General features: G+C 44.4%; 3 protein-coding genes across 7 annotated transcripts in view; 2 read left to right on the plus strand and 1 right to left on the minus strand.

The window, feature by feature from the left end:
• Window positions 1-14971: 14971 nt before the first annotated feature.
• Window positions 14972-51676, plus strand: mat2ab (methionine adenosyltransferase 2Ab). Of its 5 annotated transcripts, none has more exons than XM_072266673.1 (10): window positions 14972-15197; window positions 17320-17397; window positions 17673-17795; window positions 17877-17989; window positions 18073-18216; window positions 18876-19094; window positions 20346-20528; window positions 21577-21710; window positions 21810-21865; window positions 30394-30634. In XM_072266673.1, the coding sequence occupies exons 1-10, from the start codon at window positions 15107-15109 to the stop codon at window positions 30501-30503; spliced, it is 1251 nt and encodes a 416-aa protein (XP_072122774.1). In that variant the 5' UTR covers window positions 14972-15106; the 3' UTR covers window positions 30504-30634. The 5 variants fall into 5 exon arrangements, with proteins under 5 accessions (XP_072122774.1, XP_072122777.1, XP_072122776.1 ...); XM_072266676.1 differs by lacking the exon at window positions 30394-30634 and adding an exon at window positions 51651-51676 and having other exon boundaries at window positions 14973-15197; XM_072266675.1 differs by lacking the exon at window positions 30394-30634 and adding an exon at window positions 47034-47065 and having other exon boundaries at window positions 14973-15197.
• Window positions 36808-116434, minus strand: ggcx (gamma-glutamyl carboxylase). The gene is made up of 15 exons (XM_072266672.1): window positions 116212-116434; window positions 109727-109906; window positions 100273-100431; window positions 98105-98270; window positions 91929-92007; window positions 75055-75161; window positions 69052-69215; window positions 63358-63644; window positions 54466-54597; window positions 51747-51898; window positions 51230-51399; window positions 47463-47593; window positions 43737-43884; window positions 41206-41401; window positions 36808-37303 (listed from the first exon to the last, which is right to left on the minus strand). Exons 1-15 carry the CDS (start codon window positions 116294-116296, stop codon window positions 37150-37152), a joined length of 2310 nt encoding a protein of 769 aa, XP_072122773.1. The 5' UTR covers window positions 116297-116434; the 3' UTR covers window positions 36808-37149.
• A 14797-nt stretch (window positions 116435-131231) lies between these two features.
• vamp8 (vesicle-associated membrane protein 8 (endobrevin)) overlaps window positions 131232-144179 on the plus strand; it is a 16304-nt gene continuing 3356 nt past the window's right edge. The window contains exons 1-2 of the mRNA XM_072267258.1: window positions 131232-131375; window positions 143293-143445. Coding sequence (XP_072123359.1) covers window positions 131361-131375; window positions 143293-143445 — 168 coding nt within the window. The 5' untranslated portion in view covers window positions 131232-131360. The remainder of the gene's footprint in view (window positions 131376-143292; window positions 143446-144179) is intronic.

The following is a 144179-nucleotide window of genomic DNA, read 5'->3' on the forward strand; positions in this document are numbered from 1 at the left end:
CTCCCTTAAAGTTTCACACTCTAGTATTAAAAAGTTGAAAGAAATTTATTATCGAAGTATGTATATATCACCATATACATACGGATGGCGGGAGGAGAAGATGGCGACGCGCATAGCCTCTCCGGTGAAATGATATCGTATTTGTTAAATAGGGACCGTGCACAGTTCTGATATGACGGAGACAGCCGTGAGAAGCATGGAGGAACATCTGGAGAAATTTCTGAAATGCCCGGTTCGCTGCCGCTGCTACTGTGCAATCGAGAATCTCTGGAGGGAAGGCCCCAAATCCTCGGCTTTGCCTGCTGCTGGCAGCCGGGGTTGGAGTTGAAGCGCTCAGCAGAGATGGTGCTCGGTATCAGAGGCTTGAAGTTTTCAGACGACTCAGAGTCGGACTGTGGTCGGGCATGGCAGGGAGAGTTTTCTTCCTTCTCCTGTCTGCGTGAGATGTGGGACTTTCGAGAGACTTTGAACTTTTTACCATGCTCATGGCCTGTTCTTCATCAAGTTATGGTATTGTTTGCACTGTTGTAACTATATGTTATAATTATGTGGTTTTTGTCAGTTTTTCAGTCTTGGTCTGTCCTGTGTTTCTGTGATATCACACTGGAGGAACATTGTATCATTTCTTAATGCATGCATTACTAAATGACAATAAAAGAGGACTGCGTGTCCTCACAATGTAATCTAATCTAATATACTGCCTTGAGATTTATTTTCTTGCAAGTATTTACATTTTGACAAGCATTTGACATCCCATCCTGGGAACAGACACTGTTTATCCTTCTCATTACTTCATGACCAGGTCTCCCTTAGCCTCCTACGCTCCAGAGGAAACAACCTGTATCTGTCGAACCACTCCTTGTATCTACTGCTCTCTAATCCAGGCAATATCTTGGTCAACCTCTTTCAAAGCCTCCACAAACTTTTTGTAAGATGGCAGCCAGAGCTGCACACAATACCCATTCCAAAACTGCTCACCAATACTCACGGTAGCACGGCGGTTGTTGTCATTGTTCCTTTCCGTGCCTTGCGGCGTATCGGGTGGCAACCTTGCCGTTGGTTTTGTATTTTTGTCCTTTGACGAGGCTGGGTTGCTCGCCCGATGCTCGACCCGGCACGGATGGAGAGCATGCAAGGAGCCGGCCGGATTCAAAACCCAGGACCGCCCGCCTGGGGGAGTCCGTGCCGACGCCTCTACACCACCGGCCGGCTAGCGTGGCGGTTGCCACGAAGCTGTTACAGCTTGGGGCATTCTGGAGCTCAGGGTTCAATTCCAGTGCTGTCTGTAAGGAACTTGTATGTTCACCCCATGATCTGGGTGGTGTTCCTCTGGGTGGTCCAGTTTCCTCCCATAGTCCAAAGACATACCGGTTAGTAGGTTAATTGGTCATTGGAAATTGTCCTGTGATTACGCTAATATTAAATACCGTAGGTGAGTTGCTGGGTGATGTGGCTCGTTCTGCATTGTATCTCTAAATAAATAAATGGAAAGTAACACATATCATCAGAGATCCCCACCACCCAGACCGTGCTCCTTTCTCACTGCTACCATCAGGTAAGAGGTACAAGAGCCTCAGGACTCGCACCACCAGGTTCAAGAACGGTAACTACTCCTCAACCATCTGGCTCTTGAATAGAAGAGGGGGGGGCTCACTTGCTGCATCATTGAAATGACTCACGACCAATAATCTCACTTTGTTGTTGTTGTTGAGTGTGGCCGACTCTATGGAAAGTGTAGTTGTCCGTAGGGTTTTCGTGGCTAGATATGGAAGTAGACTGCCAGGACTTACTTCCACACAGATATTACTGCTGCCCAGGTTGGGACCTGGCCAGATTCAAACTCAGAACCACCCGCCTAGTAGTCTAGTGCTGACGCCACTACACCACTGGCCAGCCCAAACTCACTTTAAGGACTTTTTATCTCGTGCTCTTATTATTTATTGCTATTTATGTACATTTGCATTTGCAAAGTTTGTTGTCTTCTGCACTCTGGTTGATCTTTCATTGATCCTGTTGCAGTTACTAAATTTGCCCACAGGAAAATGAACCTCAGGGTTGTGGTGGCAAATATGTACTTTGATAATAAAACTTATTTTGAACTTTGAAATAAAACACTGCTAAGACAGTCCAACAAAGTTTTGTACAGATGCAACAAGACTTCCCAGTTCTTACATACACCCCTTTAACCAGTAAAGGCAAACACATCTTCTTTACCACCCTATCTACTTACGTTGGCACTTTTAGGGCATAATGGATTTGTTATTTTTTATTGCACAGGCTTACTCCACATTGAATATTTACAGGATGACATAGGGCAGGTATGAAACCAAACCTTATGATGGAATATGTGCCTATTTAAATGTTATGTTGACACTCCTCTCTGTGTTACTAATATTACTAACCCTGGTATCAACTAACTACCAACTGTAACTCCCCTTCTATCTCAAACCCACCCATAATTTTTAGTACTACTGTGCTAAATACTGTATTTAGTGATGCCCAAAATAAACTGGACTGCTTTTACAAAGGTTATTTTTAATGCACGAATTATATAACCAATAGGAAGAAAATTGTGTAAGGCAGGCTGGTAAAATTAAAGGTGTCCTATTAGATAAAGTTGCTGGTAGGTAAATACCAAGGTAAATACCAGAGGGTTTGAGTACATAGTTGAAGAGGGAGGTAGGCAAGTAGTGAAGGAAGAGTAATATAACTGGAATGGAATTATATCTTGGCACAGAAAAGGTGGGGAGGGAGGTAGATAAGGGTGATGAAGCTGGAAATTATCCAAGGACATTTTTCCAGCTGGTCCAGATCTTGTTGCAAGCTTTGATAGCCTCCCTCGCTGTCCACTATGCCCTAATCTTGGTGTCATCTGCAAATTTGCTGGTCAAACTTACCACATTATCATCCAGATCCTTGATATAGATAATGAACAACAATGAAACCATCACCGATCCCTGGTCACTGGTCACAGGCAGCCAGTCAGAGAGGCAACCATCTACTACTACTCTCTGGCTTTCCCCATGAAGCCAATGTCGAATCCAATTGACTCCCTCACCCTGAATGCAAGCGACTGAACCCCCCCATGCAGGACCTTGTCAAAGATTTTGCTAAAATCCATATAGACAATGTTCACTATCTTTCTTTCATCAACTTTCTTGGTAACCGCCTTGAAAAAACTGTACACGACTGGTTAGACATGACCTACCACACAGAAAGCCATGCTGGCTATCCCTAATCAGTTTCTGTCTATCTAAATACTTATCTATCTGGTTCCTTTGAACACCTTCCAATAACATTCCCACTACTGACATTAAACGTACCGGCCTATAATTTCCTGGTTTATTCTTAGAGCCTTTCTTAAACAACAGAACCACATTAGCTATCCTCCAATCCTCTGGCACCTCACCCGGGGCTAAGGATGATTTAAATATCTCTGCTAAGCCCCTACAATTTCCGCCTTCGGCTCCCACAAGGTCCAAGGAAATACCTTGTCAGGCCCTTTATTTGCTTCAAGATAGCTAGCATCTCCCCCTCTCTAAACCACATACAGTCCATGACCTCACTGCTGTTTTGCCTCAGTTCCAAACTGTGCCCATGTCTTGAATAAATACATCCAAAAATTCACTTAAGATACCCCCCACCCCATCTTTTGGTTCCATTCACACATGGCCACGCAGATCTGCAAGAGGCCAATTTTGCCCCTTGCTACCCTTTTGCTCTTAATGCTGTATATCTGTAGAAGCCCCAGGGATTCTCCTTCAGCCTGTCTGCTAGAGCAGCCTCATGCTTTTCTTTAGCCCTCCTGCTTTCCCTCTTAAGCATTTCTTATACTCCTCAATTAGCTCATCAGTTCCCTGCTGCCTATACCAGCTATACATCTCCTTCTTCTTCCTAACCAGGGACTCAACATCTCCTGAAAACTAAGGTTCCCTGGACCTGTTAGTCTTGCCTTTTATTCTGACAGGAATGTGCAAACTCTGTGCACTCAAAGTGTCCCCCTTGAGGGCCTCTCACTCACCAAGCACAGCTTTACCAGAAAACAACCTGTTCCAGTTCACACTTGCCAGATCTCTTATGATGCCATCAAAATGAGCCTTTCTCCGGGGTCGAAGCCCTCGGCAGAGATGGTGCTCGGTGCTTGGTGTCGGAGGGCTGGTCGGAGGCTCGAAGTTTTCGAACGGACTCAGGAGTCGGCTGTGGTCAGGTGCTTCCAGGGTGCTGCATCGGCAAGTTTGCGGCGCTGGAGGTTCATGGCAGGGAGAGTTTTCTTCCTTCTACCGTCTGTGTGAGATGATGGGGCTATCGGGACTTTGAGACTTTTTTTTACTGTGCCCATGGTCTGCTATTTATCAAATTGTTGTAATTATATGTTATAATTATGTAAATTCTGTCAGTTTTTTAGTCTTGGTCTGTCTTGTATTTCTGTGATATCACACCGGAGGAAATATTGTATCATTTCTTAATGCATGCATTACTAAATGACAATAAACGAGGACTGCGCATCCTCATAATCTAATCTAATTAGGAACCTCAACCTGAAGACCAGACCTATCCCCCATAATTATGTTGAAACCAATGGAATTATGATCCCTAGATCCAACGCACATACTTCAGTCACCTGCCCAGTCTCTTTTGCTGATAGGAGGTCTAGTATTGTGCTTCGTATGGGCCTGATTGGTGCTGTATCCATGATTTTATTATCTCTGGCCTCCAGTCACATTCTGCCCTGATTTATAGCCATTTACCAACTGTAGAAACCTATTCTTGCCTTTCACAATATCACTGCTTTACTCATTCTTTTATTTTGATCATCGTGACATGATATAAATATAATCACACCGAATGGGTGGAGGGGCTGCTTTTTAAAGATTAGTAATGCTGGAATACAGGCATTTTAAATTTACCTATATATTGTATGATTTATTAATGACAAAATGAAATACCATGAAACATTCTAATTCCTACTTTAAATAGCTTCCTTTCAATCATCCTTTCGTGGGCATCTAAAAGATTTCGGGTATAACGATGGAATGTTTAATTGGATGCAAAAAAAAACATCCATTCGCGCGTACTGGTCTTAATCAGCATTTTAACTAGGGGCTGCGACCCTTTAAAAATCGCCTTTGATACTCCCAATGATGTCTGGCAGTAATCTACAGACGGGATGGTACCAGTAATCATTTAATGACGTTGAGAGAAAAACACGTTACAATGTGTCTTTTTTTTGTGTGCATGGCTATAAAACTCAAGAAGACTAAGAGCTTCAAGCTTCTAATTGTTCAATCGATCCGCCTTTTGGTCTTTTGTTTCATGTACTCACAGAAAGGTAATTTGATCGGTGTAACTGGCGACCACCATGTTTGAACGAAAGTTAATGTTCTGCTCACTTATATAATGGGTGGATTTCTTTTTTCGAATCTTAAAGTAAACAGCCAAAGATTCTGACTAATAGGTATTTAAGAGGTAAAGGGGGGAATTTATGGCTACAATTGCGAAAAGCAGCCCTCTTATGTGCGATCGTTTTGCTCGTCCCATATGTCAATTTCTCGCTTTGATACTGTGCGTCGTTCGCAATGACTTGGTTGCGGGCGCTGGAAGGAGTCACGCGAGAGCAGAACGCACATCTTCATTGGGCTACTTTGTGGCGAGAGGGTGGCGAGGTGGGTTTTGTTTCAATCTCACGTAATAATGCGAATTTCGTCTTGTTTGGGTTCAGTGCTTCACACTGATACATTATTTTTCTATACACTGTGCAGATAGTTCTATCTCAGAAATTGATGTGAACTTGGAAACATTAATAAGAGCCGCAAAACATGTTTTAAAAAAAAATCAAACCAAAGCGATCGAGTCCATTTCAACCGGAACATATCATCATGCAGTAATTGAACAGCGAATTTGTATTATTCTAGTCAAAGTGGTTACTAAATCTAGTTTATGCTACTAATATAGCATCCAGCTATCATTGTTGTCCAAGTACTCTTTTTTTTAAAAAAAAAAGTCGGTCATACACCACGGGCCCTTCAACACGCAGCTCGTTCCAACCACGTAACATAAGCAACACACATCAAAGTTGCTGGTGAACGCAGCAGGCCAGGCAGCATCTCTAGGAAGGGGTACAGTCGACGTTTCAGGCCGAGACCCCTCGTCAGGATAAATCTCTTACTATCTCTTCCTTCAGTTAGTCCTGACGAAGGGTCTTGGCCCCAAACAACGTCGACTGTACCTCTTCCTAGAGATGCTGCCTGGCCTGCTGCGTTCACCGGCAACTTTGATGTGTGTTGCTTGAATTTCCAGCATCTGCAGAATTCCTCGTGTTCACGTAACATAAGGAAGGTTTCGCGGCCTTTTTAATGCCACGGACCCCAACCATTGCCTGAGAGGTCCAGGGATCCCAGTTTGGGAACTCCGCATAATGTCAATTCTGTCTTCTCCACATTTCCATCAGCTTCCTCATCTTCCTCTTGCCACCCCACCCAGTTCATTTTCTGTCGATTGTATGCACTAGCACCATTTTACCAAGTTGGATATGTTAATTTCAGGCTGCTGGGAATCAGTCGTCATCAGCTTTAACCTTGCAGACCTAAACCTCTGTACTGGTATTACAGTATTCCCTGATTTCTACTGTCAGGTTGGGTCACATAGTAAGGTGTACAAATCTGTTTAGTTTGTTTGATGGTAACTAGCAGCTGCAGCTTGGATGTACAGTAGCTATCCAACATGACTGAAAATGAGACGTTTCAAAGGTTAAAAGTTTCTGTGAGCTACTGATAATTCATACTTGATGTTGCAGGGCAGGCTGCTTCTACAACTTAAAAGGCATTTTCCCCCTTCCCTTCCAGTCTTGATGAAAGGTCTCGGCCCTAAAAAGTCGACACATTTATTTCTTTCCATATATTCTGCCTGACTAGCTGAGGTACTTCAGCAATTTGTGTGCAGAATCTCTTGTACTTGCAGTCACTCCCAAAGTTTAGCTAAAAGGCAGTGGGGACCCAATCATTCCTGGTCCTTTGCTGCTCACTCTACCCTTCTCCCCATTCTGGGAAAGCAGGACCAGTCTCAGGCTATGTAAACACGTAGGCAGAGTTGAAAGCCAGAAGCATGCCGAGGGATGAATAACAAGAACTACCTTGTGCAAGGGTTCTATCCCAGTGTGCCACTGGTAACTGTCCTGTGTGCCACAGATAAGCCTCGGCCCGAAACATCATGTTTATTCCTATCCATAGATGCTGCCTGACCTGCTGAGCTCCTCCTCCACGTTCTGTGTATTGCTCTAGTTTTCCAGCATCTGGAGCACCTCTTGCATCACTCATAACTTTCGCTGTCTTAGCTGGTGTCTCCATTCCATCTCAAAATCTGGCCCAAGATTGAAGATGTGGTTCAATTCCCACCAAATAAATCGGGGTTTGTGTTTCCTTTCAGAAAGGAGATTCTAGATGGAAAAGTTTTGTTCAAATCACCTTTCTCCCCCTCCCCACCCCCATATACACACATACAGTGTAGAAATATACACAGGTAAGATTAGCTTTATTTGTCACATGGTCAATATCTGTATCCACCAGTCAATTTCTTGATCAGGACTCAGCCTGACAACACATTGACTCTATTCCCCCTCCACAGATGCTGCCTGACCTGCTGAGTTCCTCCAGCATTTTTCCTGTGTTGCTCATGAATCTCCAGATGTATTGTGGACAGCATTTTGACAGGCTGCATCACTGTCTGATATGGGGGAGGGGATGGGGCTACTGCACAGGACAGAAAGAAGCTACATAAAGGTGTAAAATTAGTCAGCTCCAGTATGGTACTAGCATCCTAGTTTCTGCAGTATCCAAGACATCTTTAAGGAGCGGTGCCTCAAAAAGGAGGCATCCATTATTACGAACCCCCACCGCCCAAGACATGCCCTCTTCTCATTGTTACCAGCAGGACGGAGGTACAGAAGCCTGATGACACACACTCAGATTCAGGAACAGCTTCTTCCCCTCTGCCATCCCATTCCTAAATGGACATTGATCCCACAAACACTCCCTTGCATTTTATTAATTTTTATTTCTGTTTTTGTACTATTTTAATTTTTAACCATTTAGTATACACGTTATAATTGCCGTAATTGATTTTTTTCTATATTACCATGTTTTTATATTATCATTGTAATGCTGGTAAGTGAACAAATTTCACGACATATGCCGGTCATATTAAACTTTATTCTGAAGATTTCCAGCATCTGCAGAATCTCTCATGCTTATGCTTCTGCAACTGAAGACAACAAAGGCAGTTCTTTTTGAGACTATTGACTAACCTGGATAACTACGTTGCCTCTGCAAAGTCGTCTTTGGTGGAAATGCTTGACATTTCAAGCCAAAATCTCGTTTGTCATTGCACAGACAAAATAGCTTAATTACTGAATGAATTCACCCGAAGAGAGAAATTCTTCCAGGATAATCAAGGACACAACCCACCCAGCCAACACACTTTTCATCCCTCTTCCCTCCGGGAGAAGGCTCAGGAGCTTGAAGACTTGTACGGCCATATTTGGGAACAGCCTCCTTTCCAACTGTGATAAGACTGCTGAATGGATCCTGACCTGGATCTGGGCCATACCCTCCAAATATCCAGACCTGCCTCTTGGTTTTTTTGCTCTACCTTACTTTCCATTTTTCTATTTTCTATTTATGATTTATAATTTAAATTTTTAATATTTACTAATTTTTACTGTTAATATTTAATATTTGTAATCCAGGGAGTGTGAAGTGCAGAATCAAAAATTGCAGTGATGATTGTATGTTCTAGTACCAATTGTTTGGTGACTATAAAGTATAAAGTAATTCCATTTGTCGTACAGTTGCTCAGTCCCTGTCATGTGAGGTGGAAACGAGTATGGCCGGCCTGTATAGGCTGATTCCCAGTACAGTGGATGCAATGGATTGCAGAAGTGTTCATGACTTCAGAGGATAATGGAGACAGGAGGTCATCGATGACTTATTGTCTCTCTAGGAGCTAAGGACCCAAGTAAGTAGTTGCCCTGTTATAGAATTCAACTGGAAAGAGTGTAGAGAAGATTTAAGGATGCTGCCAGGACTTAAGAGTTTCAGTTACAGGCTGAGCAGGCTAAGGCTGTATTACTTGGAAAGTGGGAGATAGCCTTAAACACATGTATAAAATCATAAAAGGTAGGGATAAGGAGAGCATACAAATGTTTAGTTAATGGGAACTAATAAGTAGAGGGCATTAGTTTAAGGTGAGAGGTGAAAGATTTCACAGGTTTCTGGGCAACATCTTCAGAGGGTGATGACTATATGGAATGAGCTGTTGGACAAGGTAATTGGGACAGGGCACAGTAACATTGGATAGGAAATGTAGGCCAAATGCAAGCGAATGGGACTACCTTGGTGGGCACTATGGTCAGCAGGGCTCATTTCCATGCTGTACTATCTGTAGTACCAGTTGGATGGGGTGTCCAGGGAGGGGGTAGCACCTCTGGTAAAGAGGCTTGTCATGTCTATTCTGGGACAGCTCACACATCTTTGATCCCCTCCCAGGTGTAGCTCTCACCTGTGGCTCCAAGTAGCTTTTTGTATGTGACAGCAGCCACACCCGGTACATCGTTTGACAGGCAGGTTAAGCCAGACAAGGGAAGCCAGTGGCTTTGTACCCTGGGGAGATAGGGACATGCCTGTCCTAGCATGCAAAGTCAGCCTCAGCAGACCGGGTGGATGAGAGATCCAGCAGCCAGGAAGGTGGTACTGCAATGCTCCGTGGCGAGTGAAGAGTATGACACACCACAGAAGATGTCATGGTTATCCACTGCAACCAAAGAAGAGTTTGTGACTCTTGTTCATACCATTGGACCAGGACGTCCAAGGTCAGGTGAGGGGAACTGCCCCAGTATAATGGCTTTTCTACTTTAAAAGCTCTCCCACACAGGTTTCTCGGCATTGTCGGACACAATAGACAACCCACACCAGTTGGATGGTGTGAATGAAGGACCAATGACATTGGGATCACGGAATAGAATTACTTCACTTGATCAATGTCACTTCCAGACAATTCTGCACTTCCACTGACTGGCCAAGGTGCAAATTAAATTTATTATTAAAGTACACCTGTCACCATGTACAACCCTGAGATTCTTTTTCCTGCAGGCATATTCAGTACATCCATAATAGAAATCAATGAAAGACTACACCAACTGAGCATTAGCCCACGTACAAAAGACAAACTGTGCAAATATAGAAAGAAAGAATAATATAGGGCCTGTGTCCAAGTGGGATTTAAACTTGAGTTCTAACTTTGACATGTGTGCTGCTCAGTAAACATGGAAAGAATGCAGAAATTTAATTTCAGTCTGAAAAGCTGCAAGCCAATAGTTATTTAAATATAACATGTATATAATGTAAATAATCATATGTATTTACAGTAGAAATGAGATGTCTTTGATCTAGGGTGTAAAGCACAGAAGTACACGTCATATAAAGATAAGGATGAATCACACATAAATAACAAACTAAAGTGCATAAATTAAATATTGTAAGTTACAGAACAGATTAATCACTGACACTTCAAATGTGATGCAGCAAGGAGTTCAGAAGACTGAGGGGAGAAACTGTTTCCCCTCCTGACTGTTCTTGTTTTTATGCATCGGAGTCTCCTGTCTGATGGTAGAAAGTCAAGAGGAGGCTGGATGGACTGGTGGGATCCTTGAAAATACTAAGGGCCTGTGTACGTAACGCTCCTGATAGATGTCCTTAATGGTCAGCTATTGCAACATAAATGTAAAACTACAAATTTCACAACATGTGTCAGAGATAATAAACCTGATTCTGGCCTAATAAAAAGTTAGAAAATAAAGTACTTTCACTAATGTGGCATCAATTAATTTGTTTTACTGGCAAAGCACCTATGTCAATAACCTGTTTAGCAAGCAATGAAATGCAGCAAGGCCTCATGAATATCAATAATTAATCTATTTGTAAGGATGTGGGTATACTTTGGAGGAATATCTATGCAAAGCAGTCATGACCAAAGAATGTAGCAATTTTGACCTTAAAATTTGAAAGAATAATTGTCGGAATGGGCGGTACCTGCCATCGTTGCTAATAGTTATGAGGAGGGCTCCTGCTGCTCTGAAGTCAATGGTCTGAGGCAGTTTGATACATGAGGCAAAGAGCATATATGACAAATTAATTTTTTTCTCTAACCAGAGTATGCTGGCCAGTGGTGGAGTGGCATTGCACCAGACTTTGGGGTGAGTGGTCCTGGGTTTGAATCTGGCTCCTGGCACGCTTTCCATCTGTGCTGGGTTGAACATCAAGCTAGTAATTCAGCCTCATAAAAAAACAGGACAAATGCTGAAGAGGTGACAGGGTTGCCACCCGAAGCCCCAACAAGGCGCAGAGAAGAACAAGAAAAACAAACCAGTGTGTAAGGCCGTAACATAGATTCAGAGAGGTACAGCACAGAAGCAGACTCTTTGGCCATCTAGTCCATGATGAAACCATTTAAACTGCTTCCCTCCATCAACCTGCACCGGGGCCACAGCCCTCCTTACCACTACTATTCATTTGCCTATTCAAACTTCCCTTAAACATTGAAATCAAGTTTACATGTACCACTTGTGCTGGCAGCTCATTCCACACACTCACGAATTAAGAAATTCCCCCTCGTTCCCCTTAAACTTCTCACTTTTCACCCATAACCCAGTACCTCTGGTTGTAGACTTGCCCAACCCCAGTGGGGGAAAACAGAGCACAATTAGGCCATTCGACCCATTGAGTCTGCACCACCATTCCATCAGGGCTGATTTATTATCCCCCTCCACAGCCGTCCATGGCAATGAATTTCACAGATTCACTAACACCTGGTTATATTTTTTATATTGTAACTTATAATAATTTTAATTTTTTTTAAAAGAGATACTGCACAGCAACAGGTCCCTTCAGCCCAATTAGCCTGCAGCGCCCAAACAAACCCCCATGACCAATCATCCAACGTGACACGATACTCAAAACCCAATGCATTGTTTCATTTGCAGATTTGATTTCAATAAAAATTCCCTCTCCTCTGGTGAACAAATTCTGTCCCCCTTCTTTTATTCTTCACTCTGACCTTTCACGTCTTCTCAGCTGCCTATTTCCCTGGGTCCGTTCCTCCTTTGTCCACTCTCCTCTCTCATCAGATCCTTCCTCCTCCTCCAGCCCTTGACCTTTCCTAACCACCTGGCTTCTCCTGTCACTTTCCAGCTGGCCTCTTCCTCCCTCTCCCCACCTTGTTATTCTGGTATCTTCCCCCTTCTTTCTCAGTCCTGAAGAAGAGACTCAGCCCAAAGTGTCAACTCTTTATTCTTTCCCATAGATGCTGCCTGGGTTCCTCCAGCATTTTGTGTGTGTGTGTGTGTGTGTGTGTGTGTGTGTGTGTGTGTGTGTTGCTTTGGATTTTCTGCATCTGCAGAATTTTGAAAATCCCCTTGCAGACAGTGCATTCCAATCAGGACGGGAGCTGAAACATACGACTTCCTGCTCCAAGCTGGGAGTTTGAAACTCCTAGTTAGAATGATCTCATGGGACAGAAAGACACTGAAGGGAAGCCTCTGGAGGAAAGCAAGAACCAGCTGGATGGTGGCGGTGGGACACCCCTGGATATTGGGATCACTGAGCAGAATCAATATCCCTTGTTCTGAAATGATAACCAGTTCAAAAGTACAGAATTTTCTAATAAAACATCATCCAAATGTCAGTTATTTGACATTGCAGTTTCCTGCAGAATCGGAAGTGCACCATGATAAAGCTGACAAAATCTCTGGCGCTATTTTAGTGACCTCCTTTGAATTCAGTTAGGATTACTGCCGTACTTAGATAATGCATCATTTCGAGAGGACTAGAATATAAGAGCAAGGATGTAATGCTGAGGCTTTAGGTGACACTGGTGAGGGCTCACTTGGAGTATTGTGAGTAGTTTTAGGCCCCTGATTTAAGAAAGTATGTGTTGACATTGGAAGTTTCAGAGGAGGTTCACAAGAATGATTCCGGGAATGAAAGGGTTATCATATGAGGAGCAAGTGATGGCCCTGGGCCTGTACTTGCCGGAGTTTAGAAGAATGAGAGGGAACCTCACTGAAACCTATCGAAAGTTGAAAGGCCTAGAAAGAGTGGCTGTGGAGAGGATGTTTCCTACGGTGAGGGAGTCGAAGGCCAGAGGGCACAGCCTCAGAATAGAGGGGCATCCATTTAAAATGGAGATGAAGAGGAATTTCTTTAGCCAGAGGGTGGTGAATCTGTGGAATTCATTGTCACCAGCATCTGTGGAGACAAGGCCTTGCAGTGTATTTGAGGTGGAGGTTGATAGCTGCTTGATTAGTCAGGGCGTGGAAGGTTAGTGAATGCGGTTGAGAGGAAAATGGATCCACCTTGATGAAATGGTGGAGCAGACTCATTAGGCTAAAAGGCCAATTTCTGTTCCCGATGTCTTATAGTCTTATTTGTCTGGGGAGTTCAGGAGACAAGTTTATAATTAGGATGAATTAGGAGGTAGATGAAAGCAAACTTCTACTTTAAGACTACAGAAACAAGTTTAGTTGCTTTGATGCTCTAGCCAAATGCAAGTTATTCATGAGAATTATGGCTAATTGTGGTGGCTAACTTTGGAAACAGAAAATACTTAGCAGAATAAGAAACACAGGCAGAGAGAGAAATGGCATTAATACAAATCAAAATCACGAACCCAAAATACTGGAAACCCAAAATAAAAACAAAAAATTTTGGAAGCACTCAGCATCTGTAGAAAGACAAATTATTCATGTTTCAGGTCAATAATCTGACATAAGACCTACGAAAACGTAAAAATCCAAACGATTTAAGTGAAAGGAAAGCAAGAGGGACGAACAAAGGGATTATTTGAAGTCTATTCTGTCTCCATAAATGTTGGTTGGCCTGAGGTTTCGGCGCAACTTCAGCTTTAAATTCTGAGTGCCAGCGTCTGCAGCTTAATTGTTTTTTGATGTTATGGATTGATTACCGTCCTGTGTACCTATATCCCCTTTTAAAATCCTGAATAGGGCAAAACGTCAAAGCTCCAAGGAAGGACAGAACAATGTAGCAAATTTGCTGCCAGTTACGCAAGCTTTGCGTTTGCCGGGTGTGGATTATTGTCCCTACGAAGGAGAACTGGAAAAGGGCAATTTTAGAAACTGAAACGATTTGCTGTGTTTAATCAGAAATTTCACCAAGAGCCCCCAGTTACTTTAATATATAAGAGATCTCTCTTTAGGCGAATCGATTCTATTCCCGTCTATTGTTCTACATAAACTGGTGCACTTAGAAGCACAGTGCTCGCATTTCAAAATGCATCGGATGAAGATATTAGATTTTAACAGTGGTATGTATTCCCAAGAGTTTTTTTTATAAATTATGAACCGTGTAGGTCCTAATCAAATCATTACAATGGGAGTAGGGTGGTTGGAACAGAGGGGGGAAATCAACATTTCAACCAACAGATACTTCATAGTTTGGTATTTAGCATTTAGATTGTACCTAATTTCAAAGCAAATGTTTCCCCTAAAAGTAATGCACATAGATGACTATTTCAAACAAAACCATGGTCTCCCAAACCAGTTCGTCATGGAAGAAATGAGACTGCGCCTCACTGCGGCATTCTCTAGCAATCTTCTGTGATTGACATGAGCGCCGCAGTGTAACCACGCCCACAACACTCCAAGGCAGGAAGGGTGGGGTTCGAAATTCTCTAAAGGGGGCAGCAAACAGTGAACTGCAGGTCGCTTGCGTTGCAGCCAGTTCCAGCATGAAAATACAAAATTAGTTCGTATGGGAATGCTTAATATTACGGTCAATACGTGTTGAGAGACAGGGGCTCGGTTCCCCCTGCTCGGCCGCTCTCCCCTTTCACCGTGCAGTGGTTGCGCCGACCGAATGCCGGGGAAGACCCACGTGAGAGGGCGTCGCTATAAAAGCTGCCGCGGCGGCGCTGGCTGCCATTATTCACCACGCAGCAGCAGCCGCACGGACTGAGGTGGCTTCCAGCCTTCGCTGCGCGCACGTACCTCCGCCACGCCGTTCTCCCTCCCCCCCGAGCCCGACAGCGAGCAGCGAGCACCATGAATGGCCAGATCAATGGTTTGCACCAGAGCCTGCTGGACGAGAGGACCTTCCTGTTCACTTCCGAGTCCGTGGGCGAAGGTCATCCAGGTGAGCGTCCGCTGAGCGAGGGAGGGATGGGGGCGGGCTCGCGCGCCTCCGGCCATGCGCGCGCGCGGGCCGGTTCCCCGAGTTCTGGAATGTTCGAAAAGAGCGGGAGAAGGCACAGAAGCGACGGCCGGGCGGGCGAGGGGTCGGAATCGAGTTCGGGTTCCCGCCGGCGGGTGGGCCGGGAGGGAGGGAGTCCGGGCGGGGTGGTCAATACGGCCGATCCCGAGTTCAGTGGGCGGGTGTTTGCACCCCGCGGAGGGGACGGATGGTGTCGAGTCCCGACCAGCGAGTGGACCGGCTCTCTTTGTGTGCGTTCCCCATCGTCCGGCGCGATGGATGGACGGGGGAGATGCCGGATAGGCCGTCCGAGGAGGGACGGCTTTTCCACCTGGCGTCGTCGCTCCGGTCATCCGGCACGTTTTGCCGCATCGCCTCGCTGCCCGGGGAGGCGATGACGTTTCTCACTTCCGCTGAGGGCGGACCAATGGGATCTCGGCATCAGCTGTCAAACTCTTAATCGCCGCGCTTGACCAATAGGAGATGTCCTGTGGCTCTCGCCTGGTTCTGATTGATGCCGTCACCTGTCGGTTACGTTGATGCTAGTGGCTCCGCGAACGAAAACGCAAGTGGAAGTGCGCCTCGTGTGAGCCTGATTAGATTAGATTCAACTTCATTGTCATTGTGCCGAGTACAGATACAAAGCCAATGAAATGCAGTTAGCATCTGATCAGAAATGCAAAGAACAGTGTTATTTACAAAATAACTGTTAATAAAAAAAATAAGTGCTACAGCACTCACATATGAAAGTACTGAGACAGTACGATATGGGTGCAATACTGCTTAGCGCTGTGATGTGAGGTTCAGTAGGGTCACAGCCTCGGGGAAGAAGTTCTTTCTGAGCCTGGTGGTGCGGGAAGCTGTTGTGTTTGTGGTAATGAAATATTGGTCATGCCTCTTCCTCTGCTTGCTGCTAGCCCTACTAAGGTGTAATTGCACTCGTATCAATTGATGTAATTTTGTATCTGATTAATATGCAGCAATTATTATAGCTGGACTCAATATTGCAGTTAACTCCAGTAGTTGGACTCTTAAACACGGATAATCCTCACTGTCTCTTCAATCCCTTGCAACCAATTCCTGCCCAGCCCAGTTTATCTTGTCTGAAATCAGCTAGACCAGCCCAGCCTTTTTTTAATATATATGCCATGGACCAATACCATGAAACAAAGGGTCCATGGACCCCCACTTGGGAACCCCTGAGCTAGATCACTTCACTTCAACTGGGATGATTCAGCATCTCTGGAGGTGACCTAATCTAAACCTTGGCTCAAGGATAGTTTGCCAGAGAGAACATGTCATTGGGTGTATTTAAGGCAGGAGATTGGCAGGTTTTCAATCAGAAAGGGAAGAGGTGGGTGTAACAGTTACAGGGAAAGTGAAGTTTAAAAGATCAACCATGACTGAATAGCAGAGCAGATTTGATGGGCTGAATGGCCTAATTCTGTTCCTGTATCATTTGGATAGCAGCATACACTGAGTGGAGTTTTTTTGGGACCTCCAGTTGATGAATAAAACTACCTATGCCTTGATGCATGGACCTGTACCAGTAAACTTGCTGGAGTTTAGAAGAATGAGTAGGGATATCATTGAAATCTATTGGATATTGAAAGTCCTTGAGAGTGGATTGGGAGAGGATGTTTCCTATAGAGGGTGAGACGAGAACCAGAGGGTATAGCCTTGGAATAGGAGGATGTCGCATTGGAAAAGAGGAATTTCTTTGGCTGGAAGGTGACGAATCTGAAATTCATGGCCACAGATGGCTGTTGAAGCCAGTCAGGTCTTTGGGTATATTGGAAAGAGTTTGATAGGATCTTGATTAGTAAGGGTTATCGAAGTTTTTGGGGGAAATGGGGTTGAAGATATAATTAATTAACTATAATGGTATTGTAGAGCAGGCTCAATGGGCTGAATGGCCTAGTTCTTTAACTTGTGTGTCAAATTTTGGTAAGCTTGTGAGGAGGGGACAAATCAAATCTGTTGGAGGGTTGGTATTTGCAATTGCAAGAGTCAGTGACAGTGTGTTGTGTAGCTTTATGTTAATTAAAGGTAATTGTACTTGCAGATAAAATCTGCGATCAGATTAGTGATGCTGTGCTGGATGCCCACCTCAAACAAGACCCTGATGCCAAAGTTGCTTGCGGTAAGTTCTGATGAGAAATGTTTCTGTTTGTTAATTATGCTTCATTTTTTTTTTGTTTACTAGGTGTATTAATACTGGATTTAGACAACTCGTCTAATTATTTTGTGATGGGAATAATAAGTTGTTTGCGCTCTGTGCAACAAACAGGTTTTATAAAGTTTGTGTTTCTACATTCCATTCAGTGTTCCTTACCTAATTGTTTTTTTTAAAACTGGAATAGCAATAAAAGATTATTATTAAGTTACTGGAAATTGTACCTGATCTTTGTTTTACAGAGACTGTCGCAAAAACTGGTATGATTCTGCTGTGTGGTGAGATTACCTCCAGGGCCTCTGTTGACTACCAGAAGGTTGTACGAGATACGATTAAGCATATTGGATACAATGATTCTTCAAAAGGTGCGGCACTGAGTGGGTATTCTTAACTGTTTTGATTGCTGTGCATGAATTGTGTGGTGATAATGACTGTGATTATTACAGGCTTCGACTACAAGACCTGCAATGTTCTAGTTGCTTTGGAACAACAATCTCCAGATATTGCACAAGGTGTTCATTTGGATAGGAATGAAGAGGATATTGGTGCTGGAGATCAAGTAAGAGCAATTTGTCAGTGTCTTTAAAATGTGTTTGCCATTTCATTTGCTGTGGAACTAAGCTGTCAGTTTTCTTTCTCCAGGGTCTTATGTTTGGTTATGCCACAGATGAGACTGAAGAGTGCATGCCCCTTACCATTGTTCTTGCTCACAAACTGAATGCCAAAATGGCTGAGTTGCGCCGTAATGGCACTCTGCCCTGGCTCCGACCAGATTGCAAAACACAGGTAAGGTGAGCTTGTTGGATTTGTAACAGATAGTTGTCCACTTCTGTGAGTGGGCTGGTTTTAAAAGATCATTGTCACGCCCCTTGGTCACTGCCGGCAGCTCAGCAAGTGTATTTTCCTTGTTTTATTATCTTTTCTGCATTAGCACAGATTGTTTTCTTATGCAATTGGTGGTCAGTCTGCGTGTAGTTTTCTTATTCTATTGTACCAACTACTGTGAGTGCCTGCAAGATAGTGAATCTCAGGGTAGTTGTATGGTGGCATAGGGTTACTTGGATAATAAATTTTCTTTGTACATTTCAGTTGCCGTGAGTACTGTTTGACTCACCCAAATGCTGAATCATTGTCCTCTAACCCAGTTATGTTTTTTCATTATTATTTTTAAATCCTTATCATTGCCTTATCAACACCCTGCTGTGAAGATTTCAACCCCCCCCCCCCTTGTCACTTCACTGCTGTTCTCAAGAAAAGTTCAAATGATGATTTGTTACCCTCCTGTACAACACTACTTTCCAATAGTTGATCAGGCCCCCACTCACTGCTGGTTTGCCCATTTGCTCTTAAAGTTGGTAGTCTTTATGAATCAGTCCTGTCTCTGGTGGCCAGAGACCTGCAGGTGTCAAAACTATTTAAAAACTTGTCCTCTTCTGCCTTCGCAGGTCACTGTGCAGTACCTGCAGGACCATGGTGCTGTTATTCCTATCCGTGTGCACACAATTGTCATATCTGTGCAGCATGATGAAGATGTTCCACTGGATGAGATGAGGGATGCTCTGAAGGACAAAGTAGTCAAGGCTGTGGTGCCTTCCAAGTACTTGGACGAGGAGACCATATATCACCTGCAGCCCAGTGGACGTTTTGTTATTGGTGGACCACAGGTTGGCTAGCGCGGTTCTTGTTCTGATAAAAGTCTTATGGAGCTACTGAAGTGACATCTTAGATTACCTTGTGTTTCATGAAGCTTGGTTTTCTGCATGCCCCTGGGTGTTGCTGCTTCAGTATCTGCAAACGTGCTGGGAAAACTTACTTTGCTTTTGGTGTTTTATCCACATACTTACTCCTTTTTAGCAGCTGGTATTTTTAGCCAGGTTTAGACACTGGTAAGGGCATAAACTGCAGTCTTTACCATTGCTTGCATGTGAAAAGGGTTGCTGGATAGAAACTAGGAGCAGAGGGGTTATCTTCTGTATCAGTGAGCTGCCTCCACATGAGCTCGATTATTTTAAGTGACTGGAAGAGGCTTACTATTTGCTTGGCTCTTGTGTTTTGAGTTTTGTGAAATCTTGTGAGTTAGTTGAAGCTGTGTCCTGAAAATATCAATGCCATCATTTAAATGTAATGGAAGCTTAGTAAATAAAAACAAATGTGACTGCATGTATTTTTAGATCAGTAACAGTATTGTCACTAGGTATGCAGATACTAGGAAAAGGAGTATTGTTTGGTATGGGAGGGGTCATTCAGCATGTCTGACCTATGCCTGCTCTGTAACAGCAATCTTGTTATTCCAGTAAATTACTTTTTCTTTTCAATTATCGAGCTCCTTTTTGAAGTAAAGTTCAAAATGCCTTTACTATCTCTGGCAGAGAATTCCAGTATCAACATGTGTTGGGTTTAGATTTTTTTTCCTTCTGCTATTTGTGACTTGCAGCTTAGATTTGTTCAGTATGTCATTGGACCTTGATCCTCTGCCATTTGGGAAGTAGTTTCACTGTCTACTCTTAACTATATGCTTTGTTTTTTTTTAGATCATTTATCAGTCACACTAATCTATTTTTCCCATCCCCCAGTGCCATTTTTGTCACTTCTGCACTTGATCTCCCATCCTACCACCATAAAAATACTCAAATTTCCTGAAATGTGGCACTTTCAGTTGTCAGAACCAAAAGATGGTTTGCGATTCCCTTTGCAATCACAGCAAATGGACTGTATGTACTTGAGTTTTGGATGATGCGTAATATGTCTTTAAATACTGGTGTTCACCCAGTGTTCTGTACTTATTAAAGCTACAAGTAAACTTCATTCGAGGGAAGGGGAGAGCTACAAGCTCCCATATCTAGTGACAATATTAACATTTGTTTGCTTTTTCTGGTGTTAATTAAAACTTCAAAACAAAACGCCTTTCAAAACAGGGAGATGCGGGCCTCACGGGCCGAAAGATCATTGTTGACACCTATGGTGGATGGGGTGCACACGGGGGTGGTGCTTTCTCTGGCAAGGACTACACCAAAGTGGATCGTTCTGCTGCTTATGCTGCTCGATGGGTTGCCAAGTCTCTGGTAAAAGCTGGTCTGTGCCGACGTGTTCTTGTGCAGGTGAGTCACTGACTGATCCAAATTGGCCTGCGTGATGAGCGTTTAAAATAAAACAAATGGTTTAGTGATTACCTGTCGGGTGGTGGTTTAGTCTCCGATCTAAGTTGGAGTTGAACCGAAGTACAGTGATAACTGAAGCAATAAACTCAGTGTTCACTTGTACCACCTGATAACAAAAATAAAAAATACTTTGAGTTGAGCAGCATTTGTGATGCTTTTCTTCATTGTGCTCAGAACTGGGGTTAAAAAGTGAGTGTGCTTTAAGGGGGGGTGGAGGAAGAAGAGGAAGTGAGACTTTAATGGGAGTAAAGTAAATGATTGGACTCTGATCTGAGATTTCTACTTTGCAACTGTCCTTCAAACGTGACACTTGGGGGACACAAAATGCTGAAGGAACTCAGTGGGTCAGGCGGCATCTGTGGGAAAGAGTAAATGGTTGTCTTTTCAGACCAAGACTCTTCAGTGGGGAGAAGGGGCCGGCTGGAAGGTATCAGGTGAAGCCAGGTGGGTGGGAAAGGGTCAAGGGCTGGGAAGAAAGAATCTGATAGGAGTGTGAACCATAGGAGAAAGGGAAGGAGGAGGGGCCCCAGGGGAAATAGTAGGCAGGTGAGAAGTAGAGTGGGAATAGAGGAAGGGGGGGGATTTGTTTACGGGAAAAATTCAATATTCATGCCATCAGGTTGGAAGGTACCCAGATGTATTGTAAGGTGTTGCATCTTGGGGAACCGGTTGACAGCCATTGGCTTTCCATGTTATCACTAACTCCCATGGTTGACTTTAGTTAGCCTTTCCTGAAGGTGTTGCTTTAGCCTCCGATCTTGCCTCTAACCAGGGTTTAGAGCAGCGGAGATCCAGTGGTATGTCTGAAATCAGGGGGAGGGTCCACTGTCTAGTGATGTTCAGAAAGCTGTCAAGTGGCAGCTGCAGACAACCCTAACTCTAACCATAATTCCAGTACAGTGCTCTCCATTTATTTGACTTCTAAGAATTAACAAGTTTTGTGTGGCAGTGTGCCTTAATAGGATGTCTGATCTGTTTTTTTTTTTAGGTATCCTATGCTATTGGAGTAGCACACCCTTTGTCCATCTCCATTTTCTCCTACGGCACATCTGAAATGAGTGAGAAGGAACTCCTGGGGATCGTGAAGAAGAACTTTGATCTGCGTCCTGGTGTTATTGTCAGGTAAGTTGTCTGTGCAATGGTTGGATAAGGTAGTAGATTTGAGATGAGGGTAGAAATGGGATGTACTGAAGACCTACTAAAACATTTAATGTTTTCCAGGGATCTGGACTTGAAGAAGCCAATTTACCAGAAGACAGCAGCCTACGGCCATTTTGGTAGGGATAGCTTCCCCTGGGAAGTGCCTAAAAAACTTAAGTGCTGAGTGTAAAGTCTTTCTCCCCAGATCTGTTGGTGTATAATACAGAGAAGCTGCAGACTCGGGGAGAAAGACCCTTTCCATATATCCTGTCCTCCATAACTCCCATTTGCTAGTGGCGGAATCTATCTTCTTTCTTTACTCCCATTCTCTATCACGCGGAGTTTGTCCTTGACCCTCTTGTGCTAGCCACTGAATTGCTAATATGTAGTTTCTGTTCAGGGTGAGGGTTGAAAGGGACCATAAAGCAGAGGATCAATTTTTTTGGGTTTGGATGACCAGACACTAAGTGTCCCCATTACAACTGTAACCCTATGTCTGCAAGACCTGCTTTGCATATCATGCCCCAAATGAAACCTATAGTGTTGCTTGTACACAAAGGTCAGTGCTTTGCCCAAACATTGGGACACTTACAGTAATGGTGCTTATTGTGTAGTCCTGGCCCATAGTGTGATTTAAATGTCCTGACTATCATGCAGTCCTATTTGGATTACCAACTTGGAGTTTTAACTTCTTACCAACCCCTGTTTTTCTTTGAGGACGTACGTAATGATTTTTAAACAGCAAAAGGGTTTTCAAAGGAAATAACAACTAGCTATGCATCGTTGTTTCTGCACTAGCCAAACCTCGTTTTTAAACTTTGTTTTGAACAGGCTCTTGTGGCAAGGGTTCCCTCCAAGGCCTGTAGGTTGCACACTTTTGGTATTTTTTAAAATCTTTAAGGAAATATCCATAACTGCACAATGAGCTCCTGGGTTTCAGTCAAGTGGACATAGCAGCCATTGTTGTTGAAGCTGGTGTAGATACAGAGAAGCCAGCGAAATGATGGCTCCAGGAATTTAACCTTCATACTTGAATAATATTACGTTCCTATTTATTCTGAGACCTGGCGTAGTTACAGAGAAGCCAGTGTCACAGTAGGCAGCTTAGAAAAGTCATATTTTTTAAGAGAGAAATATATTGCAATTCCTTCAGTCACAGTATCCCTGGTAAGCCTAAGGTGTCCTACAGAAAGCTCTTGGGCTTGACCTACAGGGGGTCTGGCTGGTGTTAAACACAGGGGCAGGCATGTCCAGCAGTTGGTGAGTGCCTCTTGGCTGGTGTTGTACAGAGAAGCTGGCCTGTTTACATGCTCTCAGCCACTGCTGTGATCGGCAAGTGCCTTTTTGTAACTTAGCAGTTATTACGTATGTCTGTTATCAGAAGTCCAAATGCTAGACCTCAATAAAGTGCTAGGTTCTCCATATAAACTGCTTATTTGTGTCTGCATATTCCTTATTACAACGGCTATAAAATCCTACTTGGAGCTGAGCACGCAAATTTTAATACTGCTACTGCTGGTTAATACTTGATCGGTGAAGGTGTTGATCAACTAAAGACGAAGCCTGCAGGGAACCAAGATGGGGTATTTCAGTGCTGTATATCATGTGTTCCTGAGGTAGGAACTGGCAGCTTAATGCTTCATTGACTATTTCCTAGCAACTAATGCTAATCTACCAGCTTTGTATGCATTTTCCAGGAGTTACTGAAATACTGCATTTCCAAGTCAGCATGATAGCTTTAGTTTGTGTCTTGTTAAGCTGCCTGAATCTCCCATTGGTAGTAACATGAAAGCTTTCAACATCTGCATACACTGGAACATGTAGGATATGCTCCTGTTGCCTTCCTAAAAGTCTTGGTGGTGTAAAGCAAATTACAAGCTCAAGTTCTACACATAAGATTTGGGTAAGATAGGTTAAGGGTGCAGCATCTGTCCACATGTCCGGGAAGCCTAACTAATACTCACCACTCAAGCTCACTGGGCTTACATGGGTAGTGCATTCCCCTTGATGTACAAGTCCAGCAGTGAAGCTTCGTCACATTTGGTAGGTTGAATTGAACCTTGGCTGACCTACTTTTATAGCATAGAACTTAATCTGATATTTAAAGCTCTTGGACAGCTGAGAATTGTGTACCATGCAAAATGCTGGGTGAACTCAGCAAGTCAGGCAGCACCTATGGAGGGGAATAAACAGTTGACATTTCAAGCCCAGACCCTTTGGAACTGGAATGGAAGGGGCAAAAACAAGAACAAGGTGGAGGGGACCAGTAAGGAGTACAAGCTAGTAAAGTTCCTTTGGTGGGTTTATTCATTGTGAGCAGTATTTGTATACATTTTGTATATTCACCATATTGCTGATTTCAATGGCAAAACCAGTCGAAGAAACTTCCCCATCAGGGCCCCTTAGTTCTAAACACCTTGCAGGTTCATTTCTGCTTAAATGGAATATCACTCACCAAATCAAGATCTGCACTCAGCTGTAAATTTCAAAAAGTGAATGTCAGGAGGTAAATGTTTGAAAGAGGAACTAAGCCTATACTTAAATCCTATTCAGAAGTAGGAGTATACCCAAGTTTATTTCTGTGGCATGAAGAATGTAAGAGGCCCTTCTCCAGTCATACAAATTTTTTCCATAGAAAGCATAGGTCAGCCAACTACTATCTTATCTCTGCTCTTTCAGGCAGATGGAATGTATTAAGTGCTATCATGTACTGTTAACCTAAACTACCCACAGATACAAAAGAAAATGCAGAGGTACTTCAATAGATGTTGCCTGACCTGTAATATCTCTAAGGTACTTCAGAAAATACAGGAAGAACTCAGCAGTTCAGGCAGCATTTATTGAGAGGAATGAACAGTTGATGTTTCTTCATTAGGACATTTCATTTCATTTGTGTTATGATTTGTGCTAACTCATCTTTCTGGTTCTGGGTTTTCATCATCAATTATTTAGTACATTGGAATCAGCCACACACTACTGGTTAAAAACCCAAACTCTTGTTGCAGCCTTATTTGCAATTCTATATATAAAAGCTAAATGTTGGTTCTTGTATTATTGTGAAATACCCAGGGTCACTATTTGACAAAATATTAATGGAAACTGAGGGAATCATATCCAGTGCAAACAGGTCTATCACTGCTGCACATGTTGGCCTTACATTCGGTAGAGTATATACTATTGTATCTTAATTGAGCTGGATGTCTCATACAGTATCATTTTATGTCACTTTGCCATTCTTGGGAGTTTTTTTTATGTATTACAAATAATCCCAGTCCAGCAAAGTTGTGAATTTGACTAGATACATCATTCAGGCCAATAGATTGCAATGTGGGATATTTTTTTTTCCATTTTAAGCTGAAACTAATAAATCATAAATTATGATGTGTAAATGTTCTCACTCATTCTCATTCAAAATTCCACCAATCCAAATATATCTGCTACTAGAAAGCTGGTCACCTCATTACAGGAGGGATATGGAGACTATAGAGGGAGTGCAGAGGAGATTTGAGAATGTTGCCTGGATTGGAGAGTATTTCTTATAAGAATAGGTTGAGTGAACTTGGCCTTTTCTCCTTGGAATGACGGAGGGTGAGAGGCATTGATCGTGTGGCTAGCCAGAGGCTTTTTCCCGGGGCTGAACTGGCTAACAAGGGGGCATAATTTTAAGGTGCTTGGAAGATGGATATCAGAGGTAAGTGTTTCACACAGTGGTGGGTGCGTGGAATGAACTGCCAGCAAAGGTGGATACAAAAGGCTTAGATAGGTACATGGAGCTTAGAAAATAGAGGGCTATAGGGTAGCCAGCTTCTAGAGTAGGTTACATAGTCAGCACAACATTGTGGGCTGAAGGACCTATAATGTACTGTAGATTTTCTGTCTCTATACTGTGCTGTCATAGTGGATCAGTCAATCATCTCTTGACTCTCACTTTGTGGAGTGAGTTTCAATGACTGGACAGCCTATGTCTCTAGTGGCAGATAACAACATAAAGGAGTTCCAGAACATCCTTGTCCTCAATAGTGTTTGGTACAAGTGCAAAAGATAGGCTGCATTAATAAATGTGACCATTTACTGCTCAAGTAATTCTTAAGTAATTCTCTGCTTTGTCATGTCTGCACCATCACAGCAGCCAGATGTGAAATCAATGGCTATGTACAGAATACAGTAAACTGCCAGGTGCCATCAACTGATGCTTAAGACTAAAGGTTCTTGCTAGTGACTAATGCCAAATGTGCTTTAAAACTATCTGTTATCACAAAGTCATTGACCTGTACAACATGATGATATGAATGGTTATTCTGCCAACATTCACACTACACAAGAGCCAGACAGACAACTGGCATCTCTAAGATAGCCTAATCATTTCCCCTGCAACTCAATGGCATCTGTTGACCAGAAACTTATCTAGATCAGCCCCCAACTTGTCACCAGTCCTGCTGAATAGGTTCAACCCAAAAAGTTGACAATTCCTTTTCTCCCAGATAGGAATTAGACCTGCTGAGTTCTTCAAGCACATTGATGTTCCAGATTCTATTATCTGCAGGCTCTGTCTCTGTATAATTTAGGTTCACAAGACTCCACAACAAATAACCACCTTCACTCTAAAGCCTTTTTAACCATGTGAGACTCAGAAATATTCGGCATTTAATCTGGACTGACTCCAGTTCTCAACGATAGAGCATCTTAAAACTGGAAAGGACAGAACACTAAACAGATAAAACACTCTCCCAATTAATGCAATGTGGCTGAAGCATGTACCATCAATAAGATACATGGGAACACCATCTTCAGATTTTCCTCCCGGTCATATCTGATGCTATCTTGTAAATATTCCCTTGTCCTTCTTCATCACTGGAACTCCCTACCCACCGGAACCATGGCAGTCCTATCACCAAAGTTCTCAATGGTAATGAGTGGGTGCCTTTACAGTGATGCTACATTTTGTACTTGAATTTTCTAAGAAATTGCTTATCTTGACCATTCCAAACTTTTAGGCCAGCCTCCCTCTTCCACCCTCAGTGAACTTGAGCTCAAGAAAAACTTGCAGCAGCCCACCTTGCAATGCCTATGTTCATCCATGGGCCTTTTCGTACTTCCTTGTGCTCATCTAATAGTTTAGTTTCAAAATTCACATCTGTAATGAAAATCCATTACTAAAGACGAGTCTCGGCCCGAAACGTCAACTGTACCTCTTCCTAGAGATGCTGCCTGGCCTGCATTCACCAGCAACTTTGATGTGTGTTGCTAAAGAAATTTATCATGTCCCTTTCAACATCTGCCAATTTTTTATTGATGCATCATGGTTTGGTATGGCAAGTTCCTCTACGTGACTGCAAGAAACTGCAGAGTTGTGGACACAGCTCTGCACACCAAGGTAACCTGCCTCCCTTCCACGGACACTTGTCTGTTCTTGCTGCCTCAGTAAGATAGACAGCCTAATCTAAAGGCCCACCTTCCTCCAACATTCTCTTCTCCCACTGGGCAGAAGACAAAGGTATGTACCATCTGGTTTAGGGATTGCTTCCACCCCACACTATTATAAGACTTAAATTGTTCCTTAATATGATGAGATTGACTTGACCTCACAATCTATCTCATTCTGATCTTATTATTTACCTGCAGTTCACTTTCTCTGTGATAGTTGCACTTCATTCTGCATTCTGGTCTTTTACCTTGTTCTAGCTCAACACACAGTGCAATCATTTGCTCTGTATCAACAGCATGCAAGACAAGCTTTTCACAGTATCTCGGTGTATGTGACCATAATAAACCAATTTCCCCTTTTATGAGGAAACCAGGAGCACAAGCTCTATGTATTGATAGAGATCTAGAACATTATAAGTCTAGCAGGAAGGAGTTTAAGTATGAATTTAGGAGAGCCAGAAGGGGCCATGAGAAGGCTTTGGTGAGCAGGATTAAGTATGTGAAGAGCAAGAGGATAAGTGAGAGAATAGGACCAACCAAGTGACTGGAAAAATGTGCAATGAATGGAAGGAGATAGCAGAGATACTTAATTAATACTTTGCTCAGTATTCACTATGGAAAAGGATTTTGGCAGTTGTAGGGATGACTTACAGCGGATTGAAAAGCTTGAGCATATAGACATTAAGAAAGAGGATGTGCTGGAGCTTTTGGAAAGCATCAAGTTGGATAAGTCTCTGGAACTGGATGAGATGTACTCCAGGCTACTTACTGTGGGAGGGGAGGGAGGAGATTGCTGAGCCTCTGGCAATGATCTTTGCATCATCAATGGGGACGGGAGAGGCTCTGGAGGATTGGAGGTTTGCAGAGTTGCAGATGATGTTCCCTTATTCAAGAAAGGGAGTAGAGATAGTCCAGGAAATTATAGAGTAGTGAGTCTTACTTCAGTGGTTGGTAAGTTGATGGAGAAGATCCTGAGAGGCAGGATTTATGAACATTTGGAGAGGCATAATATGATTAGGAATACTCATAGTCATACTTTATTGATCCCGGGGGAAATTGGTTTTCATTACAGTTGCACCATAAATAATAAATAGTAATAGAACTGTAAATAGTTAAATAGTACGTAAATTATGAAATAAGTCCAGGACCAGCCTATTGGCTCAGGATGTCTGACCCTCCAAGGGAGGAGTTGTAAAGTTTAATGGCCACAGGCAGGAATGACTTCCTATGACGCTCTGTGCTGCATCTCGGTGGAATGAGTCTCTGACTGAATGTACTCCTGTGCCCACTCAGTACATTATGTAGTGGATGGGAGACATTGTCCAAGATGGCATGCAACTTAGACAGCATCCTCTTTTCAGACACCACCGTGAGAGAGTCCATTTCCATCCCCACAACATCACTGGCCTTACGGATGAGTTTGTTGATTCTATTGGTGTCTGCCACCCTCAGCCTGCTGCCCCAGCACACAACAGCAAACATGATAGCACTGGCCACCACAGACTCGTAGAACATCCTCAGCATTGTCCGGCAGATGTTAAAGGACCTCAGTCTCCTCAGGAAATAGAGATGGTTCTGACCCTTCTTGTAAACAGCCTCAGTGTTCTTTGACCAGTCCAGTTTATTGTCAATTCGTATCCCCAGGTATTTGTAATCCTCCACCATGTCCACACTGACCCCCTGGATGGAAACAGGGGTCACCGGTGCCTTAGCTCTCCTCAGGTCTACCACCAGCTCCTTAGTCTTTTTCACATTAAGCTGCAGATAATTCTGCTCACACCATGTGACAAAGTTTCCTACCGGGTCCCTGTACTCAGCCTCATCTCCCTTGCTGATGCATCCAACTATGGCAGAGTCATCCGAAAACTTCTGAAGATGACAAGACTCTGTGCAGTAATTGAAGTCCGAGGTGTAAATGGTGAAGAGAAAGGGAGACAAGACTAGATAGTTAGCATAGTTTTTCAAAGGCAGGTGGTGCCTTATGAGCCTAATTGAATTTTTTGAGGATGTGACTAACACATTGATCAAGGTAGAGCAGTAGATGTAGTGTATATGGATTTCAGCAAGGCATTTGAGAAAGTAAAATTACCCCATTCAAGGCTTATCGAGAAAGTAAGGAGGCATGGGATCCAAGGGGACCTTGCTTTGTGGATCCAGAGTTGGCTTGCTCACAGAAAGCAAAGTGTGGTCATAGACAGGTCATATTCTGCGTGAAAGTTGGTGACCAGTGGTGTGGTGGGATCTGTTCTGGGACCCCTTCATGATTTTTATAAATGACCTGGATGAGGAAGTGCTGATGACACAAAGGTTGGAGGTGTGGATAGTGTGGAGGGCTGTCAGAGGTTACAGCAGGACATTGATAGGATGCAAAGCTGGGCTGAGAAGTGGCAGATGGAGTTCAACCCAGATAAGTGTGAGGTGGTTCATTTTGGTAGGTCAAATATGATGGCAGAATATAGTATTAATGGTAAGACACTTGGCAGTGTGGAAGATCAGAAGGATCTTGGGGTGGTGAGTGTGTGGAATGGGCTGCCAGCAAAGGTGGTGGAGGCAGATACGATAGGGTCTTTTAAGAGATTCCTGGATAGATACGTGGAGCTTAGAAAAATATTGAGTGCTGTGGGTAACCCTAGGTAATTTCTAAAGTACATGTTTGGCACAGCATTGTGGGCTGAAGGACCTGTAATGTACTGTAGGTTTTTATGTTTCTATGCATCCTCCAAACTCAGGACACCAGCGCTTATGTTCATCTCATCTCTGTTATCTGCTGAATAATAAATGGGTTAAAGTCATGGACTTAAATAGGAACACTAGAAATTCCAGACAATCCACACCATCTCCTCAAAAGTCCTACTCAACTGCAGGTTTGCCTCATAACTTTTTTATTTCAACTTCTAACTTTTCCAAGATTTGATTTCAGATCATTGACCTGAAGCAATAACTTGCTCTCTTCTCAGATGTATAAGAGGCATCTAAGAAACTCTTTGATGGGGAATGGATGATAGAAAAATGGAGGACTATGTAGGACAGAAGGATTAGATTGATTTTAGGGTAGGTTAAAATGTTGGCACAACGTTTTAAGTTGAAGGACCTGTACACTGTGCTGTAATGTTCTATAACCAGATTTCATGTGGTTTTGCCAGGGTTTACTGAATTATCTCACGATTGCCCACCCATCCTAATTGAACGACAGATCACTCTTAAAGAATTGTATCCATTTCTCCCTGTTTTCTGTTCCTAGAATTTATGCCACTGTTTCCTGCAGCGTTGGACATGCTCTCAAAAGTGGGGATTAGGGAAGATGTCAGAAATTGGATTCTGCAGTCAGCTGTTCTACACAGATATCAGTAGTGCAGTTTAAATAAATGGGTGGAAGAAAGTTTCCCCATCAAATCTGGAGTTAAGAGGAACTGTCCACTCTCCCCTGTTATTTGTGTGCCACAGAGAACCCATTGCCTAATCCAGCAGGAAGGATGAAAACCATGAGCAAGGTGACATTACCAGGCAGTGGAGGCAGACAAGTCAAAACCACCCTGCACACAGACAAGATCAACATCTCAAATCAATAAACAATTAAATCTAATCTTTTGAAAAAGGTGACAAAGGATTGGAAGATGTGGAATCCAGGTGGGTGGAGTTAAAAAACCACGAGAGTAGGATGACTCTGATGGGAGTTATTTCTAGACCTCTGAGCAGCGTCAGGGTGTGGTCTACAAATTATAGTGCGAGATAGAAAAAAACGTCAGAAAGGCAGTCATGGGGGTTTTTCCAATATATGTAGATAGATTGGGAAAATCAAGTTGATGCTGGATCCCAAGGGAATTTGTGGAATGCTTCAAAAATGATTTTTTTGGAGCAGCTGGTAGTTGAGCGCACTAGGGCCTCAACAATTCTGGTTGGTTGGTCTGTAATAAACCGGATATGATTAGAGTATGCTTAAGGTAAAGGAACCTTTAGGAAACAGTGAACACAATATGATAGAATTCACCCTGCAATTTGAGAGGGAGAAGCTAAAGTCAGATGTATCAGTATTACAGTGGAATCACAGATGATTGGAAGGGGACACGAGCAGTGATGATGATAGAACAGCAATGGTTGGAGTTTCTGGGAGCAATTTGGAAGCTGCAGGATAGACACATCCCAAAAAAAGAGGAACTATTCTAAAGGCAGGATGATGCAGTCATGGCTGACAAGGGAAGTTGAAGCCAACATAAAAACAATTGACAGGGCATATAATTGAGCAAAAATTAGTGGGAAGTTAGAGGATTAGGAAATTTTTTTAAATACCAACAGAAGGCAACTAAAAAAAAAATCAGAAATAAACCTAAAGTTTTAAAAAATATGTAAACAGTAAAAATTAAGCTAGAGTAGATATTGGACCACTGGGAAATGATGTTGGTAATGGGGGACAAGAAAATGGCAGACAAACTGAATAAGTATTTTGCATCAGTCTTCACTGTGGAAGTCATTTGTATGCCAGAGGTTCGAGAGTGTGGAGGGGTAGAAGTGAATGGAGTTGCTATTACTAAGGAAATGGTGTTTGGGTAACTGAAAGGACCTGGACCTGATGGACTACACCCAGGGTTCTGAACAAGGTGGCTGGAGAGATTGTGGAGGCATTAGTAATGATCTTTCAAGAATCAATAGATTCTGGCATGATTCTGGAGGGCCGGAAAATTGCAAATGTCACTCTACTCTTCAAGAAGGGACGGAAGCAAAAGAAAGGAAATTATAGGCTGATTAGCCTGACCTCAGTGGTTTGGAAGAATTTGGAGTTGATTGTTAAGGATGTGGTTTTGGGGTTCTAGGAGGCATGTGACAAAATAGGCCATAGTCAGCATGGTTTCCTTAAGGGAAAATCTTGCCTGACAAATCTGTTGGAATTCATTGAAGAAAGAACAAGCAGGATAGACAAAAGGGAATCAGTGGTTGTGTACTTATATTTTTAGAAGGTTTTTGACAAGGTGCCACACTTGAGGCTGCAAAACAAGTTAAGATTCCAGGGTATTATAGGAAAGATACTAGCTTGGTAGGTCATTGGCAGGAGGCAAAGAGTGAATAAAGAGATCCTTTTTGGATTGGCTGCAGGTGACTGGTGGTGTCCCACAGGGGTCTTTATTGGGACCACTTCTTTCCACATTGCGTGTCAACAATTTGGATTATGAAATTGATGGCTTTGTGGCGAAGTTTGGGGATGAAACGAAGATGGGTGGAGGGGCAGGTAGTATTGAGGAAGCAGAGAGGCTGCAGAAGGACTTGGACAGATTAGGAGAATGGGCAAAGAGGTGGCAGATGGAATACAGTGTCAGGAGGGATATGGTCATTCACTTCAGTGGAAGGAATAGAAGCATAAACTATTTTCTAAACAGGGAGAAATTTCAAAACTCAGAGGTGAAAGTGACTTGGGAGACCTCGTGCAGGATTTCCTGAAGGTGAATTTGCAGGTTGAATTGGTGGTAAGGAAGGCAAATGTTACATTTAAAGAAGATGAGAATGTAATGTTGTGGCTATATACGGCCTCACTTGGAGATCTGTGGACGGTTTTGGACCCCTTATCCAAGAAAGGATGTGCTAACATTGGAAAGGGTTCAGAGGGGGATCACGAGAATGATAGGGTTATTATGTGAGCAGGGATTGAAGGCTCTGTGCCTGTACTCGCTGGTGTTTAGAAGAATTTGTTTGGGGGGGGGAGAAATCTCATTAAAACCTATCAAATGTTGAATGGCCTAGACAGAGTGGATGTGAAGAGGATGTTTCCTTTGGTGGAATAATCTAGGAGCAGAGGGCTCAGCCTCAAAATAGAGGGACATCCATTTATAACAGATGAGGATTTCTTTAGCCAGAAGGTGGAGAATCTGGAGTTTGTTGCCACAGGCAGTGTGGAAGCCAAGTCACAGGGCACATTTAAGGCAGAGGCTGATATTTCTTGATTAGTCAGGGCATAAAAGGCTACGGGGAGAAGGCAGGAGAATGAGGTTGAGAGGGAATTGGATCAACCGTGATGAAACGGCAGAGTACACTCGATCAGCCTGCTCCTGGGCCTTATGGAATCCATGGTCTGTTTGCAGGTTGATCAGCATCTATGCCAGTTCGAGTTGGCATCCAAGGCCCGAGTCAACTGCAGGAAGAGCGAAGTTATGCTCTTCGATTACTGGCTTGACCGATCCAACGTCCCCTTAACCATCAAGCCCAAGTACCTGAATGCGCTGGGGATCTGGTTCAGAGGAGCTAAGGTGTGTAACAAGAACTGGCTGTAGCGAATCTTGAAGTAAAAATTGGGCTTTTGGAAATGCTGTCCAGAAGGAACTTGGTCATCAGGTGTTTTATGTTCTCGGGACTGCTGTACCTGGCGCAGATATGGCTTTTCCTCACTCCTCTGCCTCAGTAATCACCCAAGACACTGCCAGGTCATGACACACAAGTCTCCCGAGAATGGGACAAACATGTACTCAACGTTGCCCACATCATGATGACCACCTTCGTGTATAGCTGTATGAGTCGGTGTGTGGACCCCAAGTATCTGGATACCAAATGTCCTTACCTGCTGAGGTTCTGCCTGTCCCTGATATCGCGGGAGCTAGGCCTGGACCCTCTACAACGCAGTGCTGGATGTTACTACACTACCTGTCCTTTTGTGGTATAGTTCTTCAAAGCAAAACACTTCGGGAGAGGGGAACAATGAGTCCAAACTATCTGATCAATAAGCACCAAGACCTCTCTTGGCTGGCAGTGAGAGGTGCCTCCCAGTCGGAGCCTTCCTGAGGTGGTGTGGAGATGGATGCAAACATCTGTGTCCTGGTTCATCCCCAGCAGCCGCGTAACAGATGACTACCAGATTTACAGGCTGTTCCAGGGGGCACACACTGGATGAAGTGGAAGGCTATGTGGAAAGGGCTAGATCCATCTTGGAGTTGGTTAAAGGGTTAGCACAACATCTTTGGAAGAAGGGCTGGTACTTGCTGTGCAGTTCTAATGTTCTGTGAAAGGTCTCGAGCTGAAATATCAATTGTTCAGTCCCCTCTACAGATACTGCCTGACCCAAGGATTCCCTCCAAGTTGGCTTTTTGCTCCTTCCAGGTGAGGCAATACCTCACCCGCAAATCTGCTGCTGGGGTCATCTATTGTATTTGGCGCTCCTGATCCAACCTCCTCTACATTGGTGAGACCTATCATCAACTGGGAGAATCACTTCATCCAGTACCTTCACTCCATCTGCCAGAAGAGGAACTGCCCAGTGGCCAAATATTTTAATTTTAATTTCCAGTCCCATTCTGATGTGTCGGTCCTCTTTGTGCCAAGATGTGTCCACCCTCAGAGTGGAGAAGCAACACCTTGTGTGGTGCCTGGGTAGCCTCCAACCTGAAGGCATGAATGTCGATTTCTCCTTCTGGTAAAAAAAATATTCCTTCCCTTCCCTTCTCTTTCTATTCCGCACTCTGACCTCTTACCTTTTCTCACCTGCCTATCACCTCCTCCTGGGTCCCCTCCTCCTTCCCTTTCTCCTATGGTCCACTCTCCTCTCCTACCAGATTCCTTCTTCTCCAACCCTTTGTCTTTCCTACCCACCTGGCTTCGCCGATCACTTTTCTGCTATCCCCCACCCCATCATTTTGGCATCTTTCCCCTTCCTTTCCAGACCTGAAGAAGGGTCTCAGCCTGAAACATCGACTGTTTATCCATTTCCATAGACATTGCCTGACCTGCCGAGTTCCTCCGGTATTTTGCATGTGATATGTAGGATCTGGAAAAAGGTTATTACTGCTAATGTGTGGGACGTTGGTTACTGGAAGAATGTGTTTCATTCTGACTAGTATTCAAAAACAAGTATGTTTCTCTGATGACGCAAGGTTCCATTGTTGAGAACCAACTATGAACTGAACTTTTCATGAGCTGGAAAGAACAATTTCCCCCCAAATTGTAGTACAAAACCTTTCGTCTCAGCAGGCCTTGGAGGCCGGTTTTCAAAGAGCAGAGAGGGAGAAGTGAGTGGTGACGGATCTTTGATGCAGTGTGAGTGGGTGAGAGCTAATCAGTGAGGAAATTATCAGCAGCTTAGGAACAAGAGAACCCTGGTAAGACCTCACTTGGAGTACTGTGGGCAGTTTTGGTCTCCTTATTTAAAAAAGGATGTGCTGACATTGGAGAGGGTACAGAGAAGATTCACTAGAATGATTCCAGGAATGAGAGGGTTAACATATGAGGAACGTTTGTCTGCTCTTGGACTGTATTCCTTGGAGTTTAGAAGGATGAGGGGAGACCTCATAGAAACATTTTGAATGTTGAAAGGCATGGACGGAGTGGATGTGGCAAAGTTGTTTCCCATGATGGGGGAGTCAAGTACGAGAGAGCAAGACTTAAGGATTGAAGGGTGTCCATTCAGAACAGAAATCCCCAAGAATTTTTTTAGCCAGAGGGTGGTGAATCTATGGAATTTGTTGCCACGGGCAGCAGTGGAGGCCAAGTCATTGAGTGTATTTAAGGCAGAGATTGATAGGTATCTGAGTAGCCAGGGCATCAAAGGTTATGGTGAGAAGGCAGGGGGGAGTAGGACTAAATGGGAGAATGGATCAGCTCATGATAAAATGGCGGAGCAGACTCGATGGGCCGAATGGCTGACTTCTGCTCCTTTGTCTTATGGTCTTAAGAGCTGACCCCGAGTTTGTAATGTTTTACCTTACCTGAAGGAGACGGAGAAGACACTCATTTTCTCCACAGATGATCTCCGCAGGGCTTCCTGTTGAAGAGATAACTGTACCCAAGAGCAAAGTCTGGGAGAACTTGAGCAAGGTCCGGTTTCCATAAGCCAGGAATTCTGTAACCCGGGAACCCACTGTGTACTTATTTTGTAGTGGTGTGCCTCATGTTACAATTAGTGATAGAAACATAGAAAATAGGTGCAGGCGTAGACCATTCGGCCCTTCGAGCCTGCACCACCATTCAGTATGATCATGGCTGATCATCCAACTCAGAACCCTGTACCAGCCTTCCCTCCATACCTCCAATCCCTTTAGCCACAAGGGCCATATCTAACTCCCTCTTAAATATAGCCAATGAACTGGCCTCAACTGTTTCCTGTGGCAGAGAATTCCACAGATTCACCACTCTCTGTGTGAAGAAGTTTTTCCCACTCTTGGTCCTACAAAGGCCTCCCCCCCCGCATCCCCAAACTGTGTCCCCTCGCCCCGGACCCCCCCAACATCAGGAACAATCTTCCTGCATCTAGCCTGTCCAATCCCTTTAGGATTTTATACGTTTCAATAAGATCCCCCCTCAATCCTTCAAATTCCAATGAGTATAAGCCTAGTCGATCCAGTCTTTCATCATATGAAAGTCCTGCCATCCCAGGAATCAATCTGGTGAACCTTCTTTGTACTCCCTCTATGGCAAGGATGTCTTTCCTCAGAATAGGGGACCAAATGTAAGGGGTATCACACAGATGTCTTGGATATCATGCCACTGGGCCTCGAGTTCAATTTGTCAATAACCGTGCGGTGGCTGCCTGTGCATTAAGCTCATTTAAACAGTCATGCACCAGGCATTGTCCAACCTGGTGGGAGAACAACCAACTCAATCAATGATCATACTACTCCTACCAGTACACCACACCATGACTCATAAAGGTCTGGAAGTTACAATTAAGTAAAATTAAGCAAAGAGACGGCCAAGGGTTTATTGAATATTTCACTAAAAAAATAGTACGCCTTGCAGTGGTGTCCCACATAATCCTTCTCGGAAGTACCTTAAATTGGACCCTCAGCATTTAGTGTGAAATTTAATTACAATATTTAAAGATTGATTTTGTGTTGTGTTTTTTTTAAAAAAACAAACCAGATCCCAAGGCACTGAAATGAAAAACAAAATCTGGTTTTCACAAACCATCCATAAGATTCAGTTAAAAATCCAGTTCGGGGTGCGTAGTGCTGGTAGCTGTATGAAACTTGCATCCGTTAGCCACTGAAGCTTTGGGGTTGTAATGTGTACGGTGGCCGTACCAACTTCATAGTTCCATACGATCTTCTGTCTTGCTCTGAGGTGCAGGATTTACACTCTCGGAAGGTTTCATGTCAGCGTAATGAAACTCTTCTGCCAGCTGTTCCTCCGAAGGCCGTCCAAAGATGACGTTCCTCAGTGCGTAGCCGGTCATGAGGAAGCTGGGGTAATTTGGGATGAAGAGAAAGGTGGTTCGCAATTAGCTCTTAATACCTGGGAAGCACAAACTAAAAAAATTCTCTAATGCCAAAATTATAAGACCCTGGCCATTCGGCCCATCAAGTCTGTTCAGCCATTGGATCATGGCTGTCTTAAAGAGAGACTAGCTTTATTTGTCGCACGTACAGTGGAACATTGAAACATGCAGTGAAATATGTCGTCTGAATCAACGAGGAACACGGTCTGAGGATAGGCTGGGTGCAGACTGCAAGTGTCATCATGCTTCCAGTGCTAACATAGCATGCCCTTAACTTACTAACCCATACATTTTGGAAATGTGGGAGGAAACCGGAGCATTCCGAGGAAATCCACATAGTCATAGGGCGAACATATGAAATTCTTAAGGAATTGAACCCTGATAACCGTGATGCTTCTCTGATTTATTTTCAATCTCAACCCCATTCTCCTTCTCCCTGTAACCTCCGACACCCTTACTAATCAAGAACCCATCAATCTCTGCTTTAGATATACTCAATGACTTGTCCTCCACAGCAACGAATTCCAGAAATTCACTATCCTCTGGCTAAAGAAATACCTCCTCATCTTTGTCCTAAATGGACATCCCTCTATTCTGAGGCTGTGCCCTCTGGTCCTCAACTCTCCCATGAATGGAAACATCCTCTCCATGTCCACTCTATCTAGACCTTTCAATATTCATTGGGTTTCAATGAAATCAAAGTGGTTTTCCAGAGAAAGGATATAATACAGAAGCTGGGGTGAAAGTTAAGCCACAAGAGCAGATTTATAAAGAGATACAGCACAGAAGCAGGCCATTGTGCCCACCAAGTCTTTGCTGACCACAAACACCGACACTCAGTGGCCACTTTGTTAAGTACCTCATGACCTGTAGCCCATCCACTTCATGGTTCGACGTACTGTGCGTCCACAGACGCTCTTCTGCACACCACTGTTGTAACGTGTGGTTACACGAGTTAGTTACCTTCCTGCCAGCTTGAACCAGTCTGGCCATTCTCCTCTGACCTCTCTCATTAACAAGGCGTTTTCACCCACAGAACTGCCACCCACTGGATGCTTTTTGTTTTCCGCACCATTCTCTGTAAACTCTAGAGACTGTAGTGCATGTAAACCCCAGGAAATCACTAGCTTCTGAGATATTCAAATCTTCCCATCTGGCACCAACAATCTTTCCACAGTCTAAGTCACTTAGATCACATTTCTTCCCCATTCTGATATTTGGTCTGAACAACAACTGAACCTCTTGACCATGTCTGCTTGCTTATATGCACTGAGTTGCTGCCACACGATTGGCCTATTAGATACTTGCATTAATGAGCTGGTGTACAAGTGTACCTAATAACGTGGCCACTGAGTGCACGTACCCCAATGCACTTTATTTTTGACACTTCCCCATCAACTCCACCCTGATCCTCACAATTCAATTGCTTATCCACGGACAATTTATAGTGGCCAGTTAACAAACGCCTGTGCACCTTTAGCACGTGGGAGGAACCAGCGACCCAGTGGTCCCAGGAAGAACATACAAACCCGCACAGACAGGACCAGTGGTTGGGGCTGACCCTGATCTCTGGGTCTGTTGAGGCAGTGTGGCTGGGCTCTACCAGTGGCACCCACCGTGCCATCCGAACTGGCTCCTGCTCCTTCCCATTCCGACACGTCTACTCGGGTCAGAGGAGCAACTCGGGTTGGATAGCCTTCAACCTGACAGCTGGAACGTTGACGAGAGAAAGTCTGCAGATGCTGGAAATCCAGAGCAACACACACAAAATGCTGGAGGAACTCAGCAGGCCAGGCAGCATCTATGGAAAAATGTACAGTCAACGTTTCCGGCCAAAACCCTTCCGACAGGACTGGAGAAAAAATGCTGAGGAGTAGATTTGAAAGGTGGGGGATGGGGAAAGAGAACCACTGGGCAATGGGCAATAGACAATAGACAATAGGTGCAGGAGTAGGCCATTCGGCCCTTCGAGCCAGCACCGCCATTCACTGTGATCATGGCTGATCCTCCACTATCAGTATCCAGTTCCTGCCTTATCCCCATAACCTTTGATTCCGCTATCTTTAAGAGCTCTATCCATCTCTTTCTTGAAAGCATCCAGAGACTTGGCCTCCACAGCCTTCTGGGGCAGAGCATTCCAGATATCCACCACACTCTGGGTGAAAAAATTTTTCCTCAACTCCGTTCTAAATGGCCTACCCCTAATTCTTAAACTGTAGCCTCTGGTTCTGGACTCGCCCATCAGCAGGAACATGCTTCCTGCCTGCAGCGTGTCCAATCCCTTAATAATCTTGTATGTTTCAATAAGATCCCCTCTCAGCCTTCTACATTCCAGTGTTTACAAGCCCAGTCGCTCCAATCTTTCGACATATGACAGTCCTGCCATCCCGGGAATTAACCTTGTGAACCTACGCTGCACTCCCTCAATAGCAAGAATGTCCTTCCTCAAATTTGGAGACCAAAACTGCACACAGTACTCCAGGTGTGGTCTCACCAGGGCCCTGTACAGCTGCAGAAGGACCTCTTTGCTCTTATACTCAATTCCCCTTATGAAGGCCAGCATGCCATTAGCTTTCTTCACTGCCTGCTGTACTTGCATGCTTACTTTCAGTGACTGATGTACAACATCACCTAGGTGATAGGTGAAATTTGGAGGGGGAGGGATGGAGCAAAGAGTGAGGAAATTGATTGATGAAAGAGACAGAAGGCCATGGAAGAAAGAAAAAAGGGGTGGGGGGGAAAGGAGCACCAGAGGGAGGCGATGAACGGGCAAGGGGATAACATGAGAGGGGGACAAGGGGATGGAAAATGGTGAAGGGGAAGGGTGGAAGCATTACTGGAAATTTGAGAAATTGATGTTCATGCCATCAGGTTGGAGGCCACCCAAACGGAATACAAGGCGTTGTTGCTCCAACCTAGGTATGGCCTTATCCCAACAGTGGAGGTGGCCATGGATGGACATATCAGAATGGGAATGGGAAGTGGAATTAAAGTGGGTGGCCACTGGGAGATCCTGCTTGCTCTGGCAGATGGAGCGTAGATGCTTGGCAAAGCAGTCTCCCAATCCACGTCAGGTCTCACCGATATCCAAGAGGATCTCCCATCCCCTTGTCCCTCTCTCATGTTATCTCCTTGCCTGCCCGTCGTCTCCCTCTGGTGCTCCTCCACCACCCCCCCCCAACTTTTTTCACCAATCAACTTCTTAGCTCTTTACTTCATCCCTCCCTTCTGCCCCCCCCCCACCTTTTAAATCTACTCCTCAGCTTTTTTTCTCCAGTCCTGACAAAGGGTTTCGGCCCGAAACATCAATTGTACTTTTTTCCATTGATGCTGCCTGGCCTGCTGAGTTCCTCCAGCATTTTGTGTGTGTTGCTGGAACGTCAATTTCTCCAACTTTTGGTAATTTCTTCATCCCCTCCTTCCTCCTCTCTTCTTCCATTCCCTGCTCAATTACCCTTGTACCCTTTCTCCTCACCTCTCTGGTTCCCCTCCTCCCTTCTCTTGTGTAGGCCACTCTCCCCTCCTATCCAATTCCTTCTTCTTCAGCCCTTCCACCTATCCCCTCTCAGCTTCTTACTTCATAAAACCACCCCCATCACCTTCCAGCTTGTACTCTTTCCTCTCCCAACCTCATTTTTCTGGGCTCTGCCCCCTTCGTTTCCAGACCTGATGAAGGGTCTTGCCCCAAAACGTTGACCCTTTATTCCCCTCCATAGATGCTGCCTGATGTGCCGAGTTCCTCCAGCATTTTGTGTGTGTTGCTCTGGATTTCCAGCATCTGCAGAATCTGTTGTGTTTAGGATTTCCTGCTGCTATGATTTAATGGGTGACTGCGCCTCAGCCCCAGAGCTGCTCTGAAATACCCACCTCCGTCGGAAGATGTAGTGCTTTTTCTGTGCAAATCTGACCAGTCTCTCCAGCACGGTTGAGTTCCTCCTCCTCTCGTACTCCTCCTGCCTCCTCTGCCGGCGCACGAAAGCGGCGAGAGTCGGGTCCGTGATGTTGCTGCTCTCCACGCTTCCGTTCAGGATGGTTCGCAGCTCAGGTGGAATGTCTCTGGTTTCTGAAGGCAACGCGAGAGATGATTACCAACGATGACGTGTTTCCACTTGGAAACAATCAAAAGGGAGAAGTCTAAATACAGGTATGCGTCTCTTAATGTCCACGATACATTCTGTGAAATCGGACGTTATGTGATTTGGATGTTATGCAAACAGCATATTATATACTTAGCAAACCTATATGGAGTACTGCAGTGTACCTGTATTGACTAAATAGCCAAGAACTTTCACTAAAACTGTATACTCTACACTATAACATATACATACACTATAACTTTTAATTTCATTTTCACCTTTTTAATTTTTTTCACTTTTTACACTTTTATGTAAACACTTTCTTAGCCTGTATCACACACAATTTATCAAAGATGGTCATCCACGTCACTGTTCTCAACTTCCTCGTAGTGTTCCACTGGAAGAGCTTCAGGTCGAATAACCTGCGTTTGGAAGCCATGATGCACTTTACCGTAATATTTTCGAAAGAAAATTAAATAGATAACGCTACTACACTCAAGAGATGCGCGATACACGCGATTGGTTACGTCCGCTACGTCATGTTCTCCGATCGGGACTACGGACGTATATGCGATCGGACGTTAAGCGGTGCACACCTGTATTGGAAAGTGAGCCCATTGAGTTAAACAGCACCAAGACAAGCCCTCCAGCCCAACTTGTCATTACCGATCAAGATGTCCAACCAAGCAAATCCCATTGGCTGCATTTGGCTCACAATCCCTCTCAATCTTTACCCATGTATCTGTCTTTTAAACGTTTTTACTTAAAGATTAGCTTTATTTGTCACATGTATATAGAAACATACAGTGACATGTGTCGCTTGTGTCAATAACCAGCACAGTCCAAGGATGTGCTGGGGGCAGCCCACAAGTGTGGCCATTCTTCCGGCACCAACTATTTACTAATCCTTACTGACCCGTACGTCTTTGGAATGTGGGAGGAAGCTGGAGCACCTGGAGGAAACCCACATGGTCAACGGGTAGAACTCCTTATAGACAGCGGTGGGAAGGAGCGCTGGCACCCGTAAAGCATTAGGCCACCCTGTCATTTCAGGTGGGCTTTGACTGGCTTGCAAAATTACTGCTCCGTAATCTGAAGGAAAGATGTTGTCTTAGAGAGATACAGCATGAAAACAAGGCCCTCCGGCCTGTCAAGGTCCAGCTGGTCATTGTGTACCCAGTGAGCAAAACAGAGAGAGCTTTTTATAAACCGGGATTGGATCAGGGGTTCCCATCTGGGTCCACGGACCCTTTGCTTAATGGTCCATGGCATAATAGAGGTCAGGAGCCCCTGGATCAGAGGGCATGTGCTATAAAGAAAGGTTGCACAAACCTGGGCTGTTTTCTCTGGAGTGACAGAGGCTGAGGGGAGATCTGATAGACATTTATAAAATTTTGAGGGGCACACTGCAGATAGAGGCCTGTCAAAGACCAACCCTACGTCCCCGTCATGAGAGATGGAAACAGTTAAGGCCGGCCAGCAGGGCTCTGGTGAAGCTGTACAGGCCAACCCCTCGTACAGTAGATCACAAAAACATTGATGAACTCCAACCAGACCATCGACTTTGGACGCCGGAGATGAGAGGTCAGCAATGGCCTCTGCTCCACTGGGAGATAACGACCAAGAAGATGACGATGACAGTAGAGTAGACAGACATTATTTCTCTCCCTCCACCCCCCCCCCCCAGGGGCTGAAATGTCTAATACCAGAGGGCATGCATTTAAGGTGAGAGGGGTTAATTTCTTTTTTTTTTTTGGCGTGTGCGTGCGTGATGTTGGCGGGACAATGTCTTTTTCATGCCTTTACAAGGCGCAGAGAGAGAGAGAGACTGTGTGTCGAGCCACTCCTCACACAGACACTTTCACAGTATTTTCTCTTGGTTTTACGAAGTCGAGTTGCGATCTCGACACTCAACCCGGCGCGGATGGAAAGCGTACTTGGGAGCGGACCCGACTGGATTCGAACCCAGGAACCCTTGTTCCGGAGTCTGGCACTGATGTCATTGCGCCACCAAGAGGGGTTAATTTCAAACCGACACGAAGGGCTATTTTTTTTTTAAGAACACAGAGGGGTGGGTGTCTGGGGTGGTGGTACAGGCAGATACATTAGGGACTTTTAACAGGCGTTTAGTTAAGCACACAAATGTGAGGCACATGGAAAGATATAGACATTGTTTACACAGAAGAGATTAGATGGCCATTTGATTGCTAATTTAATTCAATTAGCACAACACTGTGGGCCAGAGGGTCTGTTCCTGTACTGTCCTAGGTTCTACGGGTCCCTGTGGAAACCTCTCCAGGAAGCTTGTTAATCTGCACTTACCGGTTCCATTCTTAATCTTCTCTTGAAGCTCCACAAAACGCGTGTAATTCTCTTCAAGTTTCACCATTGTAGTGTTGACATAGACGTACATGTAACATGAGGGCTCCTCAGACATGGTGTACACGTTGTGATAGTCACCAGCCGGCAGCTGCAATAGGAAAACCACGTCACTCTTTCGCCCCCGTCGCAGCAACAAAGCCAAAGAGACCACTCGGCCCATCATACAATAAAAGAATCTATCAGGTGAACATTGACAGTACTTCCTCTATCACAAGCCCATCCTTCTTTTGGTAGGGAGACCAGACCTGTACACAATATTCCAGATGTAACCAGGACTCTATAAATAAAGCAATATGTCTCTACTCTTGTATTCAAAGCCTCTTGCAAAATAAGGAACGTACCAATCATCCTCTTCACCATTTCCTACACCCTTAGATTTATTTGTCACACGTACATCGAAATACACAGTCAAATGCATCGTCTGTGTCACTGACCAACACAGTTGAGGACATAGGAGCATTTGATGGCTCTGGGCCTGTATTGCTGGAGTTTAGAAGAATGAGGGATCTCATTGAAACCTATGGAATATCGAAAAGTCTGGATGGAGTGGATGTGGACAGGATGTTTCCTACAGTGGGGGAGTGTAGGACCAGAGGGCCTCAGAGTAGAGGGACATCCATTTAGTACAAAGATTAGGAGGAATTTCTTTAGCCCGAGGGTGGTGAATCTAGAATTCATTGGCACAGACGGCTGTGGAGACAAAGTCATTAAATATATTTAAAGTGGAGGGAGGTAGGTTCTTGATTAGTTGGGGTATCAAAGTTTATGGGGAGAAGGTAGGAGAATGGGGTTGAGAGGAAAAATAAATCAGCCATAATGGAATGGTGGAGCAGATGCAGTGGCCTAATTCTGCTCCTACGTCTTACAAATTTTATGGGAGCAGCCTGCAAGTGGCACCATGCTTCCCGTGCCAATATCACATGCCCACAACTCACTAACCCTAACCTGCATACCTTTGGAATGTGGGAGGAAACCAGAGCACCAGGAAGAAACCCACGTGGTCACAGGAAGAATGCAAAATTCCTGACGAGACAGCAGCGGGAATTGAACCCAGGCCACTGGCACTGTACAGCATTACGCTAGCATGCTGCCCAGTCCTCCAGAGCCAAGAGATCCTTCTCTGAACGGGTCTGGTACCTACAATGAGTGGTGCAACTTCCATCAGCGAAACTGCTGGAAGTGCTTGAAAGCTGTGCAAAAAGAAATCAGGAATCAACTAGAAAACTGAAATAAAACACAACACACTAGAAACACACAGCACGACAGTCAGCGTCTGCAGAAAGAAAAACGGGGTCAATACTACAGGTTGATGAGCTTTCGTCAGAGTTCATTGACCTGGAACTACAGTAGGCTAAGGTAGGAAACTTTGTCACATGGTGTGAGCAGAATTATCTGCAGCTTAATGTGAAAAAGACTAAGGAGCTGGTGGTAGACCTGAGGAGAGCTAAGGTACTGGTGACCCCTGTTTCCATCCAGGGGGTCAGTGTGGACATGGTGGAGGATTACAAATACCTGGGGATACGAATTGACAATAAACTGGACTGGTCAAAGAACACTGAGGCTGTCTACAAGAAGGGTCAGAGCCGTCTCTATTTCCTGAGGAGACTGAGGTCCTTTAACATCTGCTGGACGATGCTGAGGATGTTCTTTTTTTTTTAAATTTTATTTTTTTTTTATTTGGATAAGGAATTCACAAATATCATGTACTTTTTTCACACATATAACCTTTTCCATTTTTTTATATGTATAAAACTACAATTATTTATACATTCTTAAGTACAGATTGAGATGATATAAAAGGAAAATAAACATTTAAATAGATAATTATGTACTGTGGTAAATCTAACCTATTAGGCTAAGTAATGGAATTAGTTGTTAAGAAAAATGGTAATAATAGTTTCCATATAACCCTTCTGGACCATTTCCACTCGTCCAAAATGTTGTATATAAGCCTATGTATCAACCATTGTAGGTGTTTATATCCTAATTTGTTCATGCTTGCTCCTGCCCGCAGACATAATTATCCAATCCCTATGTACTCATTTACTTAATCTTTTCATTTTTTTTTATCCCTTTCCCAAATCTTTCCCTTTACTTGTGTTAATTCTCTATTTTCCAAAAGAAAACAAAAAAAAACAAACATTTAGACTAGGGGTGCTTACATTAGCAATATTACTGTGGTGATGAGAAGAGCAGTATAAATCATTAGGAGAGTCATCTAAAGTCTGCTCGCATTGGGGTTATATATTCAATCCATTTATTCCAGATTTGATAGAATTTTTCTTTTTGAATTCTCAGGGAGTAAGTCAACTTTTCCATTTTAAATATTTCCAAGATAATTTCGTACCAATCTTCTAATGTAGGTGGTATTGGATTTAGCCATTTTCTAGTGATTGATTTCTTACTTGCCGCTAAGAGGGCCTGCAGCAACTTTATATCTTCCTTCTGTTCAAGAAACAATACGTGCCCCAAATAGAGCGTCTCAAAGTTCAGAGGTATCTGGGACCTAAGTACCTTAACTAATGTTCTATGAATACCTTCCCAAAATAGACTTAATTTAGGGCAATCCCAAAAAATATGAAAATGATTTGCCCCCTTGGAGCCGCACCTTCTCCAACACATCACATTTGTATCTTTATATTTTTCCTGATATGGGGTCTTGAAGCTGAGGATGTTCTACGAGTCTGTGGTGGCCAGTGCCATCATGTTTGCTGTTGTGTGCTGGGGCAGCAGGCTGAGGGTAGCAGACACCAACAGAATCAACAAACTCATTCGTAAGGCCAGTGATGTTGTGGGGATGGAACTGGACTCTCTGACGGTGGTGTCTGAAAAGAGGATGCTGTCTAAGTTGCATGCCATCTTAGACAATGTCTCCCATCCACTACATAATGTACTGGGTGGGCACAGGAGTACATTCAGCCAGAGTCTCATTCCACCGAGATGCAACACAGAGCGTCATAGGAAGTCATTCCTGCCTGTGGCCATCAAACTTTACAACTCCTCCCTTGGAGGGTCAGACACCCTGAGCCAATAGGCTGGTCCTGGACTTACTTCCTGGCATAATTTATATATTACTATTTAACTATTTATGGTTTTATTACTACTTATTATTTATGGTGCAACTGTAACGAAAACCAGTTTCCCTCAGGATCAATAAAGTACGACTATGAACTCTACTGACTTCTTCCTCTCCACAGAAGCAGAGTCTGGTTAACTCCTGTTTATTCTTCTCCACAGATACTGCCTGACCAGCTGAGTCCTGAAAGCATATTGTGTGTGTGTGTGTGTGTGTGTGTGTGTGTGTGTGTGTGTTCATCTGGATTTCCAGCATCCATACAAACTCTTTGTGTTTCAGCATCTTTTGCTTTCTTCGAAAGGTCAGTGTTAGGAGTGAAGGTAAAATTAGTTAACAAAATACCAGCAGGGATGGAAAGCGTGTCAGGAACCGGCCGGATTTGAACTCTGGACCATTCGCCTCGAATCCGGTGCTGATGCCACTACACCACTGGTCAGCCATCGTTAACAACCGGGGCAAGCTTTCTGTCTAGAATATCATTTGTACTTGGGCCAAGGCAAGTCTCCATTAGCTCACCGTGACTACAATGGCGATTCAGGGAAACACCTCAGGTTCTCTCAGGATGATCAGTAGATGAGTTAGCCTCTCACCTGCATCTTGTCTCCCTCCTTCAGGCTGTAGTTCTTCTTCTCGGCCACAATCTCCACAGCCAACTCCCCCTTTAGCACCTGGATGCTGGTATTGCCCAGATCTTCACTCACAAAGTTCTCCAAGTGAAGCCCTTCAAGTAGAGAGATCGAGACATGACTGCAATCAAGCGGGTACAGCTTTACAAGGACCCTAACTGGCAAAGTACATATCACGGAAGGCACAGTGCGTTAGGATGACAAAATTGACATGGAATTTGAACATAAGGGTTGTAAATTCATGGGCACCAGCCTCCCCACCACTGAGAACATCGTCACAAGGCAATGCCTCAGAAAGGTGGCATCCATCATTAAGGACCCCCATCACCCAGGACATGCCCCCTTCTCATTGCTACCATCAGGAAGGAGGTACAGGAGCCTCAAGACACACACCCAGTGTTTTAGGAACAGTTTCCTCCCCTCCACCATCAGATTCCTAAATGGACAATGAATCCGTGAGCACTGCCTCACTATTTTTGCCAGAGTAACAGACACAAGACGCAGTTCCTGATGAAGGGCCTTGGCCCGAATCGTCGACTGTTTATTCCTTTCCACAGATTGGGTGGCACGGTATCGTGGGGGTGAGCACAACGCTTTACAGTACGGGCCACCCGGGTTCAATTCCCGCCCCTCCCGGTAAGGAGCTGGCACGTTCTCCCTGTGGGTTCCCCCCCACCCCCACAGTACAAAGACCTACCAGTTGGTAGGTTAATTGGTCATTGTAAATTGCCCCATAATTAGGAGGGAGGGAACGTCGAGGGGAATAATTAGGCTAGGATTAAACTGTGGGATCGCTGGGCAGACAGGCTCAAACAGCCAGAAGGACCTGATCCAAATTGTAACTCAATAAGTAAATAACATGTGCCTGAACTCTGGGTTCCTGCAGCACCTTGTGTGCAGACTATTTTTGCACTATTTATTTTTTATTTGTATTTATGGTAATTTATTGTATATTTACATATCGCACTGTACTGCTGCCACAAAACTCACGACATATACCAGTGATAATAAACCCAGTTCTGATTCCCAAATTAAGCATAGATTCTGTGGTACTTTACAGACATTAGTTTAACTTTGATTACACGATTTTGAATACTACATTTCAGTTACAGTCTGCACCAGATCATTTGAATCATTACAGAAACTTTTCTCTATCCCTGGAACTACATCTCAGAATCATAGCCTGTTCCATGCTGTACTCGGCCCATCACGTGCGTGCCAAACAGTGGACACTTTCATATTAGTCCCAACTTCCTGCCGTTCGCTCATAGACTACTCTGACCTGGCAGCTAATGTGATTGTTTAGAGACATTTCTTAAATCTACTACATCACTTCTTCAAATCAAATTTCAGATTCAGATTTGTTTTACATTGAAACATACAGTGCAATGCATCATTTGTGTTAACAACCAACACAAGCAGCAACAACAAAATAAGACCCCCTCACATGGACAGACCTCCGACCCCAGAACAGGCCACCTCTGGGCCTCCAGTCCTTGGCCCCAGACACTCAAACTCACAGGTACTGGGTGTCCGACCTCCGGCCCCGACTCGCCCTCTACCCCAGGATGGAGGTCTCTATGTTTGTGCACAGAATCCTTCACGGAAAACCACGCTTCTGGGAATTATCTTGCAAGCCGCGTGTTTGCTTGCACTGATGCCTGTGCTTCACGCAACATGCAAGAGAATTCTTTAGGAGCCAACACGAGGAAATCTGCAGATGCTGGAAATTCAAGCAACACACACAAAAAAATGCTAGTGAACGCAGCAGGCCAGGCAGCATCTCTAGGAAGAGGTACAGTCAACTTTTCAGGCCGAGACCCTTCGTCAGGACTAACTGAAAGAAGAGCTAGTAAGAGATTTGAAAGTTGGAGGGGGAGGGGGAGATCCAAAATGATAGGAGAAGGCAGGAAGGGGAGGGATGGAGCCAAGAGCTGGACAGGTGATAGGCAAAAGGGAGCAACACACATCAAAGTTGCTGGTGAACGCAGCAGGCCAGGCAGCATTTCTAGGAAGAGGTGCAGTCGACGTTTCGGGTCTCGGCCTGAAACATCGACTGCACCTCTTCCTAGAGATGCTGCCTGGCCTACTGCGTTCACCAGCAACTTTGATGTGTGTTGCTCGAATTTCCAGCATCTGCAGAATTCCTGTTTTTTGGCAAAAGGGATATGAGGCTGGAGAAGGGAGAGGGTCATGGGATGGGAGGCCTAAGGAGAAAGAAAGGGGAAGGGGGGAAGCCCAGAGGATGGGCAAGGAGTAGAGTGAGAGGGACAGAGGGAGAAAAAGGAGAGAGAAAAATATATATAAATAATAATAATAAATAAATAATGGATGGGGTATGAAGGGGAGGTGGGGCATTAATGGAAGTTAGAGAAGTCAATGTTCATGCCATCAGGAGCCAATGTGGGCAAAATTCCTGAAAACAACACACAGAGTTCATCACACAGCCAATCCGCAACGAGATTCCCACCCCGCTTCACAATTGAGTTTCTTAAGTGATATAAGGGCCAAGCTCTCGGGGACACTCCACAATTAGCGACACACTGAGGATGAATCCTCGCACGGTGACGAAACATTTGCAAGTCAATTGACAAGTTCGAAGAACAACTCAACCCAACTGTCAACCACCTGAGCTACATGTCTTCCAGATTAATTCCACTATATTCTGCATTCTGCTTTCTTTTTGCTACACGATTGTAATTATGTATGGCATGACCTGCCTGGAAGCCACAGAAAAGCTTTTCACTGTACCATGTGACATTAATAAACCAATGTTACCAATGATGACAGGAAACAGAACATGATTTATACACTCATTTCAGACCAGATACCTTGCTTGTTCTGGACTCCACCCTCTGTGCTGTACAAACCAATCCCAGAGTTATAGAGCAGAGAAGCAGGCCCTTTGGCCCAACTCATCAATGCCAACCAAGAAGTCTATCTGAACATCCCATCTGCCCTTGTTTGACCCATATCCCTCTAAACCAAGGGTTCACAGACCCCTCACTTAATAGTATTGGTCCGTGGCATAAAAAAGGTTGAGAACCCCTGTTTTAAACCTTTCCTATCCTTGTTCCTCTCCAAATGTCTTTTAGACGTGGTAGTGTAGTGGTTAGCACAACCCTTTACAGGACATGCGACCCGGGTTCAATTCCCGCCGCTCTCTGTCAGGAGTTTGTACGCTCTCCCTGTGACCAAGTGGGTTTCCTCTGGGTGCTCTGGTTTCCCCCACAGCCCAAAAGACGTACTGGTTGGGAGATTAATTGGCCATTGTAAATTGTCCCATGATTAGGCTTGGGTTAAATGAGGGGTTGCTGGGCACCATGGCTCAAAGGGTTGGAAGGGCTGTGTTGTATCTAAATACATAAATATACATACCCACCTGTAACACTTCTTCCTGCAGCTTGTTCCACATACCCACTACCCTGTGTGCATAAAAGTCGCCCTTTAGGTCCCTTCTAGAACTTTTCCCTTGTTGTCATTCCTTTTTGCACCTTACGGTGCACGGCGTGGCATTTTGACTTTTTTTTTTTACGAAGCTGAGTTGCTAGCTTGGTGCTCAGCCCAGCACGGAGGGAAAGTGTGCAAGTCGTTGGCCAGATTCGAACTCAGGGTCCCAAGTCCGGCGCTGACACCATTACACTGTTGGCGGGCCAAGAACCTCCCTTGCCCTCTCTCCAATTCTGATTCTCCCTCCCGCTCCCCGTAACCGCTCCCGCACCAGGATTTACCTGGAAAATCCGCAATGAAAACCACGTCCGTCTGATTGTCCAGAGTTTTCTCAATTTCTTCAAACTTTAGCCTCCAGGGCGAGAGGTTAACCAGCAGCGGCATCAGCCACGACGTCTTCTTGAAGGGGGACCACTCGGCCGTTACGACATCCACCCGCGGATCAAAGAGCCTGGAAATGGGAACTCAGTAGCAACAAATAGAAGTTGTGGCTTAAGCAGTCGTCCAAGAGCTTAGGGGCAGAAGGTGGGCCACAGTGGCCGGGCCAAGACCTCTCCAAAGAAGGTTCTGAACAAATAGGCTAAGGTCTTTGCAAGCTAACAAAGAGCAGGGTGGGATGTGTATGTATATCTATATTAAAAAAACCCATACCAAGGTTGCACTGACTGCTATGGTTCTGAAACCTTAAATGTTTCTCTACAGGCACTGCCTGACCAGCTGAGTGTTTGCAGTACATTCTGTTTTTAATGAAGATCCCCCAAGGGTTCGTCAGCGGTCTGCGTCCCAGGTCTGTCTCACCTCTGTTGGAACCTGTCGTTTATAGACACCCAGACGTCAAAGTAGAGCTCGGGATCGAGGATGTTGTACCGGCGGAGCTCCCGGGCCAGGCAGCTGGAATACTGCTTCAACATGTCCGCATGGTCCTTCCAGCGGCGGCTCTGCGTCCACACCTGGTGATAAAACAACACAGGTGCTTACAGGCAGGGGGAGCCCCAGCATCCTGGCTGTCACTGACTAATAAAGACTCACAACCAAGAGGCGTGTTCCCTTTAAGATCTGATCTCACAGCTCAGGGCGGACATAGCTGTCCCGTACAAAAATCTGACATCATAGAACAGTACACGCCTATGATAGTTTGCTGACCTTTTATCGCATCTAGAATCTGAGGAGACTGAGGTCCTTTAACATCTGCCGGACGATGCTGAGAATGTTCTACAAGTCTGTGGTGGCCAGTGCTATCATGTTTGCTGTTGTGTGCTGGGGCAGCAGGCTGAGGGTAGCAGACACCAACAGAATCAACAAACTCATTCGTAAGGCCAGTGATGTTGTGGGGATGGAACTGGACTCTCTCACGGTGGTGTCTGAAAAGAAGATGCTGTCCAAGTTGCATGCCATCTTGGTCAATGTCTCCCATCCACTACATAATGTACTGGATGGGCACAGGAGTACATTCAGCCAGAGACTCATTCCACCGAGATGCAATACAGAGCGTCACAGGAAGTCATTCCTGCCTGTGGCCATCAAACTTTACAACTCCTTCCTTGGAGGGTCAGACACCCTGAGCCGATAGGCTGGTCCTGGACTTATTTCCTGGCATAATTTACATATTATTATTTAATTTTTTATGGTTTTATATTGCTATATTTATACTCTATTCTTGGTTGGTGCAACTGTAATGAAACCCAATTTCCCTCGGGATCAATAAAGTATGACTATGACTATAATCAATCTGCCTCTTCCCTCCCGCATAGCCCTTCATTTGTCTTTGCTCCAGGTGTCCAAGTCCGTTAAATGCTTCTAATTGTATTTGCTTCTACCACCACCACCCCCATCAGTTACTTACCACTCTCCGTAAAAAAACACACCTCTGATATCCTTCCTATTCTGTCCTCCAAACACCTTAAAATGACATTGGCTCACATTAGCCACACTGGGAAGAGTCTCTGGCTGCCCACTCTATCTATGCCCCTTATCATCTCGTACACCTCTATCAAGTCACCTCTCATCCTCTTCGACTCCGAGGAGGAAAGACTCCAATTCACTCAACCTTTCCTCATAAGGCACGCTCTCTAATCCACTCAGCACCCTGGTAAATCTCCTCCGCACCCGCTTTAAAGCTTCCACAGTCTTCCTGGGAGGTGACCAGAACGGAGCGCAATAATTCCGAATGTGGTCTGACTAGGGTTTTTACACAGCTGCAACGCTACCTCGCATAAATACAAGCAGGCTCCCTCCCCCACCCCCAGAGGCTGGGTGGGACCGGAACTAAAGGTCATGGGTTAAGGGTGACAGGTGAAAAGTTTAAGGGGAACATGAGCAGAAACTTCTTCACTCAGAGGGTGGCGAGAGTGTGGAACGAGCTGCCAGCACAAGTGGTGCATACGAGCTCGATTTCAATGTTTAAGAGCAGTTTGGATAGGCACAAGGATAGTAAGGGTATGGAGGGCTATGGTCTGGGTGCAAGTCGGTGGGACAAGGCAATTTAAATAGTTGGTATGGACTAGATGGGCTGAAAGGCCTGTTTCTGTGCGGTACTTTTCTAATACTCTATGGCTCTTGAGCTCAATCCCCAACTAATGGAGGTTAACACCTCCTACGCCTTAACAACCCTATCAATTTGCGTGGCAACTTTGGGACACCTATGGACGTGGACCCAAAGCTCCCTCTGTTCACCCACGCTGCTCGAAATCCTGCCACTCAGCCTGTACTCTGCCCTCAAGTTTGACCTTCCAAAGTGAATCACTCCACACTTTCCCCGATTGAACTCCATCTGCCATCTCTCAGCCCAGCCCTGCATCCTGCTGTTGACATAACCTCAGACGGTGAAGAGGCGGCGTACAGGAACGAGACAGATCTGCTGCTTGAGTGGTGTCACAACTGTGCCCTCAGCCTCAGTAAGGCCAAGGAACTGACTGTGGACGTCAGGAAGGGGAAGTCGAGGGAACACACACCAGTCCTCATCGAGGGATCAGAAGTGGACAGGGTGAGCAGTTTCAAGATCCTAGGCATCAGCATCACTGAAGATCTATCCTGGGCCCAATATATTGGCGTAACTTCAAAGGCAGCTCACCAGCAGTTATATATTTTGTTGGGAGGTTGAGAAGATATTGTACGTCACTAAATTGTCTAGCAAATTTGTTTTTACAGATACATCATGGAGAGCATTCTAACTGGCTGCTTCACTGCCTGCTCTGGAGGGATTGGAAAAAGCTGTATAGGGTAGTAAACTGAGCCAGCTTCATCATCAGCACCAGCTTCCCCAGCACAGGACATCTTCAAGAAGTGATATCCATTTTAAGGACCTCCCCCCACCACCACCCAGAACATGCCCTCTTCTCATTGCTACCATCAGACAGGAGGTACAGGAGCCTGAAGGCACACACACAACGATTCCGGAACAGCCTCCTCCCCCCTGCTGTGGTATTTTGCACCACTAGTTATCTTGTATTTTTGTCCATTACCCACTCAGGGTGAGAGCCACAAGCTCAGTGTAGCGTTTGACAATACTTCAACTTACACCCGGATTTAGGTAGCCGACCTCTCCAGTTACCCCATCCTTGTAGGTTATCTTGACATGTTGGTGGGATCTGGAATGAACCATCATGTCCCAGGAATATCCATAGAGCCCATTGGTCCAGTTATTGTACCCCTACAAGAAAGAGAGGCAGTCAGGACTACGTTTAATGTTAGATTTCTTTCACCACTGTTACCTACATAGGCCAGTTGAGTTCAATTCAATTCAAGTTTAATTGTCATTCAACCATACGTGAATACTCAGGAATACAGCTAAACAAGATAGTGTTATTCCAGGGCCAAGGTGCAAAACACAGTACCAATAGTCACACACAGCACGTACGAGAGAGCAAGCAGATATTGGTATCATAGCCACACAATAAAAGAGTTCAAACTCGAGCCGTCAACCGACTGTCGCTCACAATAGAGCTCGTCTTCTGCCAAGCAAACACCGGGGGGCAGCACCAACTCCAGCCTGGACGCTGCGCCACTCTGACCCCGGTGGAGCGCGCTGGCTCCGACGCCTTCTCCTGGCCGATGATTCACTTACAAACACACAAAATGCTGGAGGAACCCAGCAGGTCAGGTAGCGTCTATGGAGAGGAATCAAGAGTCGACGTTTCCAGCTGAGACCCTTCATCCGCCTACCTTCCCCCTCTCACGTGGCTTCACCTATCACCTTCCAGCTTATACACCTTCCCCTCCCTCCTTCCCCCTTTTTATTCAGTCTTCTTCCCCCTTCTTTTCCAAACCTGGTGAAGGGTCTCGGTCTGAAATGTCAATTCTTTTTCCATTTCCATGGTTGCTATCTGTCCTGCTGAGTTCCTCCAGCACCTTGTGTGTGTTGGTCTCAATTTCCATTCCCGGCATCGGCAGGATCTCGTGTTTACCACTTACTTGGGGTTGTACAGCACAGAAACAGGCCATTTGGCCCATCATATCCATGCTGATCTTCCCCCCCCCCAACTACAAAAATTCCATTTGCTTGCATTAGGACCATTTCCTTCTGTGCCTTGGCAATTTAATTATCTATCTAAGTGTCCGTTCAATGTAGAGACTCCACCACCTCTGGCAACACGTTCTAGATATCAACCACTCTGTGTAAAGAACAGATTCTCTTTAAATCTCTAACATCTTAAAACAATGTCCTTTGTAGGATGGCAGGTTGGAGATATGTCTCTACCAAACGTGGTGTAAGGCACTCCTTCCCTCCGCTAGCCTGCAGGTCACCCTTGGGCAAGGTGTAGCACCTGCTTAGCCCCCTGATCAGGGTCATGTGAAGCCATGGGAGCAGGTGGTGGATGGTCGTATGAGCAGCTGGTGCAGATCACAAGTCCTGGTTATGTGACCACTGACACCAGGCAGACAATCTTTGAAGAGTATTGGTAATGGCTGGGGTCACCCGTCTTGTAAAGACACTGCCCAGAAGAAGGCAATGACAAACCACTTCCACCAAGAGCAATCATGGTCAAAAGACCATGATCGCCCACATCATATGACATGATACATAATGAATGAATTTGTTTTTGAGGCCCCTACTCTAACTATGACTGTACCCTGTCTGTGAGTCTCACAATCATACGAACTTTAATCAACCCTTCAGCCTCCTCTGCCCCAGGGAAAACAGGCCCATCTTCTCCAATCTCTCCCCGTATCTGAACTTCTCCACTGCAGGCAACTTCCCGGAGAACCTCCTCTGTACACCCTAACGTGCAATCACATCTCGAAGACAAACTTGCTGGCAAGACAGAAATAGCAAAGATCACAAGAGATGCTGGAAATCCAGAATAACACACACAAAATAATGGAGGAACTCAGCAGGTCAGGCAGCATCTCTGGAGAAGAATAAAGGGTCCATATTTTGGGACTTGCATCAGGACTCACGAAGAGTTTCGGCCCAAAATGTCAACTGTTTATTGCTCTCCATAGATACTGCCTAACCTGGTAAATTCCTCCAGCATTTTATGTGTCTTAAGCAAAAATAAAGATGCATTTACCAAGTGCCCAAACCTGAAGCAATCACCACCTCTTCTCACCCTATCAGCACAGTTCCTGTATTCTCTGTGTGTTGAGTTGTTCCTGCCCTGAGAACAGTTCTCTCTATTTTTTTTTTACAGCTGCACAGACCAACTGTTGCTTTGAGAAGGAAATTATTTCACAGCCTGAAAACAGTGCAGCACTTTAAATTTTTTTTCGGTAATATGCACATCAAACAAACACAAACCACAACTCACAACAAACGTAACCAATGTCAGGCAGACAAAACAACTGACAGGCACAATGGCAAAAGTAAAATGTTTCGACTAGACGGCATCAGCGCCAGCAGGCCAACGGCTTATTAACAATGTGCTACAGACTTCCATTCTGTGTTTGTTGTTACAATTTGTAACAGTGTTGTAAATTGAAACACTGACAATGTAAATACTTTGAAGCCCTAAAATGTTTCAAAGTAAAGGGTATTTCACAATTATATTAACATAGTTTTCAAAATTATATTAACATTATATAAAAGAAAATTCCAGCTGCACAGCAACAAAGGCTATGTGCACGGGGGCCTTTCAGTTACTGTGCGGCTATGCACCCACACAGCTTAGAGAGAACAATGATGTAGGGAGTTGTGATTTCCTTGTTCTGGAATCATTTTCTCCCAAATTTCCACTAAGTGACAGAAAGTGATGAAATATGCATTTACATATCACCTCCCACAACCTACAATCCCATCGTTTATTTTCAATGTGTAATCTGCTGTAACACACAATAAATGGGCCAAATAATTAATCCAGAGTGTTAAACAGATGCACAGTTTAACCCAAACTGGTGTGTGCATATCACCTAGACACTGAAAAATCCCTGTGCTGACAGTGGCAGAGAGTGCCATTTAAAGACTCTGGTGGGGACATCAATTTCAAAGTAATTTTTTTTAGATTATGAGAACACTCAGTCCCCTTTTATTGTCATTTAGAAATGCATACATGCATTAAGAAATGATACAATGTTTCTCCGGAGTGATATCACAGAAAACAGGACAAACCAAAGACTAACACTGATAGAACCACATAATTATAACATATAGTTACAGCAGTGCAAAGCAATACCATAATTTGATGAAGAACAAACCATGGGCACGGTAAATAAAGTCTCAAAAGTCCCCGAGTCAATCGACTCCTGAGTCCCCGATCGCAGGCAGCAAAAGGGAGAAACTCCCTGCCATAAACCTCCAGGCACCGTCAACTTGCCGATGCCTTGGAAGCAGCCGACCACAGCCGACACTGAGTCCATCCGTCCGAAAACTTCGAGCTTCCAACCAGCCTCTCCGATACAGCCTCCCGAGCGCCATCCTCTGCCAAGCGCCTTTGACCTCGCCCCGGCCGCTGAAACACGCAAAGCCGAGGATTCGGGGCCTTCAGCTCCGGAGATTCCGGTTACCACACAGTAGAAGCGGCAGCGAAGCGGGCATTTCAGAAGTTTTCCCGATGTTCCTCCGTACTCTCACGTCTGTCTCCATCAAATCAGAATTGTGCACAGTCCCCTACTTGACAGATAACAGATATCATCACCGAAGTGGCCGTGCGCGCACTGCCATCTCGCCATCTTCTCCTTCCTCATTATTTATGATCAAAGTATGTATTTATTATACAACCTTGAGATTCGTCTCCTTACAGGCAGCCACAAAACAAGAAACCCAAAAGAACCCATTAAAAAATAAAGACCAACAAAACACCCAATGCAAAGAGGGGGGAAAAAAAACACACAAATTGTGCAAACAATAAAAGCAAGCAACAGCATTCAGAACGAAAGTGAGTCCATAGACCCAAAGCCTGGAGCAGGCCCACATCCTCAGTATATCAACAGCGGAGCAAATTGTCACGGAACTCGCAAACACAAAACCCGGAACAGCTGGAGCAAGTTCACAGCCTGAGCTTCAGTGATGTGGGCAGCAGAGCAGGGAGCAGAACCGGCCTGACCCTCACCTCCAACCCTGCCTTTTCAGTCCATCTGGCGCAGTGTTTAAATTGTCCAAACACAGGGTCGTTCCCCACACTAGGACCCTGTCATTCGATATGCTCTGAGCCTGGACCCTGCTGCCATGTTCCAGCCCTTGTCTGACCTTTCCAAACCGGCCCTGTGCTTAGATCAATCAGACCTCGCTCTCCTCCGCTCTGGCTTTTCTCCACTTCGCACGTCCCAATTCCGTCTCAACCACGTCCCCACCTCACTCCGACCACTTCACCTCAAACGTGCCTTGACCTCGTCCCGACTCCGTCTCACACCCACACACCTTGGTCCTAGGGTTCACCCCGCCCTCGCTCACCTCTTTATTGTTTGCGCTGATCGTTTACCATAATTTTCCACAGAGGAAAAGGATTTTGTTACATTTCTTGCTTTATAAACCACCAGTAAGTTGTCACCCATCTTCAGTCGCGCCATCTTAAGCTGGGACCAAGGCTTGGCCAATAGAGCTGCCGCCCATAACTCCAGTTCAAGAGGAATGCCTTGACTCAGGTACTGGTTAGGAGGTGGAGTGTATTGTCCAGGTACTCACTAGCATAGAAGCATGTAGGAAAAATCCACATCAGCCGATCAGAACGGGGTAAGAAAATATAACGTCTGGTTAGTGCAAGACAGGAGGTGAATATACACTCAGTGTTCGTGATCTTCTGCTGCTGTAGCCTGTCTACTTCAAGGTTCGATGTGTTCTGCATTCAGAGACGCTCTTCTGCACACCACTGTTGTAATGTGTGGTTATTTGAGTTACTGTCACCTTCCCATCCATCTGGCCATTCACCTCTGACCTCTCATTAATAAACCATTTTCATCCTCAGAACTGCCACTCACTGTTGTTTTTCACACCGTTCTCTGTGAACTCTAGAGACTATTGTTCATGAAAATCCCAGGAGATCAGCAGCTTCTGAGATACTCAAACCACCTCGCCTGGCACCAACAATTATCCCACGGTCAGAGACGCTTGGATCACATTTCTTTTCCCCCATTCTGATATTTGGTCTGAGCAACAACTGAATCTCTTGACCATGTCTGCATGCTTTTATGCACCGAGATGCTGCCACGTGATTGGCTGATTAGATATTTGCATTAATGAGGTGTACCTAATAAAGTGGCCACCTAGTGCATGCTAGCACAGATTAAATGGGTTGAAAAAGCCATTCAGTGGCCACTAAGTGCTAATATTACTAATATGACTGAGTAGTAGACTCAGCACAGTATAATCACTGGCACATCCCTCCACACCAGCGGTACTATCTACAGAAAGTGCTTGCCTCAGGAAGGCAACATCTATCATCAAAGAATCCTAAGCTTTGAAGAGGAGTCTCGGTCCGAAACATTGGCTGCTTATTCACTTTCATAGATGCTGCCTGACCTGCTGAGTTCCTCCAACACATTGCTCTGGATTTCCAGCATCTGCAGAATATCTTGTGTTTAGCTATTATCGTGGTGGCACGTGGCCAAGTGGTTAAGGCGTCGGTCTAGTGATCTGAAGGTCGCTAGTTCGAGCCTCAGCTGAGGCAGCGTGTTGTGTCCTTGATCAAGGCACTTAACCACACATTGCTCTGCAACGACACCGGTGCCAAGCTGTATGGGTCCTAATGCCCTTCCCTTGGACAACATCGGTGGCGTGGAGAGGGAGACTTGCAGCATGGGCAACTGCTGGTCTTCCATACAACCTTGCTCAGGCCTGCACCCTGGAAACCTTCCAAGGCACCAATCCATGGTCTCACAAGACTAACAGATGCCTATAGATATAGATAGATATAGATCTATCATCAAAGATCCCCACCATCCAGGCCATGCCATCTCACAGCTACCATCGGGCACGAGGCACAAAAGCCAGAGGTCCCACACCAGCAACTGCTTCCCTTCAACCATTTGGTTATTGAACGAACTTCCACAACTCTCATCACTACCTCAGTATAGCAAAGTTGTGACCACTTTGCACATTGGACTTAGCTTTGTTTTGTTCCAATGTAAAAATAGTCTATAGCTTGTTTAACCTTTTTACTTATAAATGGTGTTTATCTGCTCTTACGTACCTGTGATGTGCTGCAGGCAAATTTTTCATTTCACCTGTGCATAAATGTACTTGCGATCCCAAGTCGGGGCTAGAGGCAAGGGATGGGCCAGTGTTCAGCTTGCCACTCCACGAGGTTACTCATCTCTGAGACTGTGGCCTACAGCTGACATCTCCCAGATCAGCTCATCGATGACTGGCTTCTTGGCAGCGGACTCACATCAGTGAACTTCCGTTCCAAGTATCAGTTGATTACATGATTCGTTTTTTTTAATCCTACACTTTGGCTGTCTGACGGTCTTTTTTTTAAATAGGTTCTATACTTGTATATAGCAGACATACTTTGACAATGAATCCCTTTCTTACTTTGACGTAGTTTGACGTTGGTTCAGTTTAGAGAAACACTCCCATCTAGTGGCCAACCCAAGTATGGCGGGGGACGCACAGGGACTGAAATCAGCTGCTGCTCTGACAGCCTCCCAGAAATTATATTAGAATTTCAGTACAGTTGCCTGTAGCAGAGAAACCGTAATGAGGCAACGGGATTAACTACTGAATAGCTGATTGTGAAGATTAGAGAGAAGGGATGTCACTTAATGCTGTGGTGCCAGACTACAGACGAATAATCATGCCACACCTCCCCCTCACTGGGGACAGTCTCACAGCCACTCTTCCTTCCCCCCACCCCTAGATATGGATCTCCACAGTTTATTTCAGGGAGTATTGGACTTAACCCAATGTACTGCAGGCAACACAGGCTTCACAGACAACTACCTCAATATTTCGCTCTCTTTTTGACTTTTTTAAAAAACTTTTAAAGGTTCATTTCATTGTCAAAGTATGCATGTACAATACAACTCTGATATTCATCTTCTCCAGATAGTCATTAAATACAGAAAGACCATGGACGTTGATGACAGTAAAGACATCACCACCCCCCACCCCAACCGTCACAAAAAAGAAACAAATTTTACAGACCCCAAATCACACCCCCCCCTGCCCACAGCAAAAAAAAATCAATAATCCCCTACAGATAACAATCCACGGCCCCCTCACTCACAGGAAAGAACAGACTCAGTAGCACAAAATCCCCAACCACCCCTCTTACACACACACAAAAAAAAGCAACATCGATAAAAGTTTCCCACTGTCTATGCCACGCCATTGTCTCACAGCTACCATCGGACAGGAGGTACAGTCCAGCACCACCACGTTCAGGAACATGTTCAACCATCCCGCACAACCCTAACCTTACCTCAGTACAGCAACACGTTACACACATCAAAGTTACTGGTGAACGCAGCAGGCCAGGCAGCATCTCTAGGAAGAGGTACAGTCGACGTTTCGGGCCGAGACCCTTTGTCAGGACTAACTGAAGGAAGAGCTAGTAAGAGATTTGAAAGTGGGAGGGGGAGGGGGAGATCCAAAATGATAGGAGAAGACAGGAGGGGGAGGGATGGAGCCAAGTGCTGGACAGTTGATTGGCAAAAGGGATATGCCCATCCTCTGTGTTTTCCCCCCTCATCCTTTCTTTCTCCCTAGGCCTCCTGTCCCATGATCCTCTCATATCCCTTTTGCCAATCAACTGTCCAGCTCTTGGCTCCATCCCTCCCCCTCCTGTCTTCTCCTATCATTTCGGATCTCCCCCTCCCCCTCTCAAATCTCTTACTAACTCTTCCTTCAGTTAGTCCTGACGAAGGGTCTTGGCCCAAAACGTCGACAGTACCTCTTCCTAGAGATGCTGCCTGGCCTGTTGTGTTCACCAGCAACTTTGATGTGTGTTGCTTGAACTTCCAGCATCTGCAGAATTCCTCGTGACAGCAACACGTTGACCGCTTTGTACTAGAATGGACTTTCAACTAACGCACACAAAGCGCCAGAGGAACTCAGCAGGTTGGGCTGCATCCATGAAGTTATATGAACCCTCCGTAGGTTTCAAGTTCAAGGTAAATTTATTCCCAGAGTATATATACGTCACCATACACAGCCCCGAGATTCTTTTCTTGCGGGCATACTCAATAAATCCAATAACCGTAATAGAATCAATGAAAGACCACACCAACTGGGCGGAACAACCAGTGTGTAAAAGACGACAAACTGCAAATACAGAATAAAATTCTGTCACCATCTGCAGGCTCTCATGTCTCCACAATGGACTTGAGCATCTTTTTTGTTCTTTCTTATATAATTTATGTTTATGTTTTTCTTGTGAGCGTCGTGTCTAAGTGTATGTACGTGCTGCTGACGCTGCTCACTGCAGCTGTGCACGCGGCAAGTAGCAGTCAGCTTAACACTATTAGAGTACCCGCGATCACCGAACGGTTTCAACTCCTGCCGCTGTCTGTAAGGGGTGTGACCGGGTAGATTTCCTAATGAGCGCTCCAGTTGCCTCCGGCATTCCGAGGTAGTACGGATTAGGGCTAGTGAGGTGTGGGAATGCTGTGCTGGTGGCGGAAGCATGTCGACACTTGCAGGCCGCCCAGCATGATACTCGTTCACTTGATTTGACGCAAACGACACAATTCACAGTAGTTTGAATGTACATGTGACAAATAAAGTTGATCTTTATCTTTACTCGACTTTGACCAGTCACTCCCCGCTCACCAGGTGCATTTCTCTGGTCACTACTACCCCCTCATCGGGTACAGACACACGACCACTCAACCCCCTACCCTGGGATCCAGTTCTAGACTTGCCCATTCTCGGGGCTGGAGGGCTCACTGATCGTCTGGGGACAAGTGAGGTTGTCTTTCCTGGTATTAATGATTGAACCATAGTATATTCCCACTCAGATCAAACGGTCTTCCCTTGCAAGTCTCTGCGCCCGCGTCACTCGATTGCCTACCCAGCCAGAGGCTCCCGATCACCCACCTGCGTGATGAAGTGCGAATACGGCAAGAAGAACTGCTCGGCAACGTAGATTACGACGAAGACTGCCCCCAGCCTCTGTCGCAACGTGAGTGGTGTCTCCGTGCCGGTACGCTGCTGGCTTCTGCCCCGTTCCTCGATGGGAGGCACGCACGAGTCGCTGGGCTGGGGCGGATCAGTGAGCGGGAGCAGTGTCCTCAGGAAGCTCGGGAACTTCCGAATGAATGACCTCGGCCAGTCAGGGTAGCAGAACAGCGGAGACGTTGCCAGCATTGTGTAGGAGAACATCCCTGGAAAGGAAGTCATATTTCCATTAATAAACAAAGCCATACCACTTGAAAAATGTAGTCCCAAACTCTGCTGTAAGCCTAGGGCTAGGTACGTGCACTGCCCTGGTCAGAACTAACTCAGGCTCAGAACTATCACATACTGTAGATTGTGGATGGCGGAGTGAAGATGTGTCTCCAACTAAAGGAGGTGTAAGGTGCTCCTTCCCTCCGCTAGTCTGCTTAGCCCCCGATCAGGGTCAGGTGAAGTCACAGGAGCAGGTGGTGGATGGTCATACAAGCAGCTGGTCCAGCTGGTGGAGATCACAAGTCCTGGTTATGTGACCACTGACGCCAGGCAGACAATCTCTGAAGAGTATTGATAATGGCTGGTGTCACCCGTCTTGTAAAGACACTGCCCAGAAGAAGGCGATGGCAAACCACTTCTGTAGAAAAATTAGCCAAGAACAATCAAGGTCATGGAAAGACCATGATCGCCCATGTCATACGACACGGCACACAATGATGATGTCATACAACACGGTACGCAATGATGATGTCATACGACGCGGCACACAATGATGACGTCATACAACACGGTACATAATGACGACTGCCGGGTATTTTAGAATTTTAGTAATATTTGAGTAATCATATATTATATATATTGTTTGGTTAAGCATTATTGTTTGTTATATAGGTAGACAGGTGATATGTGCGCACCGTGCTTAAAGTAAACTCGAAGTCAGGCCCATGTTTCAGACTCTCACTTCTTCCTTTGAATTAGTTTAATTCTTTGAAGTTCATCATCATCATCATCATCATCATCAGGTGCCACGCCCAGTTTGAGCTTTGACTGCCGTGGCCCAGACACTCCTGTTTCGGGTCAAGTGGATCAATTCATTGGTATTCATTTCCAGTTCTCTGGCTGATGTCTCCATCATCATTTGTCTTTGCCTTCGCCTTCCTCTTGCTTTCTTCCCTTCAATCTTTCCCATAATTACCGTGCATTCTAACTCCTCTTTCCTAATCACATGTCCAATGAAGTCACATTGCCTTTTCATGATCTCATATATTATTTCTCTTTTTGTGTTTGCTCTGTTCATGACATCCTCGTTAGATATTCGTTTCGTCCATGATATTCTTTGCATCCTCCTCAAAAACCACGTCTCTGCTGCTTCAATTCGTTTCCTCATGTTACTACTAGATATTGTCCAACATTCTGATCCATGTAACATAACTGGATAAACGTAACATTTCAGTACTCTGAGGCGGGTTGTCATGCCTAGTTTAGTGTTGGTCAGTATACTCTTCATTCTCGTAAAGGTGTCTTTTGCCATCCCTATTCTTCTTTTGATGTCCGTGTCGCACCTGCCATCTGGTGTCACCCAGCTTCCTAAATAGCAAAAGTTCTGTACTTACTTTATGTTTTCCCCGTTTATTCTCAGCCTGCAGATAGGATTCTCCTTCTTTTTGGGTATCACCATACATTCTGTCTTTTTGCAATTGATAGATAGACCCATTTTTGCACTTTCTTCAACAACTATATGAATTAAGTTTTGTAGTTCTTCCTCCGTACTTGCAATTAACAGTGTCATCCACTTATCTAAAATTATTAATGTTTTCACCGCCAACTTTGATTCCCAAGATGTCTCTTACTTTTTTCAATATTGTTTCACCGTACACGTTAAACAAATCAGGGGAGAAAGCAGACCCTTGTCTAACGCCTCTCTTGATTTTCGTAAACTGACTCACTTCCCCATCTATTCTTACAGCGGCAGTTTTTTCCCAGTACAGATTTCTGATTAGGCGGAGGTCTTTCAAATCTAGATCTAGAGTTTCCTGTAATATTTCGAATAACTTATTGTGCTTCACTTTATCAAATGCTTTTGTATAGTCGATAAAACAAACGAACCTTTTTGCACTTGAATAGCTCCTTCTGATAGTATCTTTAACATCAATATCACGTTTCTTGTACCTTTGTCTTTCACAAAACCACATTGTTCTTTACCTATTTCAGCTTGTATCTTGCTTTTAGCTCTTGTCATCAAAATTCTTAGAAGTATTTTGGTGATATGACTCATTAAACTTATGGTACTACGTAATTCACATTCTATTGCTCCAGGTTTCTTAGGAAGAGTGATAAATACTGATTTTTTCATCTCTTCTGGTATTATTCCAGTCTCATAAATGTCATTGATTAAATCAGTAAGTTTTTCAATTCCATAATCTTCAAGGGTGATAATTTGTTCTATTACTAATTTGTCAGGACCTGCTGCCTTTCCTTTCTTCATCTTATTTATTGCATTACGAACTTCAGATTTTAAAATACTTGGAACTTCAATGTTCTTCTTAATTTCTGGTTTTTCACCTCAATCGTCTTCAAACAATTCCTGAATATACTCAGTCCATCTGTTCATAATCTCATCTTTTTCCATGATAATGGTACCGTTTTTTGCTTTCAAACATCCACCTGAAGAACAGAGGAGCTTTTTACCAGTGATATTCTTGATTTGTTGATGTAACCTTTTACGATCAGTAATAGGGATTCTTTCTATTTGCTCACATTCCTGGTTTAACCATCCTTCTTTGGCTTTTTGACATAAGCTTTTGACTTTTTTTATCCAAGGACTTATATTTTATAGGATTTGCTTTCTTCCATCTCTTTTCTTCCATTAGATTTTTGATTTCATCTGTCATCCATTTATTCTTTGTGCTTTTTTCTTTTTTAGGAATCACTGACTTCGCTGATTCTACCAAGGCATCCTTCAGAGAGTTAAATTTCATTTCTACATGATTGCTATTATCTTCAACAGATTCTATTGCTAGACTTTGAAATCTATTCCTTACTTCAATTGTAAATTTTCGTCTTAAGTTTTCTTCTTCAATTAATTGCAAGTAGTCAAGGGATTGTTCAGGTTTTTGCTTCTTTAGTTTTTTTAAGTTTAACTTTTACATGACATACTACTGGGTTATGGTCACTATTACAGTCTGCACCTGGATATGTTTTGCATTGAGTCACTGAGTTTCTAGATCTTTGGTTTATAGTGATAAAGTCAATTTGATTTCTAGTATTATCACCTGGACTTTTCCAGGTCCACAAGCATCTTGGATAGTTTTTAAAGTAGGTATTCATAATGACCCGATTATTCATCTTGCACCATTCCACCCATTTCTCACCTCCTTCATTTCTTTCCCCTAGTCCAAATTTTCCTATGGTATTTCCATCAGCACCTTGTCCTACTTTAGCATTTAGATCACCCATGACAATAACAGTATCTTGAGATTTGCATCCGTTCTTTGCTTGTTCAAGCTCTTCATAGAATTTATCTATATCTTCATTTGTTCCATCTGTTGTTGGTGCATGCATATACCTGTATAATTGCTAAATCAAATGGTTGTCCTCTGAATCTAACAAGGAGCATTCTCTCTGATATCGCCCAATGTCCTAAAACACTTTTTGCCATGTTTTCATCCATAAAAATTCCTACTCCATTAGTATGAGATGTTCCACAAGAATAAACTAGTGTTTTATTTCTAATCTGACATGTTCCACCACCTATCCAATGAACTTCACTAATTCCCATGATGTTAATCTTTAGTCTTTCCATTTCATTTATCACATTGTCCAATCTTCCTGCTTGATACAGGGTTCTTACATTCCAAGTGGCAATCATTTTCTTTTGTGTTACTTTAATTTTATGAGCAGTAGCTTGATGACGGTCGAGGATCCCCAGCTGACCAGAATCAACCCTACTGAGCGAAGCATCTTCAGAATTGTCTTGAAGATCCTCTTGACGCTGTTGTTGTGTGATACATTTTGTGAGTTTGACCATGGTTTTCATAGCAAATGGGTTCTAAGAGACCTAGTACCTAGCAAACGGTGGTTTGCGATTGCCTTCCGTTGGGCGAACAGCTTTGAAGTTACAAAACATTATTGTACATTGAAACATTGAAAAGCATCGTTTGTGTTAACAAGCCAGGATGTGCTGGGGGCAGCCCACAAGTGTAGCCACAGATTCCAGTGCCAACACAGCATGCTCACAATGTTCAGCAGGACAACACAGAACACAACCAGCAACAAAGCAACAGCAGCAAATCAAGCCCTGTCCCTCTCTCCCACCCACCCAGACTGTCCTCCAACCCCATCCAGAGGAAGGGAACTCCAAACAGCCCTCTACCTTAAAAAGGTGACAACGAATGTGTGGCGACACTTGCGAGATCCACCAGCAAGTTGTTAATGCAAAAGACACATTTCATTGTATGTTTTGATGTATATGTGATAAATTAATCTGAATCTGAATGGAATATAACCGCAAAATAAGAGGCCAATTTAACACTGGACAACAATTTTTTTTTCAATTGTTGCTTCCTCAGAATTTTTTTTTTGTTTATGACAGAACGCTTGAAGGTGAACACAAATATAATTTCAGACATCTTGTATCAGGTAGGAATTGAGAAACAAGAAGTTAACTACTATTAAATATAATGTGTTTAATTGCATGACGGTGCTGATGCTTTGCAATAGTTCAACTAAGCTAAAAATGTTTTGCTGATGATTTTCGTTTGTACTCAGTGTCCGAGGCTTCTCGCTTAAGTGTCCAACAATAATCAGCCAGCATTGATGGATTCCAGTTGCCCTGATACCGTTTCTCCAGACTGCAATGTCCTGCTGAAACCTTTCACCGTGCTGGTCACTGACAGTGCCAAGATTTGCAGGGAAGAAGTCTAAATGGGATTGCAGAAAATGAATCTGTAGTGACATGTTGCACTTCATGATTTTGTATGTTTGAAGCATGTTGTCAACCAGCTGCATGTAGTTTGGTGCTCTGTAGTTGCCAACAAAATTTTCAGCAACATCCTTGAATGTCTTCCATGTGATTTTCTCCGGTCCACAAGAAGTTCCTCAAATTGCCAGTCATTGATGACCTGTCTGATTTGTGGGACCCCAAAAATGCCTTCCTTAATCTTGGCGTCAATTATTCTAACTTGAATTATGAATTGAAATAACAAATATAGGTGATTTCAAAAAAAAAATGGTGGGTGATAGGGAAATTTCCTGGCGATTTTCATGATCAGCAGCCCAAAATCTATAACATATACCCAAAAGTGTTCAGGAAGCAAATTCTTTGTCGTCCAGTGTAATTTTAAAACTGCAGTGTGTAGAAATTTCTTCACTCAGAAGGTAGTGAACCCCTGGAATTCTCTATCCCTGAGGGTGGTGGAGGCCGGATCAACAGCGTGAACGTAAATGGAATGGAGCCCACGGCCGAGTGCAGATATCTGAGGTGTACGACTAAAGCAGGAATCAAGTCTGGAAGCAGGTGAATTTGCACTAAGTTTACTTTTATAAGTCTACAATTAAATTTAGATTTATCAATATATATTTACCACTAAAGAATGAAACGAAGCTGGCGGCAGATGCGATTACCTATGTTGAAGAGCTGAGAGTTCATACAATGGAAGTACGTGACGAAGAAGATGGCGTAGGGACGGGTGACGTCGAAGAAGAGAAGATAACCGGCTGACAGGTCCAACATAAGGCCACCTCCGTGCACAACCAGGAGGCTCACCAGCTCCTCTGAAAGCACCAGCCTGTTCGAGGAGAGAGGCAAACATTAGCACTGCACATTGTCAAGCGTCACCGGAGAAGGGAGGTTCAGTAAATGCAACAGGAGAAACAGTGGCCGGCAGGTCAGATCTCTGTCCAATTGTTCTTGGGGCGGGGGGGGCGCGAGGCTGGTCTCCTACGTGGAGACTGGCCACAATCGACACAAAGCTTTACACATTACACCCCTTCTCAACCACCGCCAGGGATTTAATGGCTGTTCCATCCCTACTTTCAACCATTCTGTACTCATTGGCCACTTTATTAGGTACACCTCTACACCAGCTGGTTAGTGCAAATATCTGATCAGCCAATCATGTGGCAACGACTCAATGCATTAAAGCACGCAGACATGATCAAGAGGTTCAGTTGGGAATGGGGGGAAGAAATGTGATCCAAGTGACTTTGACCGTGGAATGATAGTTGGTGCCAGATGGGGTGGTTTGAGTATCTCAGGAACTGCTGATCTCCTGAGATTTTCAGATACATCAGTTTCTAGAGTTTACAGCGAATGGTGTGGAAAACAAGGAACATCCAGTGAGCGGCGGTTCTGTGGGCGAAAACGCCTCGTTAATGAGAGAGCAGGCCAGGCAGCATCTCTAGGAAGAGGTACAGTCGACGTTTCAGGCCGAGACCCTTCGTCAGGACTAACTGAAGGAAGAGTTAGTAAGAGATTTGAAAGTGGGAGGGGGAGAGGGAGGATAGGAGAAGACAGGAGGGGGAGGGATGGAGCCAAGAGCTGGACAGGTGATTGGCAAAAGGGATATGAGAGGATCATGGGACAGGAGGCCCAGGGAGAAGGAAAAGGGGGAGGGGGGGAAAAACCCAGAGGATGGGCAAGGGGTATAGTCAGAGGGACAGAGGGAGAAAAAGGAGAGTGAGAGAAAGAATGTGTGTATAAAAATAAGTAACAGATGGGGTACGAGGGGGAAGTGGGGCATTAGCGGAAGTTTGAGAAGTCAATGTTCATGCCATCAGGTTGGAGGCTACCCAGACGGAATATAAGGTGTTGTTCCTCCAACTTGAGTGTGGCTTCATCTTGACAGTAGAGGAGGCCGTGGATAGACATATCAGAATGGGAATGGGATGTGGAATTAAAATGTGTGGCCACTAGGAGATCCTGCTTTCTCTGGCGGACAGAGCGTAGGTGTTCAGCGAAACGATCTCCCAGTCTGCGTTGGGTCTCCAGCAACTTTGATGTGTGTTGCTTGAATTTCCAGCATCTGCAGAATCCCTTGTGTCGTTAATGAGAGAGGTCAGAGGAGAATAGCCGGACTGGTTCAAGCTGGCGGGAAGGTGACAGTGACTCAAATAACCACGCTTTACAACAGCGGTGTGCAGAAGGACATCACTGAATGCACACTGTGTTGAATCTTGATGGGCTACAGTAGCAGAAGATCAAGAACATACACTCAGTGACCATTTTATTGGGTACAGGAGGCAGCTGATAAAGTGGCCACAGAACGTAGTCTTTTTTAAACTAACATTTCATTTCTTTGAGTTCCCTATTCACTCTCGTCACATAGCAAAGAAGATTTACAAAGGAAGTACCAGAACCAGGGTGTAGGTAACATTCCTATAAAGTCTCCCCTCAATCTCCTTTGAGCGTAGGAGACTGGAGGGTAACCTTATAGAGATGCATAAAATCAATAGAGGGTAAAAATAGAATAAATATTCACAGTCTTTTCCCCCAGGAAAGGGAATCAAAAACAAGAGGGCACAGATTTAAGAGAGGGAAAAGATTTAAAACATAAAGATTTAACGGGCATTTTCTTTACACAGTGGGAGGTGGGTTTATAAAAGAAGCTGCCAGAGGAAGTTCTTGAGGCAGACATAACATTTAAAAGACACTTGGAAAAGACATGACTCTTCATCTCATATTCATACTCTCCTCCCATTCGGTTGGTGCTACCGGGGCCTCTGCTCCCGCACCAGCAGGCACAGGAAGAGCTTCTTCCCTGAGGCTGTGACCCTGCTGAACCTCACATCACAGCGCTAAGCAGTATTGCACCCATATTGTACCGTCTCAGTACTTTTATACTTGTGTGCTGTAGCACTTACTTTTTATTCACAGTTATTTTGTAAATAACACTATTCTTTGCATTTCTGGTTAGATGCTAACTGCATTTCACTGGCTTTGTATCTGTACTCGGCACAATGACAATAAAGTTGAATCTAATCTAATCTAATACTCTCGTTATTTATTGCTATTTATTTATATTTGCATTTGCACAGTTTGTTGTCTTCTGCACTATGGTAGATCTTTCATTGATCCTGTTATAGTTACTATTCTATAGATTTGTGAGTATGCCCACTAGAAAGCGAATCTCAGGGTTGGATATGGTGACGTATTTTTACTTTGATAATAAAATTTCCTTTGAACTTTGAAATTTTTTGAACTTTGAGTAGGAAGGATTTAGAGCAGGGGTTCCCAAACCTTTTTGTGCCATGGACCAATACTATTAAGCAAGGGGTCCATGGACCCAGTCAGAACCCCTGGATACGAGTCACACATAAGCAATGGCTTAGTTGGGCACTTTGGTCAGCATGGACAAGATGGACCAAAGGACCTGTTTCCCAGCTGCATTGCTCTAGGACGATGACATGGTACTTCTCTATCGTCCATGCGTTTTCCATGACAATAAAACAAATGTTCTGTTTCTTTCCCGTTCTCCTAATCTACAATATACACACAGTGGCCACTTTATTAGGTACAAGAGTGGAACCCGGTGTTGTCTTCAGTTGCTGTAGCCCATCCACTCCAAGGTTCAAAATGTCGTGCGTTCAGAGAGGTTCTTCTGCACACCACTGTTGTAACCTGCGGCTATTTGAGTTACTGGCACTTTCCTATCACCACAATAGGTCAACGGCAGATACAATTTCAATGGCTCTTCACACGGCCTTAGAACACTAGATAATACAAACACCTGTGTCAGGATGCTGTTCATGGACTATAACTCAGCATTTAACACCATCACTTTCACAATCCTGATTGAGAAGTTGCAGAACCTGGGCCTCTGTATTTCCCTCTGCAATTGGATCCTCGACTTCCTAACCGGAAGACCACAATCTGTGCGGATTGGTGATAACATCTCCTCTTCGCTGATGATCAACACTGGCGCACCTCAGGGGTGTGTGCTTAGCCCACTGCTCTACTCTCTATATACACATGTCTGTGTGGCTAGGCATAGCTCAAATACCATCTATAAACTTGCTGATGATACAATCATTGTTGGTAGAATCTCAAATGGAGACGAGAGGGCGTACAGGAGTGAGATATGCCAACTAGTGGAGTGTTGTCACAGCAACGATCTTGCACTCAATGTCAGTGAGATGAAAGAGCTATTTGTGGACTTCAGGAAGGGCAAGATGAAGGAACACATACCAATCCTCATAGAGGGATCAGAAGTGGAGAGAGCGAGCAGTTTCAGGTTCCTGGGTGTCAAGATCTCTGAGGATCTAACCTGGTTCCAACATATCGATGCAGCTATAAAGAAGGCAAGACAGCGACTACACTTCATCAGGAGTTTGAAGAGATTTGTTATGTCAACAAAAACACTCAAAGACTTCTATAGTTGTACCGTAGAGAGCATTCTGACAGGCTGCATCACTGTCTGGTATGGAGGGGCTACTGCACAGGACCAAAAGAAGCTGCAGAAGGTTGTAAATCTAGTCAGCTCCATCTTGGGCACTAGCCTACAAAGTACCCAGGACATCTTTAGGGAGCAGTGTCTCAGGAAGGCAGCGTCCATTATTAAGGATCCCCAGCAGCCAGGACATGCCCTTTTCTCACTGTTACCATCAGGTAGGAGGTACAGAAGCCTGAAGGCGCAAACTCAGCGATTCAGGAACAGCCTCTGCTATCCGATTCTTAAATGGACATTGAACCCTTTTTTTTTAAACTCCTCTTTCTTTTATTTATAAGGTTTAAAATGTACACAAATAACAACCATATTAAATTGCAGCGTAAATAATGTTAAATAGTAATCAGGAATAGGGAACTGTACATTAGACATCGAGACAGTAGGCCAGAGAGCACCTTTCCTTTTAAAAAAAACACCAGGTGGTGTGAGGGCATGTCAAACCATTCCACATTTCAGCCAAGTTCACATTTTGATATTTCCCCAAGACTGGGTAGACTCAACCCCCAATGGGGAAGCCAAGAAAATTACTGCCGATAACACAAATTGTCAAGCTAACAACGTTACAGGACGTTTACATGAGTTCCTTTATTGCAGATATTGTATTATACCCAGAGTTTAAAAACTGGTATGCTCCCCTCAAACAGTTAAGTCATTCTGTATTAGCGGTGAAGTGTATTGCTCCATTTCAAATTACAAACAGGATTTCTAGTCTTGCTCGGCACCTAACTAGTCAGATCAGGTAGGAACAATCACGTGCTGCAAATGGGCTCAAGTTTGGGGAGTGATTGTAAATGAACCAAGCTAGAAGTCTTGAAGTCACGACTCGTTAATTCTCTTAATGTCTTGCCAATAGCCAAAGTACGGACACGCATTCAGAAGACAATTTGCAATAAATACATACACAGCATGGCCTTGTTTTGCCATTACTCTCCTCTTATTGGACCAGTACAAGCACCATGCCTGGTGTTAATCGTCAGTTACACAAACAGCAAGAAAGCTGCCTTGCAAAAACTGGATCCAGGTTTCAATGCTGTTTTAATCTTCAAGATACCAGAGCACAGGACTGCTCTTCCGAGGGAAGCAGTTAATGTCTAGTGGTAGCAGACTTGGCAAAGACAGATCGGAGTTGTTTGATCTTTGTCAGATCTGAATTTGGGTACAAGATTCAGTAAGAAAACTTTAAACAAAAAAAACAACACTCAATAGCCAGTCCACCAGAGAGAACATCCCATGACATTGAACCCTTGAACACTACCTCACTTTTTAAAATATATATTATTTCTGTTTTTGCACAATTTAAAATCTATTCAATATACATATACTGTAATTTATCTATTTTTCTTCTATATTATGTATTGCATTGAACTGCTGCTGCTAAGTTAACAAATTTCACGACACATGCCGGTGATAATAAGTCTGATTCTGAACCAGTCTGGCCATTCTCCTCTGACCTCTCTCAGTAACAAGGCATTTTCGCCCACAGAACTGCCGCTCACTGGATGTTTCTCATACCATTCTCTGTAAACACTAAAGACAGCTGTGCGTGAAAATCCCAGCAGTTTATGAGATACTCAAACCACCCTGCCTGACGCCAACAATTCATTCAACAGTCAAAGTCACTTGGGTCACATTTCTTCCGCATTCTGATGTTCGGTCTAAACAACAACCGAACCTCTTGATGCGTTTATGCATTGAATCGCTGCCACATGATTTGCTGATTAGATATCTGCGTTAACAAGCAAATGTACATATTTACCCAATAAAGTGGCCACAGAGTAACTTCTGTTTCAATCAGGACGGGACCCACATTAACTTTCTAAATCAATTTCTTTCGATGTTATCAATAGAAGCTCTTTCAATCTGTTTTAAATTTCTTGCTAGTTTTTTTTTCCCTTTTCTTCAATGCCTTCTGGCTGAATTCCAAACATTCTCCAAGGTTCTGTATAGTTGCACATACACAGAAACTGCTGGGAAGCCAGGAATTTCAAAGGCAACCTTGGATGGGACAGGTTAACGTGGCAGGTATGGGCTCTTGCTCAGAGCAGCTGTTATCAGGTGGTTTTCACCTGGAACGTTAACTATTCTGTTTACTCCACAGACAGAGAAAGAGCTCTTGAGATTTCCTGCATTAATTTCTGAACCAGCAGGGTTTCCCACACTTTCTGGAGAAAGAGTCACTTACCTGAAGGGATCAAACAGCCAGTGCTGTGCCAGTTGGTTCATCGAGTATCCCTCCACCCAATCAGCGTCGAGCTTCTTCACACCAGCAATGAAATAGACAATGAAGATCTGAAAAGGGAAGAAGGGATATGGGTGGACTGGTGCAAATGCAACAAAACACATCAAGTTCTTGACTTAGGTCCATGCCAGTTTTGGAAAACACCATCCAGTGTAACCGTCCAAATTCGGACACAGTTAAATTTGGCCTACCAGTGAAAGCAGGAACAACGCCAGGGGATGAACACAGAGACGGGTGCTTTGGTGCACTACATCCATGTTGATTGTCGAGCCTTCTAACCTCATTTGTCCCATGAATTTAAAACCCATTTTATCTCCAAACTGATCCAAGTGATGTTATTTCTTCTCCAACAAGTTCTCATAAGATATAGGAGCAGAATTAAGTCATTTGGCCCATCAAGACTACTCCACCATCACGGCTGATCAATTTCCCTCTCAGCCCCAATCTCCTGCCTTCTCCCCATAACCCTTCACATCTGACCGATCAATAATCTATCAACCTCTGTAAAGATACCCAATGATCTGGCCTCCGCAGCTACCTTGACAACGAATCCTACAGGTTGTCTTGGTTCATGGACAGTAGGGAGAAGGCTCTGAACTGGGAAAAAGGTTAGTTTTATTTGTCACGTATACGTCGAAATGTAGAGACGGGTACCACTTTGTGTCAACAACAAACGCAGTCCAAGGTACGTGATGGGGCAACACACAAGTGTCACCACGCCTCTGGCACCAGCACAGCATGACCACAACTTACCAACCCCAAATCATACGTCTTTGGAACGTGGGAGGAAACCTGAATAGTCACAAGCAGAACGTACGGACAGCAGCAGGAATTGAACCCCGATCGGTGATCACTGGTGCCGCAAAGTGACAGCGCTAACCACTACACTACCACGCCGCCACAGTTGAGGTGACAAGTAGACAGGGCTCTGGCAGGTCACTCGTATGGAAGCAAACCATAAACAAGAGAAAGTCTGCAGATGCTGGAAATCCAGAGCAACACACACAAAGTGCTGGAGGAACTCAAATCATTAGGAAGAGGTGATATAGGGTCGGAAGGTGTGGATAGAGCTAAGGAACTGGAAGGGTAAAAAGCCCTAATGGGAGTTGCATACAGACTCCCAAACAGTAGTAAGGATGCTGCCTACAAATCACAACGGGAGACAGAAAATGCATGCTAAAAGGGCAATGCTACAATAGTCATGGGGGACTTCAATATGCAGGTCGATTGGGAAAATCAGATTGGTGCTGGATTACAAGAGGGGGAATTTCCAGAATGTCTACGAGATGGTTTTTTAGAGCAGCTCATGGTTGAGCCCACTGGAGGATCAGCTATTCTCGACTGGGTGTTGTACAATGAACCAGAATTGATTAGAGAGCTTTAGGTAAAAGAATCCTTAGGGGAAAGTGATCACTTTAGGATCGAATTCACCCTGAAATTTGAGAAGGAGAATCTAAAGTCAGATGTACCAGTATTACAGTGGAGTAAAGGGAATTACAGAGGCATGAGAGAGGAGTTGGCCAGAACTGATTGGTAAAGAACACTGGCAGGGATGACGGCAGAACAGCAATGGCTGGAGTTTCTGGAAGCAATTCGGAAGGCACAGGATATATACATTCCTAAGGAGAAGTAGTATTCTAAAGGAAAGATGACACAATCGTGGCTAATGAGAGAAGTCAAAGCCAACATAAAAGCCAAAGAGAGGGCATACATAGAGCAAAAACTAGTGAGAAGTTAGAGGACTGAGATGCTTTTAAAAACCAACAGAAGGCAACTAAAAAAGTAATTAAAATAAAGATGGAATATGAAAGTAAACTAGGCAATTATATTATCGAGCATACTAGAAGTTTCTTCAGATATATAAAGTGTAAAAGAGAGGAGAGTTTGGATATTGGACCACTGGAAAATGATGCTGGAGAGGTAGTAATAGAGGCAACGAAATAGCAGATGAACTGAGTAAGTATTTTGCATCAGTCTTCACTGAGGAAGACACAAGCAGTATGGTGTAAGTTCCAGGTGTCAGGGGAAATGGAGTGTGTGAAGATACCATAATCAGACAGAAGGTTCTTGGGAAACTGAAAGGTCTGAAGATTAGATTCAACTTTATTGTCATTGTGCCAAGTACAGATACAAAGCCAATGAAATGCAGTTAGCATCTGACCAGAAATGCAAAGAATAATGTTATTTACAAAATAGCTGCGAATAAAAAGTAAGGGCTACAGCACACAAATATAAAAGTACTGAGACAGTACAATATGGGTGCAATACTGCTTAGTGCTGTGACGTAAGGTTCAGCAGGGTCACAGCCTCAGGGAGAAAGCTCTTCCTGTGCCTGCTGGTGCAGGAGCGGAGGCTCCTGTAGCGCCTACCGGATGGGAGGAGAGTAAAAAGTCCATGGTTAGGGTGAGATGCATCCTAGATAATGCTGGGCGTTAAGGGCCAGGTTGTTGTCAGCACACCATGCGGCCAGGTGCTGGATCTCGTCCCTGCAGGCCGTCTCGTCATCCCCTCTGATCAGGCCAACCACCGTCGTGTCGTCTGTGAACTTGATTATGGAGTTAGAACCATGTACAGGAACGCAGTCATAGGTGAAAAGGGAGTACAGAAGAGGGCTCAGCACACAGCCTTGAGGTACGCCGGTGTTCAGAGTGAGAGTGGAGGAGGAGAGGTCGTCTAACTTAACTGATTGGGGTCTGTTCGTCAGAAAGTCCAAGGTCCAATTGCAGAGGGATGAGCTGATACCAAGCTGGCGAAGTTTGGCAATCAGCTTGGAGGGGATCACAGTAATGAATGCCGAACTAAAGTCAATGAACAGGTAGATAAGTCACCTGGACCAGATGGTGTACACCACAGAGTTCTGAAAGAGGTGACTAAAGAGATTATGGAGGCAATAGTAATGATCTTCCAAGAATCACTAGTGTCAGGAGTGGTTCCAGAAGACTAGAAAATTGCAAATGTCACTCTACTCATCAAGGCTTTGACCCTCTATTCTGAGGCTGTATCTTCTGGTCCTAACCTCCCACTCTATACAAAAAGACCTCTCAATGTCTACTGTATATTATAAAGTAGCCACTGAGTGTATGTTTGTTATCTTCTGCTGCTGTAGCCCATCCACTTCAAGATTTAACATGTTGTGTGTTCAGAGATGCTCTTCTACACACCATTGTTGTAACATGGTTTTTTGAGTTACTGTCACCTTCCTGTCAGCTTGAACCAGTCTGACCATTCTCCTCTGACCTCTCTCATTGACAAGGTGTTATCTCCCTCAGAACTTCTGATCACTGAGTGTTTGTTTTTCACACCATTCTCTGTAAACTCTAAAGATGGTTGTGTGTGAAAATCCCAGGAGATCAGCAGTTCCTAAGATACTCTAACCACCCTGTCTGGCACCAACAATTATTCCACAGTCAAAGTCACCTAGATCACTTTTCTTCCCCAGTCTGATGTTTGGTCTGAACAGCAACTGAACCTCTTGACCACGTCCGCAAGTTTTGATGCATTGAGTTGCTGCCACATGATTGGCTGATTAGATATTTGCATTAACGAGCAGGGGAGGAGGTGTAGCTAATAAAGTGGCCACTGAGTGTGTATAGGGATTGTGGTTGCAAATATTCATACTGCAAAGGACCCAATGAGATAAATAATCAGATAATTCGTCTGATTAATCCTGCTGAGGTTTAAGTGTTAACTAGGATATCTATGGTGGTGGTGCCACGTTAACAACAAAAATGGTCACAGGTTTCACTTTGTACATCCTTAACTTAGACAGTTTTTTACCATATACTCTTCATGGTGTTGAAATGAAAACTCCTTACAATGTTCAAAACATTTACACTTCCTGCACGCTACACCACTGGCATTTAGGGCAGCAATGATGGTCTCCCCCCCCCCCCCCATCTGTCTATCCTTGGCCATCTTCTCTATTGTGCCCCAAGTGTGGTTCTTCAGGGCTTCCTTCATTATGCCAGTAGCTTCCTCCCGGTTTAACTACGGTCAGCCATACAAGTCCTGGGTGGAGACTCAGGAATACCGTCACACTCAGATGTAGAAGGATTCTTCACTGCTGTTTCCGTAACAATTTTTTTGACCAGTCAGGGTCGTTAACCCTGAGCTGAACCCCTGAACCTGGAGGACCGGTGGACCTCTCTTAGTCTGGCCTCTACCCTTTGACTGTTTGGCATGGGTGACCCTACCACGAGTCAAACCATAAACCCCTGACTCCGGCCAACGTAGCTCTGTGGGTCATTGAGGCTCCAAACCCTACAACAAGGTTGTGGTTCTCTTGGACGATTCACAACACTTGCAAGGATCTTAGCAGCATCACTATTTCCTTCAACGTACAGGGTTGAAAATCCAGGCTGGTATCATCTAAGCACCATCTCCTAATGACCATGGTCCTCTCTGTCACTCTTCAATCCTGCTGAGTTGCCCAGGAGGCTTGGATATCTCAGCGACTTCCTTCACATAATTTTGACCACTCAGTGGAAGGCGTTTGGTCCACATCACCACCCCACCAGCCACTCTGCCTAAGGGAGACTAACCTCTACCTTGCTGAGGCCCAGCGATAACTCTCAGACACCTCCTCTTACTTGCCTCTCAAACAGGACCCCACTAAGGAGCACCAGGCCGTTGTCTCCCACACTATCACCAACCTTATTAACTCTGGGGATCCCCCATCTACTGCCACCAACCTTATAGTTCCTGCACCCCGCACCTCCCGTTTCTACCTCCTACCCAATCCACAAACCCAGTTGTCCAGGAGGACCCATTTTTTTTTTCCGGCTTGTTCCTGCCCCCCTGAACCTGAACGAGGTATCTGCATACCTCAACTCTGTTTTATCCCCACTAGTTCAGTACCTTCCTGCCTACATCTGTGACACCTCACACATTCTGAATCTCTTTTTTTCCAATGATTTCAGGTTACCTGGTCCCCATCATCTCATTTTTACTATGGATGTCCAGTTCCTATACACATCCATTCCCCACCAGGAAGGCCGCAAAGCTCTCCGATTCTTTCTGGACACCAGACCCAATCAGTTCCCCTCCACCACCACTCTCTTCCGTCTACTGGAACTTGTCGTCACACTTAATAATTCCTCCTTTGGCTCCTCCCATTTTCTTCAAACAAAAGGGGTAGCCATGGGCACTCGCATGGGTCGCAGTTATGCCTGCCTGTTTGTCGGCTACGTGGAACTGTCTATGTTCCGTGCGTACACTGGTGACCGCCCCCCACTTTTCCTACGCTACAGCGATGACTGCGTTGGTGTTGCTTCCTGCACCCATGCAAAACCCATCAACTTCATTCACTTTGCCTCCAACTTCCACCCTGACCTCAAATTTACCTGGTCCATTTCCAACACCTCCCTCCCCTTTCTCGATCCTTGTCTCCATCTCTGGAGACAGATTATTTTTCTTTCTTTATTAATCTTTTTATTGATTTTTTAAAAAAGTATAAATACAGTCAAGAGGAGAATTAGTTCAAATATATATATCAGTAACAATATTAACCAAGATTAAGATAAACATTGTCAAAATCATAGATATTATTAAACCAGTATAAAATATATAATAAAAAATTAAAATAACAATTCTCCTCTTACCAGTTTATGAAGAGAAAGGAAAAAACAATGGGTTTTAAATGAAAAGAAAAAAAAAACCACTACACTATAATAAAACAAAAAAAAAGGGACTGGGCAGTCCATTTTGAAGATACGACCAAAAAAAGAAAGAAAGACTTTCTGATCAAATCTAAAACTTCGAAATAAAAGATTGAAAGAGTAATAAATCAAATTAAATGAAAATACTGGATAAAAGGTCGGCAGATTTGCTCAAATTTAAAGGATGTACCAAATGTCCGACTTCTTATTTTCTCTAAACTTAAACAGGACATGATGGAGGAGAGCCAATAAAAGATCGCAGGTGGATTAGAATCCTTCCACTTTAATAAAATGGCTCTGCTAGCCAGTAAGGTTGAAAAGGCTATCATACGTTGAGCGGAAACAGGAATATTTCCCGCTTCCGATGGGATAATCCCAAAAATTGCCGTAAACAAGTGAGATTGTATATCCAGATCCAAAACTCTTGATAGTGTTTTAAAAACATCTCTCCAAAAGTTATCTAGCTTTATACAAGACCAATACATGAGTTAAAGTGGCCAACTCAGTATTAAATCTGTCACAAATAGGATTATTATTGGAGAAAATACGTGCTAGTTTATCCTTTGACAAATGGGCCCGATGAGTTATTAACCAAATGAAAAATTTTACTCCATCGATTATCTGAAAATGACTCGAAGTTCCAATTCTCAAGCGCGTTTAATTTTATCATTAGGTATCATTTGTAAACTCAGTAACCGTTTATAGATTATAGCTATCAACCCTTTTTGAAATGGTTTAAACTGAAAGAGAACATCTATCATATTAGGTAGATAAGCAGAAGGGTAATTTGGTAACAAACCACCTAAAAAATTCCTAATTTGTAAATATCTAAAAAAAGTGTACATTAGATAAATCATATTTATCCGCTAACTGAGAAAAAGGCATTAAACAGTCCCCTAAAAACAAATCTGAAAAAGTTATTATTCCCTTGGTTTTCCAAATTAAAAAGGCCTTATCCAAAGTTGATGGTTTAAAAAAATAATTGAGATAGATAATACTAGAAAGAATAAAATTATTACACTCAAAACATCTATGAAACTGGAACCAAATTCTTAATGTATGTTTAATAATGGGATTAAATTCTTGCCTGCTAATCTTAGAAAACAAAAAGGGAAGAGGGACTCCCAGTAAAGAGGCCAAAGAGACAGATTATCTACTGATGTCTATTCAAACCAATGCACTATACCTTCTCCCACCCTGTGACCTGTAAAAACGCCATCCCCTTCTCTCAATTCCTCCGTCTCCGACGCATCTGCTCTCAGAATGAAGCTTTTCATTCCAGAATGAAGGAGATGTCCTCCTCCTTCAAAGAAAGAGACTTCCCTTCCACCATCAACGCTGCCCTCAACCGCTTCTCTTCCATTTTATGGGGTGCGAGCAGACGTAAACCACCCCAACCTCCTGCCACCCCATGAGGGATAGAGTTCCTCTTGACCTCACCTACCACCCCACCAGCCTCTGCACCCAGCACAAAATTCTCTGCAATTTCCACCATCTCCAACTGGATCCCACCACCAAGCACATCTTTCCCTCCTCCCACTCTCTGCTCTCTGCTGGGATCGCTCCCTACGTGACTCTCTTGTCCATTCGTCCCTCCCCACTGATCTCCCTCCTGCAACTTATCCTTGCAACCAGAACCTGCCCCTACACCTCCTCCCTCAGGGCCCCAAAAAGTCCTTCCAGGTGAGGTGACACTTCACCTGTGAGTCTGTTGGGGTCATTCACTGTGTCCAGTGCTCCCGGTGGGGCCTCCTGTATATCAGTGAGACCCGACGTAGATAGGGAGACACCTACGCTCTGTCCGCCAGATCTCTCAGTGGCCACCCATTTTAATTCCACTCCCCATTCCAATAAGTCTATCCACGGCCTCCTCCACTGTTGCGAAGAGGCTATGCTCAGGTTGGAAGAACAACACCTTATATTCCATCTAGGTAGACTCCAACCTGATAGCATGAACATCGATTTCTCAAACTTCCAGTTATGGTCCCCCCTCTCCTTCACCATTCCCCACCCCCTTTTCTCTTTCTCATCGTACCTCCTTCCCTGCCCACTACCTGCCCTGGTGCTCCTCCCCTTTTCTTTCTTCCATGGCCTTCTGTCCTCTCCTATCAGACTCCCCCCTTCTCCAGCCCTGTACCTCTTTGGCCAATCAGCTTCCCAGCTCTTTACTTCACCTCTCCCTCTCCCAGTTTCACCTATCACCTAGTGTTTCTCTCTCCCCTCATCCCACCTTTTAAATCTACTCCTCATCTTTTGTTTTCCAGTCCTGATGAAGGGTCTCGGCCCAAAATGTCGACTGTACTTTTTTCCCCCCATAGATGCTGCCTGGGTTGCTGAGTTCCTCCAGTATTTTGTATGTGTTGCTCAGAACTATGCCTCTGTAGGATGGAAGTGCAGCATTTGGCCACTAATCCCTCGAGCATCTTTTATCATTGATAAAAACACAGGCCCTTCGGCCCATGATGTTTAACCCTTCCCTCCTACATAGCCCTCCATTTTTCCTTCATCCATGTGCCTATCTAAGAGTTTTTTTAAATACGTCAGATTTATCTGCCTCCACCATCACCCCCAGCGGTGCATTCCATACACTCACCACTCTCTGACAATAAATATACTTATAACTCTGAACTCTATGTAAAATCCTGCCTCTGATATACTCCCCTTCTTTCCTTAAAATTACGCCCCCTTAGCTTGCTCATGCTTTGTTTACAAGACATGCTCTCCAATCCACTGAGGTCACAGCTACCTGTGACCAGACTCTGTATACCTGCCGTTATGACACAAACCTTAATGGGAAAACACAATAAAATCAGGTCAAAAGCTTTAAGTTCCTAGGGGTCAATATCACAAATGACCTGACTTGGTCCAACCAAGCACAGTCCACTGCCAAGAAGGCCCACTAGCGCCTTTACTTCCTGAGAAAGCTAAAGAAATTTGGCCTGTCCCCTAAAACCCTCACTAATTTTTATAGATGCACCGTAGAAAGCATTCTTCTAGGGTGCATCACAACCTGGTACGGAAGTTGTCCTGTCCAAGACCGGAAGAAGCTGCAGAACATCGTGAACACAGCGCAGCACATCACACAAACCAATCTTCCATCCTTGGACTCACTTTACACAGCACGCTGTCGGAGCAGTGCTGCCAGGATAATCAAGGACATGACCCACCCAGCCAACACACTTTTCGTCCCTCTTGCCTCCGGGAGAAGGCTCAGGAGCCTGAAGACTCGTACGGCCAGATTTGGGAACAGCTTCTTTCCAACTGTGATAAGACTGCTGAACAGATCCTGACCCGGATCTGGGCCGTACCCTCCAAATATCCGGACCTGCCTCTCGGTTTTTTTGCACTACCTTACTTTCCATTTTCTATTTATGATTTATAATTTAATTTTTTAATATTTACTATTGATTTGCACTCCAGGGAGCATGAAGCTCAGAATCAAATATCACTATGATGATTGTACGTTCTAGTATCAATTGTTTGGCGACAATAAAGTATAGAAGTATATAGTATATAGTGAACAACCCATTTTGTGAAAGACTGACAAACCTCTGCTAGTTTTCCAAAAAACACATTTGTAACTTATGAAAACCTTGGCTCAAATTCATATACAGTTTCAATGTTCCACCTGTTAACACCCTTCAATATCTTGAGAATTCTCATCGGATCAACCCCTACTCTTCTAAGCCCCGGGAAAAGCATCTCAGGTTTGTATAATTTTGCCATGTAATATAGTCTTTGTAATCCAGGCATGACCTAGTACAGCTACACTGCATTCCTTTGAAATCCACGAAACCCTTCCCCCAGATCAGTCAACAGAATTATGTGGTCAATCAGGCTTTTGCATTGCTTCACCACCTCTTCTACCAAGATCCAAACCCCAACAGCTTTACCATCATTTCCTCCAAATCTCCACAACATTAACTCAACAATCTTCTCTTCTTCTTCCCCCTCTTCTGTCATGATGAGGCTACTCTCTGATTGGAGGAGCAACGCCTGATGTCCCAAATGGGTAGCCTCCAACCTGATGGGATGAACATCAATTTCTGTAACTTGCCGAAATGTCTTCCCCCTCCCCCTCCTCAGTTTTTCCATTCCTCATTCTGACTCCCCCTCTTATGCCTTCTCTTCTCTTCAGCTGCCCATCGTCTCCCTCTGATGCCACTCCTCCTTCCCTTTCTCCCATGATGCACTTTCCTCCCCCATCAAACTCCTCCTTCTCCAGCCCTTTACCTTCCTCCACCTATCACCTCCCAAATTCGTACTTCATCGCTCCTCCCCCCCGCCCACCTTCCCCCTCACCTGGTTTCACCCAGCACCTGCCAGCTTGTACTTCTTCCTCTCCTCCCAACTTATTTTGGCTTCTCCTCCTTTCCTTTCCAATCCTGAAGGATCTTGGCCTGAAACATCAACAGTTTATTCCTCTCCATAGATGCTGCCTGACCTGCTGAGTTCCTCCAGCACTTTGTGTTTGTTAATCGTCTGCTCACTTGGACCCTTGCATCTCTTTGGCATTACATCATCTTCACCATTTACAAAGTACTTCTCTTTTTATATCCTTCTAAAACCCACAGTGAATGATTTCAAAGTTCTAAAGAGATTTATTATCGAAGTCCATATATGTCACCATATACATTTTCTTGCAGGTATACTCAATAATTCTAGTAACCATAATAGAATCGTCGAAAGTCCGCAGCATCAGGGTGGAAGACAAGACCAGTGGGTAAAAGACAACAAGCTATGCAAACATAAAAATAAATAAACAAACCAACAAACAATGAATATCGAGGACATGAGATGAAGAGTCCTTGAATATGAGTCCGTAGGTTGTGGGAACATCATATTTGTCCACAACGAAATCCAGTTGCAATGGTTCAGCCCTCTCAGATCTCTGTACTTTGGACTTCCACTCTACACCGGTGTCAAGCTTTGTATCGTTAACTCTTAGCTTTCCATTTTTTGATCTGAATGAGTGACCAAGATGGTGGGTGAATGGTTAAGGTGCTAGTATCCTTAAGATGATCTTTTATGAGAGGTGCTTTCATCAGGTTCCCCTTGCAACTCCAAGCAGACACTACCTGGAGACGCACAACTCCAGTAGCCCAGGTTCAATCCCCATCACCAGTTCATGTGGAGTTTGCATGTTCTCCATGTGACTGTGTGGCTTTCCCTGGGTGCCCGGCTTCGGTCCACATCCTAAAGGGATGTGCAGGCTGGTAGCACAAGTTCATTTGAGTGGCGGAATCTGGGGAGAGGTGATGGGATTGTAAGGAGAATAAATTAGATTATTTTTTGAAGATCAGTGTAAATGGTTTCCTGATGGTCAGCACAGACTTGGTGGGTTGAATGCAGTATCTCTATATAACGCTTCCAGTTCAATACTTCAGACACCTCTCCAAAAACTTTAACAATATTTGTCACATAAGCCATAGTCCTGTATACTCCAAAGCAGGAGTTTCCAACCTGGACCCCTTGCTTAATAGTACTGGTCCATGGTATAAAATAAGGTTGGGAACCCCTGAGTACTACAACACAGAAACAGGTCCTTCAGCCCATCTAGTCTATGTTGTCCCAATCTTCTGCCTTACCCAGAATATGTTATGAAATTTATTGTTTTGTGGCAGCAGTACATTGCGATACATGACAACAAAAATTATAAATTAAAATAAATAAAACATATATATATATATATTCGGACTTCAACTACTGCACAGAGTCTTGTCATCTTCAGAAGTTTTCTGATGACTCTGCCATAGTTGGATGCATCAACAAGGGGGATGAGGCTGAGTAGAGGGCTATGGTAGGAAACTTTGTCACATGGTGTGAGCAGAATTATCTGCAGCTTAATGTGAAAAAGACTAAGGAGCCGGTGGTAGACCTGAGGAGAGCTAAGGTACCGGTGACCCCTGTTTCCATCCAGGGAGTCAGTGTGGACATGATGGAGGATACGAATTGACAATAAACTGGACTGGTCAAAGAACACTGAGGCTGTCTACAAGAAGGGTCAGAGCTGTCTCTATTTCCTGAGGAGACTGAGGTCCTTTAACATCTGCCGGACGATGCGGAGGATGTTCTACGAGTCTGTGGTAGCCAGTGCTATCATGTTTGCTGTTGTGTGCTGGGGCAGCAGGCTGAGGGTAGCAGACACCAACAGAATCAACAAACTCATTCGTAAGGCCAGTGATGTTGTGGGGATGGAACTGGACTCTCTCACGGTGGTGTCTGAAAGGAAGATGCTGTCCAAGTTGCATGCCATCTTGGACAATGTCTCCCATCCACTACATAATGTACTGGTTGGGCACAGGAGTACATTCAGCCAGAGACTCATTCCACCGAGATGCAATACAGAGTGTCATAGGAAGTCATTCCTGCCTGTGGCCATCAAACTTTACAACTCCTCCCTTGAAGGGTCAGACACCCTGAGCCAATAGGCTGGTCCTGGACTTATTTCCTGGCATAATTTACATATTACTATTTAACTATTTGTGGTTTTATTACTATTTATTATTTATGGTGCAACTGTAACGAAGACCAGTTTCCCCAGAGATCAATGAAGTATTACTATGACTATGACTATGTATATAATGCTCTGGTTAAGATTTTTTTCTGCTATCCTGTAGGTATTTCATTTTAACAGTTCTGTAAGAGCACTCTGTTCTGCTTTCAACCTGTTTGGGTTTGAGCTAAGATAAGGGGCTTTGTTGTTCAACTTAGGAATGTTGTGTCAGCCAGTCAGGGTGGTAGAATTGGGAGAAGTTTCTACAGAACGAGGGTCCAGCGCGAGTTAAACACAACTTCAAGATGAGCTCCAACTTATGGTTTAATTATGATGGGCCCTTTCTTTCTTCTCTTTAATAACTGTTTGGTTAAGTTAACGTTCTTAAATATACTTTATTTATAATTGTATGCAGTGTACAATCCGTTATTTCTTGCTGACTGCCGATTGCATGGGAGCAGTACATTACACAGTATTCACACAATCGGGGTTTGGGTGGGTGAGACATTCCAACCTCACAGGTTTGGCGAGGCCCAGGTCATACCTACCCTAGACATATGGAGACTGAGAAAGGTGGCTTTCTCACACCCGAGTTCAGTGGCTGTTAGCAGAGGGGTGCTAACAAGCCCCATCTCTAGAATCACCCAGTAAAAACAGGCATGGATTTTGAAGGTGTCCTGGATGCTGGGGAGGCTAGTGCCCGTGACGAAGCTGGCTGAATTTACAACTTTCTGCAGATTTTTCCAATCCTGTGCGGTGGTCCGTCCGTACCAGACAGTGATGCAAACAGTTAGAATGTTCTCTACAGTACACTTGTACCCACCTACCTAGACCCAGACCATATCCCTCCAAGGATCTCCCATTCATTTACCTATTCAAACTTCTCTAAATGTTATAATTGAACCCACGTCCACTGGCAGCTTATACCACATTGCACCACCCTCTGAGTAGGAAGTCCCCCCTCATGTTCCACTTAAATATTTCACCTTTCACCCTAAACCTATGACCTCTAGTTCTAGTCTCACCCACGCTGAGGGGCAAAAACTCTGCTTGCATTTACCTGATCTATCTCCCCTCATAACTTTGTATATCATAGTCATACTTTATTAATCCCAGGGGAAATTGGTTTTTGTTACAGTTGCTCCATAAATAATAATACCACCATAAATAGTTAAATAGTAATATGTAAATTATGCCAGGAAATTATGAAATAAGTTTACCCCGGAACGTATTATCTCATTAGATGCTGAGAAAGCCTTTGACAGAGTTGAATGGCCTTATTTATTTAATGTTCTTGAGAAATTTAATTTTAATTTGACATTTATATCTTGGATTAAATTGTTATATTACTCCCCGGTAGCCTCGGTTTGTACAAATAATCATAGATCTTCTTTCTTTCGTCTTTTTCGTGGCACTAGGCAAGGTTGCCCTCTTAGTCCTTTACTATTCAATATTGCCCTTGAACCTTTAGCAATTGCTATTCGTGACTCGTCAAATATTGTTGGTATTACCCGTGGAAACGAAATACATAAATTATCATTATATGCAGATGATTTGTTGTTATACATCTCTAATCCGGAGAAGTCAATTCCTGCTATTCTAGGTCTGTTGGCTCAATTTAGTAACTTATCCGGTTACAAATTGAATCTTAATAAGAGTGAATTATTCCCTTTAAATAAGCAGGTACCTATTTATGGATGTTTACCATTTAAATTGGTTATTGATTCATTTATATATTTAGGGATAACAATTACGAAAAAATATAAAGATTTATTTAAAGCTAATTTTTTACCTTTAATTGATCAGATTAAACTTTTATTTACTAAATGGTCACCAATCTCTTTGTCTTTGATTGGTCGGATTAATGCTATTAAGACGATCATTTTGCCCAAATTTTTGTATATATTTCAATCGGTTCCAATTTTTATCCCAAAATCTTTTTTCGATAACGTAGATTCAAAAATTTCCTCATATATTTGGCAGAGGATCCTAGGTTAGGTAAAAGGTATCTACAGAAATCTAAAAAGGAGGGGGGGCTTGCCCTCCCGAATCTTAGATTCTATTATTGGGCAATTAATATTCGATATTTAAAATTTTGGTTACGAGATTTGGATGTATCTTTAAACCCACATTGGGTAAATCTTGAACGTAATTCATTACAAGGGTTTTCTTTGGGTTCGGTTTTAGGAACTTCGCTTCCTTTTACTTCTTCCAAATTATATAAACAAATGAATAATCCAATAGTTAAGCACACTTTATGTATATGGTTTCAATTCCGAAGATTTTTTGGGTTTAATCAATTTATTCTAGCAAGTCCCATTATATCAAATTTCCTTTTTCAACCTTCCACAATGGATCAAGCTTACTTTGATTGGAAAACCAAAGGTATAATATCTTTTCGCGATTTATTTTTGGATAATTGTATTATGTCTTTTGATCAACTCTCTAATAAATATAACTTACCCAGATCTCACTTTTTTAGATATCTACAGATTAGAAACTTTTTAATTACTGTCTCTCCTAATTTTCCACACCCATATCCAATGGACACTTTGGAAAAAATTTTAGATTTAAATCTTTCTCAGAAAAGTGTAGTAGCAATTATATACAATATAATTATGAATTTATGTCCTGATGCTTCTAATAAAATTAAAGCTGACTGGGAAAGAGAACTTGAGATTAATATACCGATTGAAAAATGGGAAAAAATTCTTCAGTTGGTGAATTCATCCTCTGTATGTGCTAAACATATGTTGATACAGTTTAAAGTAGTGCACAGGGCTCATACGTCCAAAGATAAACTATCTCGTTATTATTCTTATATTAATCCAATATGTGACAGATGTCATTCTGAGATTGCTTCTTTAACCCACATGTTTTGGTCATGTCCTTTGTTGGAAAAATATTGGAAAGATATTTTTTGATATTATTTCAACAGTCTTGAATATAGACTTACAACCTCATCCAATTGGATTACCAATGATAGATTTAAATAATTTAACCTCTTCATCACGTAGGATGATTGCATTTCTTACTTTAATGGCTAGAAGATCCATTCTGTTGAATTGGAAAGAGATTAACCCTCCTACTGTATTTCATTGGTTTTCACAAATTATGGTGTGCTTGAATTTGGAGAAAATTAGAAGTGCAGTTTACGACCCTTCCATTAAGTTTGAAAAAACTTGGAGGCCATTTACTCAGCATTTTCATTTGATGTAATTTGATCATTTCCAAACTTGTTTTATCTCTCTGTACTGTTGTTGGAGGGGAATGGAGTCGTCGACACTAAGGTTTTCTTCTTTCCCATTTTTAAGTTGTTAGTTTTGCCCAAGTCTTTTAGTTTAGTTGATTAATTCTGTTTTTTGTTGGGGATGGGGTTTGTTTTTTTTTGTTTTGTTTTTTTTTTCTTTTTCATGTTTTTTTTCCAGTTTTTTTTTTGCTTTGTATTTTCCGTTGTTAGTTTTATATGATTGGGAGCTTTGTTAATTTACACTATTTGGTTTTGCAATTACTTTTTTTAAGTGTAACAATATATCTCCTACTATTTGTATTATTGCTATGTTTTGTTTCTATGTTTTGAAATTAATAAAAAGATTGAAAAAGGAAGAAATAAGTCCAGGACCAGCCTATTGGCCCAGGGTGTCTGACCCTCCAAGGGAGGAGTTGTAAAGTTTGATGGCCACAGGCAGGAAAGACTTCCTATGACGCTCTGTGCTGCATCTCGGTGGAATGAGTCTCTGGCTGAATGTACTCCTGTGCCTAACCAGTACATTATGTAGTGGATGGGAGACATTGACCAAGATGGCATGCAACTTGGCCAGCATCCTCTTTTCAGACACCACCATCAGAGAGTCCAGTTCCGTCCCCACAACATCACTGACCTTACGAATGAGTTTGTTGATTCTGTTGGTGTCTGCCACCCTCAGCCTGCTGCCCCAGCACACAACAGCAAACATGATAGCACTGACCACCACAGACGCGTAGAACATCCTCCGCATCGTCCGGCAGAGGTTAAAGGACCTCAGTCTCCTCAGGAAATAGAGACGACTCTGGCCCTTCTTGTAGACAGCCTCAGTGTTCTTTGACCAGTCCAGTTTATTGTCAATTCGTATCCCCAGGTATTTGTAATCCTCCACCATGACAACACTGACCCCCTGGATGGAAACAGGGGTCACCGGTACCTTAGCTCTCCTCAGGTCCACCACCAGCTCCTTAGCCTTTTTCACATTAAGCTGCAGATAATTCTGCTCACACCATGTGACAAAGTTTCACGATAAATATCAGCTTTATGCAGTGAAAGGTGTCATTTGCATCAAATCAAGTTGGTGAGGATTGTGTTGGGCAACTCACAAATGTCACTATGGTTCCAGTGCCAACATAGCATGCTCACAACTCATTAACCCTCACCGTACACACAAGTTCTCCCCTCATTCTCCTACGCTCCAGGGAATGAAGACCTAACCTATTCAACCTTTCCCAATAACTCAATCCTGGTATATTTTCACTGCACTCTTTCCTGCCGGCAGGTGACCAGAACTCCCAATACTTTCACGGTGAATCTGTTGAGCATTTCTTAGACGGCAAAGTTACTCTGTTCTTAAAATCGTGGGCTCCAATAATTTCCCCAAGGGTAAGCATCAGGCTCGGTAACACGCGGCACAAACCTGGATCCTCAGCAGAGTATAGTTCCACAGAGGGACCTGGGCATTCCTCTTCCTGGGGTTGCGTAAGCCGTCGATAGACCTGATAAATGTTTCAGAAAGTGTTGAGTTACCAAAGGCCGAAAGACATGCATTTCTACTTTTTTTTTTTTTTTTTTATAAAAGAGATACAGCACAGTAACAGGCCCATCCGGACCAACGAGCCTCCACTGCCCAATTCTACCTACCTTGCCAATTATCTACTCGCCCGTATGCCTTTTCAATGTGGGAAGTAACCAGAGCTCTGGGAGGAAACCCACGCAGACACAGGGAGAACGTACAGAGCCCCTTGCAAGTAGCGGTGAGAAATGAACGCGGGTTGCTTGTGCAGTAGGAGTGTTACGCTAATTGCTATGCCACTGTGCTTACTCGAACTTCCATCTTACAAACCCCTTGGAGGCGACGTGGAGCTTTTGTAGGAGGCGCAGCAGCCTATTTGCACACGGCGAAGAGTAACATGATAATGAATCAAGCATCTGCTTCCATGGAAACGAGGAAGGAGAAAATAATGGACAAAATCCAAGCATAGCTCCTTTGCTTTTCCTTGTGCAGTGTAGGTTCACGAGGTTAATTCCCGGGATGGCGGGACTGTCATATATCGAAAGATTGGAGCAACTGGACTTGTATACTCTGGAATTTAGAAGGCTGAGCGGGGATCTTATTGAAACATATAAGATTATTAAGGGATTGGACATGCTGGAGGCAGGAAGCATGTTCCCGCTGATGGGTGAATCCAGAACTAGAGGCCACAGTTTAAGAATTAGGGGTAGGCCATTTAGAACGGAGTTGAGGAAAAACTTTTTCACCCAGAGAGTGGTGGATATATGGAATGCTCTGCCCCAGAAGGCTGTGGAAGCCAAGTCTCTGGATGCTTTCAAGAAAGAGATGGATAGAGCTCTTAAAGATAGCGGAGTGAAGGGATATGGGGAGAAGACAGGAACTGAATACTGATTGTGGATGATCAGCCATGATCACAGTGAATGGCTCGAAGGGCCGAATGGCCTACTCCTGCACCTATTGTCTATTGTCATGGGTTGTCTACCCGAGAGAAGAGCCAGGCCTTCACTAGCAATGTTTCTGAAGCACATTTCCTCCAATCTCGCACTGGCTTATCAGCTTGGATGCCTGTGCTCAACTTCCCTGGATTCAGATGGTGGTAGAACCATTGACATACATACAAACATAGAAACATAGAAAATAGGTGCAGGAGTAGGCCATTCGGCCCTTCGAGCCTGCACCGCCATTTATTATGATCATGGCTGATCATCCAACTCAGAACCCCGCCCCAGCCTTCCCTCCATACCCCCTGACCCCCGTAGCCACAAGGGCCATATCTAACTCCCTCTTAAATATAGCCAATGAACTGGCCTCAACTGTTTCCTGTGGCAGAGAATTCCACAGATTCACCACTCTCTGTGTGAAGAAGTTTTTCCTAATCTCGGTCCTAAAAGGCTTCCCCTCCATCCTCAAACTGTGGCCCCTCGTTCTGGACTTCCCCAACATCGGGAACAATCTTCCTGCATCTAGCCTGTCCAATCCCTTTAGGATCTTATACGTTTCAATCAGATCCCCCCTCAATCTTCTAAATTCCAACGAGTACAAGCCCAGTTCATCCAGTCTTTCTTCATATGAAAGTCCTGCCATCCCAGGAATCAATCTGGTGAACCTTCTTTGTACTCCCTCTATGGCAAGGATGTCTTTCCTCAGATTAGGGGACCAAAACTGCACACAATACTCCAGGTGTGGTCTCACCAAGGCCTTGTACAACTGCAATAGTACCTCCCTGCTCCTGTACTCGAATCCTCTCGCTATAAATGCCAGCATACCATTCGCCTTTTTCACCGCCTGCTGTACCTGCAAGCCCACTTTCAATGACTGGTGTATAATGACACCCAGGTCTCGTTGCACCTCCCCTTTTCCTAATCGGCCACCATTCAGATAATAATCTGTTTTCCTATTTTTGCCACCAAAGTGGATAACTTCACATTTATCCACATTAAATTGCATCTGCCATGAATTTGCCCACTCACCCAACCTATCCAAGTCACCCTGCATCTTCTTAGCATCCTCCTCACAGCTAACACTGCCACCCAGCTTCGTGTCATCCGCAAACTTGGAGATGCTGCATTTAATTCCCTCATCCAAGTCATTAATATATATTGTAAACAACTGAGGTCCCAGCACTGAGCTTTGCGGTACCCCACTAGTCACCGCCTGCCATTCTGAAAAGGTCCCGTTTATTCCCACTCTTTGCTTCCTGTCTGCTAACCAACTCTCCACCCACACCAATACCTTACCCGCAATGCCGTGTGCTTTAAGTTTGCACACTAATCTCCTGTGTGGCACCTTGTCAAAAGCCTTCTGAAAATCCAAATATACCACATCCACTGGTTCTCCCCTATCCACTCTACTAGTTACATCCGCAAAAAATTCTATGAGATTCGTCAGACATGATTTTCCTTTCACAAATCCATGCTGACTTTGTCCGATCATTTCACCGCCTTCCAAATGTGCTGTTATCACATCCTTGATAACTGACTCCAGCAGTTTCCCCACCACCGACGTTAGGCTAACCGGTCTATAATTCCCCGGTTTCTCTCTCCCCCCTTTTTTAAAAAGTGGAGTTACATTAGCCACCCTCCAATCCTCAGGAACTAGTCCAGAATCTAATGAGTTTTGAAAAATTATCACTAATGCATCCACTATTTCTTGGGCTACTTCCTTAAGCACCCTGGGATGCAGACCATCTGGCCCTGGGGATTTATCTGCCTTCAATTCCTTCAACTTACCTAACACCACTTCCCTACTAACATGTATTTCGCTCAGTTCCTCCATCTCACTGGACCCTCTGTCCCCTACTGTTTCTGGAAGATTATTTATGTCCTCCTTAGTGAAGACAGAACCAAAGCAATTATTCAATTGGTCTGCCATGTCCTTGCTCCCCATAATCAATTCACCTGTTTCTGTCTGCAGGGGACCTACATTTGTCTTTACCAGTCTTTTCCTTTTCACATATCTATAAAAGCTTTTACAGTCCGTTTTTATGTTTCCTGCCAGTTTTCTCTCATAATCTTTTTTCCCCTTCCTAATTAAGCCCTTTGTCCTCCTCTGCTGAACTCTGAATTTCTCCCAGTCCTCAGGTGAGCCACTTTCTCTGGCTAATTTGTATGCTTCTTCTTTGGAATTGATACTATCCCTAATTTCTCTTTTCAGCCACGGGTGCACTACCTTCCTTGATTTATTCTTTTGCCAAACTGGGATGAACAATTGTTGTAGTTCATCCATGCAACCTTTAAATGCTTGCCATTGCATATCCACCGTCAATCCTTTAAGTGTCATTTGCCAGTCTATCTTAGCTAATTCACATCTCATACCTTCAAAGTTACCCCTCTTTAAGTTCAGAACCTTTGTTTCTGAATTAACTATGTCACTCTCCATCTTAATGAAGAATTCCACCATATTATGGTCACTCTTACCCAAGGGGTCCCTCACGACAAGATCGCTAATTAACCCTTCCTCATTGCTCAAAACCCAGTCCAGAATAGCCTGCTCTCTAGTTGGTTCCTCGACATGTTGGTTCAAAAAACCATCCCGCATACATTCCAAGAAATCCTCTTCCTCAGCACCTTTACCAATTTGGTTCACCCAATCTACATGTAGATTGAAGTCACCCATTATAACTGCTGTTCCTTTATTGCACACATTTCTAATTTCCTGTTTAATACCATCTCCGACCTCACTACTACTGTTAGGTGGCCTGTACACAACTCCCACCAGCGTCTTCTGCCCCTTAGTGTTACGCAGCTCTACCCATATCGATTCCACATCTTCCCGGCTTATGTCCTTCCTTTCTATTGCGTTAATATCTTCTTTAACCAGCAACGCCACCCCACCTCCCCTTCCTTCATGTCTATCCCTCCTGAATATTGAATATCCCTGAACGTTGAGCTCCCATCCCTGGTCACCCCGGAGCCATGTCTCTGTGATCCCAACTATATCATAATCATTAATAACAATATGCACTTTCAATTTATCCACCTTATTACGAATGCTCCTTGCATTGACACACAAAGCCTTCAGGCGCTCTTTTACAACTCTCTTAGCCCTTATACAATTATGCTGAAAAGTGGCCCTTTTTAATGCTTGCCCTGGATTTGTCGGCCTGCCACTTTTACTTTTCTCCATAGTACTTTTTGCTTCTACCCTCACTTTACACCCCTCTGTCTCTCTGCACTGGTTCCCATCCCCCTGTAGTGAACTAACCTCCTCACGCCTAGTCTCTTTAATTTGATTCCCACCCCCCAACCATTCTAGTTTAAAGTCACCTCAGTAGCCCCCGCTAATCTCCCTGCCAGGATATTGGTCCCCCTAGGATTCAGGTGCAACCCGTCCTTTTTGTACAGGTCACGCCTGCGCCAAAATACATCCCAATGATCCAAAAACTTGAATCCCTGCCCCCTGCTCCAATCCCTCAGCCACGCATTTACCCTTCATCTCATCGCATTCCTACTCTCACTGTCACGTGGCACAGGCAGTAATCCCGAGAATACTACCTTTGCGGTCCTTTTTCTCAACTCCCTTCCTAGCTCCCTATATTCTCCTTTCAGGACCTCATCCTTTTTCCTACCTATGTCATTGGTACCTATATGTACCACGACCTCTGGCTCCTCACCCTCCCACTTCAGGATATCTTGGACACGATCAGAAATATCCCGGACCCTGGCACCAGGGAGGCAAACTACCATCCGGGTCTCTGGACTGCGTCCACAGAATCGCCTATCTGACCCCCTTACTATCGAGTCCCCTATCACAACTGCCCTCCTCTTCCTTGCCCTACCCTTCTGAGCTACAGGGCCAGACTCTGTGCCGGAGGCACGGCCACTGTCGCTTCCCCTGGGTAAGCTGTCCCCCCCAACAGTACTCAAACAGGAGTACCTGTTGTTAAGGGGCACAGCCACTGGGGTACTCCCTATTACCTGACATTTCCCCTTCCCCCTCCTAACCGTGACCCACTTGTCTGCCTCCCGTGGCCCCGGCGTGACCACCTGCCTGCAACTCCTCTCTATCACCTCCTCACTCTCCCTGACCAGACGAAGGTCATCGAGCTGCAGCTCCAGTTCCGTAACGCGGTCCCTTAGGAGCTGCATCTCGATGCACTTGGCTCAGATGTAGACGTCCGGGAGGCTTGGAGACTCCAGGGCCTCCCACATCCGACACCGAGAACAGCAAACTGCCCTGACACTCATACTGCCCCTCTCCTCAAATAACAACAGAAAATGAATGTCAAACCTCCCTCGCCTCGCCTGTTTCCACCTAAGCCCGTTGAGCCGAAGCCCTTAAGTCTTCACTCTGCTCCCGGCTCACTCCGCAGCCCGCAAACTCCGCTGCCCACTCTATGAGGCTCTGTTCCTTTTAAATCTGCCGCGCTGCACAGCCCGACGTCACACGCCTGCGCAGTCCCGCCTCTCAGAACGCCGTTGGAGAAAAAAAAATAACGAAAATTCCAAAAATGTCTTTCTCGGCACTCCCACTCAGACTCTCAGACTCCTTCTTCGAATCGACATAATTTGGGTCTGAGGTGATTGGGGTCAGATGGCCTAGAGGAAGGAGCCACTGTGCCCCACAGCGAGGGAAAAGGGCCAGTGGACACCAGAGATGGGAAGGAGCCACTGGGTGGTATGGTCCACCATCGCACAGACCAGAATGTCTCAAAGTCCAAACCAGTCCTTACGAGTAGAGTTAATCTCCACCTATGGAATTACTGGCACTGTAACTAATCTCAAATAATTGATCTAGAAAGAGTAATGCCCTATTGGAAAGAGTGTTAAGGCGATGACCAAAACTCATTTAATGTCATTAGATTCAGGCTCTGCCTTTCGTGCACAGTTCTCTCCTCCACTCCACGATCTCAGCCACCAAAAACATTTTTCATTCCTATGTCTCCTCCATTCTCATGAAATATCACTGACCAAAATAAAATTCTCTCTCTGCATGGAGGCTGATTGACCTGCTGATCATTTCCAGGAGGTTTGGACATCCCACGTCCCGTTTTTATTTCAGGTTTTTAAATAGCCACAGGTTTTTAATTTTTTTTTTGTCCTTTTTGACCACTGTATTTGCCAAAACTGTAAACTTCTTACCAATATCTGTTGGCGTCCATCAATGTGAGCTGGAAACCAATGAGTCCATAGAGGTATGAGTGATTATTCCATGCCGTTTTGTCCAGGAAGAAGTTATACCAGTACGGGATAAGAAACATCAGGCAGGAGAGCCTATAGAAACATCCAAGCATGATCCCAATCGCACCTATCAAGAAGCAAGTCAAAGGGTAAAATACTCTCCACCACGTAATTCTCGACACAATCTTTTATTTGGAACTGCAATGAAGCGGAAGAGAATTGGAGCGTAACGATACAGTATCCTGAAAACTACAATGGGTAAGTGATGACATGATCTGTTCACAATAACAAAGTTAGCCAGAGCAACAAAGAGCTCCCTGTTCTCTGTGAGATCTTTGAGTTAACAAACAACGTGCTTCTAACCTTCTGAAAATGAAAGTGGCAAGTGATATCAGGATTTTATTTTAACTATGTTAACGCTGCATGATAAAGCAATTCTGTTGTTATCCAAGTGAAAGACTGCAGTGTTGGGAAACGGAACTCTACAAGCCAGCACTCAGACATTGCCAGGATAGTGCATGGGTGAACATACAAACTTCGCACAGACCCCGCAGAATTCAGTCTGGGTCACTGGCGATACGCAGTGGTTATGATAGGGTATACAAGGAGAAAGTCTTCCCTGTTACCAGGTAGTTCAAGGACCGCGGAGCATAGAATCAAAGTGCTTAAGAGAAGATGGAAGGGTAAAGTTTTTTTAAGAAGTCTTAGGCGTACACATTTATTCATGTGTCTAAGTCTTTTGCACAGTATTTTATTTATCCATGTACAGCAGAAAGCAAGTTTATGAACATGGTGGGAGCAAAGGCTGTTGGGGACGGTGAGCGCCGCAGGAGGGGCATGGGACGGGTAGCAGAGGAGTGCCGGGGCAGGGGGTGGCACGGGTGGCAGAGGAGTGCCAGGGGCAGAGGTGGCACGGGTGGCAGAGGAGTGCCAGGGGAAGGGGGAGGCACGGGTGCAGACACACCCAGCCCTGAGACCAAGGTGATTTGATTCCAAGCAACTGGTTTGTTGATCGTTAGAGAACGTCTCTTTGGTATTTCTCAGTCCACAATAGAAACCCATTTCAGAATCAGGCTTTTATTATCACTCACATGTCATGAAATTTGTTCTTACTTGTGGCAGCAGTACAGCGCATTACATAAAATTACTACAGTATAGTGCAAAAGTCTTAGGCTCCCTAGCTATATAGATAATGTGCCTAAGGCTTTAGCATAATGCTCTATAAATTTTTAAAAACACTGGAAACAGCAATAATCTGGGTCTCACTGTCTGTATGGATGGTGTAGAGTCAATAAGGGCCCTCACAAGAGAATTAGGTGGATACACGGTAGATTATTTGCAGGCTATTGAGTAAGGGTACTCGCTGTTGTTGAAGGCCCTAGGCCTGAACTCACTGGAGCTTTAGAAGAATGGGGGGGGGGGGGACCTCATTGAAAATTGATTCTGAAGGGGGCATGGAGAGGATGTTTCCAATAATGGGAGAGTCTAGGACCAGAGGGCACAGCCTCAGGATACAAGGATATTCCTTTCGAACAGAGGTGAGGAGGAATTTCTTTAGCCAGAGGGTTGTGAATCTGTGGAATTCATTGCCACAAACAACCGTGGAAGCCAAGATGTTGGGTACATTTAAAGCAGAGGTTAATAGGTTCTTGATTGGAAAATAAATCAGTCATAAAACTATAAAACCATTAAGACTAAAGGAGCAGAATTAGGCTACTTGGCCCATCGAGTCTGCTCCACCATTCAACCATGGCTGATCATTTTTTCCCCTCTTCAACCCCATTCCCCAGCCTTCCCCAGGTAGCCTTTAATGCCGTGTCCAAGACATAGGATCAGAATTAGGCTAATTGGCCCATTGACTATGCTCCACCCTTCTACCATGGCTGATTTATTATCCCTCTCAATCCCATTCTCCCGCCTTCTCCCTGTAACCTTTGACACCCCTACTAATCTAGAACCTATCAACCTCCATTTTAAATATACTCAATGATTCGGCCTCATGATCGAATGGTGGTGCAGACTCAATGGACCAAACAGTCTAATTCTGTCTCATGGTCTTAGGATTCTGTACAAAAATACAGACAATTTCTTTGGGGTCCCAAGACTTGGACCAAAGCTCTGAGACTCACCTAACCACATGGTGACAAAGACCACGTACATCCAGTCCAAAGGAAGCGGCTTCAGGAAATTGAACAGAGGGAAACGGCAGACAACCAGCTCGTCAAAGTACTTGTGATCCAGCGAACTCAAGCCCCGCTCTTGTGGGATGTCAAGGGTCATCAGCAAACCTGCAGAGGGAGGGGAGAGAAAAGCTCGGTTCTCCAACATCCTTCACAGAACCCCAACTTGTTTCAGCTGACTCGCCCTTTCCTGAGGGGCACCCCCAGATATCAGGACGGCCGAAGGACATGGAATCACTCGGAGGAAGCCCAAAGGCTGATCACCAACACAAGCTGCATTTTAGCTGATCCACACCTTCACCTTGTAAATAACCTCATCGTGATCTCTACTTGATCATTTACCTACACTGCTCTTTCTCTGTAGCTGTGCCATTTTACCCTGCATTGTTACTGTTTGACCTCGTTCTACCTCAATGCACTGTGAATGATTTCATCTGCGTGAGCAGTAAGCAAGACAAGCTTTTCACCGTATCTTGGTACATGTGACAATAATAAACCGTAGTATCCAGGACTTCAAGAAGCAATGCCTCAGAAAGGTGGCGCCCATTATTAAGGACCCCCATCACCCAGGACATGCCCTCTTCTCACTGTTACCATCAGGAAGGAGGTACAGAAGCCTGAAGGCACACACTCAGCGATTCAAGAACAGCTTCTTCCCCTCTGCCATCCGATTTCTAAATGGACACTGAACCCATGGATACCACCTCACTTTTTAAAAATTATTTCTGTTTTTGCAATATTTTTAATTTAAATATTCAATATACATATATACTTACTGTAATTAGAAGAATGGGTAAAGAAGTAACAGATGGAATATAGTGCAGGGAAGTGTATAGTCATGCTCTCTGCTTCCTCCAACCCTGAACCCAGTGACAGCAGCCTCTGATTAATTTAAACATTTAAGCTCTGATGTGTTAAATAATGAAGACACATAGTCCCCTTTTATTGTCATTTAGTAATGCATGCGTTAAGAAATGATACATTATTTCCTCTGGTGTGATATCACAAAACACAGGACAAACCAAGACTGAAAAAACTGACAAAACCAATAATTATATATATAGTTACAAACAGTGTAACAATACCATAACTTGATGAAGAAGTCCTTGAGCACAGTAAAGTTCAAAGTTTCTCAAGTGTCCCACATCTCACGCAGATGGGAGAAGGAAGAAAAACTCTCCCTGCCATGTCGACCACAAATCGACTCTGAGTCATCCGAAAACTTCGAGCTCTGATCAGCTCTCCGACACCGAATACTGACACCATCTCTGTCCAAACGATACAACCTCCTTCTCGGTCGCCAAAAGCAGGCAAGGCCGGGGATTTTGAGGCCTACCCTCTGAAAGATTCCCGACTGCGCAGTAACAACAGCAGCGGACGGGCGTTTCAGAAATTTCTCCAGATGTTCCTCTGTGATTTTACGTCCATTCTCCATCAAATCAGAATTGTCCACGGCTCCTATTTAACAGATATGACATCATTTTGCACCGGAGAGCTGCGCACGCGTGGCGCGCTGCCATCTTCTCCTCCCGCCAATGAGGGCAAGAAAGTCACGACGATTTTTCGTAGCCCCTCTCCAGATGGGGAACCTGCCATGGAAGCAGGGAACAGTGGCAATGGCAGCACGCAGTTACTTATCATCACAGTTGGCAACATAGTCAAGAAAAGCCTTCCAGGTTACCCCTCTCCAACTGTGCAACGGAGCCAATAAAAAAACATTTTAACCAGCTCAAACAGAATTCACGTAAACAGGTCATTAAAAGCAGAATGTAAAATGTAACACAGAAGGCAGGTACCAGCCCAGTGCTTTAGCTAAGATCTGAAGAATTTTCACCTGCCCCAGCTGCATTTAATTACACCCTCAAGACAATGAACAAGGACGTGGCTGCTTTGGTTTTCAAAGGACTTCTGGGAAGGGCTGGGAATGGAAAGAACTAATCTATCAAGTGGGTGTTTTATTGGAGCGGGTTATAAAATGTCTGAATAAGGGCAGGACGGTAGAGTAACACTTACAGCTCCAGCGATTGGGGTTCAAAAAAAAAACACAAGAAATCCTCCAGACACTGGAAACCCAAAGCAGGTCCTGAAGAAGTCTCGGCCTGAAATGTCAACCATTTATTCATTTCTGCAGATGCTGCCTGAGCGGCTGAGCTCCCATCCTCCAGCATTTCGTGCATGTTGATCAGGTTCAATTTCTGCTGCAGTGCGCAAGAAGTTTTTTTAATATTCTCTCTGTCACCATGTGCTCTGATCTCCACCCACATTCCAAAGACATACGAATTAAGGTTAGTAAATTATGGGCATGTTATGCTGGCGTAAGTATTTTGCGTCAGTCTTCACTAGTGGCATACCAGAAATTTGAGAGTGACAAGAGGCAGAAATGAGTGTAGTCACTTCTACTAAGGAGAAGGTGCTTGGGAAGTTGAAAGATCTGAAGGAAGATGGACTACACCCCAGGGTTCTGAAAGAAGTAGCTGAAGAGAATGTGGAAACATTAGAAATGATCCTCCTGAACAATTGGAACATAGCTTATTATTAACATCCTTGATCGAAAATCAATTAATGAGAACTAGAAGTGATTTTTATATTCATAGTGATAAATCGGGTAAATTACTGGCTAACCAATTGAAATTTGATTCGGTTAAACGTCAAATTACTAAGATCTGCAAACAGGATGATACTTTCACAGTTGATCATGTTGGGATAAACCAAACCTTTCAAGAATTTTATACCTCTTTATATCATTCTGATTTTCCTCATGATTCTAATTTCATGCATGATTTTTTAAGTAAATTGAGTTTTCCGAAACTATCTCCCGAAGATTGCCTATCATTAGAAACTTCCGTTTCAGAGGAAGAAATAATAACTGCAATCTCATCATTAAATTCCGGTAAAGCACCCGGTCCTGATGGGTTTACAGTGGAATTTTTAAAATTTTTTTCCTCCATTCTTTCTTCTAAGTTGTCTAGAATATTTAAGGAAGCAATTAGTTTAGGTAAATTACCACAATCGTTTTATGAAGCCTCTATTTCCTTAATTCTTAAAAAGAATAAAGATCCTACGGATTGTGCATCCTATAGACCGATTTCTCTTCTGAATGTAGATTCAAAAATTTTTTCAAAAATTCTAGCTACTAGACTGGAGAAGGTGTTACCTCAAATTATTTCCATGGATCAAACCGGATTCATCAAAAATCGCTATTCATCTTTTAATATTAGGAGGTTAATGAATATTGTTTATACCCCCTCACTTACTACCCCGGAATGTATTATCTCATTAGATGCTGAGAAAGCCTTTGACAGAGTTGAATGGCCTTATTTATTTAATGTTCTTGAGAAATTTAATTTTAATTTGACATTTATATATTGGATTAAATTGTTATATTACTCCCCGGTAGCCTCGGTCTGTACAAATAATTATAGATCTCCTTTTTTTCGTCTTTTTCGTGGCACTAGGCAAGGTTGCCCTCTTAGTCCTTTACTATTTAATATTGCCCTTGAACCTTTAGCAATTGCTATCCGTGACTCGCCAAATATTGTTGGTATTATCCGTGGAAATGAAATACATAAACTATCATTATATGCAGATGATTTGTTGTTATATATCTCTAACCCGGAGAAGTCAATTCCTGCTATCTTAGATCTGTTAGCTCAATTTAGTAACTCTTCTGGTTACAAATTGAATCTTAGTAAGAGTGAATTATTCCCTTTAAATAAGCATGTACCTATTTATGGACGTTTACCATTTAAATTGGTTACTGATTCATTTATATACTTAGGGATAACAATTACCAAAAAATATAAAGATTTATTTAAAGCTAATTTTTTACCTTTAATTGATCAGATCAAACTTTTATTTACCAAATGGTCCCCAATCTCTTTGTCTTTGATTGGTCGGATTAACACTATTAAGATGATCATTTTGCCTAAATTTTTGTATATATTTCAATCGGTTCCAATTTTTATCCCAAAATCTTTTTTTGATAATGTGGACTCAAAAATTTCCTCATATATTTGGCAGAATAAAAATCCTAGGTTAGGTAAAAGATATTTACAGAAATCCAAGAAGGAGGGGGGACTTGCCCTCCCAAATTTTAGATTCTATTATTGGGCAATTAATATTCGATATTTAAAATTTTGGCTACAAGATTTGGACGCATCTTTAAACCCTCATTGGGTAAATCTTGAATCTAATTCATTACAAGGGTTTTCCTTGGGTTCGGTTTTAGGAACTTTACTTCCTTTTACTTCTTTTAAATCATATAAACAAATGAATAACCCAATAGTTAAACATACTTTACGTATATGGTTTCAATTCCGAAGATTTTTTGGGTTTAATCAATTTATTCTAGCAAGTCCCATTATATCAAATTTCCTTTTTCAACCTTCCACAATGGATCAAGCTTACTTTGATTGGAAAACCAAAGGTATAATATCTTTTCACGATTTATTTTTGGATAACTGTTTTATGTCTTTTGATCAACTTTCTAATAAATATAACTTACCCAGATCTCACTTTTTTAGATATTTACAGATTAGAAACTTTTTAATTACTGTCTCTCCTAATTTTCCACACCCATATCCAATGGACACTTTGGAAAAAATCTTAGACTTAAATCTTTCTCAGAAAGGTGTAATAGCAATTGTATATAATATAATTATGAATTTATGTCCTGATGCCTCTAATAAAATTAAAGCTGACTGGGAAAGAGAACTTGAGATTAATATACCGACTGAAAAATGGGAAAAAATTCTTCAGTTGGTGAATTCATCCTCTGTATGTGCTAGGCATAGGTTGATACAGTTTAAAGTAGTTCACAGGGCTCATATGTCCAAAGATAACTATCTCGTTATTACTCTTATATTAATCCAATATGTGACAGATGCCAGTCTGAGATTGCTTCTTTAACTCACATGTTTTGGTCATGTCCCTTGTTGGAGAAATATTGGAAAGATATTTTTGATATTATTTCAACGGTCCTAAATCTAGACTTACAACCTCATCCAATTACTGCTATCTTTGGATTACCAATGATAGACTCAAATAATTTAACCTCTTCATCACGAAGGATGATTGCATTTCTTACTTTAATAGCTAGAAGGTCCATCTTGTTGAATTGGAAAGAGATCAACCCTCCTACAGTATTTCATTGGTTTTCACAAACTATGGTGTGTCTGAATTTGGAGAAAATTAGAAGTGCAGTTTATGACCCTTCTATTAAGTTTGAAAAAATTTGGAGGCCATTTATTCAGCATTTTCATTTGATGTAATTTGATCATTCCCAAACTGGTTTTATTTCTCTGTACTGTTGTTGGAGGGGAGTGGAGGCGTCGACGCTGAGGTTTTCTTCTTTTCCATTTTTAAGTTGTTAGTTTTGCCCAAGTCTTTTAGTTTAGTTTTTTTTTCTTTTGGGATGGGTTTTTTTTTCTTTTTTTTGTCTTTTTCCTTTTTTTTTTGCTTTATATTATCCGTGATCAGTTCTACATGTATGGGAGTTTTGGTAATTTCCACTATTTGGTCTTGCAATTACTCTTTTTTTAAATGTAACAATACATCTCATATTATTTGTATTATTGCTATGTTTTGTTTCTATATTTTGAAATTAATAAAAAGATTGAAAAAGAAATGATCCTCCAAGAATCACTAGATTCGGAATGGTTCCAGAGGACTGGAAAAATGCAAATATTTCTCCACTCTTTAAGAAGGGAGGGAGCGGGAAGAAAGTAAATTGAAGGCCAGTTAGCCTCACCTCAGCAGTTGGGAAGACGTTGGAGTTGATTGTTAAATATGGGGTTTCAGGGTACTCGGAGGCACATGATAAAATAGGCCAAAGTCAGCATGGGGAAATCAAGGGGAAATCTTGTCTGACAAACCTGCTGAAATTCTTTGAGGAAGTAACAGACAGGATAAACAAAGCAGAATTGGTGGATGTTGTGTAGTTAGATTTTCAGAAGGCCTTTGACAAGGTGCTGCACATGAGGCTGCTTAACAAGATGAGAGCCCATGGTATTACAGGAGAGATACTTGCACGGATAGACGATTGGCTGACTGGCAGGAGGTAAAGAGTGGGAATAAAAGGAGCCATTTCTGGTTGGCTGCCAGTGACTAGTGGTGTTCCACAGAGGACAGTGTTGGGACTGCTGCTTTTTACATTGTACGCCAATGACTTGGATGAAGGAATTAATGGCTTTGTGGCCAAATTTCAAAGTTCAAAGTAAAATTTATTATCAGAGTACGTACATGTCACCACATACAACCCTGAGGTTTCTGCAGGCATACTTATTTTGCAGCTGACACAAAGATAGGTGGACAGACAGGTAGTGTTGAGAAAGCAGGGAGTCCTGCAGAAGATTGGAAGAATGGGCAAAGTAGTAACAGATGGAATAGAGTGTAGGGAAGTGTATAGTCATGCACTCTGATAGAAAGAATAAAGTGTAGACTATTTTCTAAATGGAGAGAAAGTTCAAAAATCCGAGGTGCAAAGGGACTTGGGAGTCCTTATGCAGGATTCCCTAAAGGTTAATTTGCAGGTTGAATCTGTGGTGAGGAAGGCAAATGCAATGTTAGCATTCATTTCAAGAGGACTAAAATACAAAAGCAAGGATGTAATGTAATGCATTAGTTAAACTGCACTTGGGGATGAGAGGGATAATAAATCAGCCATAATGGAATGGTGAGGCAGAATTGATGGGCTGAATGGCCTAATTCTGCTCCCATGTCTGTGGTCTAAAAGACAACAAACTGTGCAAATAAAAATTAAATAAATACCAGAACACAAGTAGTACAGGCCTTGAAAGTCAGTCCATAGTTTGTGGAATCAGTTCAGAATTGAGGTGAGTGAAGTTATCCACAATGGTTCAGGAGCCCGATGGTTGTAGGGTAACAACTGCTCCTGAACTTGGTGGTGTGGGACCTGATGGTTGAGGGGTAATAACTGTTCCTGAACCTGGTGGTGTGGGACCTGATGGATGAGGGGTAATAACTGTTCCTGAACCTGGTGGTGTGGGACCTGATGGTTGTTGGGTAATAACTGTTCCTGAACCTGGTGGTGTGGGACCTGATGGTTGAGGGGTAATAACTGTTCCTGAACCTGGTGGTGTGGGACCCGATGGTTGAGGGGGTAATAACTGTTCCTGAACCTGGTGGTGTGGGACCTGATGGTTGAGGGGTAATAACTGTTCCTGAACCTGGTGGTGTGGGACCTGATGGTTGAGGGGTAATAACTGTTCCTGAACCTGGTGGTGTGGGACCTGTACCTCCTTCCTTTGAATCAACCGTATGGGGTAGGACATACAAGCAAGTTTATCTTAAAAGTGAGGGAGCTATGAGATCACCTTTGCTCTATACGCAACAAGAAGTGGGATTTCCTGGTGGCCACCTATTTCAATTCTACTTCCCATTCCTATTCTGACATGTCAGTCCATGGCCTCCTCTACTGCCAAGATGAGGCCACGCTCGGGTTGGAGGAGTAACACCTTATATTCCGTCTAGGTAGCCTCCAACCTGAATGCATGACCACTGTTTTCTCGAACTTCAGATAATTGCTCCCCACCCTCTCCTTCACCATTCCCCATCCTTGTTTCCTTCTCACACCTTCTCTTCTTACCTACCCATCACCTCCCTCTGGTGCTCCTCCCCCTTCCCTTTCTTCCATGGTCTTGTGTCCTCTCCTAACAGATTCCCCCTTTTCTCCAGCCCTTTATCTCCTTCGCCAATCAGCTTCCCAGCTCTTCACTTCACTTCCTTCCCGGTTTCACCTATCACCTGCCACCTTGCACTTCTCCCTCCCCTCCTCCCACCTTCGTATTCTGATGCCCTTCCCCCTTCCTTTAAAGTCCGGATGAAATGTCGACTGTTGACAGATTCCCGGGCCTGCTGAGATACTCCAGCATTTTGTGTGCAATGCCTGGGATTTTCAGCATCTGCAGTCTTCCTCGTGATTGAGTTATAATTTGCTTTACTATCTCAAATCAAGGTGTGATACCGGACAGGTCACTTGCCAGCAGTCCACCGTTGGAAAATGTATGCACGTGGAGTTAACTAAAGGTAGAAAGGGGCCCAACTATTCTGCTTCCTACCCCAACTCCAACCTTCCCTGATGGGACAGGCAGGTGATACACAATTGCCTGGGTTTACAAAGCAGGGGTCAGACATAACTACAAGTCAGTATGAGTCAACGTGGCGACCTTTGTAGCTCTTTCCTCATCTGCTCAGCGAGATGAGTAAACATTCTCTTGCAAAGTTCGGCTTCGGTCTCCTCTCTGTTCAGGGGGTTAAGGCCAGGTTCTTCAGCTCATTTACACTGACGCTGAGGTATCTACAAATCACAAACGATGGCCAAATGTCCGGTCTCTGGCCTCGGTCAGTGAGTTGGAGAAAGGTTAGGTACTATTGCTGACACTGGTTATTCATTACCAAATCGTGGCTTGGAGTTAGTTGGTTTTTTGTAATCGGTAGGGATGGTTTTGGGGATAGAGAGGGGAATTAGGGTTTAGGGACAGTGGTATGGGGAATAAGAAACCAACCTAGGGATGTGTGGAAGTTAGAGGCAAGGTTCAAACTCCAGTGATGTGGCCGGGTGACAAAGGAAATCTGGAGTCCAGGCCTCCGCTCCACGCTCGACAGCCAGCAACGTGGACAAAGGGCATCTGGAGTTTACGCGTCTGCCCTGCACTCAAAGACCAGTGACTTGGATGTGTGACGAAGGACGTCTGTGGATGTCGGGCGGTGCCCGGATCAGAAGACCATGCGAACAGGTGGGCACAAAGCCAGATAGTCAGGAAAAGGCAGGGTCCCACCGTCGGCTAGTCCAGGGATCAACGCCGAAGATCGAAGCCCGATAGCTGAAGCCTGGAGACTGGAGTCGGTGGACTGTGTGTGCTCTGTGGGCATGGTATGTTGACCTTTGATTAGATACTGTGGAGAGTTGGGAGGAAGTGATTGTAAAGGCTGGTGGGATGTAGATCTTGGTTGAGAGTCACAGAGCAGGAAGAGGAGGTACCACGTAATCCTTTGGTCTGACCTGGATTCCACTCCTGGTGGAAGGAATTTTGATTTTGATACCAGTGCAGGTTACAAAGACTAAAGACAGCACGTGAAGCTGTGATCGGGCATGGTTTGCAGGAACGGTTGATCGAAGCTCTACATAGCATAGCACTGCTGGAAAATTGGCTTAGATGTTGATTAGCACGGGTGTCAAAGGTTACAGGATGAAGGCAGGAGAATGGGGTTGAGAGGGATAAAAATCAACCATGATCAACGGACCGAATGGCCTAACCCTACTCTAGCCTTTGGAGAGGACTCAGAAGGCAATCTCCAGACTTAGTAAGAGATCACTATTGAGTCCCAGCCTTCACTACAACAATAAACTCTTTATCAGGAAGAGATTGAAGTCCATACTCACCGAAGAGAAGCCTGAAGACCCCCAGGGACGCTGGGTCAGTGGGTCGATTCAACAAACAAACAAATCGATGCCAACTTCGGAAATCTGACAACTCAAACCCGAAGATCCTCTTCATTCTGCTGTCTCCCTCCTGCGTTGCCGCCTCCGTTGCTTCCCCCCTTCCGGCACGTTGAGGTTCATCTGCAGCGGTGAATCGTAAACCAGCTTTTACCCTCAACGCTAATCAAGTGAGAACTGAATTATAAAAACGGTGAAAACTTTACAACGTGGGCCACTATGTCCACAATAGTGGAAAGAAGTGTCACCGGACCTAATCTCACCATCTTGGAGTGAACATAGGACAGTATAGCATAGGAACAGGCCCCCTGGACAAAGCCATGCTGCCTCTCCCTAATAAGGTCATGTGTTCCCATATGCTCCGATATCCTCTCCCTAAGAATTCCCTCCAGCAATTTTCCTGCAACTGATGCGAGACTCACCGGTCTATAGATCACCGGATCTTCCCTTGTTCCCTTCTTAAATCAAAGTACAATATTAGCCACTCGCCAGCCCTCCGAGACATCCCTTGTGGCTAGAGGAGATGCGAATATACCGGTCAAGGCCCCAGCAAATCTCGTCTTCTGCCTCTTTCAATAATCTGGGGCAAATCCCATTGGGCCCTGGGGACTTATCCGCCTTCATACTCATAAGGAGGCCAAACACTTCTTCCTCCTTGACCTCTAGATGCCCTAACGTATTTATAGACTCAGCACTGATCTCCTCGTCCTCCATATCATTTTCCTGAATATAAGACCATAAGGTACAGGAGCAGAAGTAGGTCATTCGGCCCATCGAGTGTGCTCCGCCATTCAATCATGGGTTGATCCACTTCATCCAGTAATCCCCACTCCCCTGCTTTCACCCCATATCCTTTGATGCCCTGGCTAATCAAGAACCTATCTATCTCTGCCTTAAATACACCCAATGACTTGGCCTCCACAGCTGCTCGTGGCAACAAATTCCACAGATTTACCACCCTCTGACTAAAGTAATTTCTCTGCACCTCAGTTCTAAATGGACGTCCTTCAATCCTGAAGTTGTGCCCTCTTGTCCTAGAATCGCCTACCATTGGAAATAACTTCGCCATATTTAATCTGTTCAGGCCTTTTAACATTTGGAATGTTTCTATGAGATCCTCCCTCATTCTCCTGATCTCCAGGGAATACAGCCCAAGAGCTGCCAGATGTTCCCCATACAGTAACCCTTTCATTCCTGGAATCATTCTTGTGAATCTTCTCTGAACCCTCTCCAATGCCAGTATACCCTTTCTAAAATAAGGAGCCCAAAACTGCACACAATACTCCAAGTGTGGTCTCACGAGTGCCTTATAGAGCCTCAACATCACATATTCTATATCTCTAGAAATGAATGCCAACATTACATTTGCCTTCTTCACAACTGACTCAACCTGCAGGTTAACCTTCAGGGTATCTTGCACGAGGACTCCCAAGTCCCTTTGCATCCCTGCATTTTGAATTCTCTCCTTATCTAAATAATAGTCTGCCCGTTTATTTCTTTCACCAAAGTGCATGACCATACACTTTCCAACATTATATTTCATTTGCCACTTCTTTGCCCATTCCCCTAAACTATCTCTCTGAGGACTCTCTATTTCCTCAACACTACCCACTCCTCCACCTATCTTTGTATAATCGGCAAATTTAGGCACAAATCCACAAGTCCAAATCATTGACATACATGGTAAAAAGCAGCGGTCCCAACACCGACCCCTGTGGAACTCCACTGGTAACTGGCAGCCAGCCAGAATAGGATCCCTTTATTCCCACAAACACGAGGAAATCTGCAGATGCTGGAATTTCAAGCAAGACACATAAAATTTGCCAGTGAATGCAGCAGGCCAGGCAGCATCTCTAGGAAGAGGTACAGTCGGCGTTTCGGGCCGAGACCCTTTGTCAGGACTAACTGAAAGAAGAGACAGTAAGAGATTTGAAAGTGGGAGGGGGGAGGAGGAGATCCAAAATGATAGGAGAAGACAGGAGGGGGAGGGATGGATCCCTTTTGCCAATCAACTTTCCAGCTCTTAGCTCCATCCCTCCCCCTCCTGTCTTCTCCTATCATTTCGGATCTCCCCTTCCTACTTTCAAATCTCTTACCATCTCTTCTTTCAGTTAGTCCTGACGAAGGGTCTCGGCCTGAAACGTCGACTGTACCTCTTCCTAGAGATGCTGCCTGGCCTGCTGCGTTCACCAGTGATTTTTATGTGTGTCCCTTCACTCCCACTCTCTGTTTTCTGACGACTAGCCAGTGCTGCACCCATGCCAGTAACTTCCCTGTAACTCCATGGGCTCTTGTCTTGCTAAGCAGCCTCATGTGCGGAATATTTACAAATCAGCTATCCCCTATATGTGTGGTGGATGGCCGTATGAGCAGCAGGTGCCTACCACAAGTTACGGTTATTTTATTTTTATTGGAGATACAGCACGGAATAGGCCCTTCCAACCCTTTGAGACGCACCGCCCAGCAGCTCCGAACATAACCCAAGCCTAAACACTGGACAATCTACAATGACCAATTAACTACCCCGTATGTCTTTGGACTGTGGGAGGAAACCTGAGTACCCGGAGGAAACCCACGTGGTCACGGGGAGAACGTACAGACTCCTTACTGGCAACGGGACCACAGACAGCAGGCAGACAATCTCTGAGGAGCATTGATAATGGCTGGGGTCACCCGTCTTGTAAAGACACGGCCCAGAAGGAGGCAATGGCAAACCACTTCTGTCGGAAAATTTGCCAGGAACAATCACAGTCACAAGACAATGATGGCCCACAACATACAGCACGGCGCATGATGATGAAGATACCCTGTAACAGGGGTCCCCAAACTTTTTTGCACCGCGAACCGGTTTAATATTAACAATATTCTTGCGGACCGGCCGACCAGGGGATATTCAAGTAGGGTTAAACTCACCTCAACATGTCTTTTACAGTTAGGGTCGCCAACTTTCTCACTCCCAAATAAGGGACAAAAGTAGCAGTCAAATATGGGACAGTGTTTACCCCGAGAAAGACTACCACGACCATGAAGCCTTGCGCGGGCACCTATGTGCACATGCGTGACGTGTGCATGCGCGTACATGCCAATTTTTTTCCACAAATCGGTTTTGCCTTCATCTTCCCGACTACGCTGTACCTACATTATTTCTACTTTATATAGGCTGTGTATTTATCATATCATTCCTGCTTTTACTATATGTTAGTGTTATTTTCAGTTTTATGTGTTATTTGGTATGATTTGTTAGGTTATTTTTTGGGTCTGGGAACACTCCAAAATTTTTCCCATATAAATTAATGGTAATTGCTTCTTCACTTTATGCCATTTCAGCACAAAAAGTTTCATAGGAACGCTCTACCTTAGCGGGGGAAATACAGGACAAGGGCGGTCCCGTATGGGACAAACCAATTTAGTCCAATATACGGGATGTCCCAGCAAATATGGGACAGTTGGCAACCCTATGTTCAAGTTCAACAGTGTGTGACAGGGAATGAGGAAAGGTGCAGCTGACTCGTATCGTTTCCTCACGGCCTGGTAGCACATGCTTTGCGGCACGGTGGTTGGGGACCGCTGCCCTAAAACATCTAAATCAAAAGCGTCAGAGGAGTGGTCCTATAATCTGGAAAACCTGCCCATCTTGTACCAAGGTCCAATGCAAGCTAGATGAATGGAATTTTACTGGGGAACAAATAAACCTTTGCATTAATCATTACCCTTTGCTAACCGCCAGTGCATCTGTTTCCAATTTGACCCTTTACTTGGGCCTTGTGCCGGCTGGTGGCGTAGTGGCATCACCGCCGGACTTCGGAGCGAAGGCTCCCGAGTTCGAACCCAGACGGCTCCCCGGCACGCTTTCCATCCGTGCTGGGTTGAGCGTCGAGCTAGCAACTCGGCCTCGTAAAAAAGAAATCGCGGAAAAAATTCTTCAGTTGGTGAATTCATCCTCTGTATGTGCTAAGCATAGGTTGATACAGTTTAAAGTAGTTCACAGGGCTCATATGTCCAAAGATAAACTATCTCGTTATTACTCTTATATTAATCCAATATGTGACAGATGCCAGTCTGAGATTGCTTCTTTAACTCACATGTTTTGGTCATGTCCCTTGTTGGAGAAATATAGGAAAGATATTTTTGATATTATTTCAACGGTCCTAAATCTAGACTTACAACCTCATCCAATTACTCAAATAATTTAACCTCTTCATCACGAAGGATGATTGCATTTCTTACTTTAATAGCTAGAAGGTCCATCTTGTCGAATTGGAAAGAGATCAACCCTCCTACAGTATTTCACTGGTTTTCACAAACTATGCTGTGTCTGAATTTGGAGAAAATTAGAAGTGCAGTTTATGACCCTTCTATTAAGTTTGAAAAAATTTGGAGGCCATTTATTCAGCATTTTCATTTGATGTAATTTGATCATTCCCAAACTGGTTTTATTTCTCTGTACTGTTGTTGGAGGGGAGTGGAGGCGTCGACGCTGAGGTTTTCTTCTTTTCCATTTTTAAGTTGTTAGTTTTGCCCAAGTCTTTTAGTTTAGTTTTTTTTTCTTTTGGGATGGGTTTTTTTTTCTTTTTTTTGTCTTTTTCCTTTTTTTTTGCTTTATATTATCCGTGATCAGTTCTACATGTATGGGAGTTTTGGTAATTTCCACTATTTGGTTTTGCTATTACTCTTTTTTTAAATGTAACAATACATCTCATATTATCTGTATTATTGCTATATTTTGTTTCTATATTTTGAAATTAATAAAAAGATTGAAAAAGAAAAGAAAAAAGAAATCGCCTGCTACACAAACATCAACAGCAAAAAGTTCATGGCCTATGCTCTCTCGTGAGTTTAAAAGGCAATTTCCTTTCCTTCCTTCTTGGGTCTTGTGGTCTTTCGTCAAATTTATTGTCCTGTGCAGAGGAATTGTGAGATACATGTACAATGAAAAATCTGCTGGGGGAGCATCACAGGCACGTAGATACAAGCAAACAGATGATACATTATACATCAAATCATACCATCCAGCCCAAAAAAACAGTGCACAACCATGGTGCAAAGAAAAACAAAGACACCTTTGAAATACCATGTGAGACCTTAGCAAACTCCCTACCAAAACACATGTAGACCGCAGAAGACACCACCCTCGGTATAAACACAACAGATTCTGCAGAGCCTGAAACATCGACTGCTCATTCCCCTCCATAGCTGCTGCCTTACCCACTGAGTTCCTCCAGCACGCTGCGTGTGCCACACTCATCAGCCCACGAGAAAATAACCAAGTTAGAACAACCTGCAACTTTCCAGTGGGGAGAAAAACTCCTCCGGACTGAAAGAAGTATGCCAGAATTTTCGGACAAAGCTTCATCGTGTGTTCTATTGGAGACAGGACGGGAGACACAAGAGAACGAGGGTACTGGAATCTGGGGCAACTAACAAGAGCTTGAATGGTCTCAGCAGCTCAGGCAGCAGCCAAGGAGGGAAATGGGCAGTGGGAATTTTCAGGCAGGACTGAAAGTATGGAGGGAAGTTGTCCCAGACAGAGGTTTGGGTGAGGGTGGGGGTGAAGAAGAGAGGAAGAGGAAGGGAGACGTCCCAGACAGAGGGAGGTGGAGGAGGGGGAGGGAGACGTCCCAGTCGGAGGGAGGTGGGGGAGGGGGAGGGAGACGTCCCAGTCGGAGGGAGGTGAGGGAGCGGGAAGGAGGGAGAAGTTCCGGACAGACTGCGTTGGGTGAGGGAGACTCCCAGAAAAAGTGGGGTAGAGATGGGGAGGTGGCAGAGCCGCAGGGAGAGATGAAGTGAGGGAAACATTTTGTACAGTGTGAGGGGGAGGGGATGAGTGGAAGGGGGGAAGGGAGAGGGAAGGGGTGAGTGGGAGACGTCCTGGACAGTGGACGATGGGGGAGCGGGTAGGCAAAAGAGAGCGAGACGTGCCGGACAGAGGGAGGTGGGGAAGGGAGAGGGAGAGGTGGGGAAGGGAGAGGGAGGTGGTGGGGAGGGAGAGGGAGGGGGTGGGTGGGAGATATTCCGGACAGTGGACATTGCCGGACAGAAGGAGGTGGGGAAGGGGGGGAGAGGTGGGGAAGGGGGGGAGGGGAGGGGAGGGGAGGGTGGGTGGGAGACGTCCCGGACAGTGGATATTCCCGGACAGAGGGAGGTGGGGGCGATGTCCTAAATGAAGAAAACAGTGTGAATACTGGAGGGGGAGTTGCACATTTTCAATGAAACAAAAGATACAAAACCCCCCTGGCAGTAATTTCCAGGGCGGGGGCGTTGGAAGTAAACAGAAAACTAAGTTGTGGGGGCCGAGACCCAGCAGTGAAATCAGAGCCAGACATTACGTTACTGCCAATGCTCTCGGGTGGTAGGGTTTGCGGACGTGCGCTCTACTTGTCCATCCTGGACTGGCCGAAAGCGCGCCCCGGCCTCCCTCCGGCACTCACCGAGGGGTTTCGCGGCGTCCTCATCTTTCCGCCGCATCTTCGACTCGGCTTGGCTCGGCTCGGCCCGCTGCCGCCTCCCGCTCATGTACTCCACACCAGGGGCAGAGAGCGCTCCGTCCGGCCGCAGCGTGGGCTCTCCGCCGCTGTCGTCAAACGCACAGCGTTTGGGCTCAGTTCAGATTGGTCGCCCTGGCCCGGGGAAGGCGATCTGGCGCTGGGAAAGCTCCATTACAGCCAGCCTACAAGGCGGTGCTTAGTGCTGGATCCAATACACGGCGCTGTCAACTTCCAGCAGTAATACTATACCAGGCGTCATTTACACTCAGTGCCACTTTATTAGGTACAGCAGTGGGAGCCTGTTGCTGTAGCTCATTCACTACAACTTTCGATGTGTTGTGCGTTCGGAGATGCTCTCCTGCACCCCACTGCTGTTACGGGCGGTTATTTGAGTTACTGTCGCTTTCCTGCCGGATTCAACCAGTCTGGCCATTATCCTCTGACCTCTCTCATTAACAAGGTGTTTTCGCCCACAACAAGGCCGCTCACTGGAATTTTTGTTTTTGTTTTTTCACACCATTCTCTGTAAACTCCAGAGACTGTTGTCCGTGAACATCCCAGGAGATCAGCAGTTTCTGAGATACTCAAACCACCCCATCTGGCACCAACAATCATTCCACAAAGTCACTTAGTTCACATTTCTTAGCCCATTCTGATGACAGACATCCCACCCTGCAAAAACTCACTTCAGGGAGGTAGCACCATCAATTTGCGGGATACTCCCGGAACTTCCAGGAGAGGTGGGATGTCTGCAATAGAGTAGCTCCTTAACAGCTGGCCAGCTAGTTTAAATAACGTTAGCTATCCTAATGAACGAATGACACTTGTTAAACTCACCTCAATATGTCTTTTACAGTCTTAACCCACCATGGGCAATAGAAAAGTCACTGTTGCAAACAGTGCAGCGAGCAACACTGTCATTATTTTTGACCCCTATTAGGCAGGGGTACACTTTAGTCTGGGGTGACGTACGTTTTATTTTTTTTTGGAACACTCTGCCATGGCGCGCTCTCGCTCGCGCGCTCTCTCTTTCTCGCTTGTGCGCTCTCGCTTACTTTTCCTCTCGCTCGCTCTCAAAAAAATTGACTTCGTGATATTGGATATAATTTGTGGGCATCAGGGAGCCACTATTGATCTGCGGGAGACTCCCGGAACTTCTGGGAGAGGTGGGATGTCTGTGATGATTGGTCTGAACAACAACTGAACCTCTTGACCATGTCTGCATGCTTTTATGCATTGAGTTGCTGCCACATGATTGACTGATTAGATATTTGCATTAATAAGCAGGGTTACCTAATAAAATGGCCACTGTGGACTAATGCAAGACGTTGTTTACCATTGTGACTAATATATGGCATTGTTTGGACACCTATGGATTCACCTTCAAGGCTTTTCAACTCATGCTCTCAGTTTTTTTTGTAGTAGCAGTTTGTTTTCTTTTGCATGTTGGTCAGTCTTTGTGTGTAGTTTTTCATTAATTCTATTGCATTTGTTCTACTGAGAATCTAGGTGGTGAGGTGGAGATATGTCTCTACCAAAGGAGGTGTAAGGCTCTCCTTCACTCCGTGAGCCTGCTGGTCACTCCTGGACAAGGTGCAAAACCTGCTTAGCCCCCCCCCCCCCCGCCACCCCCGATCAGTCAAATGAAGCCGTGCAAGCAGATACTGGGTGGTCGTATGAGCAACTGGTGCAGATCACAAATCCCGGTTATGCGACAAACAAGAGAAAATCTGCGGATGCTGGAAATCCAAGCAATGCACACAAAACGCTGGAGGAACTCAGCAGGCCGGGCAGCATCTATGGGGGAAAAAGTACAGTCAACGTTTCGGGCCAAATCCCTTCGGAAGGACTGGAGAAAAAAAAAGCTGGGGAGTAGATTTAAAAGGTGGAGGGTGGGGGGAGGGGGGGAGAGAAATGCCAGGTGATAGGTGAAACCTGGAGTGGGAGGGATGAAGTAAAGAGCTGGGAAATTGATAGGTGAAAGAGACAGAAGGCCATGGAAGAAAGAAAAAGGGGGGGGGAGCACCAGAGGGAGGTGAAGGGGGGGGCAAGGAGATAATATGAGAGAGGGAAAAGGGGAAGGGGAATGGAGAAGGGGGGGTTTGGGAGTTGGTTATGTGACCACTGACGCCAGGCAGACAATCTCTGAAGAGTATTGATAATGGCTGGGGTCACCCGTCTTGTAAAGGCACTGCCCAGAAGGCGGCAATGACAAACCACTTCTGTAGAAAAATTGGCCAAGAACAATCGTGGTCAAGACCATGATCGCCCAGGTTGTATGACACGACACGTGATGATGATGTCATATAACATGGCACGTCATGAATGAGTGACCAAGAATGCCTGCAATATAATGAATCGCAGGGTAGTATATGGGAGGGACAACTACATACTTTGATAGTAAATTTACTTTGGACTTGTTTCATTCCAGGACTAGTGCATGGCATTGCTTAGAACTAAGTTTAATCCAAGGTGTTGTTTAGTACCATGGCTACCAGAAGGCTTTGTTGAGTTCCAGTTCATTCTGGTGTCGCCTGTTTACAGCTGCCAGCAGAGGGGTGTTGCAGCCGGTGTGCTCCACCGGGGGCAGTGTGGTGCAGCCTTCATGCTGGAGTCAGTGCTGCCCCCAGTGTTCACTCAGCAGAAGACAAGCTCTATTGTGGTCGACTGCAGGTTTCTGCAATGATGGCTCCAGTCTGGACTTCATTGCGTGTACCTTTATGTGTTTGCTATCTTTTATGTGCTGTGCTTGACTGTTGGTACTGTGTCTTCCACTTTTGCCCTGGAGTAACGCTGCCTCGTTTGGCTGTATTCAGTGGTATTCATGTATGATTGAATGACAATTAAACTTCAGTCACAAACAAGTAGCTGTTGGAACTCAGTGGGCTAGACAGCATCTCTGGAGGCAAATGGACAGGCAATGTTTTGGGTCGACACCCCTCTGACGTCCATGCCCCACCGCAGATGCTGCTTCATCCATAGAGTACTCCAACTTCCATTTTCATCAGTCTCTTGTGTCTCCCTGATGCAGGGTATTGTTTGGTCATAGGGTCATAGAACACTACAGCACATAAACAGGCCCTTCAGCCCATCTAGCCTGTGCTGAACCATTACTCTGCCTAGTCTCATCGATCTGCTCCCAGACCATACCACTCTCATCCATGTACCCACCCAAACTTCTCTTAAATGTTGACATTGACCCCACATCCACCACTCATACTGGCAATTTGTTCCACACTCTCACCACCTTCTGAGTGAAGAAGTTTCCTTTTCTGTTTCCATTAAACACTTCAGCTTTCATCATTAACCCACGACCTCCAGTTCTAGACTCACCCAACATCAGTGGAAAAAGCCTGCTTGTATTTACTTTATCTATATCTCTCATAATTTTATATACCTCTTTCATATTTCCCTTCAATCTTCTGCATACTAGGGAAAAAGTCCTAACCTATTCAACCTTTTCTTAGAACTCAGGTCCTTAAGTCCCAGCAATATCCTTGTAAATTTTCTCTGCACTCTTTCAAACTTATTCATATCTTTCCTGTAGGTAGGTGACCAAAACTACACACAATACTCCAAATTAGGTAGGCCTCATCAACATCTTATAGAATTTCAACAAATATCCCAACTCCTGTACTCAAAACATTGATTTATGAAGACCAGTGTGAAAAAAGCTTTCTTTATGACCCTCTCTGCCTGTGACACCACTTTCAGGGAATTATGGATCTGTATTCCCAGATCCCTCTGATCTCCTGCACACCTCAGTGCCCGACCGCTCACTGTGTAAGACCTAGATTTTTTGGTCTACCAAAGTGCAACACTTGATATTTGTCTGCATTAAATCCCAAATGCAATTTTTCAGTCCGTACCAAGCCGAGACGTGTGTTGCTTGTGAAAGGTGTTGTTCTCACCACTGACTCATGAGGCTGTTAGCAGAGTTAGCTAACGAGCAAGTTGGTGTACGAGACCTAGTGAGAGGGTTGCACATCTATCAAATCTCCCTTGAGTCTCCAGGAAAAAAAAAGTCCTAATCTGTTTAACCTTTCCTTATAACTCAGGCCCTCAAGTCCTGGTAACCTGTAGATAGGTGACCAAACTCCAGATTTGGACTTACCAATATCTAGTACAACTTCTCAACTGCAGTACTCAATATGATGAACCCTGAGCAGTTTCTTCAAGAGTGGGTAATATATGATCTTACTTTCACATGTGCTGAATTTAACTGGCAACAAATGTCACTAGCATTTCCTCTTTGAACCTCTTACCAATGAAGCGTTTGAGAGGCTGTTACACAGGACTCAGTAACCAATAGCAACTGGAGCTCAGTGTGTGTTTTTCCACCACTGAGAGCTCACTAGGCTTTCAGTGAAGTTTGGGTTAACCAGACCATATGCATCTTTCACATACCCAGGGTGTTGCAACCCTTCCTCCTGCAGCCAAAGGCATCTCTGAAATGTAGCCACAGGTGTAATGAAGGAAACAGCAGATACTGTATGTTCAAGCAAGATAGAGAGGGAGTGTTCATGCATTCTTGGACCAGTTAGAAATCTGATGGTGGCAGAGAAGATGCTGTTCCAAAAACATTGAGTGAGCATCCTCATGTTCCTATACCTCCTCCCTGATGGCAGTAATACGAAAAGGGCATCTCCCAGATTCTGGCTCCTTCCCGACATCGCCTGTTGAAGATAGAGAAGCATAGAAAACCTACAGCACAATACAGACCCTTAAAAGACCCTATCATATCCGCCTCCACTACCATCGCCGGCAACCCATTCCACGCACTCACCACTCTCTGCATAAAAAACTTACCCCTGACATCTCCACTGTACCTACTTCCAAGCACCTTAAAACTGTGCCCTCTCATGCTAGCAATTTCAGCCCTGGGGAAAAGCCTCTGACTATCCACATGATCAATGCCTCTCATCAGCGGAGATGATGGTGACGCGATGCAGCACGCAGCAGCCACTCCGGTGATGGATATCTGTTATCTGTCAAGTAGGGGCCATGCACAATCCTGATTTGATGGAGACAGATGGGAGAGCATGGAGGAACATCTGGTGAAACCTCTGAAATGCCTGTTTCGCTGCCACTGCTACTGCGTGATCCAGAATCTCCGGAGGAGAAGGCCCCGAGTCCTCGGCTTTGTTTGTTGCTCAGCAGCCGGGGCGGGGTCGAAGCACTCGGCAGAGATGGTGCTTGGTACTCGGTGTCGGAGGGCTGGTCGGAGGCTCGAAGTTTTCGGATGGACTCAGAGTCGTCTGTGGTCGGGTGCTTCCAGGATGCTGCAATGGCAAATTTGCGGTGCTGGAGGTTCATGGCAGGGAGAGTTTCTCCCTTCTACTGTCTGCGTGAGATGATGGGCTATCTGGATCCACAAAGCAATGTCCCCTTGGATCCCATGCCTCCTTACTTTCTCAATAAGCCTTGCATGGGGTACCTTGTCAAATGCCTTGCTGAAATCCATATACACTACATCTATAGCTCTACCTTCATCAATGTGTTTAGTCACATCCTCAAAAAATTCAATCTGGCTCATAAGGCACAACCTGCCTTTCACAAAGCCAATAAGAAGTCAGACATTTAATACATCTTTTAAATTTGAGCAAATCTGGTGACCTTTTATCCAATATTTTCATTTATTTTGATTTATTAGTCTTCCAATCTTTTTTTCTCAAAGTTTTAGATTTGATCAGAAAGTCTTTCTTTCTTTTTTTTTTTGGCTGTATCATCAAAATGGACTGCCCAGTCCCTTTTTTTTGTTTCTTTTCTTTTTTTTATATAGTGTAGAGCGTTTTTTTCTCTCTCCATTTAAAACACGATGTTTTTTCTTTCCTCTTCATGAACTGATAAGAGGAGAATTGCTGTTTTCATTTTTTTATTATATATTTTATACTAGCTTAACAATATGTATCATTTTGACAATGTCTATCTTAATCTCGTTTGGTATTGTTTGAGATAATTCTCCTCTTGATTGTATTTATGTTCCTTTTAAATCAATAAGAAGATTAATAAAGAAAGATAATGGCTGGGGTCACCCATCTTGTAAAGACACTGCCCAAAAGAAGGCAATGGCAAAACCACTTCTGTAGAAAAAATTGCCAAGAACATTCATGGTCATGGAAAGACCATGATCACGCACGGTCATAACATGGCACATAATGATGATGATGATGATGATGGTGATAATGATGATGAAGTGCAAGCAGGTATGTACTCGTGGGAAGACCTATTACCATGTAAGAAAGGCAGGAACTTTGCTTAATGTCTAAGGTGGATTTTTGCAATGACCTTTACTTCCTTGATGTAAAGGTTTCAGAACTGACTCATTGTTGCAAGAGAAATCCCGGACTTGGAATGTGTTTATTTCTGTAGGCCACAATCCAGTTTATGGTCCCTTATTTAGCAACAAGACTAGGCCAATTGTTTGCAACAGCTGTGACAAGTCATGGGCCACACCCTCATCATTAATCCTTCATTACTTTGCATCCATTGACAAGGTTCTCAGCAGGTTAGGCAGCATCTATGGAGGGTAAACATCAGGACCCTCCATCAGGACTGGAAAGGAAAGGGGAAGAAGCCAGAATGAGGGGGGAAGGTGGGTGGATGGGCGGGGGAGGGGGGAAGGTGTTTGGTGGAAGTAAAGGGCTGAAGAAGAATGAATCTGATAGGAGAGGAGAGTGGACCATGGGAGAAAGGAAAGGAGGAGGGGCACCAAATGGAAGAGATGGGCACGCGATAAGATGGGAATGGGGAATAGAAAAGGAGAGAAGGTGCAGGGGAGAGTGATCAAGAATCCATGAATCCTGATGATGGGTTTTGGCCTAAAACTTCAACTGTTTATTCCTCTCCATGGATGCTGCCTGACCTTCTGAGTTCTCCAGCATTTTTTGTGTGTTACTCTGAATTTCCAGCATCTGAAGAATCCCTTGTGTTTATTGACAAGATTCTTTTCCCCCACAATTGATAGGGAACACATTCCCACATTCCCTCATTCTGCTTCACCTTGGTCAGTGTACCAGTGTACATGGCCTGCCTTATCCAATCCATTCAGATAATCAGATTCAATGGTGACAGCAACAAGGGATTGGTTGGACCAGCTGCCAAAGGACACGGGCTCTCTTTTCCTTCATTTGGCTCTGCTCACTAAGGCTAGATGAATGTGGTAGCAAACGCCAACCAATCTAAGGACTATTGTCCTAAAGTTGTTGCCCTTCAACCATCAAGCTCCCGTACCAGTGTGGATGGCTTCACTCCCCTCAGCGGTGAACTGACTACACAGCCTGTAGACTCACTTTCAGGGACTCTGCCTTAAGTTTTTCATGGATTCTGTTGATTTCTTTATTTTCCTTGTGGGTGCAAGAAAATGAATCTCAAGATATATGATATATATACTTCGATAATAAGTTTACTTTGAACTTTGATGGTGGGTCTGAGCAGGGGGTAGAGATGTAGTCTGTGCACAGCATTGACCTGAGTGCACCTCCTACCCAGATTGGAGAGCATGGTCAGAGCTGTCTCTATTTCCTGAGGAGACTGAGGTCCTTTAACATCTGCCAGACGATGCTGAGGATGTTCTACGAGTCTGTGGTGGCCAGTGCTATCATGTTTGCTGTTGTGTGCTGGAGCAGCAGGCTGAGGGTAGCAGACACCAACAGAATCAACAAACTCATTCGTAAGGCCAGTGGTGTTGTGGGGATGGAACTGGACTCTCTGACGGTGGTGTCTGAAAAGAGGATGTTGTCCAAGTTGCACGCCATCTTGGACAATGTCTCCCATCCACTACATAATGTACTGGGTGGGCACAGGAGTACATTCAGCCAGAGACTCATTCCACCGAGATGCAGCACAGATCGTCATAGAAAGTCATTCCTGCCTGTGGCCATCAAATTTTACAACTCTTCCCTTGGAGGGTCAGACACCCTGAGCCAATTGGCTGGTCCCGGACTTATTTCCAGGCATAATTTACATATCACTATTTAACTATTTATGGTTTTATTACTATTTAATTATTTATGGTGCAACTGTAATGAAAACCAATTTCCCCCGGGATCAATAAAGTATGACTATGACTATTATAAAGAGATGTTGAGTGTGCGAGGGCTTTTCTCTTCAGAGTGAAGGGGGACACAAGATGGCAAGAGTCACAGTTAGAGCAGGCAGACGGTGTCTTTCTTTTCTAGGGTGGAAATGGCGAAGATGAGGGGGCACAATTTTAAGGTGAATGGAGGGAAGTATAGAGGTAGTTTTTTACACGGAGAGCGGTGGGTGCATGGGACTGGGGTGGTGGTAGAGGCAGATATATTAGGGACATTTCAGAGACTTAGATAAACAGGCACATAAATGAAAGAGAAATGGAAGGCTATACGAGAGGGAAGCGTTGGATCAGGGGGTCTTAACCAGGGGTCCGTGGATAGATTCCAGGGGGTCCGTGAACCCGGATGGAAAAAAATTACATCTTTAGTTTCACTAACCTCTAACTGAAATTTAGCGTTTCCTTCAGTTATGAATGTAGGCAGCAAACCACAGTAGTATTAGCATTTGCGGCGACTTTGTCACCGATAGAATTTACAGATATTTTCATATCACATTACAGCTGATCTCAAAATATCACGTATGGCTCACTCATCACTACTTCAAAATCATGGTAGTTGTGAGACCCACTGCTAGGTCGAACGTGATCATCCGACGTTTGTGTGACGGAGCTGGCTAACCATCGGGCAACCCTGTGATTGGACGTCCAACATGATGTGCATGTTGCTTTGTAAAAAAAACACTTCAATGTTCTTATTCAAGCTGAGCATTCACACTGATACGTCTTCAAAAGATAGCATTTATTTTTAACTTGCCTAAATTTTAAATGTATAGTCTTGTTATTTAATATGCTAATAAAGAAGAACATTTATCACTACATCACAAATTTGTTTTATATTTTGATAACTATTTCAATATAATTGGTTTCTTTTGTATTTTATTTTATATATTTAAATACATGATTCTGAGAAGGGGACCATAGGCTTCACTGGTCCATGGTACATAAAAGGTTAAGAACCCCTGTGTTAGATTGATCTTGGAGGGTGAAAAGGTTGGCACAACATCATTGCCCAAAGGGACTGTACGTGGCAGTAGTGTTTGATGTTCTATAATTTGATTCATCAGACAGACAAGACAGAGGATAGGCAATGCCGGTTCTAGATTTGATGGGAACGTTCCATTTCCTATCCGTTAATTTGGGCTGTCCTTCCGATGTCTGTGTAGAGTGGTTGTATCCAATTATCAATCATCACCATCATCAATATGTGCCGTGTCGCATGATGTGGACGATCATGATCTTTCCATAATTGTTCTTGGTAAATTTTTCTACAGAAATGGTTTGCCATTGCCTTCTTCCGGGCTATGCCTTCACAAGACATTATCAATTGAATTGAATTGACTTTATTGCTTACGTTTGTACATCCTTCATATACATGTGGAGCAATAATCTTTATGCTACGTCTCTTAAGTTTACTTTATTGTCGCCAAACAATTGATACTAGAGCGTAGAATCATCACAGTGATATTTGATTCTGCGCTTTGCGCTCCCTGGAGTACAAATCAATAGCAAATATTAAAAATTTAAATTATAAATCATAAATAGAAAATAGAAAAGGGAAAGTAAGGTAGTGCAAAAAAACCGAGAGGCAGGTCCAGATATTTGGAGGGTATGGCCCAGATCCGGGTCAGGATCCGTTCAGCAGTCTTATCACAGTTGGAAAGAAGCTGTTCCCAAATATGGCCGTATGAGTCTTCAAGCTCCTGAGCCTTCTCCCGGAGGAAAGAGGGATGAAAAGTGTGTTGGCTGGGTGGGTCGTGTCCTTGATTATCCTGGCAGCACTGCTCCGACAGCGTGCGGTGTAAAGTGAGTCCAAGGATGGAAGATTGGTTTGTGTGATGTGCTGCGCTGTGTTCATGATCTTCTGCAGCTTCTTCCGCTCTTGGACAGGACAACTTCCGTACCAGGTTGTGATGCACCCTAGAAGAATGCTTTCTACAGTGCATCTATAAAAATTAGTGAGGAATTTAGGGGACAGGCCAATTTTCTTTAGCTTTCTCAGGAAGTAAAGGTGCTGGTGGGCCTTCTTGGCAGTGGACTCTGTTTGGTTGGACCAAGTCAGGTCATTTGTGATATTGATCCCGAGGAACTTAAAGCTTTTGACCTGTTCCACTTGTGCACCACCAATGTAAATGGGGTCATGCGGTCCGCTATTCCTTCTGAAGTCAACAACCAATTCCTTCGTCTTGCTGACATTGAGGGATAGGTTATTGTCTTCGCATCATGCCACCAGGTTCTTAATTTCCTCTCTGTACTCAAACTCATCACTACCCGAGATACGGCCTACAATCAACAAATTTATATATTGAGTTTGATGGAAACTTGGCTACACAATCATGGGTGTACAGTTAGTACAGCAGGGGGCTGACTACACAGCCTTGTGGGGCACCAGTGCTCAGAGTGATTGTAGAGGAGAGCTTGTCCCCTATTCTTACAGCCTGGGTCCTGTCTGTGAGGAAGTTGAAGATCCAGCTGCAGATCTGAGTGCTAAGGCCCAGGTTCCGGAGCTTAGGAATCAGTTTATTTGGAATGATGGTATTAAAGGCAGAGTTGTATTCAATGAAAAGGAGCCTTACATATGCGTCTTTATTCTCCAGGTGTTCTAAGGAGGAATGTAGGGCCGGAGAGGTGGCATCTGCTGTTGACCTGTTGCTCCGGTAGGCGAATTGCAAAGCGTCGAGGTTGACTGGTAGGCTGTGGTTGATGTGTGCCATAACCAATTGCTCAAAGCACTTCATAGCAATTGATGTCAGAGCCACAGGTTGATAGTCATTCAGGCATGCCACCTTGCTCTTCTTCGGCACCGAGATTATCGTTGCCTTCTTAAAACACGAGGGGATCTCAGTCTCTCTTCCGAGATTATCTGCTTGGCATCAGTGGTCGCATAACTGGGACTTGTGATATGCACCGACTGCTCATACGACCATCCACCCTGATGACACTGATCGGGCAGATAGGCAGGTGCTACACCTTATCCAAGGGTGACCTGCAGGCTAATAGAGGGAAGGAGCGACTTACACCTCCTTTGGCGGAGATGTATCTTCACCACCCCACCCGAATTACCAATACTCTCCCCAAACTCCATTTTGGACATCACGTGCATCATATCATTATACTGGAGAATGTGCAGAAAGAGCTACGAGGATGTCATCAGGATTGGAAGGCTTGTGTTAGAAGGAGAGGCTGGATCGGCTGGGACTTTTCCTCCTAGACTGGTCAGAGGCGACTTGATAGAGGTGTACAAGATGATAAGAGGTGTAGATAGAGTTGAGAGCCAGGGACTTTTTCCCAGGGTGGGAATGACTAATACAAAGGCACATACACAGAGGGCAGTACAGGAGAGATGATTTTTTATGCACACAATGGTTGGAGAACGGTGACCTTATAGACATTTATAAAATGACGAGGGTCAGAGGTAAGATATATGGTCAAAGTCAGGCTAGGGATGAGGGCATAAACTTACGGTGAGGGAGGTAATGGAGCCCGAGGGGCAATTGTTTCACACAGAGGGAGGTGAGTGTACAGGATGAGCTGCCAGATGGACTGGTAAAGGAGGGTATAATTACAAAATTTCAACGGCATTTGGACAGTAATATGGATAGGAAAGGTCTAGAGCAGGGGTTCCCAATCTTTTGTATGCCAAGGACCTCTATCATTAACTGAGGTGTCCATGGACCCCAGGTTGGGAACCCCTGGTTTTGAGGGATATGGGTTAAATGCAGGCCAAGGGACCAGCCCAGTCAGACAATTTTGATGGCACGGTTGAGTTGGGCCAAAGGGCCTGATTCAGTGCTTTATTACTATGACATCTTCCATCTTCTGTGAAAGACCTTCTCTTGGGCCAAGCTGACAAGGCAAGTGTATGATCCCTGTCCCAAAAGTAGATGTGAGGTGGTCAGGGATCTTCCTGACAGGCTGGAACAGGTGCATCATGCCATACCACCTGTCCCTCATAGAAAGGTTTCTGCAGAGACACAGTCAGTCAGGTCCATACAGGGTGCTTATTTCAGGAATCTGATTTAGAGTGTATGAAACCTGTGAACTGCCGTTGAAGCAAAACGTGTCTAATTAGAGTCTCAATGCAAGGACTGTGGCCTCTGGGAGGACTTTGACATTGGTTTTGCAGAGATACTGTTAGTGATAGCTAGTTGGAATTGGTTTCACATTGATATAAGCAACGCACTTCATGGTACGTTTCAACCTTCCAATGTACATGTGATGAATAAAGCTATTCTCTCTTTAAATCAGTCATGATAGAATGGAGGAACAGACTCGATGGGCTGAATGGCCTGGTTCTGCTTTCATGTCTTATGGTTTGATGGACATGGGTGCCGAGATAGGGTGAGAAACTTGCACACTGTTCATATGTATCACATCATTGCAGAGTGCATTCCGGTAGAACAAGGTAAAGCACTAACAGAATGCAGAATAAAGTGTAACAGCTACAGAGAAGGTGCAGTGCAGGCAGACAATATGGTGCAAGATCATAACAACGAGCGGTCAGGAGTCCATCTTGGTGTACTAGGGATCTGTTCAGTAGCCTTCCAGCAGTAGGATAGAAGCTGTCCTTGAGCCCGGTGTTATGTGCTTTCAGGCTTTTGTATTTTCTGTCAAGATGAGGGGGGGGGGGGAGAAGAGAGAATATCCGGGGTGGGAGGGATCTTTGATTGTGCTGGCCTGCTTTACTGGGGCCGTGAGAAGTGGAGACGGAGTCCACGGAGGGGAGGCTGGTTTCCGTGATGTGCTGAGCTGTCCACAACTCTCTGCTGTTGCTTGTGGTTTCGGTCGGAGCAGTTGGGGATTAGAATCAGGCTTAATATCACAGACACATGTTGTGAAATTTGTTGCTTTGTGGAAGCGTTAACAGCGCCAACCATAAAAAGTGCTACAAATTACGGGTCACGAATATAGATATATAAAATTAAACCAAGTAATGCAAAAAGAGAGCGAAAACAGTGAGGCTGAGGGGAAGCAGCGTTTGTAACGAGCTGACTGCAAACTGCGTGTATTGAGACTGCCGTACCTCCTCCCGAGCAGTGACAACGAAAGCAGCACGCACTGAACGCTGGAGGGACTCGGTGACTCAGGCAGCACCTATGGGCCAAAACCGTTCTTCAGGACTGGAAAGGGAGGAGGGAGGCACCAGAGTAAAAAGGTGGGGGAGGGGAACGGAAAGGAGGATTGCGAGAAGGTGATGGGTGAAGCCGGGCGGTTGGGTAAGGTAAGGGGCTGGAAAGGAAGGAATCTGATAGGAGAGGGGAGCGGACCCGCAGGAGAAAGGGAAGCAGGGGTACCAGGTGATGAGGAGAGGTAAGGGACCTGAATGGGGAACAGAAGAAGAGGGCAATTTTTTTTTACCAGAAGGAGAAATCAATATTCATACCATCAGGTTGGAGGCTACCTGGATGGAATATAAGGTGTTGTTCCTCCACCCCGAGGGTGGCCCCACCTTGGCAAAAGAGGAGGCCACGGACCAATGTGTCGGAACGGGAATGGGAATGGGAGTTAAAATGTCTGGCCAGCGGGAAGATCCGCTTTGGGCAGATGGAGCGGAGGTGTTTGACGAAGCAGTCCCCCGTTTTACGCCGGGTCTCACCGATGTAGGGGAGGCCGCATCAGGGGCACCAGACACAATGGACGACCCCAGCAGATTCACAGGTAGAGTGTTGCCTCGCCTGCAAGGACTGTCTGGGGCCCTGAATGGAGGTGAGGGACAAGGTGAATGGGCACTTTGGCTGCTTGCAGGGATAAGAAGCGAGCATGCCTTGGGTGTTGAGGGCCCTTAGTGATGGATGCCTTACCAGTCTTACCAAGCTGTTGCCATACCAACCTGTCATGCATCTGGGTAGGATGCTTTCTATGGTCAATCGGTAAAACTTGACGAGGCTCAAAGGGAACTCGCCAAGTTTCTTTAGCGACCAGAGGAAGTAGATATGCTGGTGCAACATTCTTGGATCAGGACAGAATATTGGTGATGCTCCCTCCTAGAAACCTGAAGCTTTCAAATCTCTTGACCTCAGCACTGCTAATGCAAACAGGTGTATATAGTATATTCCTGAATTTTGAAAAAAAAATGATGCCTTGGTTTAACAACTGATTTGAAGTCCTCTCACCCTGAGGCTCCAATACTCTACCTCCACTGAGGTGCTAGTCTAGATTACTTGCTCAAAATCCTGGAGCAGGAATTCCAGAGCACAGAGGAAGGTGAACAATTGTACACTCAGTGCCTACTTTATTTGATACCCCCTGTACCTAATAAAGTGGCCACTGAGTGTAAGTTCATGGTCTCCTGCTGCTGTAGTCAATCCACTCTAAGGTTCGATGTGTTGTGTGTTCAGAGATGCTCTTCTGCGCACCACTGTTGTAACATGTGGTTATTTGAGTTACTGTCAGCTTCAACCAGTCTGACCATCCTCCTCTGACCTTGTCATTAACAAGGGGTTTTTGCCCACAGAACTGCTACTCACTGGATCTTTTTTCGTTTCTTGCACTATCCTCTGTAAACTCTAAAGAGTGTTGTGCATGAAAATCCCAGGAGATCACCAGTTTCTCAAACCACCCTGTGTGGCACCAACAATCATTCCACAGTCAAAGTCACTTAGATCACATTTCTTCCCCATTCTGATGTTTGGTCTGAACAACAACTGAACCTCTTGACCATGTCCGAATGCTTTTATGCATTGAGTTGCTGCCACACGATTGGCTGATTATCTATTTGCATAAACGCACAGGTGTACCTGATAAAGTGGCCGCTGAGTGCAGGTGCCCTGCCTTTTTCTTTTTACCTGAATACAGGTGTCGCTGCAGTGCTGAAGGGGTTAGTGCTGTAAGGGCTGGTCCACACTTCATGGTAATTAAGTAGGAAGCAGGAAGTCATGCGAGAAATGATGACATTTAAGAAGCAGGAAGCACTGTGGACACTTGTGCTGAATTATTGGTGAATTAAGTACATGAATCTCTTGGGCTTAAAGTTAAAGAGGGACTGATACTCCGGTGGGAAATCATGGCAGCGACAGCAGTAAGTAGAACTGGAAAGTTAAGCGTGAGTTTCTCAACTCTTGTTTCAGAAGTTTGCTTGATGCAGTTTGCTTCGTGTGCCGTGTATATTCACCCCTGTACTGGGTGAGTCCGTCCACTGTTCAGATCTGACTTCTGACCAGGAGGCTCCGGCTAGTGAAGGCAAGATTTCTCCTGCAGTCAGTGAGCCCGGTTGATAATTTGTGCAGTTTATTGTACTTTACTGACCAATTGAATTTACTAGATGTTCTGCTGTATGGCAAATAACTTCTTTTGGTTTTTATCTAGTGTGCACGAAACAAGAGTTCTTGCTTTGATTCTTGGTAAAAATAGGCTGGATCTTTTGTTCTGACGCACCTGACGCACTTGACGATTTGTCCTTGTAGCTTGCTTGCACTGGCGTGACTTACAGTCGTCTCATTGCCTGGTGAAACTCTTTTAAAGAGCTAGAACAGGTGCAACGGGCTGAATGGCCAATGCTTGCTCTCCATTAATCTGGTATACAAAAGAGTGTTTGTTTTACAGTGCCAACTCTCTTAATAGATCAGTATGGGAATCAGGTTTATTATCACCGACTTGTATCGTGAAAGTTGTTTTGTGGCAGCGCTACAGAGCAATATGTAAAATACATTGTAAATTACAGTAAGAAAGCGTAGAGGTTACACTACACTTTACAGTACAGGTGACCAGGGTTCAATTCCCACTGCTGCCTGTAACGAGTTTGTACGTTCTCCCCGTTTCCTCTGGGTGCTCCAGTTTCCTCCCATGGTCCTGGGATGAACCGGTTAGTAGGTTAATTGCGCATTGTAAATTGTCCTGTGAATATATAAATAAATAAATAAATATATATATATATATATATATATATATATATATATATATATATATATATAAATTAAATAGTGCAAAAAAAGAGAAAAATGGGTGCACACAAGTTTCTGCAGATGCTAGAAATCCAGAGTAACACACACAAGATGCTGGAGGAACTGAGCAGGTCAGGCAGTGTCTATGGAGTTCTCTGGTAAAAATAGTGAAGTAGGGTATTCATGGGTTCATTGTCCATTCAGAAATCTGATGGCGGAGGGGAGGTAGCTGTCCCTAAGACATTGAATGTGCGCCTTCAAGCTACTGTACTTCCTCCTGATGGTACAGTGCTCTCTGTCATGGGAAGAAGAATTTTATTGCTAACTACCTCCAAATACTGAAGGACCATTCTTCTATGTCAGCCTGATTTTCATTACAATAAAAAAGTAAGCTTGGTTTTGAGGCTTGTGGTAGAACTGTGCATCTCCGGGTAGTGGGGTGGAGATAAGTTTCTACCAAAGGAAATGTAAGGTGCTCTATTCCCTCCACTAGCCTGCAGATCACCCTTGAAGAAGGTGTAGCACCTCCTTAGCGCACCCTCCCCCAATCAGGGTCACGTAAAGCTGTGGGATCAGGTGGTGGATGGCCGTATGAGTAGCTGGTGCATATCACAAGTCCTGGTTATGTGACCACTGATGCCAGGCAGACAATCTCTGAAGAGTATTGATAACGGCTGGGGCCACCCGTCTTGTAAAGACACTGCCCAGAAGAAGGCAATGGCAAACCACTTCTGTAGCAAAATTTGCCAAGGCAATCATGGTCATGGATAGATCATGTTTGCCCACATCATACCACATGGCATGTAATGATCATGTCATATGACACGGGACACAATAATGATATCATACAACATGGCACATAACAATGATGATGAAGATCGTAGCCATCTTAAAGGGGAAATCACAAGGCGACTTGAAAAAGTTGCCTGGAGCAAATTCTTTATGCTTTGTTAATTGCATGGCTGTAGCAGAAAGGCTTTGTCGCCATTCATCTCAGTTGCATTGTTGAAATTCAACTCAAATGTGTTGAGAGATAGTCGTCTTCCCATGACCTCACCACATCAAAATGGTCCCGGTATCTTTGCACAATCCCAAACACAAGTTTGGTATGCATTTTCTTCAGGGAGTGTACGTTATTTTCTTTTATTGACTCATCTAAAATTAGATAGGCTAGCCAAATTACCCCCCTCCCTCCTGATACTAACCAGCAGACTGCCTCCAACCTGCTGGCATGAACATTGATTTCTCGAACTTCTGGTGATTCCACCCCACCCCTTCACCATTCCCCATTCCTGTTTCCCTATCTCACTTTATCTCCTCCGTCTGGTGCTCTTCCTCCTTCCCTTCCTTCCAAGGTGTTCTGTCCTCTCCTATCAGATTCCCCCTTCTCCAGCCCTTTATCTCTTTCATCAGTCAACTTCCCAGCTCTTTACTTCACCCCTCCCCCTCCCAGTTTCACTAAAAACTTATCACCTTATACTTCTTCCTCCCCTCCCTCCACTTCTTACTCTGACTTCTCATTTTCTTTTCCAGTCCTGATGAAGGGTCTTGACTGGAAACATCAACTGTCGACCCTTTTCCATGCTGACCTGCTGAGTTCCTCCAGCATTGTGTTTGAATTGCTTGCATTTTCAGCATCTATAGACTTTCTCGTGTTTGTGAGACTGCATTATTTGTTAGACCACGCCAAACTGAACAAGGGATAGCTGTAAAGGTGGATTTCACATCCTGGATTTTCACAGTCCTGACGAAGGGTCTTGGCCCAAAACGTTGACTGTACCTCTTCCTACAGATGCTGCCTGGCCTGCTGTGTTTCACCAGCATTTTGTGTGTGTTGCTTGAATTTCCAGTGTCTGCAGATTTCCTTGTGTTTGGATTTAACAAAGATTGCTTTCCTTCTCTTCAGACTTGTTGACTGTAAGAAAGGAAGTTGTTTTTTTAACTTCAAATTTTCAATGCTTTAAAAATTAGTTTCATTATCATTCTGACAAACACTGTCAGCAAGTCTCTCTACTTTCCTTTCTCCCGCCTTTCTCACGTTACATCCATTATATTCTCTGGGACCTTTCCTTAACCTAAGGGAATTCTTCCCAATCTGATTAGTTTTATTTGTCACGTACATCAAAACACACAGTGAAATGCATCATTTGCATCGACGCCCAACACAGTCCGAGGATGTGCTGGGAAAAGCCCATAAGTGTCGCCATGCTTCCAGTGCCAACATGGCATGTCCACAACTTACTAACTCTACCCTGTACGTCTTTGGATTGCGGGAGGAAACCAGAGCACCCGGAGGAAACCCGGACAGCCACGGGGAGAACGTACAAACTCCTTACAGACAGTGACAGGAACTGAACCCCCAATCTCTTGGTCACTGGTACTGCAAAGCATTACTCTACTGTGCCGTCAACCACCTCTGCGGACATTTCTTTCGAATTGTGCAGAGCAGGTTGTGGGCTGTACAGGGTACGTCACGCGAAGGCAGCTGCCTTAGTGAGATCGGTCACCCCAGGCCGGAGTTCACCACCTGCATTCCTCTCCGCTGAAAGTGCGTATTTGATGGTCAGAGCAGCTTCAAAGGGCCAAAGGCCCTGTTTCCAAGCTGTATGATTCTTTCTAAGAGAAAAAGTCACATGCCTTTTGAAACTCCAGCTTCACACAGACCAAGGTTCAATTCGTGCGGCTGCCTGTAAACACTTAGCACGTTCTCCCCCTGGCCGTGTGGGTTTCCTCCGGGTGCTCCTGTTTCCTCCCACATTCCAAACCTGTGCCGGATTGGTCACATGGGCCTGTTGGACCTGTGATGTTTGACGCCCTCTGTTGGTCGGGGTTGACACGTTTGTGGATTCCCAGCTGTCTTCTTGATTCGCAAGCCAGGGCAGTACGATATGGAGAGCAAGCTGTTGCCCCTTCCCCAGGCAGCAGATGAATTCAAAGGAACGGCAGAGACCGATATGATTTGGCGTCAGCGGCGTCACGGGAGTTGCCAGTCAGCGTAGAACTCCCTTCGGGAATCTGGCTCCAGACTTTGCCTCGGGGTTTACTCCTGAAGCCTTTCCCATGAGAGGAGGAGGTGTGAGAGCAGAGTTTTCCTTCTCCTAGATGAGCAGAAAACCAAACAAAATTCCAAACAGCCAGTCAGTGTGAGGGTGAGTGCCAGTTAAAACCCCAGCCACCAAAACGTCAAAAGTGTGGTCAGTTTTGCCATGGAGCCACTACAGAGTGCCATAACACAGCTGAAGTGGTCACCAGCTGTTAACTAGCATCGAGCGGCTGTTTGTGCCACTAGCGTCTTGGAGTAATAGAAAAGTACAGCACAGAATCAGGCCCTTTGGCCCATCTAGTCTGTACTGAAACACTTAAATTACCTACTCCCATCGACCTGCATCAGGACTCCAGCCCTCCATTCCCCCACCATCCATGTACCTGTCCAAAATTCTCTTAAACATTGAAATCAGGGCGGTATGTACCATTAGCGCTGGCAGCTCATTCCACACTCTCACAACCCTCCGAGAGAAGAGGTTTCCCCTCACGTTCCCCATAAACTTTTCACCTTTCACCCTTAACCCATGACCTCTGGTTGTAGTCCCACCCAACCTCAATGGAAAAAGCCTGCTTACATTTATACCCCTCATAATTTTGTATGCCTCTATCAAATCTGACAGGCACATATGTGCATTTGTACTCCAGAAATTTCTCTTTTGAAGGCCTCCCTCTTAACAAGTACACCTTTGCCAGAAGACAGCTTCTTATCACCAGATCCATTCTGATACCATCTCAGTTTTGCTCACAGAGTCATACAGCACAGTGGCACAGAAATAGATCCCTTTGGCCCATCCGGTCCATGTTACCCTGCCTTGTCCCATTAACCTGCACCTGGACCGTAGCCCTCCATACCCCTCCCATCTATGTATTCATCCAAACTTCTCTTAAATGTTGAAATCAAATCTGCACCTGCCGCTCCTTTGGCAGCCCGTTCCACACTCACACCACCTTCTGAGTGAAGAAGTTCCCTTCTCAGTTTCCGTTTGAATGTTTCACCTTTCACCCTTAACCTATGACTTCCTGCTCTAGATTCACAGAACCTCAGTGGAAAAAGCCCGCTTGAATTGACCTTACCTATACCCCTCATAAATTGATTAAGTCTCTACCAAATCTCCCCTCATAATTTGATTATATCTCCACCAAATCTCCCCTCATAATTTGATTATATCTCTACCAAATCTCCCCTCATTTTCCCACTCCAGGGAATAAGGTTGTAGCCTATTCAATCTTTTCCTATAACTTAGGTCCTCAAGTCACCGACTTATACAACATCAACATAGTATTTCTGATTCTCCCCAGCCTGGTCACCTTTTGACCTCTGGTTTAAGATGGTGGCAGTGACCCTTAGCGACTTCTGGCCGGTGGCAATGAAAACAATTAAATATTTCGTCGGTCACTCTCTTTCGGGTAAAAGATCATCTCAAGCAAGAGCCTGTAACTTCCCTTTGGACTTGGAGGCAATTCAACGCAGCAGGGCCAAAGCGAAGCAAGGCACCGGGAGTGAGGAAGAGCTGAGGTTTGATCGAATTAAGTGCTGGGCTGAATTGGGAAGGTGGAGTACAGGCCGAATCGGGGCAGTGGGATCCAGGCCCCAGAGCGTATCGAGGCGAAGTGACTGAACCCTATCACTCTGAGTGGACTTCAGTTCAGAATACTACTTGCTTATATTTATTGTTTGCATGATTTGCTTTTTTTTCCTCGCTGCATGTTGGGAGTTTGACGGTTTTCTTTTTTTAATGGGCTCTATTGTGTTTCTTTGTTTTGTGGCTGCCTGAATGGATACGAATCGCAATAATAAATGATAATTTGATAATAAATGTACTTTGAACTTTGAAACCACATTTTCAGCAGATTTGCGCAGCGCTATCTACACCTGGGCCATTATGGAGGATGATCTCTGATGTTTACCTGTGGTCGGTGGCACACGTTATCCTCAGTAAGCCTGCCCTGAGGAGTATCAAACAGGAAGCGGAGAGGACTCCGTGGGTCAGGCAGCCTCTGTGGAGGGAAATGCACAGCCAAGTCCCAGGTGAAGGATGCTCCTCGTCCCGCTCAGTTCCCTCAGTTCCCCGCTTGTTGCTCCGTGTTCCGGCTTCTGTGCTTCTGGAGATGAATCAGATCACAGGCTCCCAGCAGAAGTTTTCTTCTCTGTCTCTGCCACCCAACGTGTCAGTATCGGTCACCTCGAAGCACCAGATGGTTTCCACTGATGTTGGTGGAGTACAATCAGTCAAGTCCAGTATGATGTTCTCCCAAGGGGTTATTTTCTTAATGGAGGAAGCTTGTGTGTGACTTTATTTAACGGGGGGAGGCTGATGCATGGCCAGCCACCTCACAGTCCTCGACCGATTGGGGTCAGGGAGTGCAAGACGACTGGCGACACTTCACTGCTGCCGCCTTCCTCCACCTTCATTGCCATTGTGAAGAGTCATCATCTTCCGCCAGCTCCACCGTTGAGGTCTTGGTTGGATCGCTCTTTGTCTGGAGCCTCCCCTTTGACCTTATCGCCATGGTGACCCTACCAGGAGCTAAACTCCAGACAGCGACACTCTCGGGATCTCAGGAACTCAAAAGCCTATCCACCACAACATCATCATCATTATGTTCTGTGTCATATGACATCATCATTGTGCGCCATCATATGACATCATCATTATGTGCCGTGTCGTATGATGTGGGCGATCACGGTCCTTCCATGACCATGATTGTTCTTGGCTAATTTTCCTACAGAAGTGGTTTGCCATTGCCGCCTTCTGGGCAGTGTCTTTACAAGACGGGTGACCCCAGCCATTATCAATACTCTTCAGAGATTGTCTGCCTGGCGTCAGTGGTCACATAACCAGGACTTGTGATGTGCACCAGCTGCTCCCATGGGTTCACATGACCCTGATCGGGAGGCTAAGCAGGTGCTACACCTTGCCCAAGGGTGACCTGCAGGCTAGCGGAGGGAAGGAACGTCTTACACCTCCTTTGGTAGAGACGTAGCTCCACCCTGCCAACCATCTACCACAACAAGGTGTTTAAAATGAGACGTTGAACTCTGGCATCTTGAGTAAGTCAAAAAGATCCTGTGGTGTTGTTTCAAGCCGGACATTTACCCGACTGTTCTAACATGAAGCACTGAGTTGGACAGTCAGACTTGGGCAATGTGTTGGCTCTGAGATCTCAGATTTCAGGGGCAGCACAGTAGCGTAGCAGTTAGTACAACACGTTCTGGTGCCAGCTGTAAGACTGGGAGTCTGATTCCCATTGCTGACTGTACGCTACCCCCCAAGACCGTGTGGGTTTCCTCCGGGTGCTCCGGTTTCCTCCCAAGTTCCAAAGGTGTACGGGTTAGGGTGAGTAAATTCTGGACATGCTACATTGGAGCCGGAAGCATGGCGACACTAAGTGACCCTGAATGGCTAAATTAGCAAACAGGTGAATCTTTAAAGATTAGGGATTAAGAGGCTAACACGTAGGCTGCCCCCAGCACATCCTCAGTGCATTTCACAGTGCGTTGTGATGTTTCGCTGTACACTCAGCTGGGACCTCCTGTACCTAATAAAGTGGCCACTGAGTGTGTGCTTGTGGTCTTCTGCTGCTGTAGCACATCCACTTTAAGGTTCAACATGCTGTGTGTTCAAGAACCAAATGGTTGAAGGGAAGTAGCTGTTCCTGAACCTGCTCATGTGAGACCTCAGGCTTCAGGGTGAAACCGAAAAAAAAGTTTTGAAAAGAAAATCATTGGAAAGAATCGGGGGATGGCCTTGCTGTCTTATATCTCTATTAGGCGACGAGGACCTTTTATTTAAGAAGCTGTTGTGGAATAGCTTGCTTAGAGAATGGTCAGTAATGGTAACATACACTGTATGTACATAATTTGATAATAAATTTCATTTGGAACCTTGTGGTTGAAATCAAGAAGTCCCATATGAAATGGTAGAAACTTTACTCAACAAGACAAAATTTGGAATTTCCCTTAAGCTTTGGCCTTCAATAGTATGTTTCACACAATGACGAAGTAGATTAGAACAAATTACTTGTTCGACCAGTTGTACGTCTTGAGGTACAGTCCATCTCAGGTTTGTATACGGTGACATATATGTACGCTGATAATAAATTTACTTTGAACTTTGAATCGGAATCAGACACTGTGATGGACTTCTAATCACAATAGACAATAGGTGCAGGAGTAGGCCATTCAGCCCTTCAAGCCAGCACCACCATTCACTGTGATCATGGCTGATCATCCACAATCAGTACCCTTTTCCTGCCTTCTCCCCATATCCCTTCACTCTGCTATCTTTAAGAGCTCTATCTAACTCTTTCTCGAAAGAATCCAGAGAATTGGCCTCCACTGCCTTCTGAGGCAGAGCATTCCACAGAACCACCAACCCTCTGTGTGAAAAAAGTTTTTCCTCAACTCCGATCTAAATTGTCTACACTTTATTCTTAAACTGTGGCCTCTGGTTCTGGACTCCCCCAACATCGGGAACACATTTCCTGCCTCTAACGTGTCCAATCCCTTAATAATCTTGTGTATCGCCTGACAGCTGTGGTTTGCATTTCGTCAGACTACTGAAGGTGAAGGTACACTCTGGTCACCTGCTCATTCATGCAAATATCTAATCAGTCAATCGGGTCGCAGCAGCACAATGCATAAAGCATGCAGACATGGTCACGAGGTTCAGCTGTTGTTCAAACAACCCATTCAAAATGCTGGAAGAGCTCAGCAGGCCAGGCAGCATCTATGGAAAAGGGTTTCACATTGTCGACTGTTTACTATTTTCCATAGACGCTGCCTGGCATGCTGAGCTTCCTCAGCATTTTGTGTGTGTTGCTCTGGATTTCCAGCATCTGCAGATTGTCTTGTGTCGGTTGTTGTTCAGACCAAACATCAGATTGGGGAAGAGATATGATCTCAGTGACTTTGACAGTGGAACGATTATTGGTGCCAGACGGGATGATTTGAATATCTCGGAAACTGTCGATTTCCTGGGATTTTCACACACAAGGGTCTCCAGAGTTTACCGAAAATGGTGCAATGAGCAAAAAGCATCCAGCGAGCAGCAGTTCTGCGGGCAAGAACACCTTGTTAAGGAGAGAGGTCGGAGGAGGATGGCCAGAGTGATTCAGAACGACAGGAAGGCGAAAGTAACTCAAATAACAATTCGTTACAACAGTGGTGTGCAGAAGGGCATCCCTGAACACACAACAGATTGAACCTTGAGGTGGATGGACTACAGCAGCAGAAGACCACAAACATACACTCAGTGGCCACTTTATTAGGTACAGGAGGTACATAATAAAGTGGCCAGAGGGGGTAAATGTACTTTGGTAACAAATTTACTTGGAACATTTTGTTTTTTTTTGAGAATCCCCATCTGAAATGCTTGAAACCTTGCTACAGCGCGACAGGAGCTAGAATCTCCCGTAAACTTCCGCCATCAGTAGTAGATTGCTCATGACGACAGGAATAGATTGGAGCAAATTTCCTGTCCGACCAGTTAAATATCTTGAGGTAATCAGGATCAGTCGTGGCTGTGGGCGTTTAGTCACCTGCCCGCTGAGGTATGCATTGCATCAGACTTCTGTGATGAGCTCAGCTGAACAAGTTAGCCCTCGGATACATTCCTTCGATGTTGCCCAAGTTTAACTGATCTTGTAGAGATTTTACAGCTGGTAAAATACTTAAAACTAGGACAAAAGTGCGAAAATAATATTATTTATTTCCTTTACAATTGCGTGGCCACTTGACATTATTCAAAGTTCAAAGTAAATTTTCAATACACAGGGTGGTGGGTAGATGGAACGAGCTGCCAGAGGAAGTGGTTGAGGCAGGTACAATGGCAACATTTAAGAGACATTTAGAGAGGTGCGTGGAAAGGAGAGGTCTGGGGGGACCTGGCCAAACATTTGGGGGCTGATGTGGGCAGATGCAGCTAGCTTTCACAGGAATCTTGACCAGCGTGGACAAGTTGAGCCATAGGGTCCTCTTCCATGCCGTGACACTCTGTGACTCTGAGAATTTTAAGTGATTCTGCTAATTTTAACTAATTCTAAGACCTTGAAATGGATAAAGGTTGACCATTGGCAGAAGAGAGCGCGCTACAAGCCAGATTAAAGAGTCGGGGACCAAGAGCGGGAAACGAATCAGTTAAAGGGAGGTGTTCAGCCCCACTACTCAGTGCCAGCCTCGGAACCCCATCTGAGCTCGTCCCATCTCCCTCTCTTCTCGCTCCTCTCATCGGGCGGGAGGTGCAAGAGTCTCGTGTCCCACGGCATCAGGTTCATGAACGGTTGTTGCCCTACAGCCATCAGGCTCCTGAACCAGCCTGGATAGCAGCCTCATCAGAGCGACATTGATAGGATGTAGAAGTGGGCTGAGTAGTGGCAGATGGAGTTCAACCCGGAGAAGTATGAGGTGGTACACTTGGGAAGGACAAACTCCAAGGCAGAGTACAAAGTAAATGGCAGGATACTTGGTAGTGTGGGGGAGCAGAGGGATCCGGGGGTACATGTCCACAGATCCCTGAAAGTTGCCTCACAGGTAGATAGGGTAGTTAAGAAAGTTTATGGGGTGTTAGCTTTCAGAAGTCGAGGGATAGAGTTTAAGAGTCGCGATGTAATGATGCAGCTCTATAAAACTCTGGTTAGGCCACACTTGGAGTACTGTGTCCAGATCTGGCCACCTCACTATAGGAAGGATGTGGAAGCATTGGAAAGGGTACAGAGGAGATTTACCAGGATGCTGCCTGGTTTAGAGAGTATGGATTATGATCAGAGATTAAGGGAGCTAGGGCTTTACTCTTTGGAGAGAAAGAGGATGAGAGGAGAAATGATAGAGGTGTACAAGATATTAAGAGGAACAGATAGAATGGATAGCCAGTGCCTCTTCCCCAGGGCACCACTGCTCAATACAAGAGGACATGGCTTTAAGGTAAGGGGTGGGAAGTTCAAGGGGGATATTAGAGGAAGGTTTTTTACTCAGAGAGTGGTTGGTGCATGGAATGCACTGCCTGAGTCAGTGGTGGAGGCAGATACACTAGTGAAGTTTAAGAGACTACTAGACAGATATATGGAGGAATTTAAGGTGGGGGGTTATATGGGAGGCAGGGTTTGAGGGTTGGCACAACATTGTGGGCCGAAGGGCCTGTAATGTGCTGTACTATGTTCTATATAACTTCACTCGCCCCAGCAATGAACTGACTCCACAGCCTGTCGACTCACTTTCACAGGCCTTGCCTTTGTTCTGTACAGTTTTTCACGGACTTTATTAGATTGCTTTATTTTTCAGTGGGTGCCTGTGAGAAAACGAATCTCAAGGTTTATATGGTATACGTACAAACATTGATAATAAATTTTCTTTGATCTTTGAACTTAATCTCCTGCATTGCAACTGTTGCCATGCCTTCTTGACGGTTGCTGTTCTGTGTTGACCTCTATCTATCCATCTCACAGATTAGGCCCATCTGGCCCTTCAAGGCGTGTCACCCAGCAACCCTCTATAGAACCCTAGCCTAATCACCGTACTGTTGTGTGAACATTTCAATAATAATTGAATAATCTTGTATCTATATTGTTGATTAAACATTATTTTTCATTTAAATATTTTATTACGGATTATATGTAAAAATATGTTAATTACATACATCATCATGATACCTGCATGCCTTGCTTAAAGTGAAGGCAAAGTTACACCCCTATTTTGGACTGCCGTGAATCAATTTAATGCTTTGAAGTTACAAATCATATGAGGGACAATTTACAATGGACTGTGGGAGGAAACTGGAGCACCTGGATGAAACCCCCCACCCCCGGACAGGACATACAAACTCGCACAGGCCGCAGCGGGAATTGAACCTGGGCCACTGGTACTTGTGCTAACCACTGCCGCCACAACGCTTTATGGTGGGATGTCAATCACTGTTATATTGCTTTACCCTCCTGCCCCTGTCATCTGGTGCTGACCGACTGTTGACCTCCACTGTGACCTGCTGACTGTTGTCTGCTGTATTCTGTTGCCAGGTGGAGGGCCCTGTAAAGGCGGACCGTGTCCGGAGCCTCCAAAGTGAAGTGGAAGGAGTAAAGACCATCATGTCTGAGAACGTTGACCGGATACTGGCTCGCGGCGAGAAACTGGATGATCTCATGACCAAGACTGAGGACCTGCAGGCCAGTGTAAGTTGGAAAGTGGGGTGATTATTACACAGATGGACCTACACACCAGAGAATTAAGTCTTGACCTACTCAACCTTTTCCTAAAACTCAGGTCCTCCAGTCCCGACAACAACCTTGTAAGTGCACTAATCACTTAACCATACCTTTTCCTCAAACTCATTCCATTTTACACCAATGGCAATAGTTCAATAATTCCACTTAATATCAGAGAACGTATATAATACACAACCTGAAATTCTTACTCTCTGCAGACATCCTCGAAACAGGAGAAAAAAAACCCTAAAGAATGAAAGACAGAAAAAAGACATAAGAACCCCAAAGTCCCCTGTCTCCTTCCCATGCACAAGCAACATCAACCCCTCCCCCAAATTATTGTAGCACAAAACATCGGTACTCGCCCCACCCACCATACAAGCAACAGCAAAACCCCCAAAGAGAGACCATGGTCAAAAGTCCATTCAAAAACTCTTCACTCCAACATTTTGACATCCCACCGGCTCTCTCTCTCTCTCACTAACAAAGGAGAGACAGATATCACTCCTTCCACAGCAACAGGGAAGACAACGATTCCTACTTTGATGTTAAAATTAGTTTGAAGCATTGCTTTTTTATTTCGAGTTCCCCGACTCTAGAATCGATTACCGAGTGCCGAGCCCTCCGTCAGCCACTCTCGCTGTCTTCGATGTTTCGGCCCCCACTATGCTTCAGTTCGTGACACCGGTGAAAATCCGTGC

The sequence above is a fragment of the Mobula birostris genome, chromosome 8 (assembly GCF_030028105.1).
Source record: "Mobula birostris isolate sMobBir1 chromosome 8, sMobBir1.hap1, whole genome shotgun sequence".
NCBI lineage: Eukaryota > Metazoa > Chordata > Chondrichthyes > Myliobatiformes > Myliobatidae > Mobula > Mobula birostris.

Coding starts and splice junctions, on each gene's coding strand:
- mat2ab (XM_072266673.1), top strand. CDS start 15,107: ATGAATGGCCAGATCAATGGTTTGCACCAGAGCCTGCTGGACGAGAGG. Junction 17,796..17,876: donor ATACAATGATTCTTCAAAAG/GTGCGGCACTGA, acceptor TGATTATTACAG/GCTTCGACTACAAGACCTGC. Junction 18,217..18,875: donor GACCAGATTGCAAAACACAG/GTAAGGTGAGCT, acceptor CTGCCTTCGCAG/GTCACTGTGCAGTACCTGCA.
- ggcx (XM_072266672.1), bottom strand. CDS start 116,296: ATGAGCGGGAGGCGGCAGCGGGCCGAGCCGAGCCAAGCCGAGTCGAAG. Junction 51,400..51,746: donor AACGACAGGTTCCAACAGAG/GTGAGACAGACC, acceptor TCCCATTTCCAG/GCTCTTTGATCCGCGGGTGG. Junction 41,402..43,736: donor GAAGATTAAGAATGGAACCG/GTAAGTGCAGAT, acceptor CGTTGCCTTCAG/AAACCAGAGACATTCCACCT.